Source organism: Bombina bombina, chromosome 7 (genome assembly GCF_027579735.1).
Source record: "Bombina bombina isolate aBomBom1 chromosome 7, aBomBom1.pri, whole genome shotgun sequence".
Taxonomy (NCBI): domain Eukaryota; kingdom Metazoa; phylum Chordata; class Amphibia; order Anura; family Bombinatoridae; genus Bombina; species Bombina bombina.
Window position 1 is genome coordinate 381,708,490 of NC_069505.1, and position 144,179 is coordinate 381,852,668.

At 39.4% G+C, this 144,179-nt stretch overlaps 2 protein-coding genes across 2 annotated transcripts in view; one reads left to right on the forward strand and one right to left on the reverse strand.

The window, feature by feature from the left end:
- Positions 1-30,074: 30,074 nt before the first annotated feature.
- MKRN2 (makorin ring finger protein 2) lies at positions 30,075-92,536 on the reverse strand. The gene is made up of 8 exons (XM_053721104.1): positions 92,347-92,536; positions 87,623-87,751; positions 84,856-85,019; positions 82,668-82,978; positions 77,104-77,318; positions 75,160-75,270; positions 44,080-44,224; positions 30,075-30,934 (listed from the first exon to the last, which is right to left on the reverse strand). Exons 1-8 carry the CDS (start codon positions 92,370-92,372, stop codon positions 30,794-30,796), a joined length of 1,242 nt encoding a protein of 413 aa, XP_053577079.1. The 5' UTR covers positions 92,373-92,536; the 3' UTR covers positions 30,075-30,793.
- A 42,171-nt stretch (positions 92,537-134,707) lies between these two features.
- The window catches only part of LOC128635918 (MKRN2 opposite strand protein-like), a 12,965-nt gene continuing 3,493 nt past the window's right edge, over positions 134,708-144,179 (forward strand). Inside the window, exons 1-3 of the mRNA XM_053689015.1 lie at positions 134,708-134,990; positions 138,098-138,147; positions 143,154-143,316. Coding sequence (XP_053544990.1) covers positions 134,770-134,990; positions 138,098-138,147; positions 143,154-143,316 — 434 coding nt within the window. The 5' untranslated portion in view covers positions 134,708-134,769. The remainder of the gene's footprint in view (positions 134,991-138,097; positions 138,148-143,153; positions 143,317-144,179) is intronic.

Consider the following 144,179-nt stretch of genomic DNA (forward strand, 5'->3'; position numbering starts at 1 on the left):
GTCCCTGATGCTATTTCTGAAGTAATTTCTAGGGAATGGAATAATCTGGGTACTTCATTTACTCCTTCTCAAAGGTTTAAGAAATTGTATCCTGTGCCATCTGACAGATTAGAGTTTTGGGACAAAATCCCTAAAGTTGATGGGGCTATCTCTACTCTTGCTAAACGTACTACTATTCCTACGGCAGATAGTACTTCCTTTAAGGATCCTTTAGATAGGAAGATTGAATCCTTTCTAAGGAAAGCTTATTTATGTTCAGGTAATCTTCTTAGGCCTGCTATTTCTTTGGCTGATGTTGCTGCTGCTTCCACTTTTTGGTTGGAGGCTTTAGCACAACAAGTATCAGACCATAATACTCATAGCATTGTTAAACTTCTTCAACATGCTAATAACTTTATTTGTGATGCCATCTTTTATATCATTAGAGTTGATGTCAGGTATATGTCTTTAGCTATTTTAGCTAGAAGAGCTTTATGGCTTAAAACTTGTAATGCAGATGTCTTCTAAGTCAACTTTGCTTTCTCTTTCTTTCCAAGGTAATAAATTATTTGGTTCCCAGTTGGATTCTATTATTTCAACTGTTACTGGGGGGAAAGGAACTTTTTTGCCTCAGGACAAAAAATCTAAAGGTAAATATAGGGCTGCTAATCGTTTTCGTTCCTTTCGTCAGAATAAGGAACAGAAGCCTGACCCTTCCCGTAAAGGAATGGTTTCTGTTTGGAAACCTTCTCCAATCTGGAATAAATCCAAGCCTTTTAGAAAGTCAAAACCAGCTCCCAAGTCCACATGAAGGGGCGGCCCTGATTCCAGCACAGCTGGTAGGGGGCAGGTTACGATTTTTCAAAGACATTTGGATCAATTCGATTCACAGTCTTTGGATTCAGAACATTGTTTCACAAGGGTACAGAATAGGTTTCAAGGTAAGGCCGTCTGCGAAGAGATTTTTTCTCTCTCGCATTCCAATAAACCCAGTGAAGGCTCAGGCATTTCTGAAATGTGTTTCAGATCTAGAGTTGGCTGGAGTAATTGTGCCAGTTCCAGTTCTGGAACAGGGTCTGGGGTTTTACTCAAATCTATTCATTGTACCAAAGAAGGAGAATTCCTTCAGACCAGTTCTGGATCTAAAGATATTGAATCGTTATGTAAGGATACCAACATTCAAAATGGTAACTATAAGGACTATTCTGCCTTTTTGTTCAGCAAGGGCATTATATGTCCACAATAGATTTACAGGATGCATATCTTCATATTCCGATTCATCCAGATCACTTTCAGTTTCTGAGATTCTCTTTTCTAGACAAGCATTACCAGTTTGTGGCCCTTCCGTTTGGCCTAGCAACAGCTCCAAGGATCTTTTCAAAGGTTCTCGGTGCCCTTCTCTCTGTAATCAGAGAACAGGGTATTGCGGTATTTCCTTATTTGGACGATATCTTGGTACTTGCTCAGTCTTCACATTCTGCAGAATTTCATACGAATCAACTTGTGTTGTTTCTTCAAAGACATGGTTGGAGGATCAATTTATCAAAGAGTTCATTGATTCCTCAGACTCAGGTAACCTTTTTGGGTTTTCAAATAGATTCAGTGTCCATATCCTTGTCTCTAACAGAAAAGAGACGTCTGAAATTGGTTTCAGCCTGTCGAAACCTTCAGTCTCTATCGTTCCCTTCGGTAGCTTTATGCATGGAAATTCTAGGTCTCATGACTGCTGCATCGGACGCGATCCCCTTTGCTCGTTTTCACATGCGACCTCTTCAGCTTTGTATGCTGAACCAATGGTGCAGGGATTATACAAAGATATCACAATTAATATCCTTAAATCCCAATGTACGACACTCTCTGACGTGGTGGATAGATCACCATCGTTTAGTCCAAGGGGCTTCTTTTGTTCGTCCAACCTGGACTGTGATCTCAACAGATGCTAGTCTGTCAGGTTGGGGAGCTGTATGGGGATCTCTGACAGCGCAGGGGGTTTGGGAATCTCAGGAGGCGAGATTACCAATCAACATTTTGGAACTCCGTGCGATTTTCAGAGCTCTTCTGTTCTGGCCTCTTCTGAAGAGAGAATCGTTTATTTGTTTTCAGAAAGACAATGTCACAACCGTGGCATATGTCAATCATCAGGTTGGGACTCACAGTCCTCAGGCTATGAAAGAAGTATCTCGGATACTTGTATGGGCGGAATCCAGCTCCTGTCTAATCTCTGCGGTTCACATCCCAGGTGTAGACAATTGGGAAGCGGATTATCTCAGTCGCCAGACGTTACATCCGGGCGAATGGTCCCTTCACCCAGAGGTATTTCTTCAGATTGTTCAAATCTGGGGACTTCCAGAAATACAGGGAGTGCAGAATTATTAGGCAAATGAGTATATTGACCACATCATCCTCTTTATGCATGTTGTCTTACTCCAAGCTGTATAGGCTCGAAAGCCTACTACCAATTAAGCATATTAGGTGATGTGCATCTCTGTAATGAGAAGGGGTGTGGTCTACTGACATCAACACCCTATATCAGGTGTGCATAATTATTAGGCAACTTCCTTTCCTTTGGCAAAATGGGTCAAAAGAAGGACTTGACAGGCTCAGAAAAGTCAAAAATAGTGAGATATCTTGCAGAGGGAAGCAGCACTCTTAAAATTGCAAAGCTTCTGAAGCGTGATCATCGAACAATCAAGCGTTTCATTCAAAATAGTCAACAGGGTCGCAAGAAGCGTGTGGAAAAACCAAGGCGCAAATAAAAACTGCCCATGAACTGAGAAAAGTCAAGCGTGCAGCTGCCAAGATGCCACTTGCCACCAGTTTGACCATATTTCAGAGTTGCAACATCACTGGAGTGCCCAAAAGCACAAGGTGTGCAATACTCAGAGACATGGCCAAGGTAAGAAAGGCTGAAAGACGACCACCACTGAACAAGACACACAAGCTGAAACGTCAAGACTGGGCCAAGAAATATCTCAAGACTGATTTTTCTAAGGTTTTATGGACTGATGAAATGAGAGTGAGTCTTGATGGGCCAGATGGATGGGCCCGTGGCTGGATTGGTAAAGGGCAGAGAGCTCCAGTCTGACTCAGACGCCAGAAAGGTGGAGGTGGAGTACTGGTTTGGGCTGGTATCATCAAAGATGAGCTTGTGGGGCCTTTTCGGGTTGAGGATGGAGTCAAGCTCAACTCCCAGTCCTACTGCCAGTTTCTGGAAGACACCTTCTTCAAGCAGTGGTACAGGAAGAAGTCTGCATCCTTCAAGAAAAACATGATTTTCATGCAGGACAATGCTCCATCACACGCGTCCAAGTACTCCACAGCGTGGCTGGCAAGAAAGGGTATAAAAGAAGAAAATCTAATGACATGGCCTCCTTGTTCACCTGATCTGAACCCCATTGAGAACCTGTGGTCCATCATCAAATGTGAGATTTACAAGGAGGGAAAACAATACACCTCTCTGAACAGTGTCTGGGAGGCTGTGGTTGCTGCTGCACGCAATGTTGATGGTGAACAGATCAAAACACTGACAGAATCCATGGATGGAAGGCTTTTGAGTGTCCTTGCAAAGAAAGGTGGCTATATTGGTCACTGATTTGTTTTTGTTTTGATTTTGAATGTCAGAAATGTATATTTGTGAATGTTGAGATGTTATATTGGTTTCACTGGTAAAAATAAATAATTGAAATGGGTATATATTTGTTTTTTGTTAAGTTGCCTAATAATTATGCACAGTAATAGTCACCTACACACACAGATATCCCCCTAAAATAGCTATAACTAAAAACAAACTAAAAACTACTTCCAAAACTATTCAGCTTTGATATTAATGAGTTTTTTGGGTTCATTGAGAACATGGTTGTTGTTCAATAATAAAATTAATCCTCAAAAATATAACTTGCCTAATAATTTTGCACTCCCTGTAGATCTGATGGCCTCTCATCTAAACAAGAAACTTCCCAGGTATCTGTCCAGATCCAGGGATCCTCAGGCGGAGGCAGTGGACGCGTTGTCGCTTCCTTGGAATTATCATCCTGCCTATATCTTTCCGCCTCTAGTTCTTCTTCCAAAAGTGATTTCCAAAATTCTAATGAAACGTTCGTTTGTACTGCTGGTGGCTCCAGCATGGCCTCACAGGTTTTGGTATGCGGATCTCATTTGGATGGCCAGTTGCCAACCTTGGACTCTTCCGTTAAGACCAGACCTTCTATCTCAAGGCCCTTTTTTCCATCAGGATCTCAAATCATTAAATTTGAAGGTATGGAAATTGAACGCTTGATTCTTAGTCATAAAGGTTTCTCTGACTCAGTAATTAATACTATGTTACAGGCTCGTAAATCTGTGTCTAGGAGGATTTATTATCGAGTCTGGAAGACTTACATTTCTTGGTGTTCTTCTCATAAATTCTCCTGGCATTCTTTTAGAATTCCTAGAATTTTACAGTTTCTTCAGGATGGTTTGGATAAAGGTTTGTCTGCAAGTTCCTTGAAAGGACAAATCTCTGCTCTTTCTGTTCTTTTTCACAGAAAGATTGCTAATCTTCCTGATATTCATTGTTTTGTACAGGCTTTGGTTCGTATCAAACCTGTCATTAAGTCAATCTCTCCTCCTTGGAGTCTTAATTTGGTTCTGAGGGCTTTACAAGCTCCTCCGTTTGAACCTATGCATTCTCTGGACATTAAATTACTTTCTTGGAAAGTTCTGTTCCTTTTGGCCATCTCTTCTGCTAGAAGAGTTTCTGAGTTATCTGCTCTTTCTTGTGAATCTCCTTTTCTGATTTTTCATCAGGATAAGGCAGTGTTGCGGACTTCCAATCAGACAATATAACTTTGGTTGTCTACATCAACCATCAGGAGGGAATTAAGTTCTTTGGCGATGAGATAAGTATCTTAGATACTACAGTGGGCGGAGACTCACAGCTGTACACTGTCAGCAATCCACATTCTGGGTGTGCACAACTGGGAAGCGGACTTCCTCAGCAGGCAATCCTTTCATCCAGGAGAATGGTCTCTCCACCCCGAGGCATCCCGCCTCAATACCAAGCTACCTAGGTACAGGTTGAGGGCTCCTCAGGCCCTATCAGTACCATGGAGGTTCAGACTCATATATCTTTTTCCTCCATTACCGCTTCTCCCTCGTGTGGTGGCTCGCATCAAGCAATAGCGAGCATTAGTGATTCTGATTGCTACATCGTGTCTGGGAAGGACGTTGTTTGCGGATCTGGTGGGGATGTCCTCATCTCCTCAGTGGAGGTTTAGTTTTATCCAAGAGAGGGTTTTCTGAGAGTGTTACTGACACTCTGATTCAAGCTTGTAAGCCAGTTACTCGTCGTATCTATCATAAAGTGTGGATAACTTACTTGTACTGGTGTGAAGTGAGTGGTTTTTCCTGGAATAAGGTTACCAGAATTTTATCTTTTCTTCAGGAGGGTCGGGAAAAGGGTCTATCTGCTAGTTCCCTGAAGGGACAGATATCAGTTCTGTCGTTGTTATTGCAGAGAAGATTGGCCGAGCTTCCGGATGTTCAGTCCTTTGTTAAGGCTCTGACTAGGAGCAGACCTGTGTTTAGATCTGGGGCTCTGCCTTGGAGCCTCAATCTTGTTCTTTGTGTTTTACAGCAGGCCCCGTTTGAGCCCATTCTGTTGACATTAACTTATTATCTTGGAAGGTTCTTTTTTTTGCTGGCTATTGCCTCTGTGTGCAGAGTTTCTGAGATTTCTGCTTTGCAGTGTGACCCCCCTTACCTTGTTTTCCATGCTGATAAGGCAGTTTTACGTACTAAATTAGGGTTCTTTCCTAAGGTAGTGTCTGATCGTACCATTAATCAAGAGATGTGTCCTAATCCTTCTTCAGCGAAGGAACGTTTGCTTCATAATCTAGATGTGGTTTGGGCCTTGAAGTTTTATCTTCAGGCTACTAAGGAGTTCAGTAATTGAAAAATAGTGTAATCTAAGTTACACTAAATTCGTAGCTGTAGCTCTCTGTGAGGAGCTTAATAAGAGCAGTTTCCGACTAGTTCTAATATATAAATATTTGAATATACAAAGAGTTAATTGTTTAAAACATCATAATGTGCACAAATGCGGAGTACATATAAATTCTCCTAAAAGCAATACATCAACAATCATATAAAAACAATCATATAGAAACAAACAAAAATAAAAACAAAATAGAATCAAAATAGAAATCTTCTATAAACAATGAGCTCAATATAATATATCGCTGAAGATATGAGCCAGGAGGATTATACAGAGCAGCTGGTATTGTTAAAGCTGCACAGAGATTCCGGGATGCCTGCAATGAGACAGGAAATCCTTGTAACCAAGTAAAAAGTTGAAATTGAAAGGTATTAATGCTTACTTACACCGGAATGGTGTCTTGTGTTCTCATGCAGGTCGCTCAGCTTAGGACGAATCCCCTGTAGATATAACGTTACTATGTAACGTGTTGACCTCAAATTCAGTCAGTAGGGATCTTTTCTTTCATGTAATTAGCAAGAGTCCATGAGCTAGTGACGTATGGGATATACATTCCTACCAGGAGGGGCAAAGTTTCCCAAACCTCAAAATGCCTATAAATACACCCCTCACCACACCCACAATTCAGTTTTACAAACTTTGCCTCCCGTGGAGGTGGTGAAGTAAGTTTGTGCTAGATTCTACGTTGATATGCGCTTCGCAGCAGGCTGGAGCCCGGTTTTCCTCTCAGAGTGCAGTGAATGTCAGAGGGATGTGAAGAGAGTATTGCCTATTTGAATTCAATGGTCTCTTTCTACAGGATCTATTTCATAGGTTCTCTGTTATCGGTCGTAGAGATTCATCTCTTACCTCCCTTTTCAGATCGACGATATACTCTTATATACCATTACCTCTACTGATTCTCATTTCAGTACTGGTTTGGCTATCTACTATATGTAGATGAGTGTCCTGGGGTAAGTAAGTCTTATTTTTTGTGACACTCTAAGCTATGGTTGGGCACTTTATATATAAAGTTCTAAATATATGTCTTTAAACTTATATTTGCCATGATTCAGGATGATCAATATTCCTTATTTCAGACAGTCAGTTTCATTATTTGGGATTATGCATATGAATAATCAATTTTTTTCTTACCTTAAAAATTGTTTCAATTGACTTTTTTCCCTGTGGGCTGTTAGGCTCGCGGGGGCTGAAAATGCTTTAATTTATTGCTTCATTCTTGGCGTGGACTTTTTTGGCGCAAAATTTTTTTTTTGTCATTTCCGGCGTCATACTTGACGCTGGAAATTGTTCGTGATTACGTAATTTTTTTGACGTTTTGCGCCAAAAATGTCGGCGTCACCGGATGTGGCGTCATTCTTGGTGCCAATGAATTTAAGGCGCCAATAATGTGGGCGTCTTTTTTGGCGCTAAAAAATGTGGGCGTCATTCTTGTCTCCACCTTTTTTTCACATTATTTCAGTCTCATTTTTCATTGCTTCTGGTTGCTAGAGGCTTGTTCATTGGCATTTTTTTCCCATTCCTGAAACTGTCATTTAAGGAATTTGATAAATTTTGCTTTATATGTTGTTTTTCTTTTACATATTGCAAGATGTCTCAAATTGACCCTGGATCAGAATCTAATTCTGGAAAGACGCTGCCTGATGCTGGTTCTACCAAAGTTAAGTGCATTTGTTGTAAACTTGTGGTATCTGTTCCTCCGGCTGTAGTTTGTGATGAATGTCATGATAAACTTGCTAATGCAGATAGTATTTCCATTAGTAATATACCATTACCTGTTGCTGTTCCCTCAACATCTAATACTCAGGATGTTCCTGTTAATATAAAATAAATTGTTTCTAAATCTATTAGGAAGGCTATGTCTGTTATTCCTCCTTCCAGTAAACGTAAAAGGTCTTTTAAAACTTCTAATTTTTCAGATGAATTTTTAAATGACCGTCATCATTCTGATTTGTCTGTTTCTGATGAGGATTTTTCTGGTTCAGATGATTCTGTCTCAGATATTGACACTGATAAATCTTCATATTTATTTAAAATTGAATTTATTCGCTCTTTACTTAAAGAAGTTTTAATCGCATTAGAGATGGAGGAATCTAGTCCTCTTGATACTAAATCTACTAAGCGTTTAAATTCAGTTTTTAAACCTCCTATAGTTATTCCAGAAGTTTTTCCTGTCCCTGATGCTATTTCTGAAGTAATTTCTAGGGAATGGAATAATCTGGGTACTTCATTTACTCCTTCTCAAAGGTTTAAGAAATTGTATCCTGTGCCATCTGACAGATTAGAGTTTTGGGACAAAATCCCTAAAGTTGATGGGGCTATCTCTACTCTTGCTAAACGTACTACTATTCCTACGGCAGATAGTACTTCCTTTAAGGATCCTTTAGATAGGAAGATTGAATCCTTTCTAAGGAAAGATTATTTATGTTCAGGTAATCTTCTTAGGCCTGCTATTTCTTTGGCTGATGTTGCTGCCGCTTCCACTTTTTGGTTGGAGGCTTTAGCACAACAAGTATCAGACCATAATACTCATAGCATTGTTAAACTTCTTCAACATGCTAATAACTTTATTTGTGATGCCATCTTTGATATCATTAGAGTTGATGTCAGGTATATGTCTTTAGCTATTTTAGCTAGAAGAGCTTTATGGCTTAAAACTTGTAATGCAGATATGTCTTCTAAGTCAACTTTGCTTTCTCTTTCTTTCCAAGGTAATAAATTATTTGGTTCCCAGTTGGATTCTATTATTTCAACTGTTACTGGGGGGGAAAGGAACTTTTTTGCCTCAGGACAAAAAATCTAAAGGTAAATATAGGGCTGCTAATAGTTTTCGTTCCTTTCGTCAGAATAAGGAACAGAAGCCTGACCCTTCCCCTAAAGGAACGGTTTCTGTTTGGAAACCTTCTCCAATCTGGAATAAATCCAAGCCTTTTAGAAAGTCAAAACCAGCTCCCAAGTCCACATGAAGGTGCGGCCCTCATTCCAGCACAGCTGGTAGGGAGCAGGTTACGATTTTTCAAAGACATTTGGATCAATTCGATTCACAGTCTTTGGATTCAGAACATTGTTTCACAAGGGTACAGAATAGGTTTCAAGGTAAGGCCGCCTGCGAAGAGATTTTTTTCTCTCTCGCATTCCAATAAACCCAGTGAAGGCTCAGGCATTTCTGAAATGTGTTTCAGATCTAGAGTTGGCTGGAGTAATTGTGCCAGTTCCAGTTCTGGAAGAGGGTCTGGGGTTTTACTCAAATCTATTCATTGTACCAAAGAAGGAGAATTCCTTCAGACCAGTTCTGGATCTAAAGATATTGAATCGTTATGTAAGGATACCAACATTCAAAATGGTAACTATAAGGACTATTCTGCCTTTTTGTTCAGCAAGGGCATTATATGTCCACAATAGATTTACAGGATGCATATCTTCATATTCCGATTCATCCAGATCACTTTCAGTTTCTGAGATTCTCTTTTCTAGACAAGCATTACCAGTTTGTGGCCCTTCCGTTTGGCCTAGCAACAGCTCCAAGGATCTTTTCAAAGGTTCTCGGTGCCCTTCTCTCTGTAATCAGAGAACAGGGTATTGCGGCATTTCCTTATTTGGACGATATCTTGGTACTTGCTCAGTCTTCACATTCTGCAGAATCTCATACGAATCAACTTGTGTCGTTTCTTCAAAGACATGTTTGGAAGATCAATTTATCAAAGAGTTCATTGATTCCTCAGACTCAGGTAACCTTTTTGGGTTTTCAAATAGATTCAGTGTCCATGACCTTGTCTCTAACAGAAAAGAGACGTTTGAAATTGGTTTCAGCCTGTCGAAACCTTGAGTCTCTATCGTTCCCTTCGGTAGCTTTATGCATGGAAATTCTAGGTCTCATGACTGCTGCATCGGACGCGATCCCCTTTGCTCGTTTTCACATGCGACCTCTTCAGCTTTGTATGCTGAACCAATGGTGCAGGGATTATACAAAGATATCACAATTAATATCCTTAAATCCCAATGTACGACACTCTCTGACGTGGTGGATAGACCACCATCGTTTAGTCCAAGGGGCTTCTTTTGTTCGTCCAACCTGGACTGTGATCTCAACAGATGCGAGTCTGTCAGGTTGGGGAGCTGTATGGGGATCTCTGACAGCGCAGGGGGTTTGGGAATCTCAGGAGGCGAGATTACCAATCAACATTTTGGAACTCTGTGCGATTTTCAGAGCTCTTCTGTTCTGGCCTCTTCTGAAGAGAGAATCGTTTATTTGTTTTCAGACAGACAATGTCACAACAGTGGCATATGTCAATCATCAGGGTGGGACTCACAGTCCTCAGGCTATGAAAGAAGTATCTCAGATACTTGTATGGGCGGAATCCAGCTCCTGTCTAATCTCTGCGGTTCACATCCCAGGTGTAGACAATTGGGAAGCGGATTATCTCAGTCGCCAGACATTACATCCGGGCGAATGGTCCCTTCACCCAGAGGTATTTCTTCAGATTGTTCAAATCTGGGGACTTCCAGAAATAGATCTGATGGCCTCTCATCTAAACAAGAAACTTCCCAGGTATCTGTCCAGATCCAGGGATCCTCAGGCGGAGGCAGTGGACGCGTTGTCGCTTCCTTGGAATTATCATCCTGCCTATATCTTTCCGCCTCTAGTTCTTCTTCCAGAAGTGATTTCCAAAATTCTAATGGAACGTTCGTTTGTACTGCTGGTGGCTCCAGCATGGCCTCACAGGTTTTGGTATGCGGATCTCATTCGGATGGCCAGTTGCCAACCTTGGACTCTTCCGTTAAGACCAGACCTTCTATCTCAAGGCCCTTATTTCCATCAGGATCTCAAATCATTAAATTTGAAGGTATGGAAATTGAACGCTTGATTCTTAGTCATAGAGGTTTCTCTGACTCAGTAATTAATACTATGTTACAGGCTCGTAAATCTGTGTCTAGGAGGATTTATTATTGAGTCTGGAAGACTTACATTTCTTGGTGTTCTTCTCATAAATTCTCCTGGCATTCTTTTAGAATTCCTAGAATTTTACAGTTTCTTCAGGATGGTTTGGATAAAGGTTTGTCTGCAAGTTCCTTGAAAGGACAAATCTCTGCTCTTTCTGTTCTTTTTCACAGAAAGATTGCTAATCTTCCTGATATTCATTGTTTTGTACAGGCTTTGGTTCGTATCAAACCTGTCATTAAGTCAATCTCTCCTCCTTGGAGTCTTAATTTGGTTCTGAGGGCTTTACAAGCTCCTCCGTTTGAACCTATGCATTCTCTGGACATTAAATTACTTTCTTGGAAAGTTCTGTTCCTTTTGGCCATCTCTTCTGCTAGAAGAGTTTCTGAGTTATCTGCTCTTTCTTGTGAATCTCCTTTTCTGATTTTTCATCAGGATAAGGCAGTGTTGTGGACTTCATTTAAATTTTTACCTAAGGTTGTGAATTCTAACAACATTAGTAGAGAAATTGTTGTTCCTTCATTGTGTCCTAATCCTAAGAATTCAAAGGAGAGATCTTTACATTCTTTGGATGTAGTAAGAGCTTTGAAATATTATGTTGAAGCTACTAAAAATTTTAGAAAGACTTCTAGTCTATTTGTTATCTTTTCTGGGTCCAGAAAAGGTCAGAAGGCCTCCGCCATTTCTTTGGCGTCTTGGTTAAAGTCTTTGATTCATCATGCTTATGTAGAGTCGGGTAAGTCCCCGCCTCAAAGAATTACGGCTCATTCTACTAGGTCAGTTTCTACTTCCTGGGCGTTTAGGAATGAAGCTTCTGTTGATCAGATTTGCAAAGCAGCAACTTGGTCTTCTTTACATACTTTTACTAAATTCTACCATTTTGATGTGTTTTCTTCTTCTGAAGCAGTTTTTGGTAGAAAAGTACTTCAGGCAGCTGTTTCAGTTTGATTCTTCTGCTTATAATTTCAGTTTTTTTCATTATTGAGATTAAAACTTTTGTTTTGGGTTGTGGATTATTATTTTTCACTGGAATTGGCTGTCTTTATTTTATCCCTCCCTCTCTAGTGACTCTTGCGTGGAAGTTCCACATCTTGGGTATTTATTATCCCATACGTCACTAGCTCATGGACTCTTGCTAATTACATGAAAGAAAACATAATTTATGTAAGAACTTACCTGATAAATTCATTTCTTTCATATTAGCAAGAGTCCATGAGGCCCACCCTTTTTTGTGGTGGTTATGATTTTTTTGTATAAAGCACAATTATTCCAATTCCTTATTTTGATGCTTTCGCTCCTTTCTTATCACCCCACTTCTTGGCTATTCGTTAAACTGAATTGTGGGTGTGGTGAGGGGTGTATTTATAGGCATTTTGAGGTTTGGGAAACTTTGCCCCTCCTGGTAGGAATGTATATCCCATACGTCACTAGCTCATGGACTCTTGCTAATATGAAAGAAATGAATTTATCAGGTAAGTTCTTACATAAATTATGTTTTTGTGAAATCTTTGTAGAGTGCCGTTATCAGGCAAACAGTCTTTCAAAAAAGATATCGCTACTTTGTAGCGGCTTGAACTGTTCAAACTCAGAACTCAGGTGTGTGGTCTTTGACACAGTCTTTGTGGCTACAGAAGCCGGTTCAGGACAAAAAAGCAACGCGTTTCGGCAGGGTGCCTTTCTCAAGCTCTACATTTGATAGTCTGTGCGGTCTATTTGTACCCTCAAACTTATTGAGATGTCCGCCCATATTATTTGCATAATAGACATGTTAATAACTATATAAATTACAGATCGCATATATGAATTGCACAAATAACTGCGCTTAGATTCGATTATTATGTTAGACTTGTAACGGAACTAATATACGTATCTTTATGCACAAAAAAACATAAAGCACATAGAAAATTCTTAGGTTACCATAATTATATTCATTATATGCCGGATACATATATCTAAAAAAACATATATATATTAACAATAAAAGATAAAAAAACATATATGAGCTAAATATTGCAAATTACATCTTGATGCTTAAGAGCTAATATGCAAGGCTATATTAAGACTTTGATGATAAAACTCAATTCATTACACTAGAAGCATATTAATATTCGTAAAGAAATTATTACATCAAGATCGATCTTAATAAAGCGTAATAATTTTATATCTACATCTCTATATGGGAAGTGCATTAGATCAAATTAAAGGATTGAAGCTTAAAGAATTAATGAATTACCCGGACTATTAAAATGGTTACTGACACTGGTTAAGTGTGTTACCGAAAACAGTGCAACAAAAACAGAAGTGGAATATTTTATTGTATTTTTTAGTTTTTTAGTTTTTTGTTCAATTTATTTTACAAAGATGTTAACTTGACTGCTATTAAGGGGACAACTTTTGTCCCTTCTTACGAAAATCTTTTTATGGACAATTCTGAGGGGAAGCATATATGGAATAATAATCCTTTCACGGATAACATCGTGAGGTATCACAGGTATATTGATGATGTAATTTTTCTTTGGAGGGGTTCTGAAGCGAAACTCCAAGAATTCATCAATAACAACAATTTTAACCTAAAATTTAATGGAAACAGTTCCAATAACTCTATAGAATTTTTAGACATCCGGTTACTAGTGGATTCTCTCAAAAATAAGGTCATAGCTTTGTGGACGCAAGAAGTACCCACTTACCTAGCTGGAAAAATAATATTCCTACAAGTCAATATATACGGGTTAGGCGAAATTGTACCCATGTTTCTGATTTCAATACAGAGGCCTTATTTCTAGATGAAAACATATCTAAAAAGGGATATAACAATGAACATTTGATTAAAGCAAAACAGAGAGCTTTAGACTGTGACAGGAATAATTTATTAAGCAAAAAACATAGAGTTAATCAAGAAAAGGATAAAAAGGAAGTTTTTGAACAACCATGTTTTATCACCAGATATAATGAAGGGGCCCCTATTATAAAAAAGGTTTAAGTAAACACTGGGGAATTTAAAAAAAATGATTCTATTCTAGGTAAAATTATTTCTGATAAATCAATTATCACTTTTAAGAAAAATACCAATCTAAAAAATATTCTGGCACCAAGCAAGTTACAGTCTAGTGAGCCTCATAAAACAATAAATAATGGAGGTCTTTGTACTTGGTTATCTGCCCCCCGAGGGACTTTTAAATTTAATAAACCAAAATGTACTATGTGTTCTTTTGTTAAAAGAGGTGACATGTTTTTTTAATTACAATGGTTCTGTTCAATATAATATGAGGCACAGATGCAATTGTCAAACTACATATACACTCTACCTATTGTCCTGTAAGTGTGATCTAATTTATATTGGGCGCACTAAGAGAAAGACAAGCAAAAGATTTAGTGAACATTTATATAACATCAAAACAGGTTTTGACAAACACAGTGTCCATTCTACTAATATACATGGGAGTGATCCTGGAGGTCTGAACATCCAGATCATAGATTGGATTCCTCCAGGGACAAGCAACAGGTTACTCCAACTCCGTAAGCGTGAGACTGAATGGATTTTTAGGCTCAAAAGCCTCTCTCCCTTAGAACTCAATGTAGATCTGGATGTTCAGGCATTTATATAATCTATTGCATTTCTAATCTTTTAATTATTCAACGTTTTGTAATGGAATCATTTAATGTTTTCTTATTACATCTAATATATTTATGTATATATTTTGTTATCTATGTAATTCATTGTGTATTATTGTGTATGATTAATTTTGATATTGCATGAATTGTTATGATTTGTTTTTTTTCTAATGTGGTCATTGAACGAGTATATGTAATTTAATTGATCAGCCAATACCTATCCTCTTATGGCTATATATTCGGACACTCTCCAAGTAAGTGTATTCACTCTTGAGAAAGCCGGGGCACTCTACCGGCGAAACTCGCTGAGTTTAACATTGTCCTTGTATAGGATCCGTAGTAAGGTGCTGTGACGTCAGCTTCATTGGAATCTCCATCGGCTGAGATTTTGAAATAGATCCGCTTTGCTGAGCTCTAACAGAGAACTTTTACCTGTACGATTTCCGTGCATCTCAGATTCATCAACATCTATGGGCATATTGTGTTTTTTTGTCTAGTGAGTATAATACTTGCGTGACTTTTATCCATTTGGAATAAATACTACCTTGAATTGAGGATTGCGCTGTCTTCCTTGTATCATTTCAGCTTTAACGTTTTTCCTATCGGTGGACAAGAAACCCACGGATTACTGCACAGCTGCATCCTACACTAATTGAATTGATCGATTCACTACCATCCACATGGTTTCTATCATACTCCAAGATATACTTTGGTAACTGTTATTAGCACTGCAATATTTCTTTTGTATTTCAGAAGAAAGTGGATCGTCGCGTTGATGGATATGCTCCCAATGACTTCCGATTTCTTCTATATACCTGCCTAGCTGAATGCTAGGACCCCGTTTCCTCTGGAACCAGTTGTGGGATGTCTGGACTTACCAGAGACCTTGTTTTTCTTTCATTTAATTAGCAAGAGTCCATGAGCTAGTGACGTATGGGATATACATTCCTACCAGGAGGGGCAAAGTTTCCCAAACCTCAAAATGCCTACAAATACAACCCTCACCACACCCACAAATCAGTTTTACAAACTTTGCCTCCTGTGGAGGTGGTGAAGTAAGTTTGTGCTAGATTCTACGTTGATATGCGCTTCGCAGCAGGCTGGAGCCCGGTTTTCCTCTCAGAGTGCAGTGAATGTCAGAGGGATGTGAGGAGAGTATTGCCTATTTGAATTCAATGGTCTCCTTCTACGGGATCTATTTCATAGGTTCTCTGTTATCGGTCGTAGAGATTCATCTCTTACCTCCCTTTTCAGATCGACGATATACTCTTATATACCATTACCTCTACTGATTCTCGTTTCAGTACTGGTTTGGCTTTCTACTACATGTAGATGAGTGTCCTGGGGTAAGTAAGTCTTATTTTTTGTGACACTCTAAGCTATGGTTGGGCACTTTTATGTAAAAGTTCTAAATATATGTGTTTAAACATTTATTTGCCTTTATTCAGGATTATCAATATTCCTTATTTCAGACAGTCAGTTTCATTATTTGGGATAATGCATATGAATTTTCAATTTTTTCTTACCTTTAAATTGACCTTTTTCTCTGTGGGCTGTTAGGCTCGCGGGGGCTGAAAATGCTTCATTTTATTGCGTCATTCTTGGCGCTGACTTTTTTGGCGCAAAAAATTTCTTTGTCATTTCTGGCGTCATTCTTGACGGAAGTTGTTCGTGATTGCGTCATTTTTTTTTTGACGTTTTGTGCCAAAAATTTCGGCGTCACCGGATGTGGCGTCATTCTTGGCGCCAAAAGCATTTAGGCGCCAATAATGTGGGCGTCTTTTTGGGCGCTAAAAAATGTGGGCGTCATTTTTGTCTCCACCTTTTTTTCACATTATTTAAGTCTCTTTTTTCTTTTCCTTCTGGTTACTAGAGGCTTGTTCATTGGCATTTTTTCCCATTCCTGAAACTGTCATTTAAGGAATTTGATAGATTTTGCTTTATATGTTGTTTTTTCTCTTACATATTGCAAGATGTCTCAGATTGACCCTGGATCAGAAGCTACTTCTGGAAAAACGCTGCCTGATGCTGGTTCTACCAAAGTTAAGTGCATTTGTTGTAAACTTGTGGTAACTGTTCCTCCGGCTGTAGTTTGTGATGAGTGTCATGATTAACTTGCTAATGCAGATAAAATTTCCATTAGTAATATTCCATTACCTGTTGCTGTTCCATCAACATCTAATACTCAGGATGTTCCTGTTAATATAAGAGATTTTGTTTCTAAATCTATTAGGAAGGCTATGTCTGTTATTCCTCCTTCCAGTAAGCGTAAAAGGTCTTTTAAAACTTCTCATTTCTCAGATGAATTTTTAAATGAACATCATCATTCTGATTTGTCTGTTTCTGATGAGGATTTTTCTGGTTCAGAGGATTCTGTCTCAGATATTGACACTGATAAATCTTCATATTTATTTAAAATGGAATTTATTCGTTCTTTACTTAAAGAAGTTTTAATCGCATTAGAAATGGAGGAATCTAGTCCTCTTGATATTAAATCTACTAAGCGTTTAAATTCGGTTTTTAAACCTCCTATAGTTATTCCGGAAGTTTTTCCTGTCCCTGATGCTATTTCTGAAGTAATTTCTAGGGAATGGAATAATCTGGGTAATTCTTTTACTCCTTCTAAAAGGTTTAAGAAATTGTATCCTGTGCCATCTGACAGATTAGAGTTTTGGGACAAAATCCCTAAAGTTGATGGGGCTATCTCTACTCTTGCTAAGCGTACTACTATTCCTACGGCAGATAGTACATCCTTTAAGGATCCTTTAGATAGGAAGATTGAATCCTTTCTAAGAAAAGCTTATTTATGTTCAGGTAATCTTCTTAGGCCTGCTATTTCTTTGGCTGATGTTGCTGCAGCTTCCACTTTTTGGTTGGAGGCTTTGGCACAACAAGTGTCAGATCATAATACTCATAGCATTGTTAAACTTCTTCAACATGCTAATAACTTTATTTGTGATGCCATCTTTGATATCATTAGAGTTGATGTCAGGTATATATCTTTAGCTATTTTAGCTAGAAGAGCTTTATGGCTTACAACTTGGAATGCTGATATGTCTTCTAAGTCAACTTTGCTTTCCCTTTCTTTCCAAGGTAATAAATTGTTTGGTTCCCAGTTGGATTCTATTATTTCAACTGTTACTGGGGGGAAAGGAACTTTTTTACCTCAGGATAAAAAATCTAAAGGTAAATATAGGGCTGAAAATCGTTTTCGTTCCTTTCGTCAGAATAAGGAACAGAAGCCTGATCCTTCCCCTAAAGGAACGGTTTCTGTTTGGAAACCGTCTCCAGTCTGGAATAAATCCAAGCCTTTTAGAAAGCCAAAGCCAGCTCCCAAGTCCACATGAAGGTGCGGCCCTCATTCCAGCGCAGCTGGTAGGGGGCAGATTAAGTTTTTTCAGACATTTGGATCAATTCGATTCACAGTCTTTGGATTCAGAACATTGTTTCACAAGGGTACAGAATAGGTTTCAAGGTAAGGCCGTCTGCAAGAAGATTTTTTCTTTCTCGCATTCCAATAAATCCAGTGAAGGCTCAGGCGTTTCTGAAATGTGTTTCAGATCTAGAGTTGGCTGGAGTAATTGTGCCAGTTCCAGTTCTGGAACAGGGTCTGGGGTTTTACTCAAATCTATTCATTGTACCAAAGAAGGAGAATTCCTTCAGACCAGTTCTAGATTTAAAAATATTGAATCGTTATGTAAGGATACCAACATTCAAAATGGTAACTATAAGGACTATTCTGCCTTTTGTTCAGCATTATATGTCCACAATAGATTTACAGGATGCATATCTGCATATTCCGATTCATCCAGATCACTATCAGTTTCTGAGATTCTCTTTTCTAGACAAGCATTACCAATTTGTGGCTCTGCCGTTCGGCCTAGCAACGGCTCCAATGATTTTTTCAAAGGTTCTCGTGCCATTCTTCTATCTGTAATCAGAGAACAGGGTATTGTGGTATTTCCTTATTTGGACGATATCTTGGTACTTGCTCAGTCTTCACATTTAGCAGAATCTCATACGAATCAACTTGTGTCGTTTCTTCAAGAACATGGTTGAAGGATCAATTTACCAAAGAGTTCATTGATTCCTCAGACAAGGGTAACCTTTTAGGTTTCCAAATAGATTCAGTGTCCATGACTTTGTTGCTGACGGACAAGAGACATCTGAAATTGATTTCAGCTTGTCAAAACCTTCAGTTTCAATCATTCCCTTCGGTAGCCTTATGCATGGAAATTCTAGGTCTTATGACTGCTGCATCGGACGCGATCCCCTTTGCTCGTTTTCACATGCGACCTCTTCAGCTCTGTATGCTGAACCAGTGGTGCAGGGATTATACAAAGATATCACAGTTAATATCTTTAAATCCGATTGTACGACACTCTGACGTGGTGGACAGATCACCATCGTTTAGTTCTAGGGGCTTCTTTTGTTCTTTCAACCTGGACTGTGATCTCAACAGATGCGAGTCTGACAGGTTGGGGAGCTGTATGGGGGTCTCTGACAGCGCAGGGGGTTTGGGAATCTCAGGAGGCGAGATTACCAATCAACATTTTGGAACTCCGTGCGATTTTCAGAGCTCTTCAGTCGTGGCCTCTTCTGAAGAGAGAATCGTTCATTTGTTTTCAGACGGACAATGTCACAACCATGGCATATGTCAATCATCAAGGGGGGACTCACAGTCCTCTGGCTATGAAAGAAGTATCTCGGATACTTGTATGGGCGGAATCCAGCTCCTGTCTAATTCCTGCGGTTCACATCCCAGGTATAGACAATTGGGAAGCGGATTATCTCAGTCACCAGACGATACATCCGGGCGAATGGTCTCTTCACCCAGAGGTATTTCTACAGATTGTTCAAATCTGGGGTCTTCCAGAAATAGATCTGATGGCTTCTCATCTAAACAAGAAACTTCCCAGTTATCTGTCCAGATCCAGGGATCCTCAGGCGGAGGCAGTGGATGCATTGTCGCTTCCTTGGAAGTATCATCCTGCCTATATCTTTCCGCCTCTAGTTCTTCTTCCAAGAGTGATTTCCAAGATTCTAAAGGAGCGTTCGTTTGTACTGCTGGTGGCCCCAGCATGGCCTCACAGGTTTTGGTATGCGGATCTTGTTCGGTTAGCTTCTTGCCAACCTTGGACTCTTCCGTTAAGACCAGACCTTCTATCTCAAGGCCCATTTTTCCATCAGGATCTCAAATCATTAAATTTGAAGGTATGGAGATTGAACGCTTGATTCTCAGTCATAGAGGTTTCTCTGACTCCGTAATTAATACTATGTTACAGGCTCGTAAATCTGTGTCTAGGAAGATATATTATCGAGTCTGGAAGACTTACATTTCTTGGTGTTCTTCTCATCAATTTTCCTGGCATTCTTTTAGAATTCCTAGAATTTTACAGTTTCTTCAGGATGGTCTGGATAAAGGTTTGTCTGCAAGTTCCTTGAAAGGACAAATTTCTGCTCTTTCTGTGCTGTTTCACAGAAAGATTGCTAATCTTCCTGATATTCATTGTTTTGTACAGGCTTTGGTTCGTATCAAACCTGTCATTAAGTCAATTTCTCCTCCTTGGAGTTTGAATTTGGTTCTGGGAGCTCTACAAGCTCCTCCTTTTGAACCTATGCATTCTCTGGATATTAAATTACTTTCTTGGAAAGTTTTGTTTCTTTTGGCCATCTCTTCTGCTAGAAGAGTTTCTGAGTTATCTGCTCTTTCTTGTGAATCTCCTTTTCTGATTTTTCATCAGGATAAGGCAGTGTTGCGAACTTCTTTTAAATTTTTACCTAAGGTTGTGAATTCTAACAACATTAGTAGAGAAATGGTGGTTCCTTCATTGTGTCCTAATCCTAAGAATTCTAAGGAAAGATCGTTACATTCTTTGGATGTAGTAAGAGCTTTGAAATATTATGTTGAAGCTACTAAAGATTTCCGAAAGACTTCTAGTCTATTTGTTATCTTTTCTGGTTCTAGGAAAGGTCAGAAGGCCTCTGCCATTTCTTTGGCGTCTTGGTTAAAGTCTTTGATTCATCATGCTTATGTTGAGTCGGGTAGAACTCCGCCTCAAAGGATTACAGCTCATTCTACTACGTCAGTTTCTACTTCCTGGGCGTTTAGGAATGAAGCTTCGGTTGATCAGATTTGCAAAGCAGCAATTTGGTCTTCTTTGCATACTTTTACTAAATTCTACCATTTTGATGTGTTTTCTTCTTCTGAAGCAGTTTTTGGTAGAAAAGTACTTCAGGCAGCTGTTTCAGTTTGATTCTTCTGCTTATAATTTCAGTTTTTTTCATTATAAAATTTAAACTTTGTTTTGGGGTGTGGATTATTTTCAGCGGAATTGGCTGTCTTTATTTTATCCCTCCCTCTCTAGTGACTCTTGCGTGGAAGTTCCACATCTTGGGTATTTATTATCCCATACGTCACTAGCTCATGGACTCTTGCTAATTACATGAAAGAAAACATAATTTATGTAAGAACTTACCTGATAAATTCATTTCTTTCATATTAGCAAGAGTCCATGAGACCCACCCTTTTTTTGTGGTGATTATGATTTTTTTGTATAAAGCACAACTATTCCAATTCCTTATTTTTGATGCTTTCGCACTTTTTCTTATCACCCCACTTCTTGGCTATTCGTTAAACTGATTTGTGGGTGTGGTGAGGGGTGTATTTGTAGGCATTTTGAGGTTTGGGAAACTTTGCCCCTCCTGGTAGGAATGTATATCCCATACGTCACCAGCTCATGGACTCTTGCTAATATGAAAGAAATGAATTTATCAGGTAAGTTCTTACATAAATTATGTTTTTCCCCTTTTTCTTTCCCCACTGGTGCCCTTGTGACACAAGGTTCGAGTCGGAGTGGAGGAGAGATTGGGGAACAAGACCTGGTAGTATGATGTTTAAGATGTGTTAGTAATGGTTGTGTGACTGGTGCTGAGTTGACGGTTGTGTTCAACAAGTATATTAAGATGAGCAATGTTTAATCCATCTCCTTGTTACAAATCAATGTCTTTTTGCCATATAGGGTGTTTCTGCAATTAACTCCCTATTGCCTTCACAGCTAGCATTTTGTCAGGTTAGGTTGTGTTCTGCCCTTATTTAGTTGTATAGCGGGATGGGTGAATTTATTCTGTTGCCCGCTAACACAACAGGCCCCATGCTTCTACCCTGTAATAGTGCTAGGCCCCACACAGTTAACTGTGATTACAATTTTTGGGGCCAAAGGTACTTGAGTGGAACTTGTACTTATAATAACCTTAAGCTATGACATTCATTGACCCTCTATAGTGAGATAGCCTTACCACTTCTCTCTTTATTATTATAGAAAGATAAGGTTGACCTGGGCCTTTAGAGGTGGTATAAGATGACCTTTCCTCCCTGACTGTTATGGTGCGGGGTCCCCTCTTGTCCTTCCTCTCTCTCCTCGGACTAAATAGTTCACAACCACCATGACAAACATAGGACTATACTGCTGTCCCCTCCCTGTTACAACTAGCAAATTTCTAACACGATAGTTAGCTAGGCTGCATTTCTCCCCCTTTAGTACGGTGTATTTCAGTATGAATACACCTATTACAAATGTTATTGTTAATTTTGTTTCTTGCTTGTTTTTTATTGTTGATATGTTCATTAATTGTTATGTCATATGTCTGTCTCTAAATTTCTGCCTAGCTATAGACAATAGACTATTGTACGGTTATATGCATGGTTTAGTAGCCTCTACCAGCTATCGAATAAATTCTCCCAAAACTCATGGATAACACTCTGACAAATATTAAGATTATTTCCCACATGTAAAAGGTCTCAATGCTCCCTTGAAAAGGTCGATGGCCCTTAGAGATTATAAAAGAAGTAATGGAAACATTTTGTTTCTCCAGGAGACCCACTTTAAAAGGGGTTTTGAACCTAAACCAGCTCTGAAGAAATTTGGAATGGTTTACTTGTCTTCCCACACCACTAAGCATAATGGAGTAGGAGTATTGATTAGCAAAAAACTCCCCTTTTGTGATACCTCAATCTATAAAGATAAGGAAGGAAGGTATAATATTGTTGGAATTCTTTTCCACAAACCTACAACCCTGGTTAATGTCTACGCCCCAAATACTGGCCCTTCCCCTTTTTTCCATCAGCTCTGTAAAAAAAATATTAGAGGTCTCCAGAGGTAGTTTGATTGTAGGGGGGAGATTTTAACCTTGCCTTCGATCCGGCCCTAGACTGCTCCTCAGGCTCAACCTCTGTGCCTAATAAGACACTTAAACAGACTAAATTAGCCCTTTCTCAACTGGCAATCCATGATACTTGGAGACTCCAGCACCCCTCCACAAAAGATTTTAAGTTCTACTCTAACCCCCATCATTCATATTCTAGAATTGATTACCTATTCACTGACGTCACTAGCTTATCATACATCACAAACACTGATATTTTCCCCATAACGTGGTCGGACCATGCTAAAATTAGCCGACAGCCCACTTCTTGCCTCCCCAATATCAATTGGAAGTTTGATGATTTGTTACTTAGGGACCCTCTGATCTACCTCCAGATACATAAAACCTTAATTGACTACTTTCAAATAAATCACACTCCCGGCATTGATATCCAACATATCTGGAACGCCCACAAGTGTGTAATTAGGGGAGAACTCATCGCTTTAAAAGCTGCCAAATTGAAACAAAAGAATGCATATCTGAATTCTCTCTTAGAAGATTTAGCTAAGCTACAAGATATACATAAAATGCATCCCAAGAATTCCTCACTAATAGAGAGCATAACACATAAATGCAGTCAGCTCCGCCTCCTATTGGGAACTGAGGCTAAAAATAAGGCCCTATTTCTTAAAAAGATCTATTATGAAGGGGCTAATAAACAGGGGAAAATGCTGGCACGGCAGCTTAAAAGAAGAACACAGAATTTATTATGGGTATTCGTGGGACCTCTGGTGGATTGAAATGCTCCACCAATGATATTGCATTGGCCTTTAAGGAATACTATGACAAATTATACAACATAAGGAACACAACCGCAGACCCCCAACCCTGACGATATAGCAGACTATCTATCCCAATCAACCCTTCCCAAGTTAACAACAGATCAAATTAGAGAATTGGATGCCCCTTATTCAGAAGAGGAACTTTTAGATATCTCCTCACTTTCTCCGGGGAAAGCTCCGGGTCCAGATGGGTTCTGAAACTCCTATTACTCCCAATTCAAAGAAATATTAGCCCCTCACCTCCTTAGGTATTTTCAGAGTATAGACGACAACAGGTCTTTCCCCCTGTCGGCACTCCATGCACATATTTTGGTTCTACTTAAGCCCAACAAACCTCCAGACCAAGTCTCTAATTACAGCCCGATTTCCCTCATCAACACTGATATAAAAATCTTCTCTAAAATAATGACGATCCGAATCAATAGATTTCTTCCTAGCTTAATCCATAGAGACCAAGTTGGATTTGGCCCGGGTCGGGAAGCGAGGGACAACACTGTCCGTAATATTTATTTAATTTGGCACGTCAATAATGATAATATCCCATCCGTGTTTATTTCAACGGATGCAGAAAAGGCATTTGACCGTGTTAACTGGTTCTTCCTGAGACCCTCCCTGGAGGTCTTCGGCTTTGGCACTACCACCCTAAATTGCATCATTGAGCTTTACGCGTCCCCCAGCGCTCGCATTATTATTAATGGCACCTTATCTCCACCGATTGAAATTAGGAACGTAAACTCGCCAGGGCTGCCCTCTTTTCGCCCCTACTTTTCGCGTGCCTCATTGAGACCTTAGCTTCTAAAATTAGGAAAAATATAGAAATAACAGGGATTTCATCGGGACGGGATGTATACAAGCTCTCTTTGTTTGCAGACCTTTTACACTGACGAACCCGGAAAAGTCCTTGCCCCAACTCCTGGCTGAACTTTCCACCTTTAATACTCTCTCGAACTTCTTGGTTAACCAGAATAAATCTGAAATGTTGGGCTTCAACCTGCCAGAGCACACGATTAGTTCACTTAAAAATAGTTGCCCTTTTAAGTGGTGTAGTGGGGCAATGAAATACCTATGCATACACCTGCCCGACTCTTGATAATTTATTCCAAACAAATTACCTCCCGATTAAAGCTGTAATTATACGTGACCTATCCTCTTGGGGCTCAAAGAAACTTTCCTGGCTTAGGCGCATAAACACTTTAAAAGTGAAAATTTTTCTAAGACTTCTCTATATTATGGAACCACTGCCAATCCCTCTGCCCCCCAGGTACCTCCCCCAGATTCAGAGCATATTTTGTTCCTTTGTATGGCAGAGGAAGCCACCCAGAATAAATAAAGTCACCATGTCCCTTCCTAGGAATCTGGGTGGCTTAGGTTTACCCGATTTGGAGGTTTATAGAACCTCCATATTTTTGCAGAGGATATTGGACTGGAGGGCGGGTGGGGAGCAGAAGAGGTGGGTCCGGCTGGAGGAGAGCATAGGTTCGGAGCTCCCACTTGTTAGCCTATGTTGGAGACCTGACTTTCTCGTAAGGTCTAGGATGATTTCCAATCCAAATCACGTAGACTGTTTCCCAATGGGAGGGAGCTTTTAAGCGTTACCCCTGCCTTTTGTCTAGACCGGGCCCACTGACTTCTCTAATTCACAACCCGGATTTCTCAATAGCCTCCTTTTATACATCACTCCCTGGATATACCCATTAGAGATATTCTTGTTCATCACATAACTACTAACGATCTCATATGCACACAAGACCAACTGATTGGCAAGGGGTATGACTGGGCTAGGAATTTTTTTTCCTACAGGAGACTACATAACTATATCACCACTCACGAGCATAGACGCAACTTAACCCGTTCCCCCACCAAATATTGAGAAACTTTATCTAGATCCCCGGTGAGGCATTCCCTCTCTATTATATACCAAATTTTGATACAGCCCCTACCAGGCAATCTCCCATACGCCATTGAAATATGGGAAAGAGAACTGGGAATAATTATCCTCCCACAAACAGCGATAAATATGTTCTCTAACACCAAAAAGTCCTCTACCTCAGCTTCCATCCAGGAAATAAATTACAAGATATTACATTGTTGGTACCTAACCCCCAGAAAATTGCACTGACTGTTCCCCAAAACTAGTAATCGATGCTGGAGGTGTGGCCATGTAGGGAGTGGTATGGGACACATGTGGTGGTGGTGCTCACAAATTAATCACTATTGGTACAATGTCACTCGTGAGGTTGAACATATTTTGCGGGTAACTATCCCCCCAGATTTGGTTGTTAAATAAATCTGTTCAATTGCCCTCTAAATACCTGCAACCCTTACTCCGGATTTTTATTAAGTGTCAAAGTCCTCATTGCATAGACATGGAAGTCTAAGGACATCCCACCCATGGCAATGTGGAGAAACAAAGTCGTGGAGCTGTTAGAGCTGGACGAATATACTGCATATAAGAATGGTAACATATAATGCTTTCTCAGGCTACAAGCATTGTGGGATGAACACATTAAAAACCTATGAGCTTTTCAAACATTATCGAGTGTTAGCTGGTGATCCTCTGGAGAAATAATTAAATACTAAACTAAAGATAACAATGGTAGAGAACTGATGCACTGTTAGGTAGCTATAATATTCATACATAACATTAAGGTATATATTAAGAGACATGACACTTGCTGAAAACCGAGGTGCCTTTGTAGTGATATTCTGTTTACTTTGTTTTATTTAAAAATCTGAGAGTCTGTACCAATGTTTTATATTTGTTTTCCTGTAAGTTTCATGACGGTATAATTGCAAAAGAGTGTTGTAAAATATTAACAGATTCCTTTCAATAAAAAAAGATTTAACAAAAAAAAAAAAAAGTAGAAAGGTCTACAGAATCAACAACATGGAGAGAGATGCATTTAAAATTAATATATAGAACATATTATACCCCCCAAAAAAGGTGCGCTTTTGGGCAATAATTAATTTAATAAATGTCCAAAATGTAGTTTTTATGCTACAGATTTAATGCATCTTATATGCGAGTGTCCATTAATAAGACAATTTTGGCGTAAAGTGGAATTTTGGGTTAATGAAATTATAAAAAAAAAAGTCTCTAGCGCTTGATTTAGGACAAATGATATTCCTGAATAATGAGTCAGACAAAGAGTGGAAATTTGTAAATATGGCTATACTAGCGGCTAAAAACTATTATACTTAGAAATTGGAAAAATAAGGAAAAACCCAATTTTAATGAGTGGAAATTTTTTATTTTGAAGCAACTAATCTTAGACCAATATGCTACACAACTATATCTGGATAATGAAATAAAGAAGTTTTTTGGGAAATGGTCCAGGTTTATAAAATCCCTACCGGAAACCTCATTGAATCAATTCTTGTATTCTCTTAAGAATACAGATTATTACCTTTTTTTGATGACCGATTATTTTAATTTTTTGAGGGGGGGGGGGGGATATAGTGGATGTAGGAATGTTGAGTGAATGAGGAATAAAAAAGTATAAAATACCGCTGTACAGAAATACAACATAGGGTTAAAATTATATATCAAGGCTGATATATGGATTGAATATTAATGCTATTTAATATTTAAAGGAATTGTATAAATCTGTCAATTAAGATATTGACTATATTTTGATTTTTTGTTATGTGTCGGAATATTGTAAACCGCATAATGTCATCTAAAGTATGATGTATTGGTGGATAGGAACTAGGATGTAAACACAACCATGTGGGAGCTTTTTGTTATTTATGTAGTGTTAATTTTTTCTGTACAGCGGAGAATAAATAAAGAATTAAAAAAAAAAAAAAAAAAACATTACACTTTGCCATATCTAGTTCTTGATTTTTATTTTTTTTAGAAATCCACATGTAAAAAATAATTAATCTGCCTTCCTTTTGTAAATCTAAAAAAGAAAAAAAAAAAAACTTTTCAGCTTGGATGTTGTCAGATGTCTACTTATTTATATTAAGAACAGTGGATACAAGGAATTGAAAACAAATTCAACCTTATTCAAAATCAAGTTGCTTGCCAAAAAAATGTTAAACAGATGACATATGGCCACCAGCTATTCAAAACTTACCTCTATACAGCAGCAGTGTCACATCTAGCTGAGGTTCAACTACCACACTTCCCAAATGTGTTCTGTTGTAGGAAGCAAATCTTGCACTTGTGCAGTCAGTATAGTTGGAGTAGTTATTAAAAATAGCTGACAGGACAGTGCAACCACTATGCAACTCTGTTACTAACTGTAGGTAATAAGTTCTCCAGCCTTTTGGTGGTGGATTAGAATTATACACATGTACTTCACCCATTCAGTGCCTTAACTCCTTCAGTGACTTGACACCGTAGTGTTCCTTTAACAATTTCACTGATGGAAGCATTACACAAACCAGGTATGTTTTCTCCTTATGTGGATATTAGGTACAGCTGTAATTCTGGGCAATATTCTTAGTTCACACAACACACAAACTCAGCCAACCCACGTAGCTACTGGCTCATCTACTCTAACCTCCAAAGACGTGCAAGTAAAATATGCCTATGTCTTGGCCTGTATTGTTGTACAATAAAGGTCCACTCAATAGATTTCTAATGGATCTTCAAAGATCATCTATAGGTAATATGTTTGTTAATCTTCTCAGCATACCATGAGATGAAAAATCTAGAGATACATGGACAATAACTTCTACTGATGACCTTTGCAAAGCTGTTATTTTAGTCATCTCCTTACAATTTCTTATAACAGTATAAAGTTGGATATTTGGGTTGGAGTGCCAGTAGCACTCATCAAGCTTGGTTTTAAGGTTTTGGGTTCCTGTCCTGGTCCATTTAATGAATTATTTTCACTGGTTAGTGCTACTTCGTGGAAGACCAGTTACAGAAATTACAGATTAAGTTTAATTTGTTTGTTTTTTCTTAGCAAAACATCTCTCTAACTTTAATGGGGGATATCTTGCCACATTCATCTCCTTGGTATAAGCAGCCCCACACAGCTTACAGGAACATGTGACTCCTTTGTGTCATTTGAGTGACAGATTCTACCAAAATATACGTTATCATTTCCACTAGTCCTCTAGTCCCAGACTAAAAAGCCGCCACCGACAAGAAAGAAATGAGGCGGTTTCCTAAGATTGATTTAACTTTTTCCCATGACTATAACTCTTTTCCATCCCTGCATAAGGCCCAATAATATAATATAATATAATATATATATATTTTACATTGGGTAAATTAGAAATGTGTATTTCCCTGCTTTTAAACCAAGTGCTTTTATGTTATTGAGAAAAAAAAACAATAAAGCTGGGATAGAGCTCGAAGACCCAGAAAGATAGCCTCATAGTTGAAGAGCTTCGCTGCCGTCAACAAAGATAAGCCAAAAAAAAAATCAAATAAGTAATCAGCAAAATAATTTGCACCTCTTCGCTGAGACCACAAAGCTGGGAGAATATATGAGAGCAGCTTGCCCACTGCCTGACGGGCTTCATTATCATCATACGGCACTGCTAGCAGCTCCAGGTTCAACACTTAACTTGTGTCCTACTCTCCAGCAGTGTGCTCATCACCCCAAGCAGGGAAGTCACAAAAAACATCAGAAGCACGGTCGACTTTGCTGTGGTGGAAGGTGCTATGGACCTGCTAATTTACTGCCCTTCCAGGTAGATATTCTTCTACCCTCATCATCTATACACCCACTGAGGTACCTGCTGCAGAGGTTGGGGAAAAGATAAAAAGGCAACAATGCCATAATTCAGACCAATTCCATCTGTGTGTCTATCACCACACCAGATTGCGTTCATATTTTATTTATTTTGAAAATGTGTTTTTCTTTTGAAAGTGGCCTTCTTCAACTCATAAATTGTATAGCAACATAGCACAATTACAGCTTACCAGTATATTCAGCTCACTCATTGATACTAGGGTACAAATAAATACCATCTTGGACACTATCTTAGGATGCTTGATTGAGCAATGTCCTATTTTAGAATATATATGCCGATCAATGTACTTGCCCACCAATGTTTATGCTATCTACAATATGCACCTATCACCAGTACTTCCAACCTAATGGTACACTACATTTTCAACTTGGTTGGGAAAAGAACCTCTTTGTTATATCATATCTCCTCCTTATGAATACCTTCCACTGATTGAACGGCTTCTGCTCAGTTCATCTGTTTCTATCAAATTTGGGTATGTTTATTAATCTTAATACTAGCAAGAATTGTCCATGGCTATTTTGCCCTTTCTGATAATGGTTCAAGGGTGCCTTAATCCAGAAGGTTAGATGTGACTGCACCCACTTTTTAGATGTTCCACATCAAACTTTTCTTCTTCTTTTTTTTTTTAGCTAAAATTCAAGTGTTTGATCCTTGATACCAGTAATTTATATACATTATGCTACAACTCTTTATAGTAAGAGTGTGATCAATGCTACTGAAAAAATGTAGGCTATTGAGTAACAAGGTGTACTCCAAATAAATATCTGGCAACCATAAATAAAGAAAAGAGTATGTTTATCACATGATAATTCAACTTCTAATTACTTGCAAACCTACTATAAAATAAACATTCCACCACACCAGGTGACAGTTCAGTTTTTATATTTAAGATGGCGTTTCATGGTTCTTTTGTCAGCGCTCAGTATCACAGATTATATCATTGAGGTGATATGGTGGATACGTATCTCACTCAGAAAATTTTGACTTGTTTAATACAGTTATTCACTACCTGGGCCAGTAAAAATGACATTAATTCAGTTAAAAAAAATACAATATTTGTTCATTTTTAAATGCTAAATAAAATACCATTTATAAAAAAAAAAAATCCTTTGTTTGCTGTATTTCAAAGCATCAAATGCACACCTGACAGTGTTTTCTACAGTTTTCAAAGGTGAGTTCTTGCGAGTTACCCTTGCATCTGTTCCGGATTATTCCGAAGGCAGTGCAAAGTGATGGCGATAGCAAGAGCATCGGCACTCTGAAATGCAGCAAAGGAAATGTTTCTTCAGACATAAATGGTGAATTTAGCATTTTAAAATCTACACTTTAAAGTTGTGCATTTTTTTGGTTACAGAGTTTCCATAAACAATGATCATATTGATTTCACACAACACTAGGATACGTCTGATTCATTTTATCACAAGTTTTTTTTTTTTCTTAATTCCACAGGAATTTTTTTTTTAATTTCCAATGATCAAGTCAAAAACATTATTTTTCTTATTGAAAAGGACACTTCATGTTGTCAAACTAATTCAAAACAAGCAACTGTATTCTACCTTTGCTAATAAATATTATGACAAGATCTCAGTTTGAAGCAGCTGCCTCTTGATCAACTGAAAGATGCATGAAGAGATCTCCAAGATCTTCCACATTATCGTCAGTGTGAGGGAAGCTTCTGTTTTCACGATCTTCAATAAAATCCCAGAGCCGGACAGAATTAAAGAACTGCAATAAAATCAGAACTATGTGTCAGAACATTAAAAAAAAAGCAAACATTAACTCCTGCCAGTCAAATAAGAATCAGATTAAAAGGGATAAATATAGAAAGAAGTCTTAAAGGGACAGTCTAGTCAAAAAAAATTAAATTGCTTGCCCTATCTAAAATCATGAAAGTTTAACAACCTTCCAATTTACTTTTTCATCAAATTTGCTTTGTTTTCTTGGTATTCTTTGTTTTAAGCTAAACCTAGGTAGGCTCATATGCTTAATTTTAGGCCTTTGAATGCCGCCTCTTATCTCAGTGCATTTTGACAGTTTTTCACACCTAGAGAGCACTAGTTCATGTGTGCCATATAGATAACGTGCACATTGTGCACACTCCCATGGAGTTATTTATGATTGGCTAAAATTTAGGTCTGTCAAAAGAACTGAAATAACATAAATTATGCTTACCTGATAATTTCATTTCCATCTGTGGTAAGAGAGTCCACTGCTTCATTCATTACTTGTGGGAATTAAGAACCTGGCCACCAGGAGGAGGCAAAGACACCCCAGCCAAAGGCCTAAATACCTCCCCCACTCCCCTCATCCCCTAGTCATTCTGCCAAGGGAACAAGCAACAGTAGGAGAAATATCAGAGTATAAATGGTGCCAGAAGATTAAAATTAAATTTAGGACCAACCACCGGAGAAACGGGCAGGGGCAGTGGACTCTCCTCCCACAGATGGAAATGAAATGATCAGGTAAGCACCATTTATGTTTTCCATCTTAATGGGATGAGAGTCCACTGCTTCATTCATTACTTGTGGGAACAAATACCCAAGCTCTAGAGGACACTGAATGAAAAAACAGGAGGGCAAAAGGAGACAGCCCCTAAACTGAGGACACCACAGCCTGCAGAACCTTTCTCCCAAAATCTGCTTCTGCCAAAGCAAAAACGTCAAATTTATAAAATTTTGCAAAAGTATGTAAGGAAGACCAAGTGGCCGCCTTACAAATCTGCTGCATAGAGGCCTCATTCTTAAAGGCCCAAGAAGAGGCCACAGCTCTAGTTGAGTGTGCCGTAACCCTCTGAAGAGGTTTGTGTCCCACTGTCTCATATGCCAGACAGATCATACTCCTCAACCAAAAGGATAGGGATGTGGCAGAGGTTCTTTGCCCCCTGCGCTTCCCTGAATACAAAACAAATAAAGGACGAAGTCTGTCTGAACTCCTTCGTGGCCTGAAGATAAAACTTCAAAGCCCGAACCACGTCCAGATTATGAAGTAACCTCTTTTTTGAAGAAGAATGGTTAAGACACAAAGAAAGAACTACTATTTCCCGATTGATGTTACGGCTTGACACCACCTTGGGAAGGAATCTCAATCCTATGCGAAGAACAGCCTTATCGGCGTGAAAAACTAAGTATGGAGGCTCACATTGCAAGGCTGCCAACTCAGAGACTCTGCGTGCCGATGCAATAGCCAGGAGGAATAGGACTTTCCATGAAAGAATCTTAATGTCAAGTGCATGCATAGGCTCAATCGGAGCCCTCTGCAAAATCTTAAGAACCAAGTTTAAGCTACAAGGAAGAGCCAAATTCCTAAAGACAGGCCTTATCCTAACCAGAGCCTGAACAAAGGACTGAATGTCTGGAAGCTCCGCAAGCTTCTTATGCAACAGTACAGATAAAGCCGAGATCTGTCCCCTTAGGGAACTGGCGGCAAGACCCTTATCCAGACCGTTCTGGAAAAAGGCCAAAATCCTGGATACCCTGATCTCATGCCAGGGGTATCCTGGTTCCTCACACCAAGAAAAGTAGATCTTCCACACCTTGTGGTAGATGCGTCGAGTAACCGGCTTCCTGGCCTGAATGAGAGTATTAATCACTCTTTATGAAAATCCTCTCTTGGCTAAGACTAGATGTTCAATCACCACGCAGTCAGCCTCAGAGAATCTAGATTTTGATGTAGAAAATGACCTTGAACCAGCAGATCCCTGCAACAAGGTAACCTCCACGGAGGAGATGATGACATCTCCACCAGATCCGCAAAGCACATCCTCTGCAGCCACGACGGAGCAATCAGAATAGCCGAAGCTTGCTCCTGCTTGATGCGAGCCACTACACGAGGTAGAATAGGCAACAGTGGAAATATGTAAATTAGGTTGAAGTCCCAGGGCACCGCCAAGGCATCTATCAGTTCCGCCTGGGGATCCCTGGACCGCGACCCGTATCAGAGTAGCATGTAATTGAGTCTGGACGCCATGAGATCTATTTCCGGCGTCCCCCATTTGTTGCAGATCTCCACGAACACCTCGGGATGGAGAGACCATTCCCCTGGATGAAACGTAGGTCTGCTCAGAAAATCCGCTTTCCAGTTGTCCACACCCGGAATGTGGAACGCTGAGAGCGAACAATTGTGAGTCTCTGCCCATTCCAGAATACAAGATATTTCCCTCATGGTTAGGGAGCTTCTTGTTCCCCCCTGATGGTTTATGTAAGCCACTGAGGTAATGTTGTTCGAGTGGAATCTGATGAATCAGGACGACCCCAGGAGGGGCCAAGCCCTCAGAGCATTGAATATCACTCGAAGTTCCAGAATATTTATAGGTAGACGACTCCTCTCAAGTCCATCTGCCCTGTGCCTTTCTGGCACCCCAAACATCTGTGGTCACAATCTCCCAGGATATTCTCAAGAAGGATGTCTTGTGAAAGCTGCCCCGGTCGGGTCCACCAAGATAGTGACTCCTTCACCGTTCTTTCCAGAGATATCTGTTCGGACAGATCTGAATGATCACCGTTCTATTGTCTCAGCATGCACAGCTGAAGAGGTCTGAGATGGTACCTGGCGAATGGAATGACATCTGTGCTGGATAACATGAGCCCGATCATCTATATACGCCTGGCTACAGATGTCCTGGAAGATGTCTGGAGAGTTGGACGCGAGCTTGTAACGTCTCTGATCTGTCAAGAATATCTTCATGACTGAAGAATCTATTATCATACCCAGGAATTCCACCCTGTTGCTGGGGACCAGTGAACTCTTTCCTTCGTTTATCTTCTACCCTTAAGACCGAAGGAGAAGAGCCCTCAAGTGATCCTCCGCAAGACTGTAGGACGGAGCCTGGACCAAGATATCATCCAGATAAGGTGCCACTGCAATCTCTCTGGCTCTCGCTACCGCAAGTAGAGCTCCCGGAACCTTTGTAAAGACTCTTGGTGCAGTCGCCAGACCAAAGTGCTGGTCCAGGAAGGCGAATCTTAAAAACCTGAAGTGATCCTTGTGGATTGGAACGTGAAGGCAAGTGTCCTTCAGGTCTATAGTCGTCATGAATTGCCCCTCTTGAACCAGGGGGAAAAAATCACCTGATCGTCTCCATTTTCAACGATAGAACTGACAAAAACTGGTTTAGGGCCTTTAAGTCCAGAATTGGACGAAACGTGCCTTCCTTCTTTGGAACCACGAAAAGGTTTGAATAATACCCCAGACCTCTTTCTGCCGGAGGGACTGGGACAATTACTCAGAGAGATCTCTCACACACCCCAGGAAGGTGCCTCTCTTCTCTGGTCTTGAAGATATGTTTGACAGGAGGAACCTGCCTCTGGGCGGATATGACTTGGTTCAAATCAATAGATTGTACATAGCACCTTACAACTATATCATCTAGTAATTCACTAGGAAGGAAATACCTAATTCCCTCCTGGCTGTGGCTATCAATAATTATATTCCCTTTTTTACCCTTCAGTAGTGCCTTTGGGCTCCTTTTTTCATGACTTGAATCCTATCCTGTAACCCTGGGCTATGACCTCCAGAACCCAAGGGTCTATAACGTCTCTTCTCCAGGCCTCCGCAAAAAGTGATAGTCTGCCCCCAACATGATCCGAGAACGTATCGGGGGCCGCCCCTTCATGCCGACTTTGACTCAGCGGGCTTCTTGTCTGCTTGGACTTGTTCCAAGAGTTAGCTGGCTTCCAAGATCCCTTGGAATGCTCAGACTTTGCGGCAGGCTGCTGGCACTGAGACTTGTCCGCACGAAAGGGACGAAAAGTAGACCCCTTAGGTTTAGTCTTCTTATCCTGAGGCAAGAAGGCCCCCTTGCTACCCGTGACCGTAGATATGATGGAATCCAGGCCCGGGCCAAACAAAACTTTCCCCTTTAACGGGAGGGAAAGCAAGCGAGACTTGGAAGTCCTGTCAGCAGACCACGACTTTAACCACAGAGCCCTGCGGGCTAAAACAGAAAAACCTGATGTCTTAGCATTCAGGCGAATAATCTGCATGTTCGCATCGCAAATGAACGAATGCGCTACCCTTAAGGCCTTAATTTGTTCTTGAATCTCTTTGAGGGGAGTCTCCACCTCGACCATCGCTGACAGAGCGTCACACCAGTAGGTAGCCGCACCAGCCACCACAGAGACCACCGCCGACGGTTGGAAAACGAACCCTGTGAGTTGGAGCATCTTTTGCAACATGGACTCCATCTTTTTATCCATGGGTTCCTTGAAAGACAAGCTATCCTCAAGCGGAATAGTCGTTCTCTTAGCGAGCGAGGAGATAGCACTATCCACCTTAGGTAAGTTTCCTCACAGCTCATGCTGCGAGTCCGGAACGGGGAATAGCTTTTTAAAAGAAGTAGAGGGGGAAAAGAACGAGCCAAGTTTCCCCCATTCATTCTTAATAATATTAGCCATTTTGATGGGAACCGAGAAGGCCTGAGGCACTACCCTGTCCTCGTAAACCCTATCAAGTTTAGGGATCGAAGGTTCCCCCCGCGGACGGAGGCCTAGAAGTAGCCGATACCGACCCAGAAGCGACATCCTCCGATAAGTCGGAGTTGTCCTTCTCAGCGGATAATCTGAGACATCCAGCAGAAATAAAGACCCCTGAGACTGATAGCTGTGCCGTACCTTCCACTTGCGCTCAGTAGGGCGGGGCATCGCATTAATGGCCTATTTTTGGCCCAGTTCGGCCCTGACGTTGGCTGCTGTTAGAAGGTTAAACTAATGCACCAACTGTCACTATCCAGGAATTGATACACATTGTTTTGGTACAGATGTGGTCATAAATACATTGTCATGATAAAATGAAAAGGAAAGATTTATGCTTATTCCATTTCTTTATATGCCAAGTGATGAAGTATAAAAGACCACTCTTGATACCTTTACCGAGTGTCTTGAGTACTGTACTTATCTTTTCTACAAAGTTACAGCATCAGGATGCCGATTGAAAAGAAAAGATCTAATTGGCAAAAAACAGAATTTATGCTTACCTGATAAATTACTCTTTCTTGTGGTGTATCCAGTCCACGGATTCATCCTTTACTTATGGGATATTCTCCTTCCCTACAGGAAGTGGCAAAGAGAGCACACAGCAGAGCTGTCCATATAGCTCCCCTTCTAGCTCCACCCCCCAGTAATTCGACCAAAGGTTAGGAAGAAAAAGGAGAAACCATAGGGTGCAGTGGTGACTGTAGTTTAAACAAAAAATTTTTTACCTGACTCAATTGCCAGGGCAGGCCGTGGACTGGATACACCACAAGAGAAAGTAATTTATCAGGTAAGCATAAATTCTGTTTTCTCTTGTAAGGTGTATCCAGTCCACGGATTAATCCTTTACTTGTGGGATACCAATACCAAAGCTTTAGGACACGGATGAAGGGAGGGAACAAGACAGGTACCTTAAACGGAAGGCACCACTGCTTGCAAAACCTTTCTCCCAAAAATAGCCTCCGAAGAAGCAAAAGTATCGAATTTGTAAAATTTGGAAAAAGTATGCAGTGAAGACCAAGTCGCTGCCTTACAAATCTGTTCAACAGAAGCCTCATTTTTAAAAGCCCATGTGGAAGCCACTGTTCTGGTAGAATGAGCATTAACAGTTTCAGGAGGCTGCTGGCCAGCAGTCTCATAGGCCAAATGGATGATGCTTTTCAGCCAAAAGGAAAGAGAGGTAGCAGTCGCTTTCTGACCTCTCCTCTTACCAGAATAGATAACAAACAAGGAAGATGTTTGTCTGAAATCCTTAGTTGCTTGTAAATAGAACTTTAAAGCACGAACTACATCAAGATTGTGTAACAGACGTTCCTTCTTCGAAGAAGGATTAGGACACAGAGAAGGAACAACTATTTCCTGGTTAATATTCTTGTTAGAAACAACTTTAGGAAGAAAACCAGGTTTGGTACGCAAAACTACCTTATCTGCGTGGAACACCAGATAAGGTGAATCACACTGCAAGGCAGATAATTCTGAGACTCTTCGAGCAGAAGAGATGGCTACCAAAAACAAAACTTTCCAAGATAACAACTTAATATCTATGGAATGTAAGGGTTCAAACGGAACCCCTTGAAGAACTGAAAGAACTAGATTTAGACTCCATGGCGGAGCCACAGGTTTATAAAAAGGCTTGATTCTGACTAAAGCATGAGTAAACGCTTGAACGTCTGGTACCTCTGCCAGACGCTTGTGTAAAAGGATAGACAGAGCAGATATCTGTCCTTTTAAGGAACTAGCAGACAATCCTTTCTCCAATCCTTCTTGGAGGAAAGACAATATCCTGGGAATCCTAATCTTACTCCATGAGTAACCCTTGGATTCACACCAACAAAGATATTTCCGCCATATCTTATGGTAGATTTTCCTGGTGACAGGCATTCTAACCTGAATCAGAGTATCTATAACTGACTCAGAAAAACCACGCTTTGATAAAATTAAGCATTCAATCTCCAAGCAGTCAGACGCAGAGAAATTAGATTTGGATGCTTGAACGGACCCTGTATTAGAAGATCCTGCCTCATTAGCAATGTCCATGGTGGGACAGATGACATGTCCACTAGGTCTGCATACCAAGTCTTACGTGGCCACGCAGGCGCTATCAGAAACACCGAAGCCTTCTCCTGCTTCTGGCGACCAGACGAGGGAGAAGAGGAAACGGTGGAAAAACATAAGCCAGATTGAAGGACCAAGGCGCTGCTAGAGCTGGGATGTGAATTGCTGAGAGATGGCAGGAGTGATCCTCCGCCCACCTGATTATTTTGGTTACTTCCGTCATCGCTAGGGAACTCTTTGTTCCCCCCTGATGATTGACGTAAGCTACAGTCGTGATGTTGTCCGACTGAAATCTGATGAATTTGGCCGCAGCTAGTTGAGGCCATGCCTGAAGAGCGTTGAATATTGCCCTCAGTTCCAGAATGTTTATCGGAAGAAGAGTTTCTTCCCGAGACCATAAACCCTGAGCTTTCAGGGAGTCCCAGACCGCACCCTAGCCTAACAGACTGGCGTCGGTCGTTACAAAGATCCACTCTGGCCTGCGGAAACATATTCCCTGAGACAGGTGATCCTGAGACAACCACCAGAGAAGAGAATCTCTGGTCTCCTGGTCCAACTGAATTTGAGGAGACAAATCTGCTTAATCCCCATTCCACTGTTTGAGCATGCATAGTTGCAGTGGTCTGAGGTGTATCCGAGCAAAAGGGACTATGTCCATTGCTGCTACCATTAATCCGATTGTCTCCATGCACTGAGCTACAGATGGCCGGGGAATGGAATGAAGAGCTCGGCAAGTAGTTAAGAGTTTTAATTTTCTGACCTCCGTCAGAAATATTTTCATTTCTACCGAGTCTATTAGAGTCCCTAGGAAGGGAACCCTTGTGAGAGGGGAAAGAGAACTCTTTATGATGTTCACCTTCCACCCATGAGACCTCAGAAAGGCCAATACAATCTCCGTGTGAGACTTGGCTCTTTGGAAAGACGGCGCCTGAATTAAGATGTTGTCTAGGTAAGGCGCCACTGCTATGCCCCACGGTCTTAGGACCGCCAGGAGGGACCCTAGCACCTTTGTGAAAATTCTGGGAGCAGTGGCTAAGCCGAAGGGAAGAGCCACAAACTGGTAATGCTTGTCCAGAAAAGCAAACCTGAGAAACTGGTGATGATCTTTGTGGATAGGAATGTGTAGGTATGCATCCTTTAGATCCACGGTAGTCATATATTGACCTTCCTGGATCATTGGTAAGATTGTCCGAATGGTCTCCATTTTGAATGATGGGACTCTGAGGAATCTGTTTAGAATTTTTAGATCCAGGATGGGTATGAAAGTTCCCTCTTTTTTGGGAACCACAAACAGGTTTGAGTAAAAACCCAACCCTTGTTCCGCAATTGGAACTGGGTGGATCACTCCCATTGTATGCAGATCTTCTACACAGCGTAAAAACGCCTCTTTCTTTGTCTGATCTGTAGACAGACGAGAAATGTGGAACCTTCCCCTTGGAGGAGAGTCCTTGAATTCTAGAAGATATCCCTGGGATAAAATCTCTAATGCCCAAGGATCGTGTACATCTCTTGCCCAGGCCTGAGCGAAGAGAGAGAGTCTGCCACCTACTAGATCCAGTCCCGGATCGGGGGCTACCCCTTCATGCTGTCTTGGTGGCAGCTGCAAGCTTTTTGGCCTGTTTACCCTTGTTCCAGCCCTGGTAAGGTTTCCAGGTTGCCTTGGGCTGTGAAGCGTTAACCTCTTGCTTTGCAGCCGGAGAGGATGAAGCGGGGCCTTTCCTGAAATTACGAAAGGAACGAAAATTAGCTTTGTTCTTTGTCTTAAAGGGCTTGTCCTGAGGAAGAGCATGGCCTTTTCCCCCGGTGATTTCTGAAATAATCTCTTTCAATTCAGGCCCGAAGAGGGTCTTTCCTTTGAAAGGAATGTTCAAAAGCTTGGATTTAGACGACACATCGGCCGACCAGGACTTTAGCCATAGCGTCCTGCACGCCACAATGGCGAAACCTGAATTTTTCGCCGCTAACTTAGCTATTTGGAAAGCAGCGTCAGTGATAAAAGAATTAGCTAGCTTTAGAGCCTTAATTCTATCCATAATTTCCTCATATGAGGTCTCCGTCTGGAGCGAGTCTTCCAGCGCCTCAAACCAGAAAGCAGCTGCAGTAGTTACAGGAATAATGCAGACAATAGGTTGGAGAAGAAAACCTTGTTGAACAAAAATTTTCGTAAGTAAACCCTCTAATTTTTTATCCATAGGGTCTTTAAAAGCACAACTGTCTTCAATTGGTATGGTTGTGCGTTTAGCAAGTGTAGAAACAGCCCCCTCCACCTTAGGGACCATCTGCCACGAGTCCCGCATGGGGTCAGATATGGGGAACATTTTCTTAAAAACAGGAGGGGGAACAAAAGGGACACCTGGTCTATCCCACTCCCTAGTAACGATATCCGCAATCCTCTTAGGGACCGGAAACGCATCAGTGTAAACAGGGACCTCTAAGTACTTGTCCATTTTACACAATTTCTCTGCGACCTCCAAAGGGTCGCAGTCATCCAGAGTAGCTAATACCTCCCTGAGCAAAACGCGGAGGTGTTCTAGTTTAAATTTAAAAGCCAATGTATCTGAATCTGTCTGAGGAGGAACCCTTCCTGAATCAGAGACTTCTCCCTCAGACATCAAATCCCTCGCTCCCACTTCAGAGCGTTGTGAGGCTATATTAGATACAGCTACCAAAGCGTCAGAGTGCTCATAATCTGTTCTTAAAACGGAGCTATCACGCTTTGCAGGTAACACGGGCAGTTTAGATAAGAAAGCTGCAAGAGAATTATCCATGACTGCCGCTAAGTCTTGTAATGTAAAAGGGTTAGACGCACTAGAGGTACTAGGCGTCGCTTGAGCGGGCGTAACTGGTTGTGACACTTGGGGAGAGGCAGACGGGCTACCCTCGTTACCTTCAGTCTGAGAATCATCTTGGGCCACATTCTTAAGTGCAACAATATGATCTTTAAAGTGTATAGACATATCAGTACAAGTGGGACACATTCTGAGAGGGGGTTCCACCATGGCTTCTAAACACATTGAACAAGGATTTTCCTTAGTGTCAGACATGTTTAAACAGACTAGTAGTATACACAGACAGGCTTGGAAATCCCTTTAATCAAATAAAAAACACAATTTGAAAAAACGTTACTGTGCCTTTAAGAGATAAAAAAGGCACACAATTTTGCAAAACAGTGAAAAATGCAGTAATCCTTTTGAAATTTTCACAGTATGTACCTAGAGCCTTAGTAAGATTGCGCCACTAGTAGCAAAACGATTAACCACTTAATGCCCAAACCGGAGCAGCCTAAAACCAACACCCGGTTAAAATTACTACAGCACCTTGCCACAGCACTGCTGTGGCCCTACCTGCCCTTAGGGACCAGATTTGGGGGAATATAGCTTCCTTTAGGCCCTCAAACAGCAGCAGGACCCTCCATATGAAGCAGCATGAACTTCTGCGTAATTCTAACTGCGCATCTGAGGGGCGAAATTAGGCCCCTCCCACTCTACTCCGGAGCTGTGAGGCCTAAGAAATCACTCCAAAGTGAATAAAAAATAGCCATGTGGGTAATAACCCCAGAAAGAACCCAAAAGGACTTTCAAAGTGTCTTTTCTCCTAATAAAATAATTGATTGCCCTGAATTAGTGTCAACCAGCATAATTAGCCCTGTTATGTAAGCATTCACTTCCTTACTAAGTCTCTGAACATAGCTTACCCTCCCCTCATGGGGATATTGTCAGTCTCTTCTAGCATTATCTCAGTCTTGTCTAGAAATAAATGACTGAACATACCTTATTGCAGTTCCCCTGCAAACTGTTCCCCCCAACTGAAGTTTTCTGGTACTCCTCAGTTCTGTGTGGGAACAGCAGTGGATTTTAGTTACAACATGCTAAAATCATTTTCCTCTCAGCAGAAATCTTCATCACTTTTCTGCTAGAGAGTAAATAGTACAAACCGGTACCATTTAAAATAACAAACTTTTGATTGAAGATAATAAAAACTACAATTCTAACACCACATTCACTTTACCCTCCCGAGAGAGACCCTAGTGCTTAGAGCCGGCAAAGAGAATGACTGGGGGGTTTTTAAAAAAAAGAGAATAAACCAAAAAGTGATATATGTAGCCCTGGGCACGAACAGGAATAATCATCTCACTCTCACCTTTTCCATATTTAGGATCTCTGTAATAATTAGGATCTGCTAACAATTATAGAAACATAAGACAAACATGGCACTTGTAATTTAGAAATGGTGTCCTTTACTACAGCAATTATTGTAAGAATAAAGGACATACGAATCCCTTGTACAAGAAAAGAAAATGGAGCACTCCTGTTTCAAATGATAGTAGAATATAGAACAATGAAGTTCTCAGTGAGTTCCCCACTTTCACATCAGGTGATTAATTTGTACTGTTTTTCTCTTTGTACTCTGAACTCTGCACCTGCTGCCAGATAGGTGGTCCACAAAGCCACTTGGAAACTGACCAACACTACAGCAATATTACTTTGTTACCTTCATGTGCTGTCCCCTCTTACGTAATTAAAACACCACTGGGAACTGAAGATTATCAGGCAGCTAGTGCTACATTTTCAACAAGTTTCTTGCCTGTTAGTTGATTACAGAGTTATATCTACAGTGGACACTTTACATTAAGAGATTAAAAATTAGACTTTCATGATTCAGATAGGCATGTCATTTTATACAACTTTCCAATTTACTTTATCATAAAATATGCTTTGTACTTTAGGTATTCTTTGTTGAAAGTAAGCTCATATGTTACTTTCTAAGCCCTTGAAGCTGCCTCTTATCTGCATTTTGACAGTTTTTCACAGCTAGACAGTGCCATATAGATAACATGAGTCAGCACTGATTGGCTAAACTGCAAGTCTGTCAAAAGAACTGAGATAAGGGGGCAGTCTGCAGAAGCTTAGATACAAAATAATCACAGAGGTAAAAAGTGTATTAATATAACTGTGTTGGTTAAGCAATACTGGGGAATGGGTAATAAAGGGATTATCTATCTAGTTAAACAATAAACATTCTGAAGAAGACTGTTCCTTTAAAGGGATAGATTACAAGTGGAGCAAATAAAACAAAATTACAGATATGGTTCATTGGTTTAAACAGAGTACACAAAACACTGTTTTAAAGTAAAAGGGACATGAAAGTAAAAATTAAACCTTCATGATTCAGATAGAGATACAATTTTGAAAAGCATACTTAGGTACGCTCAGGAGCAGCAGTGCACTACTAGGAGTTAGCTGCTGATTGGTTCTTGCACATATATGCTTCTTGTTATTGGCTCACCAGGCTTTCAGATAGCTCCCAGTACAACATTACTGCTCTGGAGTTGAACTTAAAGTGCTATAAAAGATGTTGAAATCTGTGCATATCCTAAAAGGGCTAATTAAAGGGACACTCAGGTCAAATTAAATGTTCATGAATCAGATACAGTATGTAATTTTAAACAACTTTCCAATTTACTTCCATTAAAAAAAATGTGCACAGTCCTTTATATTTACACGCTTTGAGTCACCAGCTCCTACTGAGCATGTGCAAGAAGTCACAGACTATACCTATATGCATTTATGACTGGCTGATTGCTATCACATGGTACAGGGGGAGTGGAAATAGATATAACTTTGAAATTTGTTAGAAACAAATCTACTACTTATTTGAAATTCAGAGTAAATGCTATTGCATTGTTTTGTTATCTTGCATTTGTTGATTATGCAAATCTACTGTGTTTACTGGCCCTTTAAGTAAAAACAGTTTGCATAATTTAAAAAAAAAAAAAAAATTGCAGGCAAGTATTTTAAAATAATTTTCCAAACTAAGCAAAATTAGTTACATAGCCATGCTTTCTGGAGAAGTCTGATCCACCCCCCTTATCAGTGTTTAGCATCAGAAACACAGGCATTGTATTTTAACCGAGTTCACAGCAGCTTATTTGCTTCTAGGCATGCTCCAGCAGATAATGACTGTTAGAGTCGTGTGTACTACCAAAGCAAAGGTAAATATAGATACAGCCATAGAAGGAATTGGGTGGGGGGGGAGTTAGAGCAGTACAATTCAGAAACTTAAAAGAAAGGGTTAACGGCGAGGCACTGCAGTATAAATTTGCAGGTAAAGTAATTAAAGAACATATTATATTTTGTCTCTATCCCAACTTGTTTTATGTCCCTTTACTATGTATTTAACCACTTTGCAGGAACAGAAAATGATATGCAAGCGACAGCACAATAATACAGTGCTCTAATACAGAACAGCATTTTCTTTCTACATTTTTATTGTCACTTTAAAGAAATGTGTTGTATTAACCTTACATTAAAAATGACAAATGATTATTGTAGCATTACAGCGTCTTACCCGAACAGTACCCTCTGATCCAAGCTGTTTCCGAGGTTTCTCTGGTTCTGCCCGGGTCCCATCAGGATAAGCGTGCAAGTAAAGGCATTTCCCTCCAAATGGGCACGTTCCTCTACCCTGATCAAAGTACTTGCAAGACTTTTTCCTGAAATACATTGCACAGTTAAAGGGACACTAAAGCCAATTTTAAACTTTCATGATTCAGATAAAATATGAAGTTTTAAGAGACATTTCAATTTACTAAAATTATCAAATTAATCAGTTTTTATATGCACAGGCACCAGCTACTACTGAGCATGTGCAAGAGTTTACAGTGTGTACATATGTGAGTCTGTGATTGGCTCATGGCTGTCACATGATACAGGGAGTTGGCAAACTGAAGTATATTTTGAAATTTGCCAGAAAAATATATCTACTGCTCATTTAAAATTCAGAGTACGTGCTATTGCATTGTCTTTTTATTATGCACTTGGTTATTATACAATTCTACTGTATTTAAGGGCCGTTTAATATAGGATTGTCCTGCTTATTAAGAAAGCCTGAAATGTTTTGCATATTGTGTCTGGGTAAACAACACTACATATGTAAAATAGCTGCACACAATTGTTCAAAGTGCAATAAGCTTTCCAATTCCTGTTCAAAGTGGAAGTGCAAACTGCAGACATAACACTACTAGATTGGGCCGCCCCTTTTACTTAACCCTACCTCAAAACTGGCAAGTATCATGTACTAGTCTGATTTTACAAAAAAATATTTCAAATCTGTATCACCCTTCTGTCGCTGTATTTTGTATATTGGTTGACATTAAATAGTAAAAACAAAAACAGAAGTTCACATTTAAAAAGATGAACTGGTCATTGCTCATCAGTCTGTTTAGTCAAAGTTGGCTAATCAGGACTAAATTAAAAAAATATATATATTTTGTGGCTTAAAAGGGACAGTCTAGTCAAAATTCAACTTTCCAAGTTACTTTTATCATCAATTTTGCTTTGTTCTCTTGGTATTCTTTGTTAAAAGATACACCTAGTTAGGCTCATATGCTAATTTTCAAGCAACTGAAGACTGTCTCTTGTCAGTGCATTTTGACATGTTTTCGCAGCTTGACAGCGCTAGTTCATGTGTGCCATATAGATAACATTGTGCTCACTCCCGTGGAGTTATTTATGAGTCAGCATTGATTGGCTAAAATGCAAGTCTGTCAAAAGAACTGAAATAAGGAGTAAGTCTGAAGAGGCTTAGATACAAGGTAATCACAGAGGTAAAGCGTATATTAAAATAACCGTGTTAGATGTGCAAACTGGGGAATCGGTAATAAAGGGATTATCTATCTTTTTAATCAATACAAATTAAAGATTACAAGTGGCAGGCTAACAGTTGTGCCCAATTGAAAATGGTATTATCGCGGCGCTTTGTGCGTGTTGTAAGTAGTGAGAGTTTTACAGGTTGAAAGTAAACGCATTCCCTAAAGTGCAATTAAAATTAACACGCGTTGAGATAGTGTGATTTCAGAGCTCTGATTAACTGTTACACCCGACTAAAATGTTGCACAAAAAAACATTAAAAATACATTTACACTCATGATACCACTATCTAATAAAAATATTAAAAAAAATATTGCACAAAAATTATAAGGGCTCAAAGATATGCAAATGGATTTAACATAGATACACATTCATATATACCGGTATGTTTATATGTGTGTACTTTTGTATTTATATGTTGGTTTATGTATTTACAGACATATATACACACACACACAACACATTGGAGCCATTTTTAAGTCAAGTAGATTATTAAATATAAATATTGCAAAAATATTTGTCTTTTTTCAAGTGCTTGTGTATTTACTGTCAATATTTCAAATTCCAATGTTCTGCATATATGAGAATATGTTGTATTTTTAAAAAGATATTCCAATATATAGGTATAGATATATATTTTACCAAAAAAAACATATTATATAAATAATTGTGTGTATATATATATAGTCAGGTTTCTGTGATGAAAAAAAAATTAGACAAAGATAAATAATTTCAGAACTTTTTTCACTTTTAATGTGACCTATAAACTACACAACTCAATTGAAAAACAAACTGAAATCTTTTTTCTTAGTCGCGTCCTACACAAAAGCCATGGTCCGCAGAGAGCTTCCAAAGCATCAGAGGGATCTCATTGTTAAAAGGTATCAGTCAGGAGAAGGGTACAAAAGAATTTCCAAGGCATTAGATATACCATGGAACACAGTGAAGACAGTCATCAAGTGGAGAAAATATGGCACAACAATGATATTACCAAGAACTGGACGTCCCTCCAAAATTGATGAAAAGACAAGAAGAAAACTGGTCTGGGAGGCTAGCAAGACGCCTAGAGCAACATTAAAGGAGCTGCAGGAATATCTGGCAGGTACTGGCTGTGTGGTACATGTGACAACAATCTCACATATTCTTCATATGTCTGGGCTATGGGGTAGAGTGGCAAGATGAAAGCCTTTTCTTACGAAGAAAAACATCCAAGCCAGGCTACATTTTGCAAAAACACATCTGAAGTCTCCCAAAAGCATGTGGGAAAAGGTGTTCTGGTCTGATGAAACCAAGGTTGAACTTTTTGGCCATAATTCCAAAAGATATGTTTGGTGCAAAAACAACACTGCACATCACCAAAAGAACACCATACCCACAGTGAAGCATGGTGGTGGCAGCATCATGCTTTGGGGCTGTTTTTCTTCAGCTGGAGCTGGGGCCTTAGTAAAGGTAGAGGGAATTATGAACAGTTGCAAATACCAGTCAATATTGGCACAAAACCTTCAGGCTTCTGCTAGAAAGCTGAACATGAAGAGGGACTTCATCTTTCAGCATCACAACGACCCAAAGCATACATCTAAATCAACAAAGGAATGGCTTCACCAGAAGATTAAAGTTTTGGAATTGCCCAGCCAGAGCCCAGACCTGAATCTGATTGAAAATCTGTGGGGTGATCTGAAGAGGGCTGTGCACAGGAGATGCCCTCTCAATCTGACAAGATTTGGAGTGTTTTTGCAAAGAAGAGTGGGCAAATCTTGCCAAGTCAAAATGTGCCATGCTGATAGACTCATACCCAAAAAGACTGAGTGCTGTAATAAAATCAAAAGGTGCTTCAACAAAGTATTAGTTTAAGTGTGTGCACACTTATGCAACCATATTATTTTTCTTCTGTTATGTGTGATCAGTCCACGGGTCATCATTACTTCTGGGATATAACTCCTCCCCAACAGGAAATGCAAGAGGATTCACCCAGCAGAGCTGCATATAGCTCCTCCCCTCTACGTCACTCCCAGTCATTCTCTTGCACCCAACGACTAGATAGGATGTGTGAGAGGACTATGGTGATTATACTTAGTTTTTATAACTTCAATCAAAAGTTTGTTATTTTACAATAGCACCGGAGCGTGTTATTGCCTCTCTGGCAGAGTTTGAAGAAGAATCTACCAGAGTTTTTACTATGATTTTAACCGGAGTAGTTAAGATCATATTGCTGTTTCTCGGCCATCTGAGGGAGGTAAAAGCTTCAGATCAGGGGACAGCGGGCAGATGAATCTGCATTGAGGTATGTAGCAGTTTTTATTTTCTGAATGGAATTGATGAGAAAATCCTGCCATACCGTTATAATGACATGTATGTATACTCTACACTTCAGTATTCTGGGGATGGTACTTCACTGGAATTACTCTGTAAAAAGTACATTAAACCTTTTAATAGGTATTTATTATGTTAAACGTTTTTGCTGGAATGTAGAATCGTTTGCATTTTCTGAGGTACTGAGTGAATAAATGTTTGGGCATTATTTTTCCACTTGGCAGTTGCTTGTTTTAATTGTGACAGTTTCGTTTCTCTCTCACTGCTGTGTGTGAGGGGGAGGGGCTGTTTTTGGCGCTCTTTGCTACGCATCAAAAATTTCCAGTCAGTTACTCTTGTATTTCCTGCATGATCCGGTTCATCTCTAACAGAACTCAGGGGTCTTCAAACTTCTTTGAAGGGAGGTAGATTCTCTCAGCAGAGCTGTGAGACTTATATATTGACTGTGATTAAAAACGTTGCTCTGTAATTTTTACGTTTCAAATTTAATTATTGTTACTTTACTAATGGGAACAAACCTTTGCTAAAAGTTGTGTTGTTTTCAAGGATTGATGCTATAACAGTTTTTCAGTTCATTATTTCAACTGTCATTTAATCGTTTAGTGCTTCTTTGAGGCACAGTACGTTTTTGTTAAATAAGATTGTAACCAAGTTGCAAGTTTATTTGCTAGTGTGTTAAACATGTCTGATTCAGAGGAAGATACCTGTGTCATTTGTTCCAATGCCAAGGTGGAGCCCAATAGAAATTTATGTACTAACTGTATTGATGCTACTTTAAATAAAAGCCAATCTGTACAAATTGAACAAATTTCACCAAACAGCGAGGGGAGAGTTAAGCCGACTAACTCGCCTCACGTGTCAGTACCTGCATCTCCCGCCCGGGAGGTGCGTGATATTGTGACGCCTAGTACATCTGGGCGGCCATTACAGATAACATTACAAGATATGGCTACTGTTATGACTGAAGTTTTGGCTAAATTACCAGAACTAAGGGGCAAGCGTGATCACTCTGGGGTGAGAACAGAGTGCGCTGATAATACTAGAGCCATGTCTGATACTGCGTCACAGCTTGCAGAGCATGAGGACGGAGAGCTTCATTCTGTGGGTGACGGTTCTGATCCAAACAGATTGGATTCAGATATTTCAAATTTTAAATTTAAATTGGAGAACCTCCGTGTATTACTAGGGGAGGTTTTAGCGGCTCTTAATGATTGTAACACTGTTGCAATACCAGAGAAATTGTGTAGGTTGGATAAATACTTTGCGGTACCGGCGAGTACTGACGTTTTTCCTATACCTAAGAGACTAACTGAAATTGTTACTAAGGAGTGGGATAGACCCGGTGTGCCGTTCTCACCCCCTCCAATATTTAGAAAGATGTTTCCAATAGACGCCACCACACGGGACTTATGGCAAACGGTCCCTAAGGTGGAGGGAGCAGTTTCTACTTTAGCTAAGCGTACCACTATCCCGGTGGAGGATAGCTGTGCCTTTTCAGATCCAATGGATAAAAAATTAGAGGGTTACCTTAAGAAAATGTTTGTTCAACAAGGTTTTATATTGCAACCCCTTGCATGCATCGCGCCGATTACGGCTGCGGCAGCATTTTGGATGGAGTCTCTGGAAGAGAACCTTAGTTCAGCTACGCTGGACGACATTACGGACAGGCTTAGAGTCCTTAAACTAGCTAATTCATTCATTTCGGAGGCCGTAGTACATTTAACCAAACTTACGGCTAAGAACTCAGGATTCGCCATTCAGGCACGTAGGGCGCTGTGGCTAAAATCCTGGTCAGCTGATGTAACTTCTAAGTCCAAATTACTTAATATACCTTTCAAAGGGCAAACTTTATTTGGGCCCGGTTTGAAAGAAATTATCGCTGACATTACAGGAGGTAAGGGCCACGCCCTGCCTCAAGACAAAGCCAAAGCTAAGGCTAGACAGTCTAATTTTCGTCCCTTTCGGAATTTCAAAGCAGGAGCAGCACCAACTTCCACTGCACCAAAACAGGAAGGAGCCGTTGCTCGTTACAGACAAGGCTGGAAACCTAACCAGTCCTGGAACAAGGGCAAGCAGGCCAGGAAACCTGCTGCTGCCCCTAAGACAGCATGAATCGAGGGCCCCCGATCCGGGACCGGATCTAGTGGGGGGCAGACTCTCTCTCTTCGCCCAGGCTTGGGCAAGAGATGTTCAGGATCCCTGGGCGCTAGAGATCATATCTCAGGGATACCTTCTAGACTTCAAATTCTCTCCCCCAAGAGGGAGATTTCATCTGTCAAGGTTGTCAACAAACCAGATAAAGAAAGAAGCGTTTCTACGCTGTGTACAAGATCTGTTATTAATGGGAGTGATCCATCCGGTTCCGCGGTCGGAACAAGGACAAGGGTTTTACTCAAACCTGTTTGTGGTTCCCAAAAAAGAGGGAACTTTCAGGCCAATCTTGGATTTAAAGATCCTAAACAAATTCCTAAGAGTTCCATCGTTCAAAATGGAAACTATTCGGACAATCTTACCCATGATCCAAAAGGGTCAGTACATGACCACAGTGGATTTAAAGGATGCTTACCTTCACATACCGATTCACAAAGATCCTTACCGGTATCTAAGGTTTGCCTTCTTAGACAGGCATTACCAGTTTGTAGCTCTTCCATTCGGATTGGCTACGGCTCCAAGAATCTTCACAAAGGTTCTGGGTGCCCTTCTGGCGGTACTAAGACCGCGAGGAATTTCGGTAGCTCCGTACCTAGACGACATTCTGATACAAGCTTCAAGCTTTCAAACTGCCAAGTCTCATACAGAGTTAGTTCTGGCATTTCTAAGGTCGCATGGATGGAAAGTGAACGAAAAGAAGAGTTCTCTCTTTCCTCTCACAAGAGTTCCATTCTTGGGGACTCTTATAGATTCTGTAGAAATGAAGATTTATCTGACAGAAGACAGATTAACAAAGCTTCTAAATGCATGCCGTGTCCTTCATTCCATTCAACTCCCGTCAGTAGCTCAATGCATGGAGGTGATCGGCTTAATGGTAGCAGCAATGGACATAGTACCCTTTGCACGTCTACATCTCAGACCGCTGCAATTGTGCATGCTGAGTCAGTGGAATGGGGATTACTCAGACTTGTCCCCTACTCTGAATCTGGATCAAGAGACCAGAAACTCTCTTCTATGGTGGCTTTCTCGGCCACATCTGTCCAGGGGGATGCCATTCAGCAGGCCGGACTGGACAATTGTAACAACAGACGCCAGCCTACTAGGTTGGGGCGCTGTCTGGAATTCTCTGAAGGCTCAGGGACAATGGAATCAGGAGGAAAGTCTCCTACCAATAAACATTCTGGAATTGAGAGCAGTTCTCAATGCCCTTCTGGCTTGGCCCCAGTTAAAAACTCGGGGGTTCATCAGGTTTCAGTCGGACAACATCACGACTGTAGCTTACATCAACCATCAAGGAGGGACAAGAAGCTCCCTAGCAATGATGGAAGTATCAAAGATAATTCGCTGGGCAGAGTCTCACTCTTGCCACCTGTCAGCAATCCACATCCCGGGAGTGGAGAACTGGGAGGCGGATTTCTTGAGTCGCCAGACTTTTCATCCGGGGGAGTGGGAACTTCATCCGGAGGTCTTTGCCCAAATACTTCGACGTTGGGGCAAACCAGAGATAGATCTCATGGCGTCTCGCCAGAACGCCAAACTTCCTCGCTACGGATCCAGATCCAGGGATCCGGGAGCGGTTCTGATAGATGCTTTGACAGCACCTTGGAACTTCGGGATGGCTTATGTGTTTCCACCCTTCCCGCTGCTTCCTCGATTGATTGCCAAAATCAAACAGGAGAGAGCATCAGTGATTCTAATAGCGCCTGCATGGCCACGCAGGACTTGGTATGCAGATCTAGTGGACATGTCATCCTGTCCGCCTTGGTCTCTACCTCTAAGACAGGACCTTCTGATACAGGGTCCATTCAAACATCAAAATCTAACTTCTCTGAAGCTGACTGCTTGGAAATTGAACGCTTGATTTTATCAAAACGTGGTTTTTCTGAGTCGGTTATTGATACCCTGATACAGGCTAGGAAGCCTGTTACCAGAAGGATTTACCATAAGATATGGCGTAAATACCTATACTGGTGCGAATCCAAAGGTTACTCCTGGAGTAAGGTTAGGATTCCTAGGATATTGTCCTTTCTACAAGAAGGTTTAGAAAAGGGTTTATCGGCTAGTTCATTAAAGGGACAGATCTCAGCTCTGTCCATCTTGTTGCACAGGCGTCTGTCAGAAAATCCAGACGTCCAGGCCTTTTGTCAGGCTTTAGCTAGAATCAAGCCTGTGTTTAAAACTGTTGCTCCGCCATGGAGTTTAAACCTTGTTCTTAACGTTCTACAAGGAGTTCCGTTTGAACCCCTTCATTCCATTGATATAAAGTTGTTATCTTGGAAAGTGTTATTTTTAATGGCTATTTCTTCGGCTCGGAGAGTCTCTGAGTTATCAGCTTTACATTGTGATTCTCCTTATTTGATTTTTCATTCAGATAAGGTAGTTCTGCGTACTAAACCTGGGTTCTTACCTAAGGTAGTCACTAACAGGAACATCAATCAAGAGATCGTGGTTCCTTCCCTGTGCCCGAATCCTTCTTCAAAGAAGGAACGTCTTCTACACAATCTGGATGTAGTTCGTGCCCTCAAGTTCTACTTGCAGGCAACTAAGGATTTTCGACAAACGTCTTCCCTGTTTGTCGTGTACTCTGGTCAGAGGAGAGGTCATAAGGCTTCGGCTACCTCTCTCTCCTTCTGGCTTCGTAGCATAATTCGTTTAGCCTATGAGACTGCTGGACAGCAGCCTCCTGAAAGAATTACAGCTCATTCTACTAGAGCTGTGGCTTCCACTTGGGCCTTTAAGAATGAGGCCTCTGTTGAACAGATTTGCAAGGCTGCAACTTGGTCTTCGCTTCATACTTTTTCCAAATTTTACAAATTTGACACTTTTGCTTCTTCGGAGGCTATTTTTGGGAGAAAGGTTCTTCAGGCAGTGGTTCCTTCTGTATAATGAGCCTGCCTATCCCTCCCGTCATCCGTGTACTTTTGCTTTGGTATTGGTATCCCAGAAGTAATGATGACCCGTGGACTGATCACACATAACAGAAGAAAACATAATTTATGCTTACCTGATAAATTCCTTTCTTCTGTTGTGTGATCAGTCCACAGCCCGCCCTGTTTTTTAAGGCAGGTAGATATTTTTTAAATTATACTCCAGTCACCACTTCACCCTTGGTTTCTCCTTTCTCGTTGATTCTTGGTCGAATGACTGGGAGTGACGTAGAGGGGAGGAGCTATATGCAGCTCTGCTGGGTGAATCCTCTTGCATTTCCTGTTGGGGAGGAGTTATATCCCAGAAGTAATGATGACCCGTGGACTGATCACACAACAGAAGAAAGGAATTTATCAGGTAAGCATAAATTATGTTTTTTTCTTCCCTCTACCTAAAAGATTTCAGTTTGTTTTTCAATTGAGTTTTACAGTTTAGAGGTCACATTAAAGGTGGAAAACAGAATTTATGCTTACCTGATAAATTACTTTCTCCAACGGTGTGTCCGGTCCACGGCGTCATCCTTACTTGTGGGATATTCTCTTCCCCAACAGGAAATGGCAAAGAGTCCCAGCAAAGCTGGCCATATAGTCCCTCCTAGGCTCCGCCCACCCCAGTCATTCGACCGAAGGACAGGAGGAAATATATATAGGAGAAACCATATGGTACCGTGGTGACTGTAGTTAGAGAAAATAATTCATCAGACCTGATTAAAAAACCAGGGCGGGCCGTGGACCGGACACACCGTTGGAGAAAGTAATTTATCAGGTAAGCATAAATTCTGTTTTCTCCAACATTGGTGTGTCCGGTCCACGGCGTCATCCTAACTTGTGGGAACCAATACCAAAGCTTTAGGACACGGATGAAGGGAGGGAGCAAATCAGGTTACCTAAACGGAAGGCACCACAGCTTGCAAAACCTTTCTCCCAAAAATAGCCTCCGAAGAAGCAAAAGTATCAAATTTGTAAAATTTGGCAAAAGTGTGCAGTGAAGACCAAGTCGCTGCCTTACATATCTGGTCAACAGAAGCCTCGTTCTTGAAGGCCCATGTGGAAGCCACAGCCCTAGTGGAGTGAGCTGTGATTCTTTCAGGAGGCTGCCGTCCGGCAGTCTCATAAGCCAATCGGATGATGCTTTTAAGCCAAAAGGAAAGAGAGGTAGAAGTCGCTTTTTGACCTCTCCTTTTACCAGAATAAACAACAAACAAGGAAGATGTTTGTCTGAAATCTTTTGTAGCCTCTAAATAGAATTTTAGAGCACGGACTACGTCCAAATTGTGTAACAAACGTTCCTTCTTTGAAACTGGATTCGGACACAAAGAAGGTACAACTATCTCCTGGTTAATATTTTTGTTAGAAACAACCTTAGGAAGAAAACCAGGCTTAGTACGCAAAACCACCTTATCTGCATGGAACACCAGATAGGGCGGAGAACACTGCAGAGCAGATAACTCTGAAACTCTTCTAGCAGAAGAAATTGCAACCAAAAACAAAACTTTCCAAGATAGTAACTTAATATCTATGGAATGTAAAGGTTCAAACGGAACCCCTTGAAGAACTGAAAGAACTAGATTTAGACTCCAGGGAGGAGTCAAAGGTCTGTAAACAGGCTTGATCCTAACCAGAGCCTGAACAAATGCTTGAACATCTGGCACAGCTGCCAGTCTTTTGTGTAGTAAGACAGATAAAGCAGAGATCTGTCCCTTTAGAGAACGTGCAGATAATCCTTTCTCCAAACCTTCTTGTAAAAAGGAGAGAATCTTAGGGATTTTTATCTTATTCCATGGGAATCCTTTGGATTCACACCAACAGATATATCTTTTCCATATTTTATGGTAAATCTTTCTAGTTACCGGTTTTCTGGCCTGAACCAGAGTATCTATCACAGAATCTGAAAACCCACGCTTCGATAGAATCAAGCGTTCAATCTCCAAGCCATCAGCTGGAGGGAGACCAGATTTGGATGTTCGAATGGACCCTGAACAAGAAGGTCCTGTCTCAAAGGTAGCTTCCATGGTGGAGCCGATGACATATTCACCAGGTCTGCATACCAAGTCCTGCGTGGCCACGCAGGAGCTATCAAGATCACTGAGGCCCTCTCCTGATTGATCCTGGCTACCAGCCTGGGAATGAGAGGAAACGGTGGAAATACATAAGCTAGGTTGAAGGTCCAAGGTGCTACTAGTGCATCTACTAGAGTCGCCTTGGGATCCCTGGATCTGGACCCGTAGCAAGGAACCTTGAAGTTCTGACGAGACGCCATCAGATCCATGTCTGGAATGCCCCATAATTGAGTTATTTGGGCAAAGATCTCCGGATGGAGTCCCCACTCCCCCGGATGGAATGTCTGACGACTCAGAAAATCCGACTCCCAGTTTTCCACACCTGGGATGTGGATCGCAGACAGGTGGCAGGAGTGATCCTCCGCCCATTGAATTATTTTGGTCACTTCTTTCATCGCCAGGGAACTCCTTGTTCCCCCCTGATGATTGATATACGCAACGGTCGTCATGTTGTCTGATTGGAACCTTATGAATCTGGCCTTTGCTAGCTGAGGCCAAGCCCTGAGAGCATTGAATATCGCTCTCAGTTCCAGAATGTTTATCGGAAGAAGAGACTCTTCCCGAGACCATAGACCCTGAGCTTTCAGGGATTCCCAGACCGCGCCCCAGCCCACTAGACTGGCGTCGGTCGTGACAATGACCCACTCTGGTCTGCGGAAGCTCATTCCCTGGGACAGATGGTCCAGGGTCAGCCACCAACGGAGTGAATCTCTGGTCTTCTGATCTACTTGAATCATTGGAGACAAGTCTGTATAGTCCCCATTCCACTGTTTGAGCATGCACAGTTGTAATGGTCTTAGATGAATTCGTGCAAAAGGAACTATGTCCATTGCTGCAACCATCAACCCTACTACTTCCATGCACTGCGCTATGGAAGGACGAGGAACAGAATGAAGCACTTGACAAGAGCTTAGAATTTTTGATTTTCTGACCTCTGCCAGAAAAATCCTCATTTCTAAGGAATCTATTATTGTTCCCAAGAAGGGAACTCTTGTCGACGGAGACAGAGAACTTTTTTCTATGTTCACTTTCCATCCGTGTGATCTGAGAAAGGCTAGAATGTCGTCTGTATGAGCCTTTGCTTTTGACAGGGACGACGCTTGTATTAGAATGTCGTCCAAGTAAGGTACTACTGCAATGCCCCTCGGTCTTAGAACCGCTAGAAGGGACCCTAGCACCTTTGTGAAAATCCTTGGAGCAGTGGCTAACCCGAATGGGAGGGCCACAAACTGGTAATGCTTGTCCATGTCCAGAAAAGCGAACCTTAGGAACTGATGATGTTCTTTGTGGATAGGAATATGTAGGTACGCATCCTTTAGATCCACGGTAGTCATAAATTGACTTTCCTGGATAGTGGGTAGAATCGTTCGAATGGTTTCCATCTTGAACGATGGTACCCTGAGAAATTTGTTTAGGATCTTCAAATCCAAAATTGGTCTGAAAGTTCCCTCTTTTTTGGGAACTACGAACAGATTGGAATAAAATCCCATTCCTTGTTCCTTTATTGGAACTGGGTGTATCACTCCCATCTTTAACAGGTCTTCTACACAATGTAAGAATGCCTGTCTCTTTATTTGGTTTGAGGATAAGTGAGACATGTGGAACCTTCCCCTTGGGGGTAGTTCCTTGAATTCCAGGAGATAACCTTGAGAAACTATTTCTAGCGCCCAGGGATCCTGAACATCTCTTGCCCAAGCCTGAGCAAAGAGAGAGAGTCTGCCCCCCACTAGAGCAGGCCAAGAAGCGGCAGGCTTCTTGGCCTGCTTACCCTTGTTCCAGCCTTGCATCGGTTTCCAGGCTGGTTTGGGTTGTGAGGCATTACCCTCTTGCTTAGAGGATGCAGAATTAGAGGCCGGTCCGTTCCTGAAATTGCGAAAGGAACGAAAATTAGACTTATTTTTAGTCTTGAAAAACCTATCTTGTGGAAGGGCGTGGCCCTTTCCCCCAGTGATGTCTGAAATAATCTCTTTCAATTCTGGTCCAAATAGAGTTTTACCTTTGAAAGGGATGTTAAGCAATTTTGTCTTGGATGACACATCCGCTGACCAAGACTTTAGCCAAAGCGCTCTGCGCGCCACGATAGCAAACCCTGAATTTTTCGCCGCTAATCTAGCTAATTGCAAAGCGGCATCTAAAATAAAAGAGTTAGCCAATTTAAGTGCGTGAACTCTGTCCATAACCTCCTCATATGGAGTCTCTCTACTGAGCGACTTTTCTAGTTCCTCGAACCAGAACCACGCTGCTGTAGTGACAGGAACAATGCACGAAATTGGTTGTAGAAGGTAACCTTGCTGTACAAAAATCTTTTTAAGCAAACCTTCCAATTTTTTATCCATAGGATCTTTGAAAGCACAACTATCTTCGATAGGAATAGTAGTGCGTTTGTTTAGAGTAGAAACTGCCCCCTCGACCTTAGGGACTGTCTGCCATAAGTCCTTTCTGGGGTCGACCATAGGAAATAATTTCTTAAATATAGGGGGGGGAACAAAAAGGTATGCCGGGCTTTTCCCACTCCTTATTTACTATGTCCGCCACCCGTTTGGGTATAGGAAAAGCGTCGAGGTGCACCGGAACCTCTAGGAACTTGTCCATCTTGCATAATTTCTCTGGAATGACCAAGTTGTCACAATCATCCAGAGTAGATAACACCTCCTTAAGCAGTGCGCGGAGATGTTCTAATTTAAATTTAAATGTCACAACATCAGGTTCAGCTTGTTGAGAAATTTTTCCTGAATCTGAAATTTCTCCATCTGACAAAACCTCCCTCATGGCCCCTTCAGATTGGTGTGAGGGTATGACAGAACAATCATAATCAGCGCCCTCCTGCTCTTCAGTGTTTAAAACAGATCAATCGCGCTTTCTCTGATAAGTAGGCATTTTGGATAAAATATTTGCTATGGAGTTATCCATTACAGCCGTTAATTGTTGCATGGTAATAAGCATTGGCGCACTAGATGTACTAGGGGCCTCCTGCGTGGGCAAAACTGGTGTAGACACAGTAGGAGATGATGTAGTATCATGTTTACTCCCCTCATCTGAGGAATCATCTTGGGCAATTTCATTATCTGTGGCAGTACTGTCCTTACTTTGTTTGGACGCTATGGCACAATTATCACATAAATTTAAATGGGGAGACACATTGGCTTTCATACATATAGAACATAGCTTATCTGAAGGTACAGACATGTTAAACAGGCTTAAACTTGTCAACAAAGCACAAAAAACGTTTTAAAACAAAACCGTTACTGTCTCTTTAAATTTTAAACAGAAAACACTTTATTACTGAATATGTGAAAAAGTATGAAGGAATTGTTCAAAAATTACCAAAATTTCACCACAGTGTCTTAAAGCATTAATAGTATTGCACACCACATTTCAGAGCTTTAACCCTTAAAATAACGGAACCGGAGCCGTTTATAAATTTAACCCCTATACAGTCCCAGCTATAGTCTTTGCTGAGACCCAACCAAGCCCAGAGGGGAATACGATACCAATTGACGCCTTCTAGAAGCTTTTCCAGCAATTTTTAGATCCTCACACATGCATCTGCATGCCCTGCTCTCAAAAAACAACTGCGCAGTAATGGCGCGAAAATGAGGCTCAGTCTACAACTAGGAAGGCCCCCTGACTGGAAAAGGTGTCTAACACAGTGCCTGCCGTTTAATAAACGTTCCCCAAGTTTATAAATGCAAATTGTCAGCATAAATATGAATAAAATGCCCAAATAAAGCAATCGATTTAGCCCATAAAAATGTCTACCAGTTTTTTAGCCCATAATAAGCCCTTTATTCTGTTTGTTTGACTAAGAAAATGGCTTACCGGTCCCCATGAGGGGAAATGACAGCCTTCCAGCATTACATGGTCTTGTTAGAAATATGGCTAGTCATACCTTAAGCAGAAAAGTCTGCTAACTGCTTCCCCCAACTGAAGTTACTTCATCTCAACAGTCCTATGTGGAAACAGCAATCGATTTTAGTTACTGTCTGCTAAAATCATCTTCCTCTCACAAACAGAAATCTTCATCCTTTTCTGTTTCAGAGTAAATAGTACATACCAGCACTATTTTAAAATAACAAACACTTGATAGAAGAATAAAAACTACATTTAAAACACCAAAAAACTCTTAACCATCTCCGTGGAGATGTTGCCTGTGCAACGGCAAAGAGAATGACTGGGGTGGGCGGAGCCTAGGAGGGACTATATGGCCAGCTTTGCTGGGACTCTTTGCCATTTCCTGTTGGGGAAGAGAATATCCCACAAGTAAGGATGACGCCGTGGACCGGACACACCAATGTTGGAGAAAAAGTTCTGAAATTATTTATCTTTGTCTCATTTTTTTACATCACAGAAACCTGACATTTTAACAGGGCTTTTTATATTGTGTGTGTGTATATCTATATATATATATCTTATTCCTTTATGTAGAACATTTGAATGTGAAATGCTAATAATTTATGTCGGGTTTGGTTAAAGGTAAAAAGGTTTGCGTGCGAGTAAGTGTGTTAGGTTTTATTCCGCTTTTCACGCTCTATTATAGTCTATTGGGGAATACGTTAACACGGTTGCCATATTCCAAGTTCAGCTTTTTGCGGGCACCGGGTTATCTCTTGTGGAAAACCTTTTAACTTCAACTAGTAATATGAGCGCTTACCGACGTACGCAAAAAGCTTACTTCTAGCAGATTAAGTGCAAGAGCGAGACCGATAAATAGCACTCAACTTGTAATCTAGCCAAAAATATTTAAAAAGAAAAATAAAGTCAAAATTAAAGTTTCCTTGTTTAGATAGAGAATTTGATGTTAAGTTACTTTTTAAATTATTTCTATTATCAGATTTAATTTCTTCTTTCGGTTATCCTTTGAAGAGCAGCAGTACACGTCTCGTCATTGTCTCACCACGTGTTCAGTAGAGCATTGCAGCTCTAAACACAGTGATATATAAGCAACAGTGCTATAATAAAATGCTGTAAGAGAAAGAATTTTCTGTTTGCATTTATGTCCCTTTAAGGATTTACTCTGCCTTATAAAAAATATAAATATATGTTAGTTACTAAACCATCAATCCTCACAGTTTAACGGAAATTCAATTTTATTTGTGAATAGCCTATTTTTAAGTGAAGAGTGTAAATTAAGAGTGTGCATCACTGCTAAAAAAACTGTAGTCTATTAAAAGCGGTCTTCTATAAACCTTAACACAAACACAGGAAAAGCAATGACCTTTCAATTCACACAGATGTGCTCAAAAGGAATTCTACAGATGTGTCACTGGATTATTTCATTATTCCGAATTACTGACAATGTTATTCCCACAGGTTAGCAATAAAAAAAAAAATATATTAACTCTTTCTAGTTATAAATCTATTAAGAAGAGAAAAAAAGGGAGATTATAAAACTAGCTCAAATGTTTACTATATTTATATACAGTGTTTTCAACAGAAAAGTTTGCCAGCCGGGTGGAATTATGAAGTAGCTAGGTGGGGGCAGGGTAATATTTTCTACAATTATATCATTTCCTGCTATTCAAAGTGCAAATTAATTGCATAACTTAACAGAAATATATTTAATGATAATGGGCAAGATTCCAAGTGGAGCGCAAATTTTTTGCGAGCCCGTTTACGGGCAAATCCACCTGTTTATGGGCGCACGATAAATAATCAGCCATTACAAGTGGCTGGTTATTGCTACCGCAAGCAGCTCGCAGTAGCAATTAGCACTATGAAAATGAGCCAGAGATCAGATCCCTGGTTAATTTTCCAAAAGTGCCTCAATTGCCCCCAAAATAAAGTATACTTTAGTTTTATATTAAAAAAAAAAAAAAATGTAGAATTTTTTTTAAAATTAAAACAAAAACTGCACAAAGCAGTTTTTAGGGGTTAAAGTTGCCGAGTGTGAGGTGTTAGAAAAAAAAAACGACACTGAAAAGTGCCTTTACATTGCGGTCAATGGGGACTGTGTGTTCCATGCAAATATATATGTATATGCTTTATATGTCTAATACACATATCAACACAGATATATATGTATATGCTTTATATGTCTAATACACATATCAACACAAATATATATGTATATTCTTTATATGTCTAATACACATATCAACACAAATTATGTGTTTATATGTGTATATACACAGATATAAGCATATACTTATATATTTATGTGTTTATATGTGTATATACACAGATATAAGCATATACTTATATATTTATGTGTTTATATGTGTATATATACAGATATAAGCATATACTTATATATTTATGTGTTTATATGTGTATATATACATATATAATATATAAGTATATGCTTATATCTGTATATATACACATATAAACACAAATATATAAGTATATGCTTATTTCTGTGTATATACACATATAAACACATATATATGTATGTGTTCATGTGTATATACACATATAAAGCATATACTTATATATTTATGTGTTTATATGTGTATATACACAGAAATAAGCATATACTTATATATTTATGTGTTTATATGTGTATATACACAGATATAAGCATATACTTATATATTTATGTGTTTGTGTATATACACATATAAAGCATATACTTATATATTTATGTGTTTATATGTGTATATACACAGATATAAACATATACTTATATATTTATGTGTTTATATGTGTGTATATATATATATATATATATATATATATATACACACAGATATGTGCATATACTTATATATTTATGTGTTTATGTGTATATACACATATAAAGCATATACTTATATATTTAAGTATATGCTTATATCTGTGTATATACACATATAAACACATAAATACATAAGTATATGCTTATTTCTGTGTATATACACATATAAACACATATATATGTATGTGTTTATGTGTATATACACATATAAAGCATATACTTATATATTTATGTGTTTTATATGTATATACACAGAAATAAGCATATACTTATATATTTATGTGTTTATATGTGTATATACACAGATATAAACATATACTTATATATTTATGTGTTTGTGTATATACACATATAAAGCATATACTTATATATTTATGTGTTTATATGTGTATATACACAGATATAAACATATACTTATATATTTATGTGTTTATATGTGTATATATACAGATATAAGCATATACTTATATATTTATGTGTTTATGTGTATATACACATATAAAGCATATACTTATATATTTAAGTATATGCTTATATCTGTATATATACACATATAAACACAAATATATAAGTATATGTTTATATCAGTGTATATACACATATAAACACATAAATATATAAGTATATGCTTTATATGTGTATATACACATAAATATATAAGTATATGCTTATATATGTGTATATACACACATAAACACAAATATATAAGTATATGCTTCATATGTGTATATACACATATAAACACATAAATATATAAATATATGCTTATATATGTGTATATACACATAAATATATAAGTATATGCTTACATGTGTGTATATACACATAAACACATAAATATATAAATATATGCTTATATATGTGTATATACACATAAATATATAAGTATATGCTTACATGTGTGTATATACACATATAAAACACATAAATATATAAGTACAAGTATATTTAACATTTGCTGCCCATTCTCTGCGCGTCTTACCTGCTTTACTGCTCACGGCATGAGAACGAGGCTCCCGTTGGAGCCTATGGAAGTGCGCTCCATTTGTAATCTAGCCCAATATGTGCAATAAAAGTTGAGCATTTTTAATACTAGCTAATTTTGGCTAAAGTTTTACCCAGGCCATCAGTAAAATCAGCCAGGTGGTGCACCAGCTAAAAAGGTCCTGGGGGAGAACACTGATACAGATATATATCTCCACCTTAGAGGTCAACCAAATAATTATATAATTATATTATGCTATTCATAGCGTTCTTTATTTATTCACAACTCCTAAAAAGGCATTGGGGAGGGTAGACTCAATGTTAAAGATAAATCACAATAATCAGGAAAAAAAAAAAAAGAAGTATCGCACTATATGGAAAAGACCCACATAAAACACATTTTAAAAGGAAATAAAATGAGTGATAACGTGTTTATTGTAGGGATAGAAAGGTGAAAATTGAATGTGCACAGGTGCATTTCAATAGTAAACGAAAAAATGTTGCTATCTTCTTCCTTTAGAAAAAAACACTTCTACTGAAAGTTATTAATGTTTCAGCGGCATACGCACATATGCTACCTGTGACTAGAGGAAAAGGATTCAAACACCATGTCTTCTCAGAGAGCTGGTGTTGGTTTGTATTGCATCAGCAGTGATCTCCTCAGGAACTTATTTAGGGCCAGACTACAAGTGGCGCTCTATTTAGCACTTACACTAGAGCGCAAACACTGCTGAAAGTAAACTTTTAATGTGCACAGATTAACGCACATATTATACCTTGAAAGTAAATTGTTTGTGTGTGCGAACGAAACCCGACGCACGCTAACTTCAGGTATCACAACCGCATTAAATCCTTCTCATCATAGAATTTAATGGAGCGCGCTTTAAAAAAAAAAACAAGAACGGAACGCTAGTGCACTAACCCGACATGCATTAGACCTACAGCGCTAAAGCCAAAGGGTAGTTATGCATATTGTACATTCTAATGTTTCTCACATAAAAGAAAATGTTCTTTTTATTTTAAAATATATATTCTTATATACTATATATATTCTTCTTCTTCTTATTATTATTATTCTTTATTTATAAAGCGCCAACAGATTCCACAGCGCTACCCATGGGTACAAGGATAACAGTACAGTGGAGAAACAATACGATAAGACACAAAATTTTACAGACAAATACAGGGGGAATTGAGGGCCCTGTTCCCGTGGGAACTTACAATCTAGATGGGTAGGAGGATTGGAAACAGGAGGTGGGGACTGCAGAGGTGAGAATGATATTAGTGAGGAGCTAAAGGGCAACTGTTCGTTAATTGGTTAGTTTGTTAATAAGTCGGGTGATAAGCTTCCCTGAACAGAAAGGTCTTTAGGAAACGTTTAAAGGAGGAGAGGTTAGGGGCAAGTCTGACATCTCGAGGAAGTGCGTTCCAGAGGGTTGGTGCCGCACGAGAGAAGTCCTGTAGTCTAGAATGAGAGGAGGTGATGGTAGAGGATGCAAGAAGCAGGTCGTTGTTGGATCTTAGGGGACGGGCAGGAGTATATTTGTTGATGAGTGAGGACAGGTAGGGTGGGGCAGCATTGGTGAGGGCTTTGTAGGTCAGGGTGAGAATTTTGAATTTAACTCTGTTGTGAATGGGGAGCCAGTGAAGGGAATCACAGAGAGGCGCAGCAGAAACAGAGCGTCGAGAGAGGTGGATTAGTCTGGCAGATGCATTTAGGACGGATTGGAGGGGAGAAAGGGAGGCCAGTTAGTAAGTTGTTACAGTAGTCAAGTCGAGAAATTACCAGGGAGTGGATGAGCTGTTTGGTAGTTTCAGCACTCAGAAACGGGCGAATTTTGGAGATATTGCGTAGGTGGTTGCGGCAGGATGAAGAGAGCAGTTGGATGTGGGGAATAAAGGACAGATTTGAGTCAAGCGTGACTCCGAGGCAGTGGACTTGGGGTGATGGGGAGATAGTGGTGCCGCCAACAGTGATAGAAAAATTAGAGACTGGAGTGGAGCTAGAGGGGGGAATTAGAAGTAGTTCGGTCTTGGACATATTTATTTTTAGGTGGTGAGAGGCCATCCAGGAGGAAATGTCAGATAAGCAGTCGCTGATGTGAGAGTTGACAGAAGGAGAGTGTGTGCGTTTGTGTGTGTTTTAGTTTTATATATATATATATATATATATATATATATATATATATATATATATATATATATATATATATATATATATATATATATATATATATATATATATATATAATTTGCCACCTGGGTGCAGCTTTTTAGCCCAGTAATGCTTTTCACAGAGTAGAACTTTCCTGTAGTATATCAGTCTGTTCCCGTCTATTACGGTCAGTCCAGCGCCGAAATACCAGGCAATTCATCTCTGAACAAGGAACACAGCAACCCCAGACGATCGTTTCGTCCTTAATTGGGCCTCGTTAGTGAGGTGTAGCTATATTCCTCTAAGCACACTGAGCAAGGAGTCCACGTCTGGTTGCCCCTTTTTCCCATAGGGAGACTAAATACATACAGAGAGAAGTGCACTCACAGGAACGAACAACTGGCTCAATAAAATTGTTAGCCTGTTCTATGGCGATTTACCACCTGGGTGCAGCTTTTTAGCCCAGTAATGCTTTTCACAGAGTAGAACTTTCCTGTAGTATATCAGTCTGATCCCGCCTATTACGGTCAGTCCAGCGCCGAAATACCAGGCAATTCCTCTCTGAACAAGGAACACAGCAACCCCAGACAATCGTTTCGTCCTTCATTGGGCCTCGTCAGTGAGGTGTAGCTATATTCCTCTAAGCACACTGAGCAAGGAGTCCACGTCTGGTTGCCCCTTTTTCCCATAGGGAGACTAAATACATACAGAGAGAAGTGCACTCACAGGAACGAACAACTGGCTCAATAAAATTGTTAGCCTGTTCTATGGCGATTTACCACCTGGGTGCAGCTTTTTAGCCCAGTAATGCTTTTCACAGAGTAGAACTTTCCTGTAGTATATCAGTCTGATCCCGCCTATTACGGTCAGTCCAGCGCCGACATACCAGGCAATTCCTCTCTGAACAAGATGCACCCAGGTGGTAAATCGCCATAGAACAGGCTAACAATGGTATTGAGCTGGTTGTTCGTTCCTGTGAGTGCATTTCTCTTTGTTTGTATTTAGTCTCCCTATGGGAAAAAGGGGAAACCAGACGTGGACTCCTTGCTCAGTGTGCTTAGAGGAATACTGCTACACCTCACTGACGAGGCCCAATGAAGGCCGAAACTATCGTCTGGGGTTGCTGTGTTCCTTGTTCAGAGAAGGAATTGCCTGGTATTTCGGCGCTGGACTGACCGTAATAGGCGGGATCAGACTGATATACTACAGGAAAGTTCTACTCTGTGAAAAGCATTGCTGGGCTAAAAGTAGTTGCACCCAGGTGGTAAATCGCCATAGAACAGGCTAACAATGGTATTGAGCTGGTTGTTCGTTCCTGTGAGTGCATTTCTCTCTGTGTGTATTTAGTCTCCCTATGGGAAAAAGGGGAAACCAGACGTGGACTCCTTGCTCAGTGTGCTTAGAGAAATACTGCTACACCTCACTGACGAGGCCCAATGAAGGCCGAAACGATCGTCTGGGGTTGCTGTGTTCCTTGTCCAGAGAAGGAATTGCCTGGTATTTCGGCGCTGGACTGACCGTAATAGGCGGGATCAGACTGATATACTACAGGAAAGTTCTACTCTGTGAAAAGCATTGCTGGGCTAAAAGAAGTTGCACCCAGGTGGTAAATCGACATAGAACAGGCTAACAATGATATTGAGCTGGTTGTTCGTTCCTGTGAGTGCATTTCTCTCTGTGTGTATTTAGTCTCCCTATGGGAAAAAGGGGAAACCAGACGTGGACTCCTTGCTCAGTGTGGAATTGCCTGGTATTTCGGCGCTGGACTGACCGTAATAGGCAGGATCAGACTGATATACTACAGGAAAACATAATTTATGCTTACCTGATAAATTTATTTCTCTTGTAGTGTATCCAGTCCACGGATCATCCATTACTTGTGGGATATTCTCCTTCCCAACAGGAAGTTGCAAGAGGATCACCCACAGCAGAGCTGCTATATAGCTCCTCCCCTCACTGCCATATCCAGTCATTCGACCGAAACAAGCCGAGAAAAGGAGAAACCATAGGGTGCAGTGGTGACTGTAGTTTAATTAAAATTTAGACCTGCCTGAAAAGGACAGGGCGGGCCGTGGACTGGATACACTACAAGAGAAATAAATTTATCAGGTAAGCATAAATTATGTTTTCTCTTGTTAAGTGTATCCAGTCCACGGATCATCCATTACTTGTGGGATACCAATACCAAAGCTAAATTACACGGATGATGGGAGGGACAAGGCAGGAACTTAAACGGAAGGAACCACTGCCTGTAGAACCTTTCTCCAAAAAACAGCCTCTGAAGAAGCAAAAGTATCAAATTTGGAAAATTTGGAAAAAGTATGAAGGGAAGACCAAGTTGCAGCCTTGCAAATCTGTTCAACAGAGGCCTCATTTTTAAAGGCCCAGGTGGAAGCCACAGCTCTAGTAGAATGAGCTGTAATCCTTTCAGGAGGCTGCTGTCCAGCAGTCTCATAGGCTAAACGGATTATACTCCGAAGCCAAAAAGAAAGAGAGGTTGCCGAGGCCTTCTGACCTCTCCTCTGTCCAGAGTAAACAACAAACAGGTTAGATCAGTGCTTTCCAAACTGTGTGTCGTGACACATTAGTGTGTCGGCAACAGTGTGTAGGTGTGTCCCTGCTTCAGCACAAAGTTTTTTGAATGTAACATTTAAAAAAAATTTTTTTTTGGTTTTTGACTTTCCACCTGCCTGCTACGCATATCACATGGTTGACTCGTGATACCTAGTGGGTCACAGATCATCTTAACTGATTGGCACAGCTCAACAGGAACTGAAACTATTCCCATTGGCGGCTTAGGGTGGGAAAATTGTCTCCTGACTGCACGTGTAGTCTCCTCAATCGGCTCGTGACTGCATGTGTAGTCAGTGAGTGGGACAGCAGTGTGTTTGCAGCGCGGGCAGTAGTCAGTCGGACTCACAGAGCTCTGAGGGTGACAGCTTAAACGATGAGCTGAAGTCAGTGGGGGGATTTTTCTGCAGCTAGCTCCCAGTAGTGCATTGCTGCTCCTGCTCTTGATATATCGATAGGAAGTGGAAGCTTAAAAATGCTTGATGATGAAATGCGAATGTCTTTAGCTAATATTCCACCAAATATTCAGAAACTGTGTTCATCCCATCAACCTCATACAACCCATTAAAATAGTAAGTAGCTATTGGTGGTATTAAACTTTTTTTTAATTCTTGCACATACATACTGTTACTTGTGAATACATTTAGTTATTATATAATTTATGTATGTGTCCGTATCTCTTAAATCAAGTTAATTTAACCTCCTGTTTGCCAGTACAACTGAATTACTGTGTCACAAAATGATGTAGGTCTAAAAGTGTGTCGCTAACATGAAAAGTTTGGAAAGCTCTGGGTTAGATGTTTGTCGAAAATCTTTAGTAGCCTGTAAGTAAAACTTCAAGGCACGGACTACGTCTAGATTATGCAAAAGACGTTCCTTCTTTGAAGAAGGATTAGGACATAATGATGGAACAACAATCTCTTGATTGATATTCTTGTTTGAAACCACCTTAGGTAAAAACCCAGGTTTTGTACGCAGAACAACTTTATCTGAATGAAAGATCAGATAAGGAGAATCACAATGTAAGGCAGATAACTCCGAGACTCTTCGAGCCGAGGAAATAGCCATCAGAAAAAGAACTTTCCATGAAAGAAGTTTGATATCAATAGAATGAAGGGGTTTAAATGGAACCCCTTGAAGAACTTTAAGAACCAAGTTTAAGCTCCATGGAGGAGCAACAGGTTTAAACCCAGGCTTAATTCTAACTAAAGCATGACATAATGCCTGAACGTCTGGAACTTCTGCCAGACGCTTGTGTAAAAGAATAGACAGAGCAGAAATCTGTCCCTTTAAAGAACTAGCTGATAATCCTTTGTCCAAACCCTCTTGGAGGAAGGACAATATCCTAGGAATCCTAACCCTACTCCATGAGTAATTCTTGAATTCACACCAATGAAGATATTTACGCCATATCTTGTGGTAAATTTTCCTGGTGACAGGCTTTTGTGCCTGTATTAAGGTATCAATTACTGACTCGGAGAAGCCACGCTTTGATAGGATCAATCGTTCAATCTCCATGCAGTCAGTCTCAGAGAAAGTAGATTCGGATGATTGAAAGGACCTTGTATTAGAAGGTCTTGTCTCAGAGGCAGAGTCCATGGTGGAAAGGATGACATGTCCACTAGGTCTGCATACCAGGTCCTGCGTGGCCACGCAGGCGCTATCAATATCACTGATGCTCTTTCCTGTTTGATCTTGGCAATCAGACGAGGGAGCAGAGGAAACGGTGGAAACACATAAGCCAGGTTGAAGAACCATGGCGCTGCTAGAGCATCTATCAGTGCCGCTTCTGGGTCCCTGGACCTGGATCCGTAACAAGGAAGCTTGGCGTTCTGGCGAGACGCCATGAGATCCAATTCTGGTTTGCCCCAACGGAGAACCAATTGAGCAAACACCTCCGGATGGAGTTCCCATTCCCCCGGATGAAAAGTCTGACGACTTAGAAAATCCGCCTCCCAGTTCTCTACACCTGGAATATGGATCGCTGACAGGTGGCAAGAGTGAGTCTCTGCCCAGCGAATTATCTTGGAGACTTCTGACATCGCTAGGGAACTCCTGGTTCCCCCTTGATGGTTGATGTAAGCCACAGTCGTGATGTTGTCCGACTGAAATCTGATGAACCTCAGTGTTGCTAGCTGAGGCCAAGCCAGAAGAGCATTGAATATTGCTCTTAACTCCAGAATATTTATTGGGAGGAGTTTCTCCTCCTGAGTCCATGAACCCTGAGCCTTCAGGGAGTTCCAGACTGCACCCCAACCTAGAAGGCTGGCATCTGTTGTTACAATTGTCCAATCTGGTCTGCGAAAGGTCATCCCCTTGGACAGATGGGCCCGAGATAACCACCAGAGAAGAGAATCTCTGGTTTCCTGATCCAGATTTAGTAGAGGGGACAAATCTGTGTAATCCCCATTCCACTGACTGAGCATGCATAATTGCAGCGGTCTGAGATGCAGGCGCGCGAATGGCACTATGTCCATCGCCGCTACCATTAAGCCGATTACTTCCATGCACTGAGCCACCGTGGGGCGCGGAATGGAGTGAAGAACACGGCAAGCATTTAGAAGTTTTGATAACCTGGACTCCGTCAGGTAAATTTTCATTTCTACAGAATCTATTAGAGTCCCTAGGAAGGAAACCCTCATGAGAGGAGATAGAGAACTCTTTTCTTCGTTCACTTTCCACCCATGCGACCTCAGGAATGCCAGAACTATCTCTGTATGAGATTTGGCAATTTGAAAGCTTGACGCCTGTATCAGGATATCGTCCAGGTAAGGAGCCACCGCTATGCCTCGTGGTCTTAGGACCGCCAGAAGTGAGCCCAGAACCTTTGTAAAAATTATTGGGGCTGTAGCCAACCCGAATGGAAGAGCTACAAATTGGTAATGCCTGTCTAGAAAGGCAAACCTCAGGAACTGATGATGATTCTTGTGAATCAGAATGTGAAGGTAGGCATCCTTTAAGTCCACTGTGGTCATGTACTGACCCTCTTGGATCATGGGTAAAATGGTTCGAATAGTTTCCATCTTGAATGACGGAACTCTGAGGAATTTGTTTAGGATCTTTAAATCCAAAATTGGTCTGAAGGTTCCCTCTTTTTTGGGAACCACAAACAGATTTGAATAAAACCCCTGTCCTTGTTCCGTCCGCGGAACTGGATGGATCACTCCCATTACAAGGAGATCTTGTACGCAGCTTAGGAATGCCTCTTTCTTTATCTGGTTTGCAGATAATCTTGAAAGGTGAAATCTCCCCTGTGGAGGAGAAGCTTTGAAGTCCAGAAGATATCCCTGAGATATGATCTCCAACGCCCAGGGATCCTGAACATCTCTTGCCCACGCCTGGGCGAAGAGAGAGAGTCTGCCCCCTACTAGATCCGTTGTTGGATAGGGGGCCGCTCCTTCATGCTGTCTTAGAGGCAGCAGCAGGCTTTCTGGCCTGCTTGCCCTTGTTCCAGGACTGGTTAGGTTTCCAGGCCTGCTTGGATTGAGCAAAAGTTCCCTCTTGTTTTGAAGCAGAGGAAGTTGATGCTGCACCTGCCTTGAAATTTCGAAAGGCACGAAAATTAGACTGTTTGGCCTTTGATTTGGCCCTGTCCTGAGGAAGGGTATGACCCTTACCTCCAGTAATGTCAGCAATAATTTCTTTCAAACCCGGGCCCGAATAAGGTCTGCCCCTTGAAAGGAATGTTGAGTAATTTAGACTTTGAAGTCACATCAGCTGACCAGGATTTGAGCCATAGCGCCCTACGCGCCTGGATTGCGAATCCGGAATTCTTAGCCGTTAGTTTAGTCAAATGAACAATGGCATCAGAAACAAATGAGTTAGCTAGCTTAAGAGTTCTAAGCTTGTCAACAATTTCACTCAATGGAGCTATATGGATGGCCTCTTCCAGGGCCTCAAACCAGAATGCCGCCACAGCAGTGACAGGCGCAATGCATGCAAGGGGCTGTAAAATAAAACCTTGTTGAATAAACATTTTCTTAAGGTAACCCTCTAATTTTGTATCCATTGGATCTGAAAAAGCACAACTGTCCTCAACCGGGATAGTGGTACGCTTTGCTAAAGTAGAAACTGCTCCCTCCACCTTAGGGACAGTCTGCCATAAGTCCCGTGTAGTGGCATCTATTGGAAACATTTTTCTAAATATAGGAGGTGGGGAAAAGGGCACACCGGGCCTATCCCACTACTTACTAATAATTTCTGTAAGCCTTTTAGGTATTGGAAAAACATCAGTACTCACCGGCACTGCATAGTATTTATCCAGCCTACACAATTTCTCTGGCACTGCAATTGTGTCACAGTCATTCAGAGCAGCTAATACCTCCCCAAGCAATACACGGAGGTTCTCAAGCTTAAATTTAAAATTAGAAATCTCTGAATCAGGTCTCCCCGATTCAGAGACGTCACCCACAGACTGAAGCTCTCCGTCCTCAGGTTCTGCATATTGTGACGCAGTATCAGACATGGCTCTTACAGCATCTACGCGCTCTGTATCTTGTCTAACCCCAGAGCTATCGCGCTTGCCTCTCAATTCAGGCAATCTGGATAATACCTCTGACAGGGTATTATTCATGATTGCAGCCATGTCCTGCAAAGTAATCGCTATGGGCGTCCCTGATGTACTTGGCGCCATATTAGCATGCGTCCCTTGAGCGGGAGGCGAAGGGTCCGACACGTGGGGAGAGTTAGTCGGCATAACTTCCCCCTCGACAGACCCCTCTGGTGACAATTCTTTTATAGATAAAGACTGATCTTTACTGTTTAAGGTGAAATCAATACATTTAGTACACATTGTCCTATGGGGCTCCACCATGGCTTTTAAACATAATGAACAAGTATCCTCTGTTTCAGACATGTTTGTACAGACTAGCAATGAAACTAGCAAGCTTGGAAAACACTTTAAAGCAAGTTAACAAGCAATATAAAAAACGTTACTGTGCCTTTAAGAGAAACAAATTTTGACAAAATTTGAAATAACAGTGAAAAAAGGCAGTTACACTAACAAAATTTTTACAGTGTATGTAACAAGTCAGCAGAGCATTGCACCCACTTGCAAATGGATGATTAACCCCTTAATAACAATAACAGAATAATAAATGACAAAAACGTTTTTTTAAACACAGTCACAACAACTGCCACAGTCTACTGTGATTGTTACCCTCCTCAAACACGACTTTGAAGCCTTTTGAGCCCTTCAGAGATGTCCTGTATCATGCAGAGGGAAGCTGAATGTCTCTGTCAGTATTTTTAGCTGCACAGAAAAGCACTAAAATAGGCCCTTCCCACTCATATTGCAACAGTGGAAAGCTTCAGGAAACTGTTTCTAGGCAAAAATCAAGCCAGCCATGTGGAAAAAAAACTAGGCCCCAATAAGTTTTGTCACCAAACATATATAAAAACGATTAACATGCCAGCAAACGTTTTATATTACACTTTTATAAGAGTATGTATCTCTGTTAATAAGCCTGATACCAGTCGCTATCACTGCATTTAAGGCTTAACTTACATTAATCCAGTATCAGCAGCATTTTTCTAGCAAATTCCATCCCTAGAAATATATTAACTGCACATACCTTATTGCAGGAAAACCTGCACGCCATTCCCCCTCTGAAGTTACCACACTCCTCAGAATATGTGAGAACGGCAGTGGATCTTAGTTACTTCTGCAAAGATCATAGAAATCACAGGCAGATTCTTCTTCTAATGCTGCCTGAGATGAAACAGTACACTCCGGTACCATTTAAAAATAACAAACTTTTGATTGAAGTTAAAAAACTAACTATAATACACCACTCTCCTCTTACTACGTCCATCTTTGTTGAGAGTTGCAAGAGAATGACTGGATATGGCAGTGAGGGGAGGAGCTATATAGCAGCTCTGCTGTGGGTGATCCTCTTGCAACTTCCTGTTGGGAAGGAGAATATCCCACAAGTAATGGATGATCCGTGGACTGGATACACTTAACAAGAGAAAGTTCTACTCTGTGAAAAGCATTACTGGGCTAAAAGTAGTTGCACCCAGGTGGTAAATCGCCATAGAACAGGCTAACAATGGTATTGAGCTGGTTGTTCATTTCTCTCTGTGTGTATTTAGTCTCCCTATGGGAAAAAGGGGAAACCAGACGTGGACTCCTTGCTCAGTGTGCTTAGAGGAATACTGCTACACCTCACTGACGAGGCCCAATGAAGGCAGAAACGATCGTCTGGGGTTGCTGTGTTCCTTGTCCAGAGAAGGAATTGCCTGGTATTTCGGCGCTGGACTGACCGTAATAGGCGGGATCAGACTGATATACTACAGGAAAGTTCTACTCTGTGAAAAGCATTGCTGGGCTAAAAGAAGTTGCACCCAGGTGGTAAATCGCCATAGAACAGGCTAACAATGGTATTGAGCTGGTTGTTCGTTCCTGTGAGTGCATTTCTCTCTCTGTGTGTGTGTGTGTGTGTGTGTGTGTGTGTGTGTGTGTGTGTGTGTGTGTGTGTGTGTGTATGTATATATATATATATATATATATATATATATATATATATATATATATATATATATATATATATACATATACATATATACACACACACACATATATACATACATACACACACACACACACACACACACATATACAGTACGAGTATATACAGCTATAGATATATATGTATATTGAATATACATATTACATATGTGATGAACATTGGAATGTAAACTATTTACAGTACAGAGGATTTTATTACAGTTGAAAAAGCACATCTATAAAAAAAAAAAAAAAATCAAAAATGTTAACAATCTTAAATTTACTCTAATAAATAGTGCTTATACTCTGCAGAAGTGGAACCTAATTAAGTAAATAAATAAGTAGATAACACTTACAGAATAAATTAAAAGCAAATGAATTAAATGCAAGCAAATAATAAAAAAATAGAAAATGATAAAAGTAATATGCTTAAAAAAAGGATTCAGTGCAATAAAGGGTTAATTGAGTCTCACCAAATGTTCACCGAGTATGCAATCAATAAATGTTCATATTAACAGCTTTGTTTGGTGATGTTTACAATCCTTTTCGGTTTAAACTTTGATCCTAGTAAGATTTCCTTTTAACGCTCCCAAAAATACAGGAATGATGCAGCTATATTCCAAAAGAGTGTTGTTTTACTCTTCTCTTGTAAAACTGTATGTTGGAGATATAAAAAGAAGCGCAACCCTGATTCAGAGTAGCGTTAAACTTTAATAACAAATCATAAGTGAATGCACTTAATAGACAGAAAATGTTACATGAATAAAGCACATCCTGTAGTATTCCCTGTGGTTTCCTCGGCGTCTGTCTTTTTTAATCCGCCTTACAGGTTGCACCTCTCCGGGCTCCCTCTACGTGATAAGGGATGTCAGATAGGAGCGGTACAACCTGTAAGGCTAATAAAAAGACAGACGCAGAGGAAACCACAGGGAGTGATTCATGATGTTCTTTGTGAATCAGGGTTGCGCTTGTCCTTATATCTCCTGCATAAATTTTAACAATGTGTATTCTCTTCCTCCTTGTTACAGAGGCAATGAATGAATGGGGAGTATGGTCAGTGGGATGGATACTTAAGCTTTGCTGGGGTGTCTTTGACTCCTCCTGGTCCTGGTAGCCAGGAGTTGAATTCCCAACAATAATGAATGGAATCGTGGACTCTCCATGCCATCGGAAAGAAAACCGTTTTCTCAAATAGAAAATAATCTCCCCATGAGTAAATTATATAGCATAGGTTCTTCTTCTTAATAATAATAATAAGCTATAAAAGATGCCACATATGACGCAACATTAGGTATAGAGTTGCAGAGGAACTAAATTTATATGTATCATAAAGGGTGAGTCACTGTCACCTGTAAACCCCTTTCACATGATCTACAGGACAGAAGGCCTCATGAGCTTACAATCTAATGTGTATAGCTAGGTGTGTAAAGAGCTTACCCCATCCCTTGCTTAAAAGCCTCAATCAGTTCATTCTTCTTACTTTGGTCTTCAACCCAATACACACTTGGGATCACAAACTCTGATACTACGCGACATTCTGGGCATGACCTTCAGGATGGGGAAACAATACATTAATTGTAGGTTCATATATGTATCATAGTAAGTTTTATGGTTTCACATAGTTCTTTATGGGCAAAATATACTTAGTTACTGGGATTCGCAACCTGGAGGGTCTCTACAAAATAATGTTTAATAATGTATTAGGGTTTATCGAATTAACACTTGGACAGTAAAGTGATGGTAAATTCTAGTATTTCAAAAACACTAGGATTTACCATCACTGAAAATAAAAGTGACCTTCAATCATCAGTTTAAAAAAAACCTGATGAATAGATACCTTTATTTTGCCGCAGCTTCATCGCTAACCTAAGCGTCTTGAGCCGCCCACGGCAGAGCTCTTCTTTTTCAATGAGGTGACGTTTCCACTCTTAGCCAATTAGCCGTGCTTCCCTTTTGGCATTATGCTGTAGGCAAACACAGCTATTGGCTAAGAGGTGGAAACGTCACTTCATTGCAAAACTGAGCTTTGCCGTGGGAGGCTGGAGACGCGACAAAATAAAGAATTTATTTACCATCACTTTAAGAACCTAGGTGTGATGTATGTTTAAAAAAATTACTCACAAGTGTCACATGAAATTTCAGAACTACATTACAGATGTAACAATACAGAAAAGGCTAGATGAGAACCATTGTCTTATAACAAGAATCTTCCAATGTTACAAAATTTCAGCAGGAGCTATAAAACCCTGAGATTTTCATATAAAAAGTCTTAGGGCTAGATTTATTAAAGCTGAGGCGGACAGGGGTGCATATACGCGCCCCTGTACGCCTCAGCTCGCCTGTGGCGGGGCAAAATTACCTGCAGGTATTCGCCATTGCACACGAACGCAATTTTGCGCTTGCATACAATCCCGCCCCCTACCCGCGCACAGCAGCTGTCAATCTCCTCGGTCTGACTAGACAGAGGAGATTGAATTTCGCCATCTTAGAGGTGGCGAAGAGGTTAGGGAAGCGGCGGTTTGGTGACCGCTGCTTGATAAATTACGGCAAGCAAGTTCTTGTGAGAACTTGCAGCCGTAGGGCTTTAATAAATCTAGCCCTTAGTCATGAGTAATAAACCAATTATAATACACTTTCAGTATTTATTTTGCCCCCTTTTCATATAATCTAGCTCTGAAAATTGTTCATATTCTAATTGACACAGCTGGAAATAAACACTGCATAATTATCATGGCTAACCCTGCTACATACCTTTCCCTTATTGTCTATATAACATATATAAACTGCAAAACAATTCACTTTATATTAACTTAACAGTGACCAACTTTGTTATCGGTAGACTCATGTCAAGATTTGTTCCTACAAATAAGGCGAATTTTTACTATTGAAAATCAGTTGCAGTAAGCAAGAATGTTAATTTGTTTTAAAAAGGTTTAGACTTCTCTGATGTCATTCTTTAGCAACAGAGAACTCTAGTAATTACAAGTTGTTTACTGTCCCTTTAAAGATACACTAAACACAATTTTTTTTATTCATGATTCAGATAGAGAATACAATTTTAAACAACATTCCAATTTACTTCTATTATCTAATTTGCTTCACTTTTTAGATATCCTTTGTTGAAGAAATAGCAATGCACATGGGTGAGCCTATCACGAGGCATCTATATGTAGCCACCAATCAGCAGCTACTGAGCCTATCTAGATATGTTTTTCAGCAAAGAATAACAAGAGAATGAAGCAAATTAGATAATAGAAGTAAATTAGAAAGTTGTTTAAAATTACATTCTCTTTCGAAATCATGAAAGAAAAAACTTGGGTTTCATGTCCCTTTAATTACTGTTCTTTCATACGCATTGGAAATTTGCCAGCATTAACTCACTTGATCACTGGATTTTCAAACTGCTTCACACATCTCCATTGTCTGATGCACGTCAAGCAGTATGTGTGATTGCAGTTGGACAGGATCCCAAATCTCCTCTCAGATGTTGAAGGTTTTTCATATACAATCTCCATGCAGATACTGCACACTTTTTCCTGGCTTGCCTGGAAAGCAAATGCTTTTTCCATTTCATGTTCAAATGATGCCATGCACAACTGCAAAAAAATGTGGAAATAAATGACATTAGAACGTCTTCCCAAAAGGAATTCTGGTTATGACTTATATGTTACTTGTATGCAAATAAAATATAAAATAAGCATTTAAAACCGTCAATTTGTTAGAAAGGTATTCATTGTTTATCTGTCTCACAACAGTGTCCAGGGCGATAATAAAAGTTTAAAGGGACACTGAACCCACATTTTTTCTTTTGTGACTCAGATAGAGCATGAAATTTTAAGCAACTTTCTAATTTACTCCTATTATCAAATTTTCTTTATTCTCTAGGTATCTTTATTTGAAATGAAAGAATGTAAGTTTAGATGCCGGCCCATTTTTGGTGAACAACCTGGGTTGTCCTTGCTGATTGGTGGATAAATTCATCCACCAATAAAAAAAGTGCTGTCCATAGTTCTAAACCAAGAAAAAAAGCTTAGATGCCTTTTTTTTTTAAATAAAGATAGCAATAGAACGAATAAAAATTGATAATAGGAGTAAATTAGAAAGTTGCTTAAATTTGCATGCTCTATCTGAATCACGAAAGAAAAAAATTGGGTTCAGTGTCCCTTTAATTATGAGGCTTTTCAATGGTTACCACTTTTTTTTTATTTTTTTTAATATAAACATCTTTTATTGAGGCTGGTAGACAATGTAACAACAAATTACCAGTTTACACGCAGAAATAAAAAAAAAAGTCAGGCGATCATTTCAGCTATCAAAAGATGACAATAACATAAATATAAAATTTCCATATAATGTTCTATGTTGTCTGAACAAACAAAAAAAAATGAATAGTAGATAAGTAAACTGCAGTATAAACCATATGCTAAGAATAAAGAATCATAGTATGTTGTTGGTGCAAGTATTTATATATCCTATGAGAGGGTCATATATCATACAGAGGGCTCTATGAGTTAGACTAGCTAGTTATCTCTGAAAGGGAAAGAGGCCCAGAGTAGATGGTGAGGTAAGATAGTAGATACACCTTCACGTATGAATAGGTAGCATTATGGTTTGGATAATGATTGAAAGGGACAGCGGTCAAGAGCCGCTTTAAGTAATTGTAGGAGAGGGGGATAGGAGGGGGAGCATGTCCGGAAAGTTAATAGTATTAGGGTATTATTATTATGCAGCTTAACAGAAGAGGGGTTACACTTGGCCTCATAATAGGGGAAATATGTGGGCTAATAGATATTTAGTAGACTCGCCTTATTTAAATCTAGGGTACTAGGTAAAGTAAAGATCCTAGGATTATTTATGGTGTGAGATGCATAACAAGGGTATGAGTTCAGGCTATTGGGGTGTAGAAAAGGGGACCAATATACTAATTGAGGTGCCCTATGATGGGATCTGGGTTATATGCAAAAGTAAAGAGTAAGCTAATTTGCAATCTGAGCTATTGGGTAGGGAAAGGTGCTGTTCGCTGTACTGTGTTATCTATGACTAGCTGGATGAAGAAGGATAGTTTTTAAACTACTTAGGTACAATGTGATTAATAAGGGAGATATAGCTAAGCTCTTGTCGTCAGAGCAGTAATATGATGTCTGTAAAGTCCAAAAGAGCAGGGGGAAATATTATTAGGGTGGATGATGCCTATGTGTAAGAGGGAGTATGAGGAACCTAGGAAAATACGAAGTTCAGGCTAAAATGCCAGCTAAACATATCCACAGCTACGCTCCTAATAACTATAACATATCGTTTGACACCAGCAAGGTACTTTTCTAACTAATCTGAGAACAGCCACTGTATGAAAATCAGTAAGGTGCGACTAAGCCCCAAATAGCTTTAGCGTAGTAGTTTACCTCAGAAAGGTGCTCTTCCTGCCAGTATAAGAACGGCAGCAATATGACAATTAGCAAGATAAGTCTAAATCCCTAAGAATTTAGTGTAATATTTGCAATCAGTGAGTTACTCTTCCGCTAAATAGGAAACCAGCAACAGTATAAAAATCAATAAGGTGCCTGCTTTTCCCTGTCACCATCAGAAGAGAGCTTTTTAGTGATCATCAATCTGTTCTCCCCCCTTCCCTTAAGGCCGACCGCTTCCTCCGGATCAGGGAACGGAGAGCCCACAGGAGAGTTTTTCAAATGTATCAGGTCATAAGTAGGTGTCTTATTCTTAGGCTGTGCATGTCGTTCAGCCGACTCCTTTATCTCCGCCATGTTTGGAGTTTAAGTATATCCTCGTGCTCAGAGCGTAACACAGTGTGTAGACTATGAAATTGACGTGACATTTTTGTTTCAAGGGCTGTTAAAGAGGGCTAATACCGCATTGTCAAAGTCCTCCATGGTTGTGGAAAGTATCGTGTCTGGAGATGGTAGTATGATCTCTGCGTGCCTAATCGCCTGGATGGATGTTAGAAAGCAGCCTTCATGCGGTGCATGGAGAGGACTAGCCGTCCGGCTCAAAGGGCTCCCACGGGTATAATATAGGTGTCGTTCTGTACAGAAAAAGGAACCCAGTAAGACGTGGTATAAGTCAGCATTGGATGATGTGAAATAAGTTGAATTTTTTATCAAATTATAGCCCTGAAGTGTAGAGCTCTCATAAAAGTGGCCATCTTAGATGCTGGTCCGGACACGCCCCCAATGGTTACCACTTTTGATGTGGTCAGTTAGGGATGGAGAAATATGAGCTCCTGCTTTGAATAAAGGGACAGTCTACTCGGTCAATCCCTTACATTTAATATGGCACGCACAACATAAACAAATTCCAATGCTGCTTTTGTCAAAAGACGCAGAGAAGGCTTTTGACCGTGTTAACTAGTCCTTCTTTAGAGCTGCTATACAAACCTTTAGATTTGGAGACATGACTCTAAACAGAATATTCTCTCTCTACTCTGCCCCTAAGTGTTCAAGCCCTCCTTAATGGCATCTTATCATCCCCTTTCAAGATAACAAACGGCACTAGACAGGGATGCCCACTATTTCCCCTCCTATTTGCATGTGTTAGAGAAACACTAGCAACAAAGATTAGACATAATTGCTCAATATCTGGTATCCCAATAGGCAACATGGAACATAAACTTTCCATGTTTCTAGATGACATATTATTCTCCCTCACTAAACCTGAGACTACAATTCCTGCCCTAATGGCGGAGCTGAATTCATTCCATACCCTTTGCTTATCAATTACACCTAAATTCTGGATATCTCTATTTCTATACACTTAGTCAATAAAATTAAAGATCTTTGCCCATTCAAATGGTGCAATGGATCACTGAAGTATCTAGGAATTTACTTAGTTGAGTCCCTAGAAGTATACCGATTTAATTACATCCCTATCAAGAGGGCAATTGTTCGCAACCTTTTTATTGTGAAGCTCTAAGAAGCTTTCATGGATCAATTGCATAAATACCATTAAAACGAACATCTTCCCAAGACTGTTATATATTATGCAGACTCTTCCTATCTCAATCCCCCATAGCTATAACCCAAATATGCTAAATATTCTCAGTTCCTTTATTTGGAATAGGAGACCCACAGAATTAATAAAATAACTATGCAGCTTCCTAGGCCACTGAGGAGCATGGAAGTACCCGATTTAGAAACTTACAGACAGGCTATTTTTCTACAGAGAATACTAGACTGGAGAATACACCATGATAAGAAAATGTGGGTCCTTTTAGAAAAAAACATCAATGAGATCCCCAATCTAGGAGGCCTTTGTTGGCATCAGAAAGCCCTCCAAATAAGCAATATTATAATAAACCCCATCACCAAAGAAACTTTCTTGATGTGAAAATAGCCAATAGGAAACCCCCCATTTATCCTTTAGACCTTCTAGCTTAATATCACTTATTGCAAATTTTGAATATTCCCTGGGTGATCATACATAAAATACTGCCCTTCCTCTTATAGCCCCAACCTATCTATTTAATCAAATTACAAATGATCACACAATATGCTCATAATCAGAACTTCTAGAAAAAGCACTAACATGGGCTGCAAATTGGTTCACCTATAGACAAGCCCATAATATGATCCGCCCCATAATCAACCTAAAAAACTATACATCCTCACTTCTCCTGTTTCTTACTCTCTCTCTCTTTATTATACAAGATCATAAAAACAGACTCCCCCCAGGATTTTTGCCCCACTCCATCAAAAGATGGGGAAAAAGACCTAGAAATCATAATTCTTCCTCAACAAGTCCTTAACATATTCTCTAACACTCACACACTCCTCCACCTCAGCATTAATAATAAACATTCTCTAACACTCACTCACTCCTCCACCTCAGCATCGATAATAGAGATAAATTACAAAGTCCTCCACAGTTGGTACTTAACTCCACATAAGCTACATAGATTATACCCTAAAAACAGTAATCAATGCTGGAGATGTGGACATTTGGACAGTTGCATGGGACATATGTGGTGGTGCCCAGAACTAAAACAATGTTGACTGGAAATAATAAAGAGAGTTTTTGAAGTTTCATTTCCAGCTGACCCCCTGATATGGATCTTAAATAAAAGCCCTTAATTAGCCCCCCCAAAAAAGTGAATGTAAACTCTTTCAAATTATGATAAATATTAGCAAATTCCTTATTGCAAAAAATTGGAAAAGCAAAGACACTCCAACAATAGGAATGTGGAGGAGCAACATATCAGAATATGTTGAGTTAGAGGAATACAACTATCAAAAACTTGATAATATAGAAAACTATTTTGGAGTTCCAACAAAAAAAGGGAACAATATTTAAGAAACATAATATAAATTATCCCATTTCCTTCAATGACCTAACGTGAACATTCCTTTCTGAGGATTCCCCCAATTACCCGCTAATCACAGTAAAAATTGTAAGATAGAATCACCAAAATATCAATGTGAGCATATAGTGGAGACACATTTTTTTTCTTTTTTTCTTGTATAGATGTGCTCTACATGCGTACAAGGCGCGTTCCATGACCTCCCTGGAGCCTCCATCTGCACCTCTGCATCACCCCACCAGGAAAATTCCTGGAATTTGTCACTGTCTAGCTCCCAGTAGTGCACTATTGCTCCTGAGCCTACTCTTCAACCAAGAAAACCAAAAGAACAAAGAAACTTTGATAACAGAAGTAATTTGGAAATTGGTTTAAAACTGCATGCTCTATATGAATCATGAAAGTTTAATTTTAGCTTTACTATCCCTTTAAGGCTCATTGCTGGGCATACTGGAAAGAGAAAATAACTATATTCAATTTGTATAAGGCTTTAAATTTTGTTCTAGCAAAATACATAAAACATGCTGTTTATGCATGATAAATATACTAGTTCAGAATAGTGTTAAGCCATAGATCAGGGGTCTTTGTAGTGTGTTTAAAAGTAACGTCAGAAGCTCTTTACAAATAGGTCCACAATTACCTTTTCATGTGTTTGTCTCTGATCCTGGTCGTATGGATGAAGCACTTGCAGTCCACAGATTTCACACACCTCACCGTGGAGATATTCACAGCTCTCACCAAAGTTACATGCACCGGCTGCTGCATAAGGGCAAAGGAGTTGGGAATTATTCACATAGGAGCTTCCAGCTTCAACCTCTTCCAGCCCTGTGCAAATTGCTTCTAGGTAAGAATGTGGCTTCGCTTCCAGAGGAGATACTGGAGGGTCACTGCAATAGTTTGCGCTGACAGCTGAAATTGAACTTGGATTTTCATCGGATGACCCACAGAGATCTTAAAACACAAAAATAGAATCTTACACAAACAAACTACTAATAATCTTTAACTTACAACATTTTCAAAAGATTTTAAAAAGTAAATGTTCATAGATCTAGAAAGTAAAGGGACAGAAAAACCCCAAATTTTCTCTTTCATGATTCAGATAGAACATACAATTTTAAACAATTTTCACAATTTACTTCTATTATCAAATTTGATTCATTCTCTTGTTATCCTTTGCTGAAAGAACATTACACTACTGGCAGCTAGTTGAACACATCTAGTTAGCCAATCACAAGAGACCAATCCGCAATGGCAGCTAGCTGAACACATCTAGTTAGCCAATCACAAGAGACCAATCAGCAACAAGTTACCACTTGTGTAGGATATGTGCATATTCTTTTTCAAAAATGGATACCAAAAGAACAAAGCATATTTGAACATAGAAGTGAATTTAAAAATGTCTTAAAATGACATGCTCTATCTGAATCATGCAAGTTTAATTTTGACTTTCCTATCCCTTTAAACACTAAATAAATTAAACACCTTAGAACAATATGTAGCTAACATTATGAAAACTATCAATAAAAGGAAAATCCACTGACTCGCTTCCATATAGATAAAAAGTTCAAATTTACTTTAAAAAGTATAGTACCTTCATAGAAAAATGTATAACTAACTATAACACCACATTTTGGTGTGAGTCTTAATCATAGACCTGGAAACACATAAGACCCAGTTATATGCTAATTTTTCTATGGAGGTAATCTGCTTTTAAAGAGATTAACCCCTTAATGACCAGTGGCAAGATCGTAAAGGGTATGTTGCGGTCGTTAAGGGGTTAAATAAATTTGAACCTTTTTATCTATATGGTAAAAGTTAGTGGATTTTCCTTTGTTGGTGTTTATTTAAATATATGGATTGTGAGGCATCCGTTTCCAGAAGCGGACCGTATCTTAATGACGTCCGCCGCAGTGGGAGGAAGATGTATCTTGGAGGCCTTCGTGAGTACTTAGTGGCATCTTCACGGTTTACCTTAGTAACCATAATGTGAGTTGGACGGAATGTTGTAGCCACCTCCACTTAGTCTCTGGAAAGGATTGATGTAATTTATGAAGTGTGGAAGACACCCGAGGATGGATGGATGGAAGGTATGTGAAATAAGCACGGTTTATGTTAACGCTATTCCCTTATTGGGGACAGTATTATGAATGAGTCTTACACAGGTGTTACATCTGCATACTTGGATTATGACATCACCATGTTCCCGCCTAGGAATGGGGAGCTTTTGAAACTGATCACACTTCCCCCTGCACTTCAAGCCATTACAAGGTGGCAAAGTGTGTTTGACATCATCAGGGGAATTAGGGGATGGTGGCGACATTACCATGTGTGCGAAGACAGTGTAGGGCTGTTTGGTACAGCAGCCACACCCTCCACTTTCAAAAAGACTTTACAACGAGAATAGGGGAGATCCATCTTTTGAATGCAGTTGACCACCATAGCAGAGGTGATAACTTCCACCCTTAGCCACCAGGGAGCTTTGAAAGAATCCTCAGAGAGTAGCAAGAGACTCCCATTTTTTGAAAAGAGGGTAGTTTCTTAAAATATGTTTTTGTGCATTATAATTATGATACCAGGGTTCTACAAATTTGTTCAACATCTAGTAGCCAGAAACTTTTGGCTATATATATATATATATATATATATATATATCAACATCATAATATAAAACAAAAAATATGTATTTGTAGGTATGTATGTCTTGGGGATTCTAAACCAGGACACTAGGGCCTAATTTTAAGTTGTCAGTGCCTCCATGGCTCCTGGATTTGTCAAGCCCTATGTTATGCGATAATGGAAAATGTAATTAGATTGATCTTAATACTCACTTCGATCTCGAAGTACAAGGTTTTTCTTTTCACGCCGCTGAGGAGCTGTCTTGTCGGGAGTTGAGGGCTCCTGCGTCAGAGGAAGGGGCGGAACCTCAAAAGCTGGTGATGAAGGTTCTTGAAAGAAATGAACAGCACCACCTAAAGGCTTGACATGATCATACCTACAAATGAATATTACATTTATTTACTATAAAGAAGAATATGCACAGATACTGATATAAAAATCCATTATGAAACCTTTTTAAAAACTTAGAGGCTCTCAATTTAGCATTGTTGAGGATTTTAGGTTGGGACACCCAGCGAAAGGGGCTGGAACAGCAAAAAAACAGCAGAAGCTCCCCCTCCCCCGCATATGAAAAGACAGATTACACAAACAATAGAAGTTGGAATCTGTAAACCTGGAGTCTGAAAATCAGCAACATTTTTATTAAAAAATAAGCAAAACTAAACATTGTTACAAAAACACTACCAGGTGGGCTATATAAATGGATCATCTATCCACTGTGATTACCTTGTATCTAAGCCTCTGCAGACTGCCCCTTATCTCAGTGCTATTTACAAACTTGCAATTTAGCCAACTAGTGCTGGCTCATAAATAACTCAAAGGGAGTGAGCACAATGTTATCTACATGGCACACATGAACTAGTTCTGTCTAGCTGTGAAAAGATAATAAAATGCACTGAGATAAGAGGCAGCCTGCAGAGATTTAGAGGTTATAAAGTATATTAATATAACAATATTGCTTATGCAAACCTGGTGAATGTGTAGTAAAGTGTTGTCTATCTTTTTCAACAATAAATAAAATCAAGTAGACTATCCCTTTAACTATAGGCTATTGACAAGCCAAAATAATAAATTACACCTCCAGTGGGGAGGTGGAAGAGAGTTCTAAAATGTTAATTTTCAATTGTTCTTTCTAAGTATTGTATAGAGACAGAGATAAGAAAGGAAGCATTTGAGTGATGAGCTTTGCCTATTTTGATGGGCTGTGGTTTCAAAGAGCAAATCCAGCTTTTTAATTTACAAAAAGAAACATAAAAGGTATTTCTTATACATCTTATACTCTATAGCTGGCATAACAAGTAATTGGGAACACATTAAGGGGCAACTAATTTTACACTACAATGTCCCTTTAAGAATGTTCCTAGTCAAATGTGAAAAAAACTACTGTGCATTTCAAATTTGACTTTTATGTACCCCGTGCAAAGGGATTAAACAAGTAAATGGACATTAAGTCAAAACTTTCATGATTCAGATAGGGCATGCAATTTTAAACAAATTTCCAATTCACTTCCATTAGCAAGTTGTGCATAATAATTTGATATGCACACTTTCTGAGGCACTGTCCCCCTACTGAGCATGTGTAGAAATTTACAATACATATGGTTAATTCATTTTTTTATATGTTCGTATCTGGAGGCTAAATAGTGGCATAAAATATACCAAAATGAGCCTAGATAAATACCTTGGGTATTATTATTATTATTATTATTATATATACTTTATAGTTTTCATAGGTAAATAAAAAATAAAAAGTTCTATTTCTGTTTAAACCGAGTGACAGCAAAAAATGCTAAAAATGCTCTGGTACTTTGGGCAAGTTTTTCTCTGAAATTACCGGTAGCAAAGGGGTTAAACTTGCATGCTCTATCACAGTGAAGGCGAACCTTGCCACTCCAGATGTTTCAGAACTACATTTCCCATGATGCTTAGGCACTCTGAAGTCCAGTTGAGCATCACAGGAAATGTAGTTCTGAAATATCTGGAGTGCCAATGTTCGCTATCACTGCTCTATCTGAATCATGAAAGGGGTGAGCCAATGAGTTGAGGTATATAAGCCATCAATCACCAGCAGCACAGCATTGCTTCTCCAGAGTCTACCTAGGTATGATTTTCAACAAAGGATACCTAAATAATAAATCAAATTAATATACAATTAGATCAGCGCTTAATAGACTCAGGGAGCCACTGGCGTCTAGAATATTACCCCTGGTGCCTACGTTTTGGGTTATTCTCTATATATCTGTATACAAATATATCTGTCTGGCTCCTAAATTTTAAACAGATTTGTCGACCAATGATTTAGGTACCTTGTAAAAGTGATGGAAAGGTCACATTTGAAATGTGCATAGGCGCATTTGAATATGAAAAAGAATAATTTTTGCAATATACTGTACTTCTATTAGCAAAAATGCATCTAATAAAAGTTATTACTGTTTTTCTGTGGCATATGCACATATCCTGTGAGAGCCTGTGCACCTGTATTTAAACATCATGCCGCTCATCATGCTTTTATTATTTATTTTGCCCCCTTTTCTTTTAATTCTATTCTGAAATTGTGAGCTTTTCAGTTCCTGTTAGAAATCTAAGTGCAGAACACTGTTAGTTATATTCCACACAGCCATTGGCTGCACACTCTAGTGACCTATTTATAACTGTCCCTAATTGGCCACAGCAAAGAAGGTAACTTAAGTTACAACATGGCAGCTCCCATTGTTTTATAGACACAAAAACTTTACACTTATTTTTTCAATATTTAAACAGCTAATGAGACTTTAAAAAAATTACAGCTGCAATGTTATTCTCAGACTAATCTTTTCTTTGAATGCTTCATTCTAGCTAACATTTATTAAGTGCTTATTATCCCTTTAAAGTTTCATTTTAAGAGATGACGAAAATGATGGAGCCAAAAAGAGTGTAGAAAAGTATGGACAAGCAAAATTTACCACGTTAGAGTAGCAAAATTCACACACAATTTCTTACCTGCAACGAGAACCATAAGCACAATGCCCTTTCTGATAAAATTTGCAAATAGTTGATGGTTTACTTGATGATAAGTCGTGAGAAAATAGGCATCTTGCTCCTTCTCTGCAAACTCCATGCATAAAATACCTAGAGAAAAAATGCAATCAAATTACTACAGCCAAGTCATGTTTCAGCTAATTAGTTCAAAGATATTTTATATCATTCTCCATTCTGTATAGTGGTTATTATATTTACAGCATCAGAAGTACTCAGACTTAAAGGGACACAATTTTATTTCATGATTTGAATACAGCATAAAATATTAACCCCTTAGTGATCGGACCACTTTTCAATTTTCTTACCGTTAAGGACCAGGGCTGTTTTTACATTTCTGCTGTGTTTGTGTTTAGCTGTAATTTTCCTCTTACTCATTTACTGTACTCACACATATTATATACAGTTTTTCTCGCCATTAAATGGACTTTCTAACGATACCATTCATTTCATCATCTGTTATAATGTACTATAATTTTTTTTTAGAAAATATGATGAAAAAATAACACATTTTTTCTAACTTTGACCCCCAAAATCTGTTACATATCTACAACCACCAAAAAACACCCATGCTAAATAGTTTCTAAAATTTGTCCTGAGTTTAGAAATATCCAATGTTTACATGTTGTTTGCTATTTTTTTGCAAGTTATAGGGCAATAAATACAAAGTAGCACTTTGCTATTTCCAAAATGTTCCAAATTAGGGATGGTTACATTGGAACACTGATATCTGTCAGGAATCCCTGAATAAACCTTCACATGTATATATATGTTTTTAGTATCCAACCCAAAGTATTGATCTAGGCCCATTTTGGTATATTTCATGCCACTATTTCACCGCCAAATGTGCAATTATGGCACAAATGGTTGTAAATGCTTCTCTGGGATCCCCTTTGTTTAGAAATAGCAGACATATATGGCTTTGGCATTGCTTTTTGGTAATTAGAAGGCCGCTAAATGCCGCTGCGCACTACACTTGTATTATGCCCAGCAGTTGGGAGTTAATAAGGTAGCTTGTAAGGTTAATTTTAGCTTTAGTGTAGAGATCAGCCTCCCACCTAACACATACCACCCCCTGATCCCTCCCTGACTCCCCTCAAACAGTTCTCTTCCCTACCCTAGCCCCCAAATGTCACCCCCATCTTAAGTACTGGCAGAAAGTCTGACTGTATAAAAATAAGCTTTTTGTTTTTTTTTTAAATATATATATATATTTGTTATATATATTCTGCAATGTAGGATCCCCCCTTACCCCCCAACCTCCCCGATACCCCCCAACCAGTTCTCTAACCCTCCCCCCTTTACCTATTAGCCGCCATGCTAGGTACTGGCAGCTGTCTGCCAGTACCCAGTTTCCTATGTTTTTTTAAAATAAATAAATAAAAACCATGTTCCGTAGATCGCTTCCAGCGCTTGAAACCCCAGAGGACGTGCCAGACACGTCCTTCGTCGTTAACGACCGGATTTTGTAGGACGTGCCTGGCACGTCCTCCGTCGTTAAGGGGTTAAAGTGATGGTAAAGTTTCCAATTTGTATAATAAGATCCTGAATGGAAACAATATTTGATATGGACTTTAATTCATCAATTTTAATGAAAATGCGCTAGAACTTACTTATTAATAATACCCACGCTCCAGCGGCCCACTTCAAAAGCATTTATTTTATTTATTTTTTGTGAACTAACAGTTTGAGCTGTTCTCTGATCAGCGCTCTAGCCATATGACACAGCAATTTATTTATTTTTTGGAGATTTTGAAGTGGGCGGCCAGAGCATGGTGTTTTAGAATTTATATAAAAAATTTATAGCATATCTTTATTAGAATGGATGAATTTAAAGGACAGTCTACACAGGATTGGCAGGTACCTTGTTGTAACTGCCACGCTGCGGGCACCCCACGCCACCCCAAACAGTGAAAAAAAGTATTTAAAAAAATACTCTCTTATTCAGCCGCTATGGGATGGCAGCACAACTCCTCCCAGAGAATCTGGGGGCATGTCTATTGTGTAGCCAATGATCAGGCTCTTACTTGTAAAATTGATGACGTTCCGCGCATGCGCAATGTGTCTGACCAAGTGTCTCATATAATCCAGTCCAATCACGCACACTTCTGGGAGTGAATTCTACCAAACTCACAAGAAGGAGGATGAAGGAGGGAGGAGGAGTTTGGCGGCCTTGTTAAAACGGACAAGTAAAGAAAGTTTCCCTGGCATACTGTATTCACTTCTGTCCTGCGCCGGGCACACAAAGAGCAGCAGTTGGAAAGGGGTGCATGTTGGTGCCGTGTGGATTGTCCCTTTAAAGTCCATCTAAAATATTGTTTTCATTCCAGATCTGATTATATGAATTGGAAACTTTACCATCACTTTAAAAAGGTCATAAGCATAGATGTTAAAATGTAACTTTCTTACAGACTTGAATTAAAACCAATTAAAGACAGTATCTTGTTTTTCTTTTGCCTGTATAGAAATACATTGTGTCATTTTGCTGAAATCCAAATTAAAAGGTGCAATGTTACCTCAGAATGTGTAATGTTCATAAAGAACAGACCAAATCTAGCTAAACACTACACCAGGAATATACTTATACAAAGTACACAAAAAATCTGCTGCTGCCACGAATGCCAAGGATTCCTTATTTTAATTTATTTATAAAAAAACAACAATGCAAAAGGACCTTATATTTTTAAGGGGAAAAAAACACAAACACACACAAATGCTAAGGAACCCAATTTTTTGTATTATTACTTAAAGGGATTCCAAACCCATTTTTCTTTTCATGAATCAGATAGAGCATGCAATTTTAAGCAACTTTCTAATTTACTACTATTATCATTTTTTTTCTTCGTTCTCTTGGTATCTTTATTTGAATGTAAGATTAGGAGCCGGACCATTTTTGGTTCAGCACCTGGGTAGCTCTTGAAGATTGGTGGCTACATTTAGACACCAATGAGAAAGTTCTACCCAGGTGCTGAACCAAAAATGGGCCGGCTCCTATACTTACATTCTTGTTTTTTTCAAATAAAGATAGCAAGAGAACAAAGAAACAATTATAAAAGTAGTAAATTAGAAAGTTGCTTAAAATTGCATGTTCTATTTGAAAAAGAAAGTTTAATTTTGAATAGACTATCCCTTTAATGTGACTTGTAGAATACAAATATAGCATTATTACCATTATAGTTTATTATTCATAACTATCATTTTTGATGTTTTGTTACAAAAAAAAAAAACAATACTAACACCAAACCAAATGGGTCTTATTTTCTGTTTTGGGCTGGTTTTCGATGGTCTTAAAAATTGTGATAATGCCACTTACAAACAGTGGGAGTTTATATATTTATATGAAGTGCAAAATTCTCTTCCCAACCTATTTAATGGGCACACCACCCATCTGATTTTACTGACCACCCAGCTAAAACTTTAACCAATATTAAGCTAAGATTAAATGTTTTCAATGTTTGTGGCACAAAATGTTATTCAATCAATTTGTATTAACTAATATGCCACTAATTTGTGATTGAATAGCATAAGTAGCATTTATAAGTAATAGAAAATGTTATAATATTGCAGAGTATTACACTGTCCCCACAACGACTGCCTAATATTACCTGGATGGCAACATTTTCTATGGATAACACTAAAGTGAGTGTGTATATTATAAATGCAGAATAATTCACACATTATTAGTGGCAAAAGTAAAGAGTACGCTAAAGTTGGCAAGATCCAAAATAGAGGAGCCCTATGTTGTCTCCAATCTGTGTTACTGCATTTTCTAAAATAAAATCTACACCAGCTAAACACTAAACAATAACTGGGCATATGAAAACAAAACAAATATTTAACTCAATCCTGATTTAGGACATGAATGTGGATTTGTACCTCCATCTTACATCTCCTCATGGAAAAAAATATCCTGATCTTGATTTTTAAACCTTTTTGTTGCAACTCATTTTAAATTGTACACTTTAAGTAATATTTAAATAGGACATCCCAGAACATGTTTAAACCTAATGAAATATTAGACATTTGGAAGAAATGTAGTGATTTTTTTTTTTGTTTTCGTGCAGCAAGAATGTTATTGCTGTATAAGTTATATTTTTTTGTTGTGTAAGTTAGAGACAGATTGTTAGGTCTGTCAATATCTTTATAAGATTAGGTGAGAGCAATTAGTTTATTTGTTCATAATGAGAACTATCATTGGGCAGTCATCATTTTAAAAGACTAAAAATAAATAATAATTCTGCATTAAACTGTACTATTGTCATTTAGAAAGTATATTTTTTTGTATAGTGAACTATATTGTGAACTGTATGAATTACTTACTTTACAGAGTATATGTTGTGTTATATATTACAAATAAAAGGGGGGAAAAGAAATTTGGTAGAAATGACAATCAATGAAATATTAAAATGCTGAATGGCAGGACTTGTAAATATTATACTGCTACACCCAGCAAATAATGTAGTGATATCAAAATAATTTCCCCTCTCACTAACTCATTGTAGCAGTAATGAGAGTTTGACCTCAGTACAATAAAGATTTAACTTCAAAAAGTAAACAATGTAGTCTTGGGAATCCGTTTCCATTGGCTAAATCACACTAAATAACCCCTCTCTCTCTCTCTGGAAACCAAGGGGTTAATAGCCGCGGCAGTTCAATATCACTGGCAAGCGAAGGGTTAAGTATCTAACCTGCATGTCACGTGCTTGGTGCTCATGGTGGCGGGAGGTAACTGCCTGTTCTCTCGGTACCGGTTGAATTCGCTTCTTTCGCACCTCCCCCGGTACCGCAAACACCCCGCCCTCTTCTCTCCGGTAACACCTTTTTTTCTGAACTTCCTAGGCCGCGCTTCAACCTTCCATTGGCTACGTCATGCCATGTGCAGCGCCATAATCATTCCGGCTGGAAACAAAGTTACTGTAACTTTAGTTCCAAAGATAAAAGTAACTAGATTGTCTCTAATTCTAGCATCGTAAAACTCAACCCTAAGAGGATAGTTTTTTACCACCATTGAATATCTATGTAAATGCGCTTTATTTTACTTATCTCAATGTATTTTACATTCTTTAAATCAGTAATTGTTTTACTGCTTCTACTTGGTAGCCTTAAACTTTGTATTTTATTTTAATAAACAGTTACAGTCACTGTGCGAAGTCTGCTCTCCAGATCACGCCATTAGATCATTACAGGGTTAGTCTAGTCAAAATTAAACCTTCATGATTCAGATAGAGCAGGCCATTTTAAGCAATTTTCCAATTTACTCTTATTATCAATTTTTCTTCGTTCTCTTTGAATCTTTATTTGAAAAAGAAAGAATGTAATCTTAGGAGCAGGCCCATTTTTGGTTTAGCACCTGGTCAGCACTTTCAGCTTGGTGTCCAAATGTAGCCACCAATCAGCAAACGCTACCCAGGTGCTGATCCAAAAATGAGCCGGCTCCTATGCTTACATTCAAATAGATACCAAGAGAACAAAGAAAAATTGATAATAAGAGTAAATTAGAAAGTTGCTTAAAATTGCTGCTCTATCTGAATAATGAAAGTTTAATTTTGACTAGACTAACCCTTTAAAATTACACTTTGTTGGAAAGCATACCTAGGTAGGCTCAGGAGCAGAAAATACTATTGAAAGCTAGCTGTTGATTGGTGGATATGTACATATGCCTTATGTCATTGACTCACCAGATTTGTTCAGCTCCCAGTAGTGCATTACTCCTCTTGATTTTACTTTAACTATGTGTTTAACCTATTTGCTGTGTTTAAAGGGACATGAAACCCAAATATTTTCTTTCATGATTCAGATAGTTTTATCATTTCTTCTTCTTTCTCTTTGTATCTTTTGTTAAAAAAGCAGGGACATGAGCTCAGGAGCGTGCATGTGTGTAAAGCACTATATGGCAGCAGATTAGCAAGAATGCTATCCATTTGCAAGACCACTAGTGGGCAGCACTATTTCCTGCCATGTAGTGCTCCGGACACCTTCATAGGAATCTCTTTGACAACGAATAACATGGGAACAAAACAAAATTGATAATAGAACTAAATTGGTAACTTTTTTTTAAAATTGTTTGCTCTGTCTGAATCGCAAAATAAATGTTTTGGGTTCCATATCCCTTTAAACACATGATTATATAAAAATAGTTGTGCTGTAACACATTACAGCAGGGTTGCCCACACTTTTTTTGTGTTGGGATCTACTTTTCAAATAACCAGCTCAACAAGATCTACCCACTAAAAATGGGCTGGCTCCTAAGCTTACATTCCTGCTTTTTTTCAAATAAAGATACCAAGAGAATGAAGAAAAGTTGATATTAGGAGTAAATTAGAAAGTTGTTTAAAATTGCATGTTCTATATCTGAATCATGAAAAAATAAATAAATGTGTGTTCCATATCCTTTTAAGGTTGCGTGATTTACACACTGCGGTAGATAAAGCGGTATCCCTAGCAACCATACTCACGCCCCAGTGTTGAGATCGCGTAACTTGACATCATTTTGATCGGCTGCGATCTACCAGCAGCGCCTTCAGATCCCGATCTACCTATTGGGCACCCCTGCATTACAGCATTTTATTTGTACATTTTTATGTCCCTTAAACAGTGGCAAATGCAATAATAGCATAATGTGTGAATTAAAGAAAGTTTATATTTATTATATATAGTTTCATTTGTATTTTACAGTAGTCAGGCTTCAAGCAATCCAAAGACACATAAATAATTACAAATACTTAGATCAGTAATACATTAAAGTTTTATCGAATAAGGGTTGATGTATGTAAGTATACACTAATAACAAGCAATATTATTATTATTATTATTATCGGTTATTTGTAGAGCGCCAACAGATTCCGCAGCTCTAATATGTCATGTATGATGGATATAGGAAAACAAATTATACTTTAAAGCATATACTACAATTATAAATATAATTGTACAGCTACAACTTTCTTTTTAAGCAGAACATGTTTTAGGTAAAATACTAAAAATAAAATAATGCTTTATTTTAAAATACACCTTTAAAATGTAAGTTTAAAAATAGGCATTGTTTCCTATTAGGAATTATTTACAGCCTGTGATTAAATATTTATAATAACCCATTACTGTCTTTCAGGCAGTATCATACCTCTCAAAATTTCAGCAGCCTAAGAGAGATGTCTGTTTTTTTGTTTTACGTGCACCATACAGATGGGAAAATAATTAGCACATTTTAATTAGAACTTTGGTACAATAGGATTTCAGGTATATAAGCAAGAGACCAATGATACTTCTATTAGCACAAATGCTTCTAGTAAAGTTATTGTTTTTCAGTGTGATACGCACATATCCTGTGAGTGCCCTGCTCTCCACACCTTCTTAACCCTTTCCCGCCGTTAGGACATTCCATGCCGTCCTAACTTCCCTGGGCTTTAGCGCCATTAGGACGACATGGAACATCCTAGCTGTTTCTCTGTCCTGAAGCCATAGAAGCTTCCTAAATGGGATCGCAGGCTGAAGGGCGTGCCTAAAGTCATAGGCACTCCCCCCTGACCCAATCCCATCATTGAAATCACATGATTGCATGATCGATCACATGATTTCAATTTTTACTTATTTGTTTACATCAGAACTTTGTTCCAATGTAGACAAATAAGTACTGGCAGTAAGGGCTTAAAGAGTTAGTCGTTGTTTGCATGACACTAACAATCACCTAGATTACAAGTTTTGCGCTATAGAGGGTGCGAAACGAACGCAACAAAAGTTAAGTTATTTCACCCTCCATATCGCTGCCATTTGTGTTTTTGAAAAGCTGGCTTGTGCGTGTGATATGGTTGTGTTGAGCGCCATACCGCACAAAATACAAGCAGTGCTTTGACGTGCTCATGCACGCTTTCCCCATAGACATCAATGGGGAGAGAGTGTTAGAAAAAAACCTAACACCTACGATCGTGGAATGAAAAGCTCCATAACGCAACCCCATTGATGTCTATGGGGGAAAAAAGTTACATTTAAACCTTAACATACACCCCACGTCTAAACACTCCTAATCTGCGACCCCCGACATCGCAGACACCTTTATAATGTTATTAACCCCTAATCTGCCACTCCCGATATCGCCACCACCAAAATATTGCTATTACCCCCCTAATCTGCCGTTCCCGATATTGCCGCCACTATAATAAAGTTATTAACCCCTATTCCCCCACACCCCAACATCGCCCACACTATAATAAAGATATTAACCCCTAATCCGCCGCTCCCCGACATCGCCGCTGCTAAATTAAGTTATTAACCCCTAAACCTCTGGCCTCCCACATCACTACCACTAAATAAACCTATTAACCCCTAAACCGCCAGCCCCCCACATCGCAACAACCTAAATTAAACTATATTAACCCCTAAACCTAACCCTAACTTTAACATAATTAAAATAGACCTAAATTAAAGTTACAATTATTAACTAAATAATACCTATTTAAAACTAAAAACAAACTTACCTGTGAAATAAAAAAATAAAACCTAAGCTAGCTACAATATAACTAATAGTTATATTGTAGCTAGCTTAGGTTTTTATTTCACAGGTAAGTTTGTATTTATTTTAACTAGGTAGACTAGTTAGTAAATAGTTTAAAACTATTTACTAACTACCTAGTTAAAATAAATACAAACTTACCTGTGAAATAAAAGTAAAACCTAACATTACAAAAAATAAAAAAACTACCATTACAAAAAATAACAAACAAAACTATCCAAAACAATAAAAATTATTCTTATTCTAATATCATGTTTAAAAAAAAAAAAAAAAAAAAAAAAAACGCACCCCAAAATAAAAAACCTAATCTATAATTAGGCCTTTTGTAGGGCATTGCCCTAAAGAAATCAGCTCTTTTTCTAAAAAAGAAAACAAACACCCCCTAACAGCATTACAAACCCCCGCCCCCCAAACCCACAAAATAAAAATAAAGTTAAACCTAATCTACCCATTGCCCTGAAAAGGGCATTTGTATAGGCATTGCCCTTGAAAGGGCATTCAGCTCTTTTGCTGCCCATTAAAATAAAAAATGGCTATTCTAAAAAAAAAAAACACCCCAAAAAGAAAAAAAAACATTACACAAAATAACGAATTATTCAAAATAATAAAAACTATTCCTATTCTAATACCCCGTTTTTTTAAAAAAAAACCACCTCAAAATAAAAGAACCCTAATCTATAATAAACTACCAATAGCCCTTAAAAGGGCCTTTTGCAGGGCCTTGCCCTAAAGAAATCAGCTCTTTTTCTAAAAAATAAAAACAAACCCCCCCCCAACATTACAAACCCTTACCCCCCCCCCCACCCACAAAATTAAAAAACATAACTAAAAAAACCTAATCTACCCATTGCCCTGAAAAGGGCATTCAGCTCTTTTTCTTGCCCTGAAAAGGGCATTCAGCTCTTTTTCTTGCCCTGAAAAGGGCATTCAGCTCTTTGAAGAAAAGACCAAACCCTAATCTAAAAAAAAAAAACACCCAAAAATTTTTTTTAAAAAACCTAACACTAACCCCTCTTTAGGTACTCACAGTTGCTGAAGTCTGGCTTGAACGATCTTCATCCCAGAAGTTCCATCTTTATCTAGGCAGCTCCATCTTCATCCATCGAGGGACTGGCATCTTCTTCATCCCTGCAGAGGCCGAGCAGTCAATGCACGGAGGTGGAGGTCCAGGCGAAGGTCCAAGGTGGAGGTCCAGGCGAAGGTCCAAGGCGGAGGTCCAGACGGAGGTCCATCGATCCGACGTGGAGGTCCTCTTCATGCGATCATGCAGCGGACATGATACGCTACATCGTATCATGTCCGCTCGCACTATAATAGATTGACCCCATAATTTAAACAGGTTTTTTTATTTTTAAAGGTAAGTTTTTATTTATTTTAAGATAGGGATCTTGTAATTTTAACAAGATCCCTATCTTAAAATAGGGGTTAATATATTTATTATAGTGTGGGCAATGTTGGGGTGTGGGGGAATAGGGGTTAATAACTTTATTATAGTGGCGATGATGTCGGGGAGCGGCGGAATAGGGGTTAATACATTTTATTAGTGGCGGCAATGTCGGGAGCGGCAGATTAGGGGTTAATAACGTTAATATACTATTTGCGATGCGGGAGGGCCTCGGTTTAGGGGTTAATAGGTAGTTTATGGATGTTTAGTGTACTTTGTAACAGTGTAGTTATGAGTTTTATGTAACAGTTTTGTTGCGTAAAACTCATAACTACTGCTCTCAGATGGCGGTACAGATCTTGTCGTTATAGGGTGTAACGCAAGCTTTTTAGCCTCACCGCAAAACTTGTAATGGCAGCGCTATGGGAATCCCATGAAAAAAATCTTTTTTTTTTGAGTGTGGGACTGACGTTGCGTTACAGGCTAAAAGGCTTGCGGTGCAGCTATACCGACAAGACTCGTAATAGCTGCTTTGCTGTTTTAACTCTGAAATTATCATTTTTTCAGCTTTAAAACACGAACGCAAAACTCGTAATCTAGGTGAATGTCTTTAATGACTCAATATACAACACCACTCACTCTCTAAGAAGGTGTGGTGTTTGAATGCTGATACACTGGGCATCCACAACATACATTATAAGCCAAAAGTATGTGGACACATAACCATCACACCTATATGAGCTTGTGGGACATCCAATTCCAAAACTCTTTGCTGCTATAACAGTCACAACTCTTCTGGGAAAGCTTTTTTACAAGATTCTGAAGTGTGTGTGTGGGAATTTGTGCGCATTCATCCAAAAGAGCATTTGTGAGATCAGGCACTGATGTTAGACGAGAAGATCTGGCTCGCTATCGGCATTCCAATTAATCCCAAAGATGTTCAGTGGGATGGAGTGGGATGGAGGTCAGGGCTCTATGCAGGCCAGTTGGGTTCCGCTACACCAAACTCAAACACTGGCCTCTATTTATCATAGTCTGGCGGACCTCGCTGAATACAGTGAACAATATGCTCGCCGTATTCAGCATTGCACCAGCAGCTCACAAGAGCTGCTGGTGCAACGCCGCCCCCTGCAGACTCGCGGCCAATGGGCCGCGAGCAGGGGGGTGTCAATCAACCCGATCGTACTCGATCGGGTTGATTTCCGGCGATGTCTGTCCGCCTGCTCAGAGCAGACGGACAGGTTATGGAGCAGCGGTCTTTGTGACCGCTGCTTCATAACTGCTGTTTCTGGCGAGCCTGCAGGCTCGCCAGAAACACGGGGCATCAAACTCCATTCGGAGCTTGATAGATAGGCCTCCATGTCTTCAAGGGGCACAGTCATGCTGGAACAGGAAAGGGGTATTCCCCAAACCGTTGTCACAAACTTTGAAGCAACCAATTATCTAAAATGCTTTTGTATCCTGTAGCATTAAAGAGTTGTGAAAATCAACATTTTTCTTTCATGATTCAGATAGAGCATGTGATTTGAAACAACTTTCTATTTCTTTATTTTGGTATCTTTTGTTGTTGCAGGGAAGGAGGCTCAGGAGCGTCCATGTCTGGAGCACTATATGGCAGTAGTTTTACAATAATGTTTTTCATTTGCTAGATGGCAGCACAATTTCCTACCATGTAGTGCTCCAGACACTTACCTAGGCATCTCTTCAACAAAGAATACCATGGGAACAAAGCAAATTTGATAATAGTAAATTGGAAACTTTTTTTGAAAAATGTTATGCTCTGACTGAATCAGAAAGAAAATGTTTTGAGTTTCATATCCATTTAAAATTACCCTTCACTGGAACTAAGGATCCTAGCCCAAACCCATATTCTTCCATCAGCCTGCCAGATAGTGAAGTGTGACTCATCACTCCAGCGAACATTTCACTGTTCCATAGTCAATGGCAATGAGTTTTACATTACCCCAGCTGACTGCACTGCGCATGTTGATATGAGGCTTGTATACAGCTGCTCGGCCAACAAAACCCAGTTATTGTGCTGATGTTGCTTCCAGAGGCAGTTTGGAATTCTGTAGTGAGGAATGCAACAGATGGTAGGTATTTTTATGGGTGCTCTGACAGAATGCCGAATCATGTTCCTAGTTCGGCCGAGAGCAGATACGCTCCAGAGTGCTCTATTCTAATCAGAGCCTCGGGCGCCGCAACCGCTTCTCGGAACCTAACCATGGGTCCATGCACGCACGTCTTGTAATGCTCTGTCTGGGAAATTATCTAACAAATCTATCTATCTATCTATCAAATCTATCTATATATCTATCTATCTCGGGGCCGGACTGTTATCTGATAGCCACTTGTCTGTCGGACTATTATCCGTCGGCCAAATGTCCGTCGGCTAACAGTCCGGCCACGATTTTTATGTGCTACACTCTTCAGCACTCGGCTCTCTGCTCTATGAGTTTGTAGCTGAAAAGTTGTTTCTTCTAGACTCTTGCACTTAAAGAGACATGAAACTCCAAATTTTTCTTCCATGACTCAGATAGAGCAAACAATTTTTAATATCTTTCCAATTTACTTCTATTATCTAATTTGCTTTGTTTTCTTGGTATCCTTTGTTGAAAAGCATACCTATGTAGGATCAGGAGCTGGGAGCTAGCTGCTGATTGGTGGGTGCACATATATACCTCTTATCGTTGGCTTAGCATTGTGTTCAGCTAGCTCCCAGTAGTGCATTTCCACTCCTTCAATCAAAGATACCAAGACAATTAAGTAAAATTGAAGATAGACATAAGAATAGTACATAGGAAAGTTGTTAAAATTGTATGATTTATCTGAATCCTGAAAGAAAAAAACTTGTGTTTTATGTCCCTTTAACAATAGTAACACAGTTGACCTGAGCAGACTTAGTAGGGCAAAAATTTCACAAACTGCCTTGGTGTCCTATGACAGTTTATTAAAGTCACTGAGCTCTTCAGTATGACGCATTTTATTGCCAATCTTTGGCTATGTGCTGGATTTTATGCACCTAATAGCAATGGGTGTGGCTGAAACACCTGAACTCAGTAATTAGCAGGGGTGACCACTGACCACATAGTTTTGTCCATGTACTGTATATGCATATGTCACTGAAAAACAGTAACTCTTACTAGAATCATTTTTGCAAATGGAAAACTGAAATACACCCATGCACATTTTAGTTTTGACCTTTGTGTCCCATTAAGCAAAGAGAAATCTCTTTGAACATTTAAACTAAACACAGAGTGTTCTCTGCAAAATGTTTAGATTATTTGTGCTTATTGTCTGGTTTCTAAAGTATTTTTCCATCAATTTTATGATCACATGCACCAGTTCTATGCTCACACAGTTACCTATGAGTGCATATTTGTGTTTATTTTTAATAGTAATTTCCAAATAGACCCTCCATGCAAGTTCCTAAATTACAAAACTAAATCCTAAAATCAAAGGTTTTCAGTTAAAGGGACAGTCAAAATCAAAATTGTTATTGTTTAAAAAGATAGATAACGCCTTTACTACCTTTTCCCTGGCTTTGCACAACCAACATTGTTAGATTAATATACTTTATAACATTTAAACCTCTATATTTCTGCCTGTTTCTAAGCCACTACAAACAGCCTCTTACATGCTTTTTATTTGCTTTTCACAGCAAGAGACTGCTAATCCATGTGAGCCAAATAGATAACACTGTGCTCTCTCCCGTGGTGTTGTGCAGGAAACTGCACTAATTGGCTAAAATGCAAGTCAATAGATAATAAATAAATAGCCATGTGATCAGGGGGCTTTCAAAAGAGGCTTAGAAACAAGTTAATCACAAAGGTAAAAAGTATATTAATATAACCATGTTGGCTGTGCAAAACTGGGAAATGTGTAATAAAGGGATTATCTATATTTTTAAAGAATAACAATTTTGGAGTTGACTGTCCCTTTAAAATAACATACTTTACTGGAGGCAAAAGCACAGCTGCTTCTGGCATTTATTTCCACTTGTATAGAGACTAGAGTTTGAACGACGAACACCCTTTTACAATATTTATGCATTTGTGTAATATCTCAAGTTGGTGATCATTTGTATAAACCAGTGATTTTCAACCACTGTGCCGTGGCACACTAGTGTGCCGTGAGAGATTGTCAGGTGTGCCGCCATGAATTGGTCCCTTCTTGCTTAAGTGCACTCCTGAAATGGAACAGAAGCCGGTAGCTGCTGCTACATTACGCACTCATCCGTACACACAGGGATTCTCTCAACTCCCACACAGTTCTCCGGAGGGTCGGGGCTCCGCTCCGGAGATTTCACTCGCCTCAGCTGCATTACAAAAGATCCTATCAAGGAGATCTGAGCAAGATAAGACCCGTCAAGCCAGTGCGTGGCGGCGCATGTATTTGAAGGCATCTGCTATCTTCTACGATAGCCACAAGGACTACTGAGAGATCTAATAAAAAGATATACGACACTCCGGAGGTCAAGGCAGCAAACAGCTGCAATCCTTTTTACTTCCCCCCCCCCTGTTGCCGAGGCCTGTTAGTCCCGGGGATCGATAGCTCAAATATCACTGCGTCCTACTCTGAGGCCTAGGAGCCTACATTCACTTATTCCCAAGCTTCCGAACGGGGTAACTGGCCAGGAGGTACGTGTTACTTACCGGAGTCCAGATTGATAGTCGCCTTGAAGAATAGAGGAGAGTGGACGAAGTGGCGGGAACGGACACCATTTTCTTTCTGTGTCTGTGGAGGTCTTTTGATCAATTGCGGCCTACAAACTCCGACAGTCACAGTTTTACAGATCCACTCACATCCCCTTAATGGATTCTCAAGCTCAGGGAGAATTGCCCTGGATATTAATTATATCGTTCCAGCATAGAGAAGAAGACATCTGCTTTAACTGGGTGAGACCTTTCTGTTTACCATCATATGCATTTTATGACATTTGTCTTCCTGGCTTAACTTTTGTAATTTTTCAGTTTACTCTCATCATTGCCTGATTGCCAAGCTTTGATGTTCTTTTGTGGGCCCCATATTTATGCTTATCCTACACTGATTGTGAAACTCTTATACTGGTGCCCCCAAGGCTTAGGGACTTTAACAGTAGGATCACTTGGGCCCCAGTAGTTTCTGCTTTTGGCCTCAATACTTGTGCACTGCTTACTGCCCTAACAAGCGGAACTTTTACTTTCATGGAACTACTGCATATCACCTAAGAATTTATTTTCATCACTGGTACCCCCCAAAACAGCCTCAATGCGTGGAACTTTTGATTGTTATTATTGTGCCTGTAGCTTTGGCAATACAGTTGTAGTGACTGTCATGCTAATAAAGCTTAATTGAATTGAATTGACTAAATTGTTCATATGTATATATATATGCTGTATTAGGCTACAATGTGTGATTTTGTAATATTTTGGGATGGTGGTGTGCCGCAGGATTTTTTTGATGTAAAAAATGTGCTTGTGGCAAAAAAAAGGTTGAAAATCAATGGTATAAACAATGTCACTCTTAACTGCACCTGCCTTTCAAAGAGATGCCATTCAGTACAGAGCAAACATTTCCAGTTTGCAACCAAATATTTTGGGGGCGGGGGCAATATTAATAATAGCTTATTTTTAATTAGTAATAATAGCTTAAAGGAACATGATCCCCAAATGTTGAAACACTTGAAAGTGATGCAGCATATCTGCAAAAAGCTGACTAGAAAATATCACCTGACATCTCTATGTAAAGAAGGAAGATATTTTACTCAAAATTTCCTCAAGACCAGGCATTTCAGACTAAAACATCCCCCAAAAGACCAGAGCATTTTTAGCATTTCACTACATTTAAATAGAATAGATCCTTGTTCTTTTTTTAAATTTACCAATCAAAACTATCAATATTTTTTTTTTTTTTGTAGACAACCCAAAGTATTTATCTAGGCCCATTTTGGTATATTTCATGCCACCATTTCACTGCCAAATGTGATCAACTAAAAAACAATCATTAACTTTTTCACAAACTTTAGGTTTCTCACTGAAATTATTTACAAACCGCTTGTGCAATCATAGCTCTCTACAGTTTGTTAAAAACAATACATTGTCTAGTGATGTGTCATGATGGCAAAGTGTGGCGTAAACAACTGGCTGTTGTAAATACTATATGCCCTGGGGTAACCTAAGTCCTGCAATACTGCTGCTTACAGAGTCTTGCATTCAAGGGCAGAACAGTGTGTATAACATAGAGCATTGTATTCATGACAGAGCAGTGTGCTGATGCCAAGTACAGAATTCAATGGAGAAGCCGTTTGTAAACAGTGCTTATACCAGAATCAGAGCAGAGTGAATTTGTAGAGCATTTTAGCCAAGTGCTTGAGAGCTACGCATATGCTGTGCACTGTGATCAATGGCAAAGCTGTATGTTTATTTAGCAGTCAGTGTTTTGTGGCAGATGAAGATGTAGACAAACAGCAACAAGTATTTGCAGATCAATGTATTCAAGGACAGATCAGTATGTATATTCAGTGCTGGGATATTAAATGCACTGAATACTAGAATCAATCAGAGCTGAACTGCTCTGTGACCGGTAAATGGTGAGAAGCCCACTGGTCCGCATATAGGAACTGCTAGGATACTGAGCGGTTATTTTTAGTTCCTACCTCAAAAGGCCCCCTGCACTAAAATCAGCACATTGCGCATGCGCCAAAAATGGAAACGTGGAGGATTGCAAAGTTACTGCGATCACTGGCAGAAGAGAAAGGGAGGAAGATGGGGAGAGGAGGGGGCTGGCAGCCATTTTAAAACGGCCGAGGGACATGTAGTAAGTAATTTTACTTGAAACTATATATTTAGCGAAATTGGGCTACAGTTTGAACTATTTATCCTAGTAAACTTTATCTGTATGAGTAAAAACATTTTTTGGGTTGACTGTCCCTTTAAGTACTGGCAGACAGTCAGCCAGTATGTAGTTTCAGACCTTTTTGTTTATTTATCTATTTTTTTTAATTAATATTATTTTCTTTAGTATAGGATTACCCCCTTATCTTCCCACCTTTCTGATCCCTCCCAAAAAGCTCTCTAACCCTCCCCCTCTAACTAATTTTCACCATTTTAGGTACTGACAGCTGTCTGCCAGTACCCAGTTTTCTATATTTCTAATATCTATTTCATTTATAAAAAAACACACATTTTTTCTGTAGTGTAGCTGCCCTCCACCTAATTTACCCCCCACTGTCCCCCTCCCAGATCGATTTCTCACCTTCTAATCCAGTGATTTTCAACCTTTTTTTTGCCACAGCACATTTTTTACATTAACAAATCCTGCGGCACACCACCATCCCAAAATATTACAAAATCACACATTGTAGCCTAATACAGCATATATATATATATATGAACAATTTAGTCAATTCAATTCAATTAAGCTTTATTAGCATGACAGTCACTACAACTGTATTGCCAAAGCTAGAGGCACAATAATAACAATCAAAAGTTCCACGCATTGAGGCTGTTTTGGGGGGTACCAGTGATGAAAATAAATTCTTAGGTGATATGCAGTAGTTCCATGCAAGTAAAAGTTCCGCTTGTTTGGGCAGTAAGCAGTGCACAAGTATTGAGCCCAAAAGCAGAAACTACTGGGGCCCAAGTGATCCTACTGTTAAAGTCCCTAAGCCTTGGGGGCACCAGTATAAGAGTTTCACAATCAGTGTAGGATAAGCATAAATATGGGGCCCACAAAAGAACATCAGAGCTTGGCAATCAGGCAATAATGAGAGTAAACTGAAAAATTACAAAAGTTAAGCCAGGAAGGCAAATGTCATAAAATGCATATGATGGTAAACAGAAAGGTCTCACCCAGTTAAAGCAGATGTCTTCTTCTCTATGCTGGAATGATATAATTAATATCCAGGGCAATTCTCTGTGAGCTTGAGAATCCAGGAAGGGGAGGTAAGTGGATCTGTAAAACTGCAACTGTCGGAGTGTGTAGGCCGCAATTGATCAAAATACCTCCGCAGACACAGAAAGAAAATGGCGGCCGTTCCCGCCACTTCAGTCCACTCTCCTCTATTCTTCAAGGCAACTATCAATCCGGACTCTGGTAAGTAACACGTACCTCCTGGCCAGTTACCCCGTTCGGAAACTTAGGAACAAGTGAATGTAGGCTCCTAGGCCTCAGAGTAGACTGCGGTGATATTTGAGCTGTCGACCCCCGGCACTAGCAGGCCTCCGCAACAGGGGGGGGAAGAAAAAAGGACTGCAGCTGTTTGCTTGACCTCCGGAGTGGAACCCCGACCCTCCGGAGTGTCGTATATATTTTTATTAGATCTCTCAGTAGTCCTCGTGGCTATCGTAGCAGATAGCAGATGCCTTCAAATACATGCGCTGCCACGCACTGGCTTGACGGGTCTTATCTTGCTCAGATCTCCTTGATAGGATCTTTTGTAATGCAGATGAGGCGAGTGAAATCTCCGGAGCTGTGTGGGAGTTGAGAGAATCCCTGTGTGTCCGGATGAGTGCGTAAAGTAGCAGCAGCTACCGGCTTCTGTTCCACTTCAGGAGTGCACTTAAGCAAGAAGGGACCAATTCATGGCAGCACACCTGACAATGTCTCACGGCACACTAGTGTGCCACGGCACAGTGGTTGAAAATCACTGCTCTAATCCCCCCTCCAGTATAGGAACCCCTCTCCCTCTTTCTCCCCCCTCCCTCCTTCCTGCAGTTCTAAGCATTTTAATTTTCTGTAGTGTAGCAGTCCCACCCGTTCCCACTAGCGTTGCCACCTCGACCATGTTTTTATGGACACTTGTTACACATGCTGTAGGGTGTACAGGAAGGAACATGTATTGTGCTGTTTATCAGCGCTATTCATGTGATATTCAGAGGCACAAAACATGTTCCGTCCAGCTTACCCTGCAGCATGCGTAACTCATAAGTGTCCAGGAAAACATGGCCAAGGTGGCAACCCTAATTCCCTCCCCCCTCCAGCGATGGTCCGTCAACCCACCTCCCCCATAACCCTCCCACACTACCAACAACAGGCAGAGTGCAGGTCTATTTCTGTGGTGAAAGTGAAAAAACAGCTGCTACTGCTTGCGGTCACTGGGCACATGCGGTGTCGAGAAGTGATGACGTCACCTATCAACGGACAATCCTTGCCACAGCCCTTGGAATGCAATAATCCATCCGAGCAAGGTGCAAAGCCGTAGATGCGGGAACCAACCGCCAATGACAGCACAAATGAAGAAAAGGCTGCATAACGTATCCAAATAAACAAAACACAGGTTTATTCAAGAGATACAATCTGGACAGGCATGGACAAGTAAGTAGATAGGCTGACGCGTTTCACGCCCTCTAGTGGTGCTTCATCAGAGACTTGTCCATGTCTGTCCAGGTTGTATCTCTTGAATAAACCTGTGTTTTGTTTATTTGTATACGTTGTGTAGCCTTTTCTTCATTTGTGCTTGTTCAGTCGTGGGGCATGCAGAAATAGCGTGATCTTGCTACTTTTAGCGAGATTGCGGTAGAGAGAGGCCCAGAACAGCAGTGTCATACAGGGTATGACTCTAGTAAGGGCTTAACGACCAGCGCCGTCGTTAAGGAGTTAAGGAAGTTTACTATGAAATCTCACGAGATTTCAGTGAAAACTCATGAGTTAACATTAAAGCAAATCATGACCTCACACTATTGATGATTGGGTATAGTTTTTTTTTTCTCAACATGCAGCTTACTATTGTGAGCGGAAGAAAGGTAAAATATCTTCCTTTTTTACATAGAGATGTTCAAGTGATATTTTCCTGTCAGCTTTTTACAGGACCAGTCAACACAGTAGATTTGCATAATCAACAAATGCAAGATAACAAGACAATGCAATAGCACTTAGTCTGAACTTCAAATGAGTAGTAGATTTTTTTTTCTGACCATTTTAAAAGTTATGTCTTTTTCCACTCCCCCTGTACCATGTGACAGCCATCAGCCAATCACAAATGCATACACGTACCATGTGGCAGCCATCAGCCATTCACAAATGCATACACACTTATTCTTGCACATGCTCAGTAGGAGCTGGTGACTGAAAAAGTTTAAATATAAAAAGACTGTGCACATTTAGTTAATGGAAGTAAATTGGAAAGTTGCTTAAAATGGCATGCTCTATCTGAATAATGAAAGTTTAATTTTGATTGAGTGTCCCTTTAACTCTGAAAATTGTATGCAATTGTAGGTGACGTTTATGGCCCTTTATGTTTAAATAATTTTTATTGTTTTATATTTTTCAAAGAACAAGAATACATAAAATGAATTAACGTTACATAAATTATCTTTTCTTCTATTGTCTTTTGATTTTGGGGAATACTGCATTACATGTGTACAGTGATATAAGAGTTATAAATCCTAGACATACCGTGATGTTGAATAGTCACACATTTGTCTCATCCTTACACTATTATTCACCGATGAGTATTACTATCTTAGAACTGTCTTTGGATCATCAAGCATCGTCAACCGTTCAACAAGAGATTATTAGTACATAGGTTATGTCTAGCTTTCTTCCTTGAGTTACCTCTTTCTAGTCCTTGGTACAGCTTGTTTCTTAACTCTGTATTTCTCTAACTGGATAATTTTGGCTGAATCTTTATTATCTTAGAGTAATCCTATGTATTTAGCAGCTTCCCCTATCTTAGAATATATACTCTGTAGAAAATAGGGTTGGGAAACTTGGATTTAAAACCTTACGGGGTAACAATTGAGAACAGAAAAATAAAAAAAAAGAAGGGAATAGTAAAATAAAAAAAGGGGGTTATAGGGGGTGGGGAATAGGGATGGGTGACGTCGTCTTGTGTCTCAGACCAAAATATATGTGCATCAATGTATTTGGTATGGCTTTAGTCTGATGGTCTTTTAGATCTCTGATCTCCGGTTATCTTGTGAGGTTGTGGACCCCTTGCTTATCCAATAGTACCACACTGCTTGGATTGTTTCCCTGTTATCTAATGTATGTGATGCTGCCTCGTACATGGTGTATGTGTGTTGGATTTATTATATATCTCAGTCCAGGTTGGAGTTCCAGATTTCCAGTATTTAGCTATGCATATCCTCGTGATTGTGCATAAGATTTTAATAAATGTATTGATATGTTTGTGGAATTTACTGAGATGTTCATGTAACAAAGCTTGTTGGATCGTGAGATTAATATTTTCTTCTAACATCTGACTGAGGAAAGAGGATAGTCTGCTCCATATCCCCCTTACTTCTCTGCAGTCCCACCACATGTGTCTATATGTCCCTATCTCTCCACAACCCCTATAACATAATCTGCTGCCTTGAGGGTGCATGTGAGCCGTTCGTGTTGGGGTTAAGTACCATCTATGAATTGTTTTGGTGACATTTTCTTTAAGGTCTACACTAATCAATCCTTTTTCTGCATTTTGAAACATTGATTCCCATACCTTTTTGTCTTTGCAAATAAGTAGTTCTTGTTCCCAGGCCAGCATGGTCGTGGTCTTAGAGGTGTTGTGTGTGGTCTGTATAGACACATATAGTAGAGATACGGTGTGTTTGTTGCGTTCTTCTGATTTACAGAAGGTTTCTATAGGCGTTGTGGTCTGTTCTCTAGGGTGTTTTAAATATGATTGTAGAGCAGAGTGTATCTGTAGGTATATGTACCAATGTAGCTTCAGGGGGTCAATCTTTGTCTGCAGTTGGTTAAACGTCAGTATGTTACGTCCTGTTAAGTAGTCTGCCACCCTGTATAAACCTTTGTTTTCCCATTTTTTAATTTGGGTCCAAAGGTCTTCTGGTATTAAGTATCTAAGTGGTATTGATATAGAGTGTTGCTGTAGTAGTTTATATTTCGTTCTCGCTGCTTTCCAGATCTTTACAGTAAGGTTTGTGGTGTAAGGTGTAGATGTCTTTCCATCTTTCTGAGCCCTCCCTGGGTCCCAAACAATTATGTCTGCTTCATCCCACCCCCTTATGTTCGCTTCCAACTTGGGCCAAATTATTCCCCTTGACCTTTTCAGGAGTAGTGTATCTTGAGCTAGTCTGGCTGCATTGTAATATTCTATTAAATTTGGTGCACCAATGCCCCCGAGTGACTTATGCCTGGTTAGGATAGATTTAGCTATCCTGTTTGATTTATCTCCCCTAATGAATGCTGAGATGTCCTTTTGCATTGTTTCTAATTCTGGTTTTATTATTTTTATCGGGAGGGTTCTGAATAAATATAGTATTCGTGGCATGGCGTTCATTTTAACCGCCGCTATTCTACCTAGCCATGAAAAATTAAAGCTCTTCCATTTTGCCATGTCTCGTCTTATTTGTTTAAATAGTGGGGTGTAATTTACTTTGTATAGCTGAGTGGAGCAAGTTGTAATCTGGATTCCTAAGTATTTTAGTGTGTGTTTCATCCATTTAAAGTTAAATTGTGTTTCTAAAATAATTTTAGTTTGTTGGGGTATTGCTATGGGTAGGGCTTCACATTTGTCTGGATTGATTTTAAATCCTGAGATGGTTGAAAATGTCTTTATTGTCTGATAGAGGTTCGGTAGAGATATTAATGGGTTCGTCAAGGTTAGCAGGACATCATCAGCAAATAGAGAAAGTTTGTATTCTAATGGATTTATTTTAACTCCTGATATGTCTGGATGTGAACGGATCGCGATTGCTAGTGGCTCTATGCAGAGTGCGAAAAGCAGTGGGGACAGGGGGCACCCCTGTCTGGTACCGTTCCGTATTGGAAAGGATTTTGACTTGTATCCTGTTGAGGGAACCTGGGCCTCTGGGCATGAGTATATTACTTTTAAAGCTTTTATGAATCCTCCCTCAAAGCCCATATGGTGTAGTGTTAAGAACATATAGTCCCAGTCTATTCTATCAAACGCCTTCTCTGCATCCAAAGATAGGAGCAGAGAAGGCGTTCGTGTCTCTCCCAAGAATTGTATTAGATTGGTAACCTTTCGGATGTTGTCTGGGGCCTCCCTGTCTTTAATAAATCCCACTTGGTGCGGATGAACCAAGTGGGGAATGATGTGTTTGAGTCGGTTTGCGATTATTTTTGTGAAGATCTTAAGATCCTGATTTATGAGAGATATTGGGCGGTAATTCTGACATTTTTTGTGGTCTCTATTCGGCTTGGGTATCACAACTATCTTGGCCGCTAATAAATCTGGGGGAATATCTCCTCCTTCCATAACGTGATTGCAGAATTTAACCAGGTGTGAGGTGAGTGAGTTTTTGAATAATTTATAATATTCAGCTGGGAAGCCATCTGGTCCCGCCGCCTTTCCCGTTTTAAGGTCTTTGATGGCTCCTAGTATTTCTACTGTGGAGACTGGGGCATTGATTGCTTCTCTTTGTTCTAAGGTTATGTTAGGTAATTGAGTTTGGGAGAAAAATTCTGAAGACTTTGTTTCTGTTTCTCGATTACGTATAACTTTTTCCCCGTTGTACAGTTCCCCATAGTACCTTGCAAAAGTGTCTACAATTTCTTGTGGGTGTGAGGTCGTGGTGTTGTCATGTGTCTCAATTAGTGGGATCACCGAGGCCTTGCACCTTTCTCTGATTTTATGTGCCATGTATTTGTCGGGTTTGTTCGCAAATATAAAGTATTGTGCCTGGATTTTATGAATGGCTCTAGTAGCTTGTGTATGAAGTAATGAGGTTAATGTGGATCTTTTAGTTTGGAGTAATTTGAGGTTAGTCTTAGTTTTGTTATATTTGTGACGTCTTTCTAGTTCCTCAATCTCTATGTGGAGCTGTTGTAGCTGTTGTCTATGTTTTTGAATCTGTCTTGTTTTTTCTTTAATTAGTATCCCTCTGAGGACTGCCTTGTGAGCTGCCCATATAATCCCTGGGTTACTTGTGGCTTCTGTGTTTATGTGCCAGTATTCAGTTAATTGTTGTAGTATGTTGTCGAATGTTTGGGTGTTTTTAACATAAGATGGATCAAAAGTCCAAGTTCTGCTTCTGTCTGGGTCTGTAATGCCGTTAATCTGAAGGATGATTATAGAGTGGTCAGACCACACACAGGTGTGTATTTGTGAGTTGTTCAGTAGGGGTTGTAAGATTTGGCTGACATATATATAGTCGAGTCTGACATAAGTTTTGTGTGCTGCTGAGTAAAAAGTTGTGTCATCTGTTTGGCCATACATAGTGCTCCATGTCTCAATCAGGGAATGAGGAAATAAGGTGTCTCTGATTGACTTGACTATACGATTGTGTCTGGTCTGTTTATTGGTCAAAGGTTTAGTGTCTGTGGGTTTAATAGGTAGCATAGTGATATTGAAGTCTCCTGCCAAAAATATTTTAGTATGTGACCATTGGGTGAGTAAATGTGATATGTGATGAAAAAATTTATGTTGGTTCTCATTTGGTGCGTATATATTACATAGTGTGATTTCTGAGTCTAGTGTCCTACCTCTTACAATTAGGTATCTCCCCTCAGTATCTGTTATTATGGATTCTGTGGTAAACTTGAGAGATGAGTGTATCAAAATGGATGTGCCGCTTTTTTTGGACGTTGCAGTGGAATGATAGTGCGTGTCAAAATGTTTTGCCCAGTATTTTGGGATGTTATCTTTAAGTAAATGTGTTTCCTGGAGGAATAGTATATTAGCTTGTAAGGACTTGTATTGTGTCATCGCTATCTTTCTTTTAACGTTAGTGTTCAATCCCCTAACATTGTGGGATAATATCTTAATTTTAGGGTTCATAGTGTTGTGTCTATATGCGGATGTTGTAGTAGGAAGTGTTTTACCTGTATTGCCCTGGGTTGGATACCTTGTTGAGTTGAGATCAGGAGATCAGGATTGCATGAGTTGGTTTCTGCTTTGTCTATGTTGGTTATTGTTGTGTCGTCACAGGGGGGGAGGGTGAAGAATCAAAAAGAGAAAACATTAATAACAAACACTTAATAAATAACAGCTTAGAGCCCTCAACATTAGGACCCTGTATAAATGAACAAGGAAACATCATAGAAATAAGTAATAAATTATACTGGGGGAGACTAAATTCCCATAACATCATATAGATTAGAAGGAGGCATGAAATATATACCCCCCTCAGACAGGTCTTACTGTGGATTAGGGGGATCACCCTCCTTTTTACCATCAGGGATGTTAAGAGTCAATTGGGGGAGTCTTCTACTCCAAGTCCAAAAGTCCCTCTTGGGTATTAAATAGGCTCCCTAAGGGATGTCTTACATATAGTCATTGATTCAAGATGACTTAGGAGTCGTCTTCGGAATTTTTGCTCTAGGATCTCTTATGCTCTGTCTCTTATGGTTAATTGTCTGCCATTTGTTGGATTCTGGAAGTCTTTCTGGATCTTTGTTCTTCCCTGTGTTTGTGGTGGACATTGGAATGTTAGGTGTTTCTAGAGATAGAATTTTACATATCTCTGGTATATCTTCAGGGTCTTTGAGAGTGATTGTTTTCGAATCTTTCAAGATATGTAGTGCGAATGGGAATCCCCACCTATATGGTATCTGTTGTTTTCTAAGTAGGGTGGTTAGAGGACGAAGGGCTCCCCTTCTTTGCAGTGTCCTGATGCTGAGATCTTGATAAAACTGGACCACATTGCCCTGGAACTTGTATGTTGGGTGTTTTCTTGCAGCTTGTAGAATTTTTTCTTTGTCGGGGAAGAAAGTAAGTTTGAGTATAATGTCTCTAGGGGGGAGGCCTGGTTTAGGTTTGGCTTTCAGCGCTCTATGTGCTCTTTCAATATGAAAGTTGTAGTCCGTTGGGGAGCTTGTGATTTGAGTGAAGAGTTGGGAGAGATAGGCTGGAATATCTGCGGTACCTACTTCCTCTGGAACTCCTTTAAGGCGGATGTTGTTCCTTCTGCTCCTGTTCTCCAAGTCTTCTATTTTATCTTGAAATTCTTCCAGGAGCTGTTGTTGTGTAGACATGGTTTGGGACATTTCGTCCATTTGATCCACCATAGAATCTTTTTGGTCCTCTAGTGTCTCAATCCTATTTCCCATCTCCATTAGATCTGATTTAATTTCAGAGAGACTGCTGGTCACCGATGTATGAATGGAATCAATTTTCTCCCATAATTTTCCGAAATTATCTGCTATGTCCTTTTTGGATACTAGATTCCTGAGGTCAGCTTTTGTGAGCGGGCTTTTGTCTTGTAGTGTTGGTTGAGAGTCTGTTTCAGATTCTTCTTCCACTTCTGCGTCAATTAGTTGTTTGTTTGTTTGGGAGGATTTAAAGAATGTAGACATACTTGTAGATTTTGGTGTTTTATCTCCCTTAGCGGATCTTTTAGAGGTCATCCTAGCAATGACTAAATGAAGGCTATAGGGTAATAGAGACCAGAAGGTGTGTCTACCCCCCAATCAGTAGTAGAGGCTGTTCCCTATGAGGTATAGAAGTATAAATGATGTGATCCAGAATAATGGATGACTGTAATCCAGACTTGCTTGTCAGTTTTCTATTTTAGGCAGGCAGATTATTTAGATAGATAAGAGGATTGCTCCTTATTTCCATACTATGTAGCAATTTACATTGATGTTGTTCATAAAGGTAGCTAATTTTTTAGGTCCCCCAGCATAGGGTAGAATGTTGTTCACATTTTAATCAGCATTTATCCTCATTCTGGGTCGCTGTATTTTTGTTTTTGCCTATAAAGTGTGTAGTCTCCAGCATAGGCAGCAACTTGGCGGTACAGCGTTGCAGGTTATCAGCACCCCTCTCCCCAGGGAATTTATCCTCACAGGATGATCACGGCAAAAGGTATTTGGGGTATGACCTGTCAGCACTGCTGTCTGACAGGAAAGGGGGGGGGGGGAGAGGGTGATGAGAGAGAGCTTCTTTTATACAGCTTTAAATTAGATGTGCCTTGCTGTTAACAAAGTACTCTATGCAGTTCCAGGTAAGTCCAGCAGGGGTCAGTGCTGTAGCTCAGTTATGTGAGGGAACTTCCACACTGTTTACAAGTTCTTATAAAGAAGGGGCTATATGTGGTTTTATCTCTTCTCCTTTTAATTAATAAATTAGGGTGTTTAGTGAGACTGTGACTGTAGGGGCTGGTTTATAAACATTTGGTTCCAATTGGGGTAAATAGTAGCAAAGCCGTCCCGGTGTCAGTTTATGAGGCTTCAATTGAATCAAGTATGCCCATTAACAGTGATGATAGCCTTCAACCTTTAAGTCTATTCTGTCGGCTAATGCTTCCCTTCAGCTTATTAGTGCAGATGTTCCGTCTCCTCTCATACCCCTAGTCAGCCTACAGCCTCTTATGTGTTTTCCCACTACGGTGTTCGCCCCCACCTTCTCTTCCGGTATCTGACTGTGACGTCTATGGATAATGGCGATATTTCGCGCCCTTTTCAGTTTTGTACCGCCAGTAGTTGTAAGTTCTCCCGGGTGTGCCCCGCACTAAATATGCAACTCACCGATGTTTCTTTATTCAGCTGTTCTAATTGCTGAAGGTGAGGGCAGGCTGGAGTGCCGGATCTCCCGACTCCAGTCCGGCTCTTGGAGATCTGCCGAGTCCGTCTAGCGATCTCTTGCTAAATATCAGGTGGTTTGCAAATCTCTAGTGTGTCTGGTGCTCCAAAACATTCACCGCTCACAAATATATAGAACTGCCGAAGTTGTGTACTTTAGAACACCTTAATCCTATAAAGATTATAAACTTTAGTAGGAGCTCAGACACAGCACGTCTGGTTTCTTTGCTAGGCTAGCTCCGCCCCCTTTATGGCCCTTTAAAGGGATAGGAAACCCAAAAGTTTTCTTTTGTGATTCAGACAGAACATACCATTTTAAAAAAAGTTTCCAATTTACTTCTATTATCAAATTTGCTTAATTCCCATGGTATTCTTTGTTGAGGAGATAACTAGGTAAGTGTCTGGAGCACTATATGGCAGGAAATAGTGCTGCCATCTAGTGTTTTTACAAATATATAACATTCTTGCAAAACTGCTGTCATATAGTGGTCCAGAAATGGGCAGGCTCCTAAGCATATGTCCCTGCTTTTCAGCAAAATATAAGTCATTTAGAAAGTTTTTTTTAAATTGCATGCTCTATCTGAATCATAAAATAATTTTGGGGGGATTCATATCCCTTTAAGTTAAAGGGACATGATACCCAAATGCTGAGTCATCTGAAAGTGATGCAGGATATCTGTAAAAACCTGACTAGAAAATATCACATGAATATCTCTAGTAAAAAGGAAGATATTTTACCTAAAGCCATGCCTAGTATCTTTTTTTTATTTTCACTGCCTGTGCAATAAAATATATGTAAATTAGTGTTGATCTGAGATCTGATATGGACATATGGCACTACCTACAAAAGAACAAGAATACTGGCCCTGTGAACAGTAACAGGAGGACAAAAGACCTGTACTGGCCCTGTGAACAGTAACAGGAGGACAAAAGACCTGTACTGGTCCGGTGCTACCCCTAACAAATATACAGAAACATGCATTCCCAAAGAAGGGAGAGAAAAACTACCCACAGTCCTCATACCCTCACTCCAGGATCAGTTTGGTTTGACCCCCATGCCTTTCCATCCTTGGACACATATTCTAAAAGTATGATGTTATGTTTTAGAGAAAATGTGTATACAAAGTAACAACTAGACATATGCAATTAGTTTTAGCCGAAATTTTGGCCGATTTGAAAATTCGAATGAATCAGAACTTCCGATTCGGCACCATAACTAAAATCCCGAAAAATCCTAAAAATAAATATTTCAGTTTCCGAATTTTCGGATCCATTCTTTATTCATATTTGGAATTTTTCATTGTTCTAATCTAAACCGCAGTTCCCCCGACATCGCTGACACTAACTAAATCACTAAATGAAGCTATTAACCCCTAAACCACCGTTCTCCAACATCGCCGATACTAACTAAACCTATTAACCCCTAAACCGCCGTTCCCAGACATCGCCAACACTAACTAAACCTATTAACCTAAACCACAGTTCCCTGACATCGCCAACACTAACTAAACCTATTAACCCCTAAACCGCCATTACCAAACATCGGCAACACTAACTAAATCTATTTACCCCTAAACCGCAGTTCCCCGACATCGCCGACACTAACTGAAACACAAAATAAACCTATTAACCTCTAAACCGCGGCTCCCAAACATCGCCAACACTAACTAAACCTATTAACCCCTAAACCACTGTTTCTAAACATCGCCAACACTAACTAAACTTATTAACCCCTAAACCGCCGCCTCCGTCATCGCAACAACCTAAATTAAACTATATTAACCCCTAAACCTAACACCCCATAACTTTAACATAATTAAAATAGACCTAAATTAAAGTTACAATTATTAACTAACTACTTATTTAAAAATAAATACAAACTTACCTGTGAAATAGAAATAAAACCTAAGCAAGCTACAATATAACTATTTACTAACTACCTAGTTAAAATAAATACAAACTTACCTGTGAAATAAAAATAATACCTAAGCTCAAACTAATAAAACCTAACATTACTAAAAATAAAAAAACCTAAGATTACTAAAAAATTAAAACTACAATTACAAAAATAACAAACACTAGAATTACAAAAAATAAAAAAACTACCATTAAAAAAATAACAAACCCAATTATCCAAAATAATAAAAATTATTCCTATTCTAAAAAAACACCCCAAAATAAAAATAAAAATCTAATCTATAATAAACAACCAAGGGCCCTTAAAGGGACATTAAAGTCAAAATTAAACTTTCATGATTCAGATAGAACATGTCATTTCTCCTGTTAAGTGTAGTCAGTCCACGGGTCATCCATTACTTATGTGATATTAACTCCTCCCCAACAGGAAGTGCAAGAGGATCACCCAAGCAGAGCTGCTATATAGCTCCTCCCCTCTACGTCACACCCAGTCATTCTCTTGCACCCAACTAATAGATAGGATGTGTGAGAGGACTGTGGTGATTATACTTAGTTTTTATATCTTCAATCAAAAGTTTGTTATTTTTTTTTTTTTTTAAATATTTATTTATAACCAAGAAAGTGTACAATCAAATGAATTCAACCTCTTTATGCCACGCAGGGCCAGGTAAAACATAAAATGTTCAGAACAAGGCAGTTTTAAATCAAAAATTTCACGTTTCATATATTAACTTACTGATCCCCTTATATGAAATATTTGTACACCTAATTGGGATTTTTTTTATTTTTTTTTATTTTAGGTAGGTAAAAGAAAACAACTAAGCACTCAAAAATAAAAAAAATAAAAAATAAATAGATAGATAAATAAACAATAAAAATAAACAATAAAAAAAAAAAAAAAAAAAGGAAAATTAAATACAAAAATAAGATACATGACTATAATTTTTGAATTTTTGAATTTTGGCTGGGGAGGGTCACCACACTCCCAAAAGGACCAATTCCGTATCTTTAAATGGGTATATTAAGTATTCAATCTCGCTAGGAGATAAAGCTTTAATGAAGTTCGACCACTTGGAGAAAAAGCTCTTCACGTCTAGGTCACTATGTAAATCAGTATCATATTGTTCGATAATACATTGCTTTTTTAAACAATTTTTAACCTCTGAGATACTCGGGGTTGCTTTCAGCTTCCATTTTTTCAAAATTAAATATCTAACCGCCAGTATTACCAAGGTAACGGTTTTAAGTTTATCCTGAGGCAGGCCTAGTTCTGTGAGAGGGAAAATTATATTTGAAGAAGATAATGTCAAAGAAGGAACACCCACCGTTTTACTTAACCAATACTGTATCTTTAGCCAAAAGTTTCTAATTTTTGGACAATACCAAAACATGTGAATAAGGCTAGCCGATATATATGAACATTTTGGGCATTTATTAAAACTTGCATTCCGGCATTTAGTCCCTTTTTCTGGAGTAAAATATGTCATGTGGAGTAGTTTTACATGTGCCTCACGCCAAGAGGCAGAGAGAGTAGCGCGCGAGATTGCTTTACATGATGAGGTTACTATAGTTGCCTCTAATGAAGTTTCCAGTAGAGCTTCTGCCCACTTGGCCTGCAACTTTTCTATTATATCTGGGCCTTTAAGGGAGATCATTTTTTGATAAATATATGATATCGAAGTTATGCCACTCCTGACTAGTGTGAGCCAATTTTCAAGAATACCTAAAGACCAATCCCAACCAAGGTCATTTGTTAATTGAAGAGCAAAGTGTCTCGCTTGAAGGTAAGCATAAAATTTTTTATTTGAGAGGTGATATTCCTCTTTAAGTGAGTTGAATGTTTTAATGCAACTTCTTTCGAAGTCTAACATCTGAGAAATATTTATAAGGCCCATCGATTTCCATTTAGTGAAGAGGGCAGATTGTATCCCAGGTTGAAATTGTGGGTTATTTAAAAGTGGTAAATACTTCGAAGTCCTAAATTCAGTATGTGACAAAGAACATAACTTCTTCCACATCTGAATTGGGTTATAGATAGATTTTATCTTTTTTATTTCAGGCGGTAGTATATTATTTTTGCAGTGTAATGAGGCTATCAGGGAGCATGGGGAGGCTATGTTACTTTCCAGTTCAAAGCTTGTTACATAATTAGAGTTAGCTAGCCAGTCCATAGCTACTCTGGCCTGGAACACTATGTTGTACAGTCGAATGTCGGGTAAGGAAAGTCCCCCATATTCTGTGGGGAGCACTAACTTAGACAATGAAATCCTTGGTTTCCTATTCTGCCAGATGAAAGAGCGAAGAGCGGAGTTAAAGGATGATATATCTTTCGTTTTCAAGACAAGTGGAGTGTTCTGAAGTACATATAAAATTTTAGGTAACAAAGACATTTTATAGAGTGCTATTCGTCCTGATAAAGACAAAGGGAGATTCTGCCAGTTTTTTAAAGGCTTGTTTAACTTTATTAAGAACGGGTACAATGTTTAAATCATACCAAGCTTTGGGGTTAGGAGAGATCCAGATGCCTAGGTATCTAAAAGCATCCTGAACTATGGAGAACGGAATATTTTCACATGAGTCTTTGGTTTGTTTAAGCCAACATAGTTCAGACTTTAAGATGTTCACCTTATAGCCAGAAAATGAGCCAAACTGTTCCACAATTTCAAGAAGTTTAGGGATGTTCCTAGCTGTGTCCGACATATATACCAATACATCGTCCGCGTATAGTGCGATTTGCAGTTCTTTATCTTTTATTTTGATCCCTTGCAGTTGATGTCTAATCTGTAGGGCAAGAGGCTCGATAGCCATATCGAAGAGGAGAGGGGAGAGAGGACACCCCTGCCTGGTTCCCCTCTCGAGTCTTATATCCTGAGTCATATCACCATTTACTAAGATTTTCGTGGAGGCATTCCTATATAAGTTATTAAATAGACGAAGCATATTACCTCCTATACCGAACTGCTGTATTGTAAAGGACAGATGATCATGATGTACCGAATCAAACGCCTTTTCAGCATCTATAGAAATAATTGCCCTGTCAGGGGTGTCCTCCCCCCCCAGCCCTCCCGACTCCTCCATCTTCTTAAAATATTTTATAGTCAAGAAAACCTCTCTTATCTTAGCTGAAGAGTTTCGCTTCAAAATAAAACCAGCTTGATCCTTATGTATAATAGTGGGAAGAAATAATTGAAGTCTATGTGCTATGATAGCTGTGAAGAGCTTGTAGTCTGTGTTTAGAAGTGCAATGGGCATGTATGATTCCTTTTTGTTTGGTTCTTTCCCCTGCTTAAGTATGAGAGTTGTATATGATGTGACGAATTCTTTAGTGGGGCTACTACCAGTGATATAGATATCGTTAAAGAGTGAGGTTAAATAGCATGTTATTTCTGGTGCAAGTATTTTGTAAAATTCATTCGGGAGCGCATCCGGTCCCGGAGCTTTATTAAGGGCTAGCCTTTGGATTGCTGTAGAGACTTCTGTTTCAGAGATTGGGGATTGTAATGTTTCTATTAAGTCGGGGGTTAAAGTTGGTACCACTATTTTATTCCAGAAATCTTCTCTCTGAATAAAGTTGGAGACCTTATGGGAGTACAATATCTTATAATAATCTTCAAATTCCTTACATATTTCTTCTGGGGAGGTAAGGGATTTAGAACCCGAGGTGATAGACTTTATAATAGAAGAAGATCTGTCTGCCTTAACCAAATTTGCCAAAAGCTTGCCAGTTTTGTTGCCATAGCGGTATAGCTTGGCGCGTAGCCTGAGATCTCTCTGGGTCGATTTATAAAGTAAAAAAGAGTCCCTGACAGCTAATGCCTTAATGTATCTAGACCAATTTTCAGAAGTTTTTTGAAAAATATAACGGTTGTATGCATTTATGACTGCCTTTAATGCTTCACTTTCCCTTCTTTTGAGTTTTTTTGATCTAGAAATGGAATAGGCTAGAATTTCCCCACGGAGAACTGCCTTGGCAGTCTCCCAAAATAAAGTGGGCTGTGAAGTGTGTTCTTGGTTGAAAGATACATATTCGCGGAGTCTAGAGATAAGCCAATTTTTGAATTTAAGGTCAGTTGCTAGGAAACGTGGAAAAAAGAAACCAGGGTTCCTGCCACTTGGAGAGTTAAATTGAATGTCGAGAGTGGTCGGGGCGTGATCTGAGATGGTGATGGGTAAAATTCCAGCCATCATCTTCGTTTTACATACTCTTTCATCCAGCAGAATTAGGTCTATTCTTGAGAGAGTTTTATGTGCCCTGGAATGGCATGTAAACTCCATTTGATCAGGGTTTTGGATCCTCCAGATATCGCAAAGTTTTAAGTTGCTAAACAACTTCGTGAACATCTTTGACTCTAGATTGTCTCTTTTGGTTTTATGAAGAGCAGAGCTTTGCCTAAGCCTATCGACCGGATACTGAGGGGCCATGTTGAAGTCGCCTCCAAGTATTAAATACCCTTCTGAGAATAAGAGAAGCTTATTTTGTAACGTTTCCCAGAATGGGAGGCTAAACACGTTGGGGGCATATACGTTACAAAATCTGTACAACGTTTTTAAAACTTTGATTTTAGCCATCAGATATCTCCTCTCTTGATCCGTATCTACCTGAATTACCTCATAAGAGAGCTTCTTCCCCAAGAGGATCGCCACTCCGCTTTTTCTTTTTGTGGTGGAAGAGAAAAGAACTTCCTTGACCCAAGAGGTCTTAAGTTTTAATACCTCTTCAGGTTTCAGATGCGTCTCTTGTAAAAAGGCGATGTCAGTGTTGTTTTTTCTTAATTGGGAAAGTATTGCCTTTCGTTTTATAGGCGAGGTTAAACCACCTATATTCCAGGAGGTCAACTTTAGGTTACCCCCCCCAGCCATTTTTCAGAGGAAACTCAGAAAGAAGAAGAAAGAAAAAATATATAAATAAATAAATACCATGTTCCCCAATTACCATCCCATATGCCCCTGGATGGCAAGCCTCTAAGAGCCCCTTATCCTCTCTTCCAATCTTAACCCTAAACATAACCAATTCCTTCAAAAACCAGTACATATTATCCCTGTCTTGTTTTATCTTCTCTTAATTTTTAATCTGAGGGGAAAAATTCTGAGTAGAATTTGGTAGCCTCTCGTGCTGTATCAAAGAAATGTACGTGTCCATCTATCGTAAGTTTCAACCTGGCTGGGTACAGCAAAGTTGCTTGGACTCCTTTCTTGATAAAATTTGTGCAGTGTGGGGCTAGCTCCCTCCTCTTAGTGGAAGTGCCAGCTGAATAATCTTGAAACAGGTAGATTTTTGCATCACCTATAAAAATGGGTTGATGCTTGCGGAAGGCCTGAAGAAAAGTAATTTTCTGTTGAAAATTCAAAAACTTTGCTATAATTGGTCTTGTTTTTGTATTAGTTCTATTTGTGTCAATTGTACCTATCCTGTGAATTCTTTCAACAATAATAGGTGGGTAGCTTTCTGGAATCTGGAGTAGACGAGGAAGTGTGACAGTTATTAACTTATCCAAGTCCTCAAATTGCCTATCCTCCGGAACCCCTATAATCCTGAGGTTATTCCTCCTTGATCTGTCCTCCAGATCATCAATTTTGTTTTGCATTTTCAACAGAATCTTATTTGTGGAGTCACAATTAACTGTATAGTTTGCAGTCAGATCCTCAAGATCAGAAATTCTCTGTTCAGCCTCGGATAATCTAGAGGCAAACTGCTTCACTTCATTGGATAAAGAGGCAATATCTTGTTTAATTTCTACTTTTAATAAATCAAATTTAGGAGTTAATGCCTCTGAGATTCTCGAGACTAATATGTGTATGTCCAGCAGTTCAGAAGTATCAGGTACAGAGGGAGTAGGTGAATGTACCTCCATTGAGGTTTCAGGAACAATTTTTTTCCTCTTATCTCTTTGTCTCCCCGTCATAGTCGCAGGAGAAGTGTTAGAGTGCCCGTGAAGAAATTTATCCATCTACAAAAAAAGTGAATTAGGAAAACTTCTAAGGTGATTCTCCGAATTGAGGAGTGACGTGAGAGAGAAAAAAAAAAAAAAAGTGAAATATACGTGATTTTAATTAGAAAGGAGGGGGTAGTGTATACCCATTAAGTTTTAATGTGAAGGGGGGAAGAAGGGAACAGAAAAAAAAAAAAAAAAAAAAAAAGGAAGAAAAGGGGAAGTGTAAGTGATTTACACCGTGGGATTATAACGTGATGGGGAAAATAGTGATTATAAGTGAAATATGTTCTCCTGAACAGCTATGCGAGGAGACACTGGGCAACAGGAAGAAAACCAAAAAACTCTTTCCTTATTTCTATATCAGTTAAGAAGGAGTGCAAAAAAACAATGATTTAGTGGACAGTCTGAGTCCTTTAAAGAAAGGGATAAATGCTAGGGCTTATCTAAAAAAAGAGAGAGCCACAAATGAAGACTTGGATAAGAACAGGTATGCTTTTTAGGAGAACGGGAGAAAGAGAGGGGTGTATCTTACCCAGGCTGTTTTATATGTTCTCTAATTTTTTTTGGAAGAAAAAGAGGGGTTTAAATATTATGCACTAGTCCTCTAGGTTCCCACGAGTTATACTAATTAAAGAGACCCAAAATGTAGTTTTTAACACTTCTACAGCTGAATATCCTAGGGTTTAAAGCAAACACAAATATGTAATTCCTTTTTCTTTTTCTCTTCCTCCCCTCCCTCTTCCAAATACCAAAGGTAAATTATTAATGAGCTATGTATAATTGAGAAATATAACCTTGAGGCATGATATTTGTAGCCTGGTTGTTAATCTTCCCTTTGTTTCCTGCACCCTCCCAACTGGTCAAAAGCACCTTGCACACAAAAAAAGAAAGGAGAAGTATGAAACCTATAATGAAGGAGATTCCAGTAACAATATAGGCATTTTTGTCAATCAAAAAAAAACAAGTTGGACATGCAGTTACAACAGCCTTATCTACTATCAGCTTCTAAATAAATATCAAAAAGTAAGGTGTCTTAAACTTATACCATATGGAGCCTAGGAGATTACTTAAAAGTAAGAATGATCATTAGGTACCCATGAAGTTGCCTATCTTTCAATAATTAAGCTAGAAGGTCTTGTATCACGTAAGGCACACCTTGATATAATGACCTAGGGTCTGTAGTCACTGCTAGGACACCTAGACCCAGTTATATCTTAATTGCTGTAAGGGAAGAAAAAAACAAAAAAATAAAAGTCTTTCTTCTTTTTCATTTTGCAGGGTCAAAATATATACATTGGTGGTGTCAGTAAATCAGCTGAAGGTGTAACAAAAAAAAAAAAAATACTATATAATCAGCTAGGAATAATATTACTATAGCAAGAAGACATAGATAAGCAGTTCTAACCAAGGCTCCTAAGTTTGCATATAGTAACCAAAAAAGTCCTGTATATGATATTTCACTCTTTTTCCAAGTGTTCTTAACCCATCATGCAAATAAGATTTCTTTGTGCTACAAACACCAGGTAGGAATATATTCACTGTCCGTGTCCAGGAACAAAAGTTAAGTGAGTTTATTCTGACAGAATTATACCCAGTTAGCTCTCCTCAGACGTCTGCCTCCAGCCCTTTGAAGCCAGTTTTCCCCTTTAGAGTTTTCTCCACTCTCTCCTTCTAAGAGTCCTCCTCAAGGGCTACCGGCTGGTGCTATCAAAGAGTTTAATGAAGATGTAGGATAACAACAGAAGACTCACCCCTTCCCAGACTGTCCAGCCGCACACCACCTCGTCTTCGGTCTCCAGAGCACTGCAGTGCAGCCTGATGCAAGTAGGAACCGGAACTCGCGCTCCGCGTCTTCGGATGATGACCTCACTCAGCTCCGCTCGCGCAGCACCGGTGGGAGGGGAGAGAGCAGCGCTACACCAGGCGGCAAGACGAGAAGCAACCTCAAGACCGGGCCCCCAAATCAAGACCTCGGCTTGGCTCCCTCCCACGCAGCACCGGTGGGGGAGGGAGGAAGGTGAACATCAACGGTGAGACGGCAGGTAGCTCCTTTGTGGTGAGAAAGCGTAGTTCAGTCTTTCGATTTAATCTGGTGGGGGCAGCAGACACAGGGAAGGGGGAGAGGGTTAGCACCAGGGACCTTAGCACGGCTTCGGAGAGAGAGGTAGATAAGTATCCTCGGGCTGGGGCACAGGTAATGTGGGTATGGCAGAATTAAACCAAATAGAGCGGGCAGCTACAGGCAGAGAGGCAAATCCAGGTAGCAATAGTGAGGTAAAAAAATCAGTGAGCTGGAAGAACACTGAATAAGGTTCCAGAGTAGGTCTTCCTTAACTGCCCAAAGAAAATTTCCCCAGAGCTTGGGGAGAGGCGCGAAAAAACCACCGCCAGTGAGTGTAGGGCTGAAGGTGCGAGCTGAGCAACACCTGTGTAGCTCCTCCTCCACCGGAACCAAAAGTTTGTTATTTTAAACGGCACCGGAGTGTGTTGTTTTCTTCTCAGGCAGAATTTGAAGAAGAATCTACCTGAGTTTTGTATGATCTTAGCGGACGTAACTAAGATCCATTTGCTGTTCTCGGCCATTCTGAGTCAATTCCAGTGTGACTTGGTGTATGAATGTCTAACTAGAATATAATTTAAAATGGTATATGTGTGAGAAAGTGTGTGCAATCGAGATCCTCTAGCTATATACAAGCTGCTAATTATTTGTATCAGCACCTTACTAATCGCTACCTCAAAAAATAGACATACTACGAATTAGTATATTATGGTAAAAGGGCTTCACAGCTACCTTAACCCAGAATATTAAGTGATCTATTTATTTATATTATAAGCTGGGGAGGCTTAACGGCAATACCAATTTTACTATCAAGGCTAAAATAACCGTTCTGCTACTCCATTAACGGTAACCACAGATAGCCTTCCGGTTAAATAAGCTATACACTCCCAAACCAGCATATAATACTTACCGAGGAGAAATATTAGACCAAATCTGGGGGTCAATATAGACAGTAATTACTGGCGATGTATACTGTTAACTTTAACCTTATGTAAAGGAATCTATAGGTGTATCCCTGACGCTACGAAAGCCTGTGTACACATAACCAAGTAGGGGCAGTAATCTGACATCACAGTTGTATAAATTAGCACCTCTGACACATAGGAGGTCAGTATCAAGTAAAGCAATCTTTTTTGAATACCACAACTGTCATTCTACAGCTGAGCTCTGCCCGTTTTCGTCACAAAGGCTCTCACCTAGATACTAAGCGTCATTACACGAGTATAAGCACTGCACACCACAACATATATTAGCTTGCACGAAGTATTTCATCCAGTATTAAATAAACTAATATTGTACCGGATTTATATGTATATTTAGCTCTCTGTATGGAATTCCATTAACATTTGTTGGCACCCATAAACAATTTGAATTAACCTACAGAGCTATCCACACACAAGTACAGAATATTTGCAATATCAGATTAATACTGGAGTACGCCTAATCTGATTATCCCTATAAGTAGGGGAATACTTTTGAACCCACGTATATAAGTGGGTATAACGATTTCTCTAAAAAGGCGTGCTATATCGCCTTACAGATACCGCCTCACAATATAATAATATCTACCTAACCCAGTATGATGCAGCTGACAGTCCCCCCAGTACAATCAGTAAGGTGGTAATTCTATTCTATTTTTCAAACATAAGAGTGGCAAATAGCAAGCGGGGACCGTTACAGTCTGGGTCCTTAACATCTTAATATTATTATTCACACCTCTCACACTGAGGACTGACACAACTATTGGTGGATCAGCTACACCTGAGATATAACTCAGGATCTTATATAAAAGGGTGACACCCGAGGTACATTGTAGCACCCCACAATAGTGAGGATATTCTCCTCAGAATTTACCTTGAATATATAATTTGTTAACTCCTTCCTTGGAGCAGCATTCCCTCACCTCACACTGTTTGTGAATTTTAATGTGTTGTAAAGATTTTAACCAATGTAATAAAAGTTAAGTTTTATTCGCCCTTCTCGGGGCTTCTTTACCTATGGTAGCATTGGACCTAAATAGATTGTTTGCTGGTGAGTGCTACTCAAGTACATCCTTGCAATTGCTCACTGCAATTGATATTTGGAGATTACACACAAGCTTAAAACCCTTAAGCTAGCTAATTCATTTATTTCTGATGCCGTAGTACATTTAACTAAACTTACGGCTAAGAATTCCGGATTCGCCATTCAGGCACGCAGAGCACTGTGGCTAAAATCCTGGTCAGCTGATGTTACTTCTAAATCTAAATTACTTAACATACCTTTCAAGGGGCAGACTTTATTCAGGCCCGGTTTGAAAGAAATTATCGCTGATATTACAGGAGGTAAAGGCCATGCCCTGCCTCAAGACAGAGCCAAACCTAGGGCTAGACAGTCTAATTTTCGTGCCTTTCGTAACTTCAAGGCAGGAGCAGCATCAACTTCCTCTGCTCCAAAACAGGAAGGAGCTGTTGCTCGCTACAGACAAGGCTGGAAACCTAACCAGACCTGGAACAAGGGCAAGCAGGCCAGAAAACCTGCTGCTGCCCCTAAGACAGCATGAAGTGAGGGCCCCCGATCCGGGAACGGATCTAGTGGGGGGCAGACTTTCTCTCTTCGCCCAGGCTTGGGCAAGAGATGTCCAGGATCCCTGGGCGTTAGAGATCATATCTCAGGGATATCTTCTGGACTTCAAAGCTTCTCCCCCAAAAGGGAGATTTCATCTTTCAAGGTTGTCAACAAACCAGATAAAGAAAGAGGCGTTTCTACGCTGTGTACAAGATCTTTTACTAATGGGAGTGATCCATCCGGTTCCGCGGTCGGAACACGGACAAGGGTTTTACTCAAATCTGTTCGTGGTTCCCAAGAAAGAGGGAACCTTCAGACCAATCTTGGATTTAAAGATCCTAAACAAATTCCTAAGAGTTCCATCGTTCAAAATGGAAACTATTCGGACAATCTTACCCATGATCCAAAGAGGTCAGTACATGACCACAGTGGATTTAAAGGATGCTTACCTTCACATACCGATTCACAAAGAACATTACCGGTATCTAAGGTTTGCCTTCCTAGACAGGCATTACCAGTTTGTAGCTCTTCCATTCGGGTTGGCTACGGCTCCAAGAATCTTCACAAAGGTTCTGGGCTCTCTTCTGGCGGTACTAAGACCACGAGGAATTTCGGTGGCTCCGTACCTAGACGACATTCTGATACAAGCGTCAAGCTTTCAAACTGCCAAGTCTCATACAGAGTTAGTACTGGCATTTCTAAGGTCGCATGGGTGGAAAGTGAACGAAGAGAAGGGTTCTCTCTTACCACTCACAAGAGTTCCCTTCTTGGGGACTCTTATAGATTCTGTAGAAATGAAAATTTACCTGACAGAGGACAGGTTAACAAAGCTTCTAAATGCTTGCCGTGTCCTTCATTCCATTCAACACCCGTCAGTGGCTCAATGCATGGAGGTAATCGGCTTAATGGTAGCGGCAATGGACATAGTTCCTTTTGCACGCCTGCATCTCAGACCGCTGCAATTGTGCATGCTAAGTCAGTGGAATGGGGATTACTCAGATTTGTCCCCTACGCTGAATCTGGATCAAGAGACCAGAAATTCTCTTCTATGGTGGCTTTCTCGGCCACATCTGTCCAGGGGGATGCCCTTCAGCAGGCCAGACTGGACAATTGTAACAACAGACGCCAGCCTACTAGGTTGGGGCGCTGTCTGGAATTCCCTGAAGGCTCAGGGATCATGGACTCAGGAGGAGAGTCTCCTTCCAATAAACATTCTGGAATTGAGAGCAGTTCTCAATGCCCTTCTGGCTTGGCCTCAGTTAACAACTCGGAGGTTCATCAGGTTTCAGTCGGACAACATCACGACTGTAGCTTACATCAACCATCAAGGAGGGACAAGGAGTTCCCTAGCGATGATGGAAGTATCAAAGATAATTCGCTGGGCAGAGTCTCACTCTTGCCACCTGTCAGCGATCCACATTCCAGGAGTGGAGAACTGGGAGGCGGATTTCTTAAGTCGCCAGACTTTTCATCCGGGGGAGTGGGAACTTCATCCGGAGGTCTTTGCCCAAATACTTCGACGTTGGGGCAAACCAGATATGGATCTCATGGCGTCTCGCCAGAACGCCAAGCTTCCTTGCTACGGGTCCAGGTTCAGGGACCCAGGAGCGGTCCTGGTAGATGCTTTGACAGCACCTTGGACCTTCGGGATGGCTTATGTGTTTCCACCCTTCCCGATGCTTCCTCGTTTGATTGCCAGGATCAAACAGGAGAAAGCATCGGTGATTCTAATAGCGCCTGCGTGGCCACGCAGGACCTGGTATGCAGATCTAGTGGACATGTCATCCTGTCCACCTTGGTCTCTGCCTCTGAGACAGGACATTCTAATTCAGGGTCCTTTCAAACATCAAAATCTAATTTCTCTGAAGCTGACTGCATGGAAATTGAACGCTTGATTTTATCAAAGCGTGGATTTTCGGAGTCAGTAATCGATACCTTAATACAGGCTAGGAAACCTGTTACCAGGAAGATTTACCATAAGATATGGCGTAAATACTTACACTGGTGCGAATCCAAGAGTTACTCATGGAGTAAGGTTAGGATTCCTAGGATATTGTCTTTTCTACAAGAGGGTTTAGAAAAGGGTTTATCTGCAAGTTCTTTAAAGGGACAGATCTCAGCTCTGTCCATCCTTTTACACAAACGTCTGTCAGAAGTTCCAGACGTTCAGGCTTTTTGTCAGGCTTTGGCTAGGATTAAGCCTGTGTTTAAGACTGTAGCTCCACCGTGGAGCTTAAACTTAGTTCTTAACGTTTTACAGGGTGTTCCGTTTGAACCCCTTCATTCCATTGATATCAAGCTGTTATCTTGGAAAGTTCTGTTTTTAATGGCTATTTCCTCGGCTCGTAGAGTCTCTGAGTTATCAGCCTTACATTGTGATTCTCCTTATCTGATTTTTCATTCAGATAAGGTAGTTCTGCGTACTAAACCTGGGTTCTTACCTAAGGTAGTCACTAACAAGAATATCAATCAAGAGATTGTTGTTCCATCATTGTGCCCTAACCCTTCTTCAAAGAAGGAACGACTTCTACACAATCTGGACGTAGTCCGTGCCCTGAAATTTTATTTACAGGCAACTAAAGATTTTCGCCAAACTTCTTCCCTGTTTGTCGTTTATTCTGGACAGAGGAGAGGTCAAAAAGCATCTGCTACCTCTCTATCCTTTTGGCTTCGTAGCATAATACGTTTAGCCTATGAGACTGCTGGACAGCAACCTCCTGAAAGGATTACAGCTCATTCTACTAGAGCTGTGGCTTCCACTTGGGCCTTTAAGAATGAGGCCTCTGTTGAACAGATTTGCAAGGCTGCAACTTGGTCTTCTCTTCATACTTTTTCCAAATTTTTCAAATTTGACACTTTTGCTTCTTCGGAGGCTGTTTTTGGGAGAAAGGTTCTTCAGGCAGTGGTTCCTTCCGTATAAAGATCCTGCCTGTCCCTCCCGTCATCCGTGTACTTTAGCTTTGGTATTGGTATCCCATAAGTAATGGATAACCCGTGGACTGACTACACTTAACAGGAGAAAACATAATTTATGCTTACCTGATAAATTCCTTTCTCCTGTAGTGTAGTCAGTCCACGGCCCGCCGTGTTTTTTATGGCAGGTCTACATTTTAAATTATACTCCAGTCACCACTGCACCCTATAGTTTCTCCTTTCTCGTTTGGTTCTCGGTCGAATGACTGGGTGTGACGTAGAGGGGAGGAGCTATATAGCAGCTCTGCTTGGGTGATCCTCTTGCACTTCATGTTGGGGAGGAGTTAATATCCCATAAGTAATGGATGACCCGTGGACTGACTACACTACAGGAGAAAGGAATTTATCAGGTAAGCATAAATTATGTTTTTAAATAACTTTCCAATTTACTTCCATTAACAAAATATGCACAGTCTTTTTATATTTACACTTTTTGAGTCACCAGCTCCTACTGAGCATGTGCAAGAATTCACAGCATATACGTATATGCATTTGTGATTGGCTGATGGCTGTCACATGATACAGGGGGAGTGGAAATAGACATAACTTTGCAAAAATCTACTTCTCATTTGAAGTTCAGACTACGTGCTATTGCATTGTCTTCTTATCATGCATTTGTTGATTATGCAAATCTACTGTATTGACTGGTCCTTTAAAAAGGCCTTTTGTAGGGCATTGCCCTAAAGAAATCAGTTTTTTTGCAAACAAATAAAAACAAACACTCCCTAACAATACAAACCCCCACCCCTCCAAAACCCACAAAATAAAAAATAACTAAAAAAACCCTAATCTACCCATTGCCCTGAAAAGGGCATTTGTATGGGTGGTGTATGGGCATTTAAATTTTTCAGCCAATAGGAATGCAATGGTACCCCAATTTAAAAGGGGTACCTTGCATTAAATCCCCAGTGTGTGGCAGACGATCGCAAGAAGAGGACCTCCTCGTCGGACCGATGGACCTCCGCCTGGACCTCCGCCTCCGCGCATCGACCGCTCCGCCTCCGCAGGGAAGAAGATGCCGGTCCCGCGATGGATGAAGATGGAGCCACCTGGATATAGATGCTTCGCCACTGGGATGAAGATCTTTCGCTGGACTTCAGCAACTGTGAGTATTGATTTTGGGGTTATGTTTTTTGGGGGTGTTTTTTTTTTTTTTAGATTAGGGCTTTTTTTATTTTAATGGGCCGAAAAAGAGCTGATTGCCTTTTTAGGGGCAATAAAATAACTAAATTCCCTTTTAAGGGCAATGCCCATACAAATGCCCTTTTCAGGGCAATGGGTAGATTTGTTTTTTTTAGTTAGTTTTTTTTTGTGGGTTTGGGGGGGTGGAGGTTTGTAAATGTTAGGTGGTGTTTGTTGTAATTTTTTAGCAAAAGAGCCGTTAATTTTAGGGCAATGCCCTACAAAAGGCCCTTTTAATGGCTATTGGTAGTTTATTATAAATTAGGGTTTTTTATTTTGGGGTGCTTTTTTTAAACGGGGTATTAGAATAGGAATAATTTTTATTATTTTGGATCATTTCGTTTGTTATTTCTCGTTTGTTATTTCTTGTAATGGTGTTTTTTAATTTTTTTAATGGGCCGAGAAAGAGCTGAATGCCCATACAAACGCCCTTTTCAGAGCAATAGGTAGATTATGTTTATTTTTATTTTGTGGGTTTGGGGGGGTGGGGTTTGTAATGTTAGGAGGGGGGGTTTGTTTTTATTTTTTTGCAAAAGAGCTGTTAACTTTAGGGCAATGCCCTATAAAAGGCCCTTTTAAGGGCCCTTGGTAGTTTATTATAGATTATTTTTTTTTATTTTGGGGTGTTTCGTTTTTTTTTGTTTTTTTTAAACGGTGTATAAGAATAGGATTCATTTTTATTTTTTTGGATAATTTCGTTTGTTATTTTTTGTAATAGTAGTTTTAATTAATTAATTTTAGTTAATAATTGTAACTTTTAATTTAGGTCTATTTTAATTATGTTAAAGTTAGGGGGTGTTAGGTTTAGGGGTTAATACTTTAATTTAGGTTGTTGCGATGTGGGGGCCGGCGGTTTAGGGGTTAATAGGTTTAGTTAGTGTTAGCAATGTTTGGGAACGGCGGTTTAGGGGTTAATAGGTTTATTTAGTGTTTCAGTTAGTGTCAGCAATGTCGGGGAACTGCGGTTTAGGGATTCATAAGTTTAGTTAGTGTTGGCGATGTTTGGGAACGGCAGTTTAAAGGTTAATAGGTTTAGTTAGTATCAACAATGTTGGGGAACCGCGGTTTAGGGGTTAATAGGTTTAGTTAGTGTTGGCGATGTTTGGGAACGGCGGTTTAGGGGTTAATACGTTTGTTTAGTGTTTTCATTAGTGTTGGCGATGTTTGGGGACGGCAGTTTAGGGGTTAATAGGTTTAGTTAGTGTCTGCGATGTCGGGAAACTGTGGTTTGGGGGTTAATAGGTTTAATTAGTGTCGGCTATGTCGGGGAACGGCGGTTTAGGGGTTAATAGGTTTGTTTAGTAGCGGCGATGTGGGGTGGCGGTTTAGGGGTTAATAGGTTTAGGTAGTGTTGGCGATGTGGGGGGATTGCGGTTTAGGGGTTAATAGCTTTATTTAGTGTCGGCGATGTGGGTGGCACCGGTTTTAGATAATTTTGTTTCGGCAATCGCCTGCATATTAGTTATGTTAGGTTAAATTGTTTTTTTCAGATCCATTCTTTATTCACATGCATTATTCTATTCTAAACTTCAGAATAGAATAATGCATATGAATAAAGAATGGATCCGAAAAAAAGATTTAACTTAACATAACTAATTTGCCGAAACAATTTATTTTATTTTTTTATAAACTAATTTGCCAAAACTAAATTATTTATGTAACTAATGAAAATGAAACGAAATTTAGTAATCTAGTAACAACCAAAATTAAACAGATTAATATATATTACAAACCAAATGAAAATATTATCATCCGTGAAGTAATTGTATATTTTAGTGATATAAAAATTTCATACAATGCATTTTGCAAGTGCAGGTCAATTTTCCACCAATCGATTACCGCAATGCATTGAGCCATATTACAGCTTTGTAGTCGCTACCTTATTTTTATATTTCTCTCATTTTGTTTTTAATAAAATATTATATAAATTAATTACTGTATCTTACAGCGACTCCTCCCCCGCACCACGTCCTTGTTTTCTAGTTATGATGTAGTGAGCGTTCCCACCCGCTCTCTACGTCGGCACCAAGCATGTTCACGATAATCTCCCAATCTGCGCATGTGTATACTAAATTCTACCGCGCATGCGTCAAAATTTGGAATATCGTTATTGAAAGTTTGATAAATAAGGTTAAATAACATAAATGCATATATAATTCTCTATTTTGGCAGCATTTTTCATACTTACGCAAGCGGTCTGCTTGTTTTTTTGTATCCAATTGTACAAAGTCATAATACACATGCGCGTCTCATGAACGAGCATGAGAAACTCACTGCGATATCGGAATTTTAACACATACGCAGAACGATCGAGTGACATTTAGAGTCATGGCTTCATTCCCCCGGGGGGGTAAACGTCCATTGGATGATTGAATAGGACTAGCATGTCAATCACATATAGAAAATGGCTGGCGGAGGATAGAATGTTAACGGAGGACATTTCGAAGGTAAAAATAAGGATTATTTACATAGGATTGTTAAAAAATGATGAATGAAGGTTCAGCTATTTTTTGATAAGGAATATAAAAGCGTGAGCGAGTCACCCGGACTTGACCTTCATTTGCTCGATCACTATATGGCAGCAGGGTTGCAAGAAAGTTATCTATTTGAAAGAGCACTATTTGACAGCACTATTTCCTGCCATGAAGTGCACCAGATGCCTCCCTATGCATCTCTTCAACACAGAATACCATTGGGAATTAAGCAAATTTGATAATAGAAGTAAATTGGAAAGTACGGTAATTTAAAGTTGTATGCTCTGTCTGAATCACTAAAGAACGTTTTTGGGTTTCATATCCCTTTAAGAGTTTTCATGCAGCAGAATATGTGTATATTGTATCCTACTTGCAAAGCTGTTTTCTGTAAAGCCAGGACTTTGATAAATTGTCACACTTGGTGTGGTGAACTTGTGACCCATTCTATGTAAGCATTCACATAGCAAACTGTTTATCTGAACCCCCGGAGAATACAGAGTTATCTCACATCATCACCTATTGTAGACAACTGATGAAATGTATGTGTTATCCAGTGACATTGATTACACTACATTTCCATTAGCTCAGTTACTGCCTCACTTCCTGGTGTGTGACATCAGACAACAAAGGGAGCTGCTATCCTGCACTGCGCTGGAGCAGGGATCAGGAAAAGCCCATTTATCCAAACGGCCTGAAAACCACAGGGATTATGCAGTATTCAAAACTTGAAAAGGGTCTCATTAAGTTCACACACTGCCAGAAAGATATTTATTGCTGCTCTGTTCCACAACACTGCCCTATCTGTGGGCAAAGTGCAGTGAGCTCCTGGAAACTGGAGGATGCACCTGTCAGTATTCCTAGTCCTTTTGTGAATGGGCACGGTGAGCAATTTAGCTTTGTTCTAAAGCCCACAAAGGGCTTATTTATCAGGTAAGTCAGGAGTCATCCAGGACGCAGAAGTAACAATATTTATTGTGCAGCTCATAGCAAAACCGCAAAACCATACTTATCTACCAGTGTTTTAATCAAAGGGAAATTAATGTTTATATATCTGGGCTAGTAGCTTTTAACCCCTGACTAGTAATGTATAGTGATATTTTCCACCCTGTGTATATATATACAGTGTATATATATATATATATATATAAAGACAAAAGATGAATGAACCAGTAGAAAGAATCCACTGAATCACTCCTGGGCGCTCACAGTCAAATAAAAGCTATGCCACAAGGTATATACTCTATACCCAGCACCTAATAAAAGTATATATATTTTCAGTAAGAAGTATCCAGCTGCCAAAACCCAAAATAGCAGAGGAGACCTATCACTCCTCAATAGAGAACATAAAAAGAAAGGGGCAGGGTGGCGCAGAAAACTCAAACTAAAAAATATATATAATGAATAAATAAATAAAATATAATACAGTTTATAGTAAAATATTATAGCAATATAAAGTTATAAAAAAATATATATAAAATAAATAATATAATATATAGTGTATAGTTTTACAAATGTCCATAAGCTATTAAAAATCCTAAACGATCAGAGGTAATCAGGAGCACTTCAAATACGGAGAGCAAAGTCTTCAGGTGTTAGTCCCCTATTAGATGTGCACTTACTTGAATGAACCTCAATCACATGAGGTAAGAATGTAGCAGCGGTTATAAAATAACCGCTGTCTCGATTTTTAAGGGATCTATGTTGTCTGTATCTATGACAACAGTTTACCCTGAGCCAGAGGTCCTGGTATATGCGCATGTCCGGAAGTACGCCTTGCGTGTCACGGACCCAGGAAATGCCGGCGTGCGTTTCAAACCTCGCGCGGTGGATCTCAAGAAGAATGTAGCTACTTTTGGGGTTACTATTTATAGGTGAGTCCTGTAATAGCCTGTATCTCTGATGAAGAAGGGAACTTAATTTATTTAACCCTTCGAAACGCGTAAGATTTTTTAAGGAAGGTACATCACCTGTTGTATGAATTGTTTGATACTTCTGTAACTGTGGAGCCTGCATTTGCCTTTGAACTAAGATTCCCACTGCGGATACCTACTGAATTCTTGGGCTGCAGCTTTATTACATCTATGTGCTCTCTTCATACCTCATTAGTTGAGGTTTTTTATGTGAGTGTACCTTATTGTGTGTTATTTATGTTCCATTAAAGCAGTTTTACACTATGTTTGCTTTTCTGGTTCTCTTTATATGACACCAACACTGGAATTGGAAGTTACTACTTACTAAAGAGAGCACGAGGACATTTGGAGGATTCTACTATCCATATTCCAAGATACAGAAGCCTGCACTCTGGGAGATCCAGTGGATCATTCTATTTTTTCTACAGGGAGTGGCTCACTCTTTTATGAAAGTGCTACATTCTTACCTCATGTGATTGAGGTTCATTCAAGTAAGTGCACATCTAATAGGGGACTAACACCTGCAGACTTTGCTCTCCGTATTTGAAGTGCTCCTGATTACCTCTGATCGTTTAGGATTTTTAATAGCTTATGGACATTTGTAAAACTATACACTATATATTATATTATTTATTTTATATATATTTTTTTATAACTTTATATTGCTATAATATTTTACTATAAACTGTATTATATTTTATTTATTTATTCATTATATATATTTTTTAGTTTGAGTTTTCTGCGCCACCCTGCCCCTTTCTTTTTATATATATATATATATATATATATATATATATATATATATATATATATATATATATCCACAAGAAGACACTTGCCGAACTTGTGCCTTATTTCCTTTAAAAAATGTAATAGCATACAGTAACATTTTGGGGATTCTAACCCCGTCTTCAGACAAACATTTCTGTTATAAAATAAGAAACAAGTTGTGGTGAGTCAGAGTGCCTTTTTCTGGATTATGCATATTAAAGGGACAGTCTACCATAGAACTGTTATTGTTTTAAAAGATAGATAATCCCTTTATTACCCATTCCCCAGTTTTGCATAACCAACACAGTTATATTAATATACTTTTTACCTCTGTGATTACCTTGTATCTAGAAACCTTCTTCCAGCCCCCTGATCACATGACTGTGACTGTTTATTATCTATTGTCTTAAATTTAGCATTGTTTTTTGCTAAATCTTAAATAACCCCCTGTGCCTGAACACAGTGTTATCTATATGGCCCACGTGTACTTTCTGTCTATTTGTGTTGAAAAGAGATTTAAAAAGCATGTGATTAGAGGCAGCCTTCAAGGGCTTAGAAATTAGCATATGAGCCTACCTTTGTTTAGTTTAATTTGATGATAAAAGTAAATTGGAAAGTTGATTAAAATGAAAAGTCCTATCTGAATAATGAAAGTTTAATTTATACTAGACTGTCCCTTTAATAGCTTTGAAGTGCATCCTACACTGTTGCTGCATAATGCAAACTAGATAATAGGAGTGCTTAGCTCGGAGGACTGTATATATTTATAATTATATATGGCTAAGATAAGGGGGCTGACAGACAGAAATTAAAGGTGTATTGGCTGAAAGGACATAACTATAGGGTCACAGAGGTCTCAATCGCTACTGGGCCCACACCTCTAGTGGGCCTATCTGAGCCCTGCATATATGTGCAGCTACCAATCTGCAGCTACCTCCCAGTAGTACATTGCTGCTCCTGAGCCTACATAGAAGTGCTTCTCAACAAAGAATACCAGAAGAAGGCTAATTACATAATAGAAGAACCTACAATTTTAAACAACTTTCCAATTTACTTCTTTTATCAGATTTGCTTTATTCTCTTGGTATCCTTGATCAAAGGAGCAGCAATGCACTACTGGCAGCTAGCTGTACACATTGGTAAACCAATGACAAGAGGCATATATGTGCATCACTCAGCAGCTAGCTCCCAACTCCTAAGCCTACTTAGGTGTGATTTTCAACAAAAGGATGCCAAGAGAACAAACCAAATTAGATAATAACAATAAGTAAAGTGTAAACTTTGACTGTGCTGTCCCTTTAATACTGCTTTTGCATCCCTATTATTCATTTATTGGTTTTGTGTCTTTTTTTATAGTGAATATGACGGTTGCTCAGACCTTCATGTTGGGATAACCAGTTCTCAAGGTTAATTTATTTATTCTTTATATTTGAAATGTCTAATTTTCTGTGTTAAAAATTACATTATGCGTTTTTATTTATATTGGTGTTGGATTCCTTTGTTTTGTGTAAATGTGTTTCTCTCTCTAAAGAGGCCAAAAAGCAAACTCTGTAACCTATGTTCCTATAAAATGTAAAAAAAAATGCATAAACCCACCTATATACAAGACATCAATTGCTTTGAGAACAGGACAAAATTATTTACAGCTTGCCCTAATAGTCTGCAAATAAAGGGACAGACAGTCTACTCCAGAATTGTTATTGTTTAAAAAGATAGATAATCCCTTTATTACCCATCCCACAGTTTTGCATAACCAACACAGTTATATAAATACACTTTTTACCTCTGTAATTACCTTGTATCTAAGCCTCTGCAGACTGCCCCCTTATCTCAGTTCTTTTGACAGACTTGCATTTTAGCCAATCAGTGCTGAGCACAATATTATCTATATAGCACATATGAACTAGCGCTGTCTAGCTGTAAAAAAAACTGTCAAAATGCACTGAGATAAGAGGCGGCCTATGTTTAGCTTTCAGCAAAGAATACCAAGAGATCAAAGCAAATTTGATTATACAGGTGAATTGGAAAGTTGTTTAAAATTGCATGTCCTATCTGAATCATTTTGACTATACTGTCCCATAGGTGAGATCAGATAAAAATACTCAGCAAAATCTTGCCTGGGTTGCAGACAAGGCGAAAATGCTTATAGGTCCCAAGGCAACCTCCCTTTATTGGTAATAGTCATAGCATCAGCCCAAATTACTCAGAGGTAACATCACTGCTTTATATATGTTTCCCTTGAGATGAGCCATTTCTAGTGCTCCTAACCTATTTGTCACCTTGATAAAGTCATCAGAAAATCTTGGTTCTTTCATGTACCACTGGAGTCTGACCCAGCCGGCTAATATCCAAATCCAACTATGATATACCTATTCCCTATACCTATTGTCACATTAAAGGTACATAATACTCATATGCTAAATCACTTGAGAGTGATGCAGCATAACTGTAAAAAGCTGTCAGGAAAATATCACCTGAGCATCACTATGTAACAAGGGAAGATATTTACCTCACAATTTCCTCAGCTCAACAGAGTAAGTGTTCTGTAAAAACTTATCTTTCAGTTACTGTCCAGCTGCAGGTAAAAAAAAAAAAGATGAAATGAACAGCAGCCAATCAGTATCAGCAGTGCTAAGGTCATGAACTGTGATGTCATGACATTTCATAGTAAACTTCCTTAAACTGAATAGGGAAATAACATGAGTGTGCATGAAGCTCGCTCCCTTGCCTGTCCCAGGACAGACATACTGATTTGCTACTTAAAGTCCTTTACAATGGGGTGTGAATACTTAGGACATTTTGAGGTAAAATATCTTTCTTTTTTACATAGAGATGTTCAGATGATATTTTCTAGTCAGCTTTTTACAGTTATACTGCATCACTTTCAAGTGTTTAAACATTTGGGTATCATGTCCCTTTAACTATTGTCAATATCTGTCTGCCATTGCTAGTTCTCTATACCAACATGGTTATGGCAAAACTTACTCTTGTCCTTTTATGCTCTGCAGTCTTTAATTGACTATGAAGTTTATCTACTGTTTATACTTCTATTATTTTCTAACGTGCCTCTTTCTTTATGCTGTATGATCAATTTTAAAAACAATAAAAACAATAATTACAAGACTATTAACATGAAACCCAATATTTTTTATTTTGTGATTCGGATAGAGAATGCAATTGTAAACAACTTACCAATGTACTGTTATTATTTAATTACCCCTTTTCTCTTGGTATCCTTTGTTGAAAAGCATACCTACATATGCTCAGAAGCAGGAATGCATTACTGGGTGCTATCTGCTGACTGGTGGCTGCACATAAATGTATCTTCTCACTGGTTTCAGTGTTCAGCTAGCTTCAAGTAGTGCATTGCTGCTCCTTCAGCAAAGGATACCAAGAAAATGAAACAAATTTGATAATAGAAGTAAACTAAAAAGTTGTATAAAGTTATATGCCCTATCTGAACCATGAAAAAAAAAAATGGTGTTTGATATCCCTTTAAAGTAGTTCTGCAGATTATTAATAAAGTGATAGTTTTACAACATTTCTCTTGTATGCAGACTTTTTGACACTCAAGAGCATGCAGGTATCTAGCACTATGTGGTGGCAGTGTTTGCAACAATGTGGTTGATCATAATTGTTTGATATTGTAAGGGATGTTATGAATGTAACATTGGCCTTGCACTGATATTACCCCCCCCCCCCGCCTACCTGCTCCATCGATTAAAGGGATATTAAACAGTCTGTTTCATTTTAGTAATAAAAAGCACTAAGCAGTGGCAAATACTTAAAGGGACAGTCTATACCAGAATTTTTATTGTTTAAAGGGACAGTCAACACCAGAATTTTTGTTGTTTTGAAAGATAGATAATCCCTTTATTACCCATTCCCCAGTTTTGCATAACCAACACAGTTATAATAATACACTTTTTACCTCTGTAATTACTTTGTATCTATGCCTCTGCAGACTGCCCCCTTATTTCAGTTCTTTTGACAGACTTGCATTTTAGCCAATCAGTGCTCACTCCTCAGGAAATTCACGTGCATGAGCTCAATGTTATCTATATGAAACACATGAACTAACACCCTCAAGTGGTGAAAAACTGTCAAAATGCATTTAGATTAGAGGCAGCCTTCAAGGTCTAAGAAATTAGCATATGAACATCCTAGGTTTAGCTTTCAACTAAGAATACCAAGACAACAAAGAAAAATTAGTGATTTAAGTAAATTGGAAGTTGTTTAAAATTACATGCCCTATTTGAATCATGAATGTTTTTTTTGGACTTGACTGTCCCTTTAAAAAGATAGATAGTCCCTTTATTACCCATTCCCTAGTTTTGCATAACCAATACAGTTATATTAAAGGGTCACTAAACCCAAAATTTTTCTTTCATGATTCAGATAGAAAATAAAAATTTAAACAACATTACAATTTACTTCTATTATTTATTTTGCTTAATTTTTTAGATATCCTTAGTTGAAGAAAAAGCAATGCACATGGGTGAGCCAATCACATGAGGCTTCTATGTGCAACAACTAATAAGCAGTTACTGAGCATATCTAGATATGCTTTTCAGCAAAGAATATAAAGAGAATAAACCAAATGAGATAGTAGAAGTAAATTAGAAACATGTTTAAAATTGCATTCTCTTTCTAAATCATGAAAGAAAAAATGTGGGTTTCTTGTCCCTTTAATATACTTTTTACCTCTGTGATTACCTTGTATCTAAGCCTCTGCAAACTGCCCCCTTATTTCATTTCTTTTGACAGACATCCATTTTTGCCAATCAGAGCTGGCTCCCTGGAACTCCACGTGCATAAGCACAGTATTATCTATATGACACACACAAACTAACACCCTCTAGTGGTGAAAAACTGTCAAAATGCCCTTCAAGGGCTTAGAAATTAGCATATGAACCTCCTAGGTTTAGCTTTCAACTAAGAATACCAAAAGAACAAAGCAAAATTGGTGATAAAAGTAAATTGGAAAATTGTCTAAAATTATATTCTCTAAATCATGAAAGTTTATTTTGGACTAGACTGTCCCTTTAATACAAGTATTGGCTATAGAAAAGCTGTGTAGACATAACCAGCAGAAGAAATTACACTCCCAGTGGGGTGTAGGAGAGATAAGCAATAAAATGTTAATTTTCAATTGTACTCAGTAAGTATTAGGCTTTGGTATACAGACAGAGATAATATACATAAGCATGTGCATGTACAGAAAGTAATAAAATAAGGAAATGCAATTTCTCTGCAAGCTCAACCCATTTTAATGGGTTGTAGGTTCAAATAACAACACCAGCTATTTCAAATACAAAAATAAACACAAATAAGCAATATGTCATACATTTTATGCTCTGCAGACGGTATAACAAGTATTTGGAAACACATTAAGGGAAAAACAATTAAACAGTATACTGTCCCTTTAAGACACATGCATGCTCCTAGGCATATTTATATATGGACTTTAGAAAAGGACACCAAAAGAACACAGTAAATTTGATAACAGAACTAAAACAGAAAGTATTTTAAAATTGTTGCTCTACCTGAATTTTAATTTTGACTTTTATGTCCCATTAAAGAGATCATTCATTGGGAACAGATTACTCAACAGTTGCAAAAGTATGGCCGCAACAAAGGTTAAACATCCTAGACCAGTGATGGCGAACCTTGGCACTTCAGATGTTTCAGAACTACATTACCTATAATGCTTAGGCACTCTGAAGTCCAGTAAAGTATCATGGGAAATGTAGTTCTGAAACATCTGGAGTACCATGGTTCACTATCAGTGTCCTAGACAGATGGCTCCAAGATACCTGAAGAGCTTGGCCATTAATTGGGTACATTTCAGCACCATATTTTCTTGGTTCTAGTTCAGTGAAAAATACTTCAATTAATTAACTCATGTGCATACAATATAAATGTTTCAAAATTATGCACAGTCCTGTAACACACCCTTTAAAAAGTCTCTTGAGTATATTTATCTTATATCCTTTCCTGGGGTTACCTAAAGGGATAGGAAAGTCAAAATTAAACTTGCATGATTCAGATAGAGCATGCGATTTTAAGAAACGTTTAAATTCCCTTCTATTTTAAAACGTGCTTCGTTCTCTTGGTATCCATTGTTGAAAAAGAATACGCACATATCCTACACTAGTGGGAGCTAGCTGCTGATTGGTGCCTGCACACATTTGTCTGCAGTAGTGTTCAGCTAGCTGCCAGTAGTGCACTGCTTTTCCTTTCGCAAAGGACAACAAGAGAATGAAGCAAATTTGATAATATTTTTTTTGTGGTTTCCTGTCCCTTTAAGGACAGATATGAATTAATTCATAATTAAATAAAAGGATAAATAGATAAAGTGAATATTGAAAGTACATTACTAATATATGACTTACATTTGTGTTGATTGCAGGTGTTGTGTTTAATTATAATGAAACAGGTGTGCACAGAGATGCCACTGGCTGGGATCAGTGCGTTAGCGTTCTGCTTGTGCCGCCTGATGTGCATAATGTAAGAAGCCAATGGGACGACTATCTAGAGAGATTCTCAGCTGCTGATAGATGGTTACCGCAGAGGTATGTTTTTATGACATCAGGAACACAGTCTAGATATATTATGTGAAGCTGCACTGTGATCAGAAGAAATAAGCAGGCAGTGACTTTAGTACTGTAAAGGGATAGATCAAAGATCCACAAAGAAAAGTCCAAATCAAATGAGATCAACAGAATTTTATTACTAGAACACATGAAAGCATTAAATAGCCCTTTAAATACATTTGGAATTGTTCTGTTTAACATAACTCCAGGCAAACTATTGCATATAAACAAATATGTCTGCTCTATTGCAAACCTGGTAGTCTTTTTTTTTATTTTTTTATTTTAATATTTTTATTTTTATTTTCATTGAAGGACATACATTTGAAGAAAACAGGTTACATAGGATAAGATAATATAACATGCTTAAGAGATATACCCGTTGTAATAACTAACATATAAGCAAACTGTCCTTTTATCTCTACGAACATCTGAATCGGTCACTCTTGGACCACTGTTATAAAGTTATTTTTGTGACATAGAGATATTAAAAGGGGTGAGGATTTCTCAAGAATCCTCTTCAGTGGTATACATGGTACTGATGAAGAAAAATACAAAAGTAAAGGTCGCTCCCCAGCCACACACCCAACATAAACAGAATTCTCCCGGAAGACACTCCAGCAAAACATCTAGGCAGTCAGACTGCAAAGAAAAAAGGTTTGGCCATATATGGGGGTGTTAATTGTATACGCCTATGTTATCTTCAATTAAACTTAAAGTGGTATGAGATATAATGATTATATTGTTATGTATGCTACTAGTATAATATCTCTTTTGCATTGTTTTGGGGGTAATAAGAATTAGCTGTCTGCCCATGTGGACTGAATATATAGTTAAATGCAATG

Coding starts and splice junctions, on each gene's coding strand:
- MKRN2 (XM_053721104.1), bottom strand. CDS start 92,372: ATGAGCACCAAGCACGTGACATGCAG. Junction 87,752..92,346: donor ACCAAGCACGTGACATGCAG/GTTAGATACTTA, acceptor TTTTTTCTCTAG/GTATTTTATGCATGGAGTTT. Junction 75,271..77,103: donor TTTGAAAATCCAGTGATCAA/GTGAGTTAATGC, acceptor CCCATCCTGAAG/GTCATGCCCAGAATGTCGCG.